The sequence below is a fragment of the Cupressus sempervirens genome, chromosome 1 (genome assembly GCF_028749045.1).
Source record: "Cupressus sempervirens isolate cs-2001-9-10 chromosome 1, ASM2874904v1, whole genome shotgun sequence".
Classification (NCBI taxonomy): Eukaryota; Viridiplantae; Streptophyta; class Pinopsida; order Cupressales; family Cupressaceae; genus Cupressus; species Cupressus sempervirens.
The window spans coordinates 775,382,888-775,527,066 of record NC_143118.1 but is presented as its reverse complement, the minus strand read 5'-3'; the positions used below and the strand labels follow the sequence as shown (position 1 = coordinate 775,527,066).

The window sequence follows — 144,179 nt, the reverse complement described above, 5'->3', positions numbered from 1 at the left end:
CATTATCCTCATCATCTAACTCATCTTTAATAGCAATGTATACCATTTCATCTTCATCATCATTGTTAAAATCTTTAGCAATATAACAAGATTTCTTACCTTTATCTTTGTAGACTTGTAGCTCTTGAAATCTTTCTTTCCTTTGAAATTTTTGAATTTTATGTCATCTTTGTTTTCTTTTTTTGGACACCTTGTTGCAAAATGACCAAATTCTTCACAAGAGAATAAAATTAATGGAAATTTTCCTTTATATTTAAGTTTTCTTTTTGCTAGTAACCTTCTTGCAAGAAGGGCTTCAATAGTTTCAAGGTAATCATATGATTCTTCTTCTTCTTCTTATTCACTACTAGAATATTTTCCTTTTGAGTTTCCTCCCTTTTTACCAAGAGTTATTTTTACTTTGAATGATGATTTTATTATGTGAGATCTAGGGAGATAGTTATCAAAGTTATCTGACTCAAAAGTTGTTAACCTTCACACTAGTGCATCAAAAGTTATATCATTTTTTGGATCACATCTCATCTCTTGACTAATTAAAAATCTAATTGCATAAATAGGAAGAAGAGTTCTTAATACCTTGTTGACTACTATTACATCATCAATTGTTCCTCCTATAGCTCTAATTGTACTTACACTCACTTTGATTCTTTCATTATATTTAGAAATGTTTTCATCTTCTCTCATTCTTATCTAATCAAATTGGCCTCTTAGACTTTCTACTTTGGCTATGTTCACATTGTCATCTCTTCCATATATATATATATATATATATATATATATATATATATATATATATATATATATTCTAGTTTGTTCCACATATCAAAGGCAATAGGGAAATATTTGACTTCATCAAATTTAGAATAATTGAGAGGAAAAACAATGTCAATCATCATTGTGTTATGATTCTTCATGTCCACCATCTGAGGTGCCATATACTAGTTATCCAATAAGTATAAACCTATATCTCCAATGGTTCCTAGATGTAGCTTCATCATTTCCTACCATGCTTTGAAGTTTTCTCTGTTTAGCTTAGAAATCTCTATTCTGTAAGACATCTTGATCTTTAGCTTAGATCCTTGAAACCTTTTCTGCAAGCACCAATAGCTCTAATGCCAATTGTTGGAAATATAAGAGGAGTAATTATGAGGGGAGGGTTAAAATAGTTACCACTAAACAATTCCAAATCCCTTAGATGTCAATATAATCTTCTCATTAACTCAAATAATTGCACAACTCGGTTAGAATTAGATATTCATTATAACTCAATTAACAAATAAGTCCTAAGATATTAATGTGTATTAACCTTTACTAACTTAATTTCAAAAAGACAAAGTAGTAAGAAAATAATATGAACACATGAGACACCAAGATTTAACATGAAAACCCAATTTGGGAAAGCCACCAATGCAACTAGTTACAACTTTTCACTCTTTTGAAGTGAGCCCTATTAGGAGCCAACCATGTTAAATGTTACAAAACACACTATTAGGTGTGACCCTATTAAAAGATTTGAATCACCCTATTATGAGTGGCCTTGTTAGAGGTATTTAAGACACATCAATCTAGAAATGCCACCTTTTTAGAGGATTTACAAAAATGACCATTAAGTCAACTTTGTTAAGAGATTTTTTCACTACTACAATTATTAGAGAGTAACAATGATTGATCTAATTATTGAAAAAATTGATTTATATATTTGGATCACTATTCTAGTTATCCTTTAGATCCTTCCTAATCATAATATTCTTTGCATCTACTTGGATGTTTTTCTCTTAATCATATATCCTTATTTATTCACATCTTATCTTCTTTCACATCTTCATTTTTCAATCTACAACTTGACCTTTCATATATATGAAACCTAATGTTAAGTTGGCTTGAATACCTAGGCTGACCTACCTACCAAAATAATAATATAATAATGACAATATGATTTAATTAAGGATTAAGATAGCCACAAGTTGACTATTCATAAACCTATATACACCAATATTAAGGGTGTAGCATGCCCCCTCTCTTGAAAGAAGCATTTTCCTCAATGCTAACCAAGTGTGGATTCTTTTGAATTAACTCCTCATCCTCCCATGTGGCCTCTTTAACTAGTAAATTCTTCCATTGGATGAGATACTGAGTGAGGGTTCTATTCCTTAGCTTCTTTGTGCATGTTTGAAGAATTCACTCTGGTTCCAAAATTATTCTTCCTTCTTCATTGAGCTCTAGTAGTACTATTTGAGTAGGAACATTCTGCCCAATTACCTTCTTCAAACAAGAAACATGAAAAACTAGATGTATCTTTATTTTTGGTGGCAACTCAAGGTTGTAGGGAACACTACCAATGTTTTTCTTGATTTGGTATGGTCCATAATATCTTGGAGACAACTTATTATTCTTTTTTTGTTGCTTCATTGAAATTTTTTTATAAGGTTGCAATCTCAAGAAGACCCAGTCCCCAACTTCAAAATTTCTTTCACTACAATGTTGGTTGTGTTGGGACGAAAAATTGCATGCTTCATTTTTAATCCCATTTTCAAAATTTTGAATCAAGCCAAGCCTATGAAAGCCCCATAAATGCAAATGTACCTGGCTATACCCTTACCCAGCTATACCCTTGAGGCCCTGAGGTGTTTAATGTTTCTAACACCTTTCATCAATCCACCTAAGCATTCCATGATGATAAATTGACATCTCGAGTCATTTGGTGAAGTCCTGTTTTGAGCTAGTGTCAAATCTATATTTTATCCTAAGTGTCAAATAGTGGTAGGAGGCTGTGTTTGGCATTGAATATCTCACACCTAGAATTGTGTCATGATTCACCACTTTGGGAGTGTCTAGTGTCCATACCTAAAAACCTATGTTTTAGATTTTGAGTCATTTCAAGTTTGTTTGACTAGGTTTTGAATCCCTCAAAGTTGGTCGATTTTCAATGTCATGCTGATATGAAATGTTCAAAATTCTAGGAAGCCTTGTTTGACATGTTGTAACTTTTGACTAGTTGATCAAAATGTTGAATTTCCTTTTGTGTTGCATTATAGACGTTAGAGACTTGTTATATTTCGAGTTTTAGCTTATGACGAATCCATTTGGTTAGTTTTCAAGTGTGATTCCACACACAATTTATAACTTTTAACTAGTGTCAGTAATTGCAGATTGATTGTAACCCCTGTTCGTGGTGTCATATCTTGAAACCCATGATTGGTTAGATTGAATGATTTGTTTCTTTGTGTTCTATACTAAAAATACTACACGTGTGTAATTTTTCAAATCTTAATGAATCCATTTGCACACTTTTTCAGAGTCATTCCATTTGTAAAAATTGTTATCTTGTCAATGTTTCCAATCTACTAATTTCGAATAGCCCACTTTGATTGATCGCCATTTGTGCCTAGTTATTCGTCATGAGCCCAAATCGCAGATTCATACTATCCTCATGACAGAGAATCAACGCCCCAAATTTTGTCTTTCCAAGTGTCCATCTGCCCAGTTTTTGAAGCCAATTCCAAACCCAATTTATGGTTTTCTAACATGTTTATCTATAGGTGTTTTTGAGAGGTCAAATTTAACAGCGAATATCTTTTGACCCCAAATTCTTCATGATATGAGATTCAACAAGTTGCAAGTGTGTAGAACAAAGAGTCAGTGTGCCAATTTTCAGAGCCTAGTTAGGTGTCTGGGTTAGTTTTTAAAGCCAGTCAAAGGACCTCTCGGCACAAAGTTGACAGTCTGCAAGAAAGTGATAAAATGAGTTTTTAATAGTTAGTTAGTGCTCAAATTGGTTTCTAATTAGTTTGCGAAGGTCAATGGATCAGTTTGGAAGTTAGATGTTTGAAAACAAAATTTCTTTTTTAGCTGAACCCACTTGGGGCCCGACTAACTTCACCAAGCTATTCTGGCATCTAGATTATTTTAAATGTGGGACAGTTTTAAATGGAATTTGCAAGGCTATCAATTTTTTTTTAATTTTTGCCTTATAGAGACATATGCAGATTAAAATTTCAAAGCTTCTTTACAATGTAAAAATAAATGGTGGCACCTTCAAGGCATGGCTTATAACTACCTTCTGCATGAGAGGTCTTATAATTCAAAAGTAGATTATAAGTCTGAAGGGGAGTGGAAATGGGTTTCATCCAAGTGATAAGTTGACCAAGAATATATGTGCTTTGACCTATACAAATCCATGTGAAATGCCTCAGGCAACACAAATGAATGCAAATGATAGAGTTCAACTAAGAGCCTTAAGTCTTGATAAATAATCTTCAGGTTTTGCATTCAATTGCACCTTTTCTAGCACAACTTTTACAATTAAAATTGCTAACACTATTACTTAGCATCTCTAGTTATGTACACAACTTCCATGTTGTTGTTGGAGTGGTAGTTGCAAGATATATTATGTCTATGGCAAAAATGTTATTGGTCATTGTGAGGGGAGTGATTAAGCTTTTAGCAATAAGCATTCATGCCATATAATAGAAAGCAAGCCACATGCACATTCTAAAAGCCACCCATCGTAAGTTGGAGGACAACATCTTGTTAAGTCAAAGGAGTAAGCATAAAGAAGCCATAGGCTTAGATAAAGCTGTCCATTACAGATAAAGGTGCCAATTAAAGCAAAGCTCCATGCCATTCAAAAAAGAAAACTCACACATTGAAAGCATCACCACAAAGTAGGGAGCCCACGGTTCTAAATGAAGGACCATGCAATGAGGATGGAAGTCATGCTGAAACTCAAGATGGAGCCACATTTTGCTAAGTCCCCACAGCAGGATAAGCAGGGGTCCACACTTTTAAAGCTGAAGATATAGAAAGAAAACCCCACTCAACTTCATGCCAAATAGCATAAACCCACACCTGTAAGAGAAAAGAGCCACCATGTAACAAATAAAGCCCGTAGTTAAAACAAAACCTGTGCTAATGTAGGAGGAAAATGTTAGAGGCAAAGTAGGGGAGTAGCTCATAGGTTTAACATAGAGCACTCCACGTATATACAAAGCAATGGAATCTCCACATCAATGAAAAGACTTGCGCAACAAAGGGAGTTTTATGCCACAGCATGCAGATGAGTTTGTAACAAGCCACCACGAAAGAATAAAAGGAGTAGATGATATGGGGAAAAAAAGTCAATGGCATATATCCCACATTTCCTATGGGTAAGACTTCTAAAGTCTTTAAATAATATCTTGTGTGCAATATGTAATGAATTGAGAAAGAGGCCTTTTGAGAAAGCAAAGCCCATGCAGGACCCAACCCAGATGCTAGTTGGAGGTGATGTCATCATGTCACAGGTTAAATTTTAAGTGAAAGTGTAGAGATGTTGATGTGGCCAGATTCGCCAAGATTTGGCCATGTGTCACATCGTGTGGATGGTGCACACTTGCAAAAACGAGTTGCGTGGATGTTAAATAATGTGGCGAAGCAAATTTCTGCCACGTGGTAGTGGGTCTCACACATGGTGAAGTGGCATTGCAAAGTAGGCCTAGGCAGGAAGTGATCGGATCGTGACATGTGTCACAATCCGATGGTTGGCACTTCCCCACAAAAATAAAGTGCACACTGGATAAAAAATGCAAGAATGTAGATTTTTGACATGTAACGTGGGTCCTAGGAGCACTAACATGGTAGATGAAGCAGAGGTGGATGAATCAGGAGCTGCCATGTGGCGCTCAATCAATGAGGGTTTGACCCTGAAATTCAAGGGTGCTAAAAATAAAGTTTTTTAAATAAAATGATTTTATGGATGCACATTCAGTCATTTTAAATCCAAGAGGTATTTTTCTAAAAGTTGGACTTTATAAAATTTTAAAATTCAAAATTGTAGACCCTTAGTGTTCTAGTAGAGGAGTCTTTTTCAAACCAACATTTGAGGGGTTTCTAGTAAGCAAAATAGGCAATCTTATATATTGCTAGAATCGTGGAAGTCTAAATTTTCCAATTTCGAGTTTAGTTTCTACACAGGAATCCATCCATTCAAGCTACACAAGGTTTTGTGTCAGGCACTTATCTTGCAACCGAATTCAGATGACAAAGTTCAGATTTGATTCCTAGTGAAGTAATGACTTGAATGGGTTAAAGAGATAGTGAAAATGCAGTTGGGGTGACATTCACTTAGTAAAAATGAAGTTTTCACTAGTGTTTTCATGGGGCAATCAAATTTTTGGTGATTCAAAGAATTTCATCATTGAACTAGGATATTTGCAAGTTAGTTACAATGTAATAATGAAACAGAAAATCAGATCAAATGGTAGAGAGATGAAAGAGGTTTTCAGTTGCACAAGATGGAATTCCAAATGGACACTTGTCATCTTTAGTTTCAATCCGGGAATTCATCTCCTTGCTATATTATTCTTTCTTTCTACCATTTGAGGGGTTCTAGATTTTGTTACTAAGAAACTAGTTGGTTCCAATTTTGAGTTCTCTTAGATCTATGATACCATTCTTCAACAAATTTCTCATGTAATGAACAACAAGAAATAAGAATACAGATAGTTCTGATCTATTAGGTAGCTTTGCATTTAAATTTCATGCATCTCCTGCATTTGTTTCAAAGAAATAAATAGAATTCAATAGCGAGTTAATCTTCTTTTTGGTATCTTGTCTCCCATTCATGTTGTCTATAATCTCTTGTGTTTTGTAAACAAAGAATATGAAACTCAGTTGCAATTTGTTGCTTGTATATGTTGATTTATTTTACTGGTAACTCAAAGGGTTATGTAAGGGCTTAATTCATCATCATAGGATTGCAAATTTCAGGAAGGGATAGGTTGAGTATGAGATTCAGAAGGATGCAGATGTCTAATTCATAAAGTGGATAGATAGATTAGGAAAGTCCTGATATATGGCATATATCAATGAATTTTTGGGATATGTGTGACTGCCCAATAGATAAGGCACTGATCATCTTGAAAGATCATAGGCTTATGTTGACTCATTTCATGGTTTGCTGAAAATCAACATTATTATTCAATTGTATTTCCCTTTTATGTTGAAAGAGCCATAATAGAATGCCCTCACTTAGCTTCTGAGATCCATAGATCTGCACCTAGCTACTATAGGTCCATATCATTTCATAAGTCTTTAGGAGAAATAAGGGTTTCATCTGCTATTCTAGATATTGATTATGTTTATTACACTGGTTATGTATGTCAGATCTAAAGAGGTTTACCCGCCTAGGTTTTGCAGAGCTAGAAGTGTAGAAGGAGTATAGCCTTATAGTTGGCTTGTTTTGAGAAATGACATGTTGAAAATGGGAGTTAGCTTCCCCTAGATATGTCACTTTCTCAGTGGGATAATTGAAAACCTTCCAACATTTTCAAACACCAACATGTTGGCTACTTGTTTTATTCGATTCTATGCTAGAGCTAAATTCGCCTTGAGTCTTGAAAGTACCTATTATTGATGGAGCAAGTGGTTCTCTACTACCTAACCTCTTGGTGACACCTTTAATGATGATGTGATGGAAGGAGGATGATATCCATAAAGTGCCAAAAATGGAGATATTTTTGATGAGCTATGAAAAGAAGTATTGCACCACCATTCTACAAGAGGTAGCCAATCTACCCATTGAGATTGTTTTTCTGAAGTGAAACAATGTGGATATCCTTCCAAAAATTTATTAACAACCTCAATTTTCCCACATGATTGAGTGTGATATGAAGAACTATGAGCCAATTTAGTACCTAAACATGAGAATAAATCTTTTCAAAAGTTACTAGTAAAGATAGGATCATGATCACTAACAATAACCTTAGGTGTACTATGTAGCTTTTGGAAATTGTCCAAGAAAACTTTTTCCACTATACTTGTAAAAGGATGTGATAATATAATGAAATGTGCATATTTAGTGAGGCAATCAACTACTACCATAATGACATTATGACCTTTAGATTTGGGAAGCCTTATGATGAAGTCTATGGATACCTCTTCCCAACATTGACTAGGAATAGATAAAGGCTACAAGAGATCTAGTGTCTTAATTATTTCCCCCTTATTTCTTTGACAAACCAAACATTTAGATACAAATTTTTGAACATCGCCTTTTAGCCCTTCCCAAAAAAAATATTTCTTGACCCAATGACATGTCTTCAAAAATTCTAAATGACCACCAATTAGGGACTCATGTAATTCTTTAAGAATCTTATCTTTAAGAGTGGAATTCTTGCAAAGATACAAGTGCTCTTTTATACCAATGAATATCCCCCTTTAAACAAAACTTATCTAAACTACTAGCATCACTTTTTATTTTCTAGATGAGATTACTTGTTGCAACATAATTTTTCCACTCTTCTTTGGCTTTTACCACCCAATTTTCTTGTAATATTGAAAGGGCACACAATAAGGCTTCATCTTTTTTATCCTTCCTAGAAAGTGCATTGGCCACAATATTTTCCTTCACTTTCTTGTAAACAATTTCAAAGTCATATCCCAACATCTTAGTGACCCATTTTTGTTTCTCTTATAAAGATAGTCTTTGTTCCAAAAAATATTTTAGGCTATCATGATCTATCTTAACCTTGAAGTTTCAACCCATTAAATTAGGTCTCCATTTTTTAACTACATGAAGGATTGTTAGCATTTCCTTCTCGTAAATAGGTTTGAGCTGATTTTTACCTTTTAATTGATGACTCAAAAGAAATTGGTCAGCCTTCTTGCATGAGAAATTCTCCTATCCCATTTCTAGAAGCATCACATTCCACAATGAATTCCTTGGTGAAGTCTTGAGTGGAAAGCACTAGAGTTGTACACATAGCCTTCTTCAAATGTTCAAGCGCTACATTAGCAGATTCATTCCAATGAAAAGAATCCTTCAATAGAGTGGTAAGGGGTGCTACCTATATGACGATAATTCTTCACAAATATTCTATAGTACCCTATTAATCCCAAGAAACCCCTCAACTTGTTAATGGTTTTTGGAATAGGCCATTCCATGATAGCCTTAATTTTGTTAGGGTCTACCTTTACTCCTTCATGTGAAACTACATGTCCCAAATACTCTACCTCCTTAAGACCAAAAGCACACTTGGATGACTTAGCATAGAGTTGTTGATCTTCAAGTAATTTTAATGCTTGATATACATGTTGTAAATTTCCTTCCCAAGTCTTGCTATAAATTAATATATCATCAAAAAATACTAACACAAAATTTCTCAAGAACTTCTTTAAAATGGAATTCATCAAACTATAGAATGTAGATTGGGCATTGGTAAGACTGAATGACATCACCAAAAATTCATAAGGACCCTCATGAGCTTGAAATTTTGTGTTGCAAATATCTTCCTCCAAGATCATCAAAGATCATTTGAAAAGTGTGTAAGAAGGATGAAACTTGAGATGAAACTTGGTGTTGCAAAGATCATCAATGGTTGGAATAGGAAACTTATCTTTAATGGTGTACTTGTTGAGAACTCTATAATATAGACACATGCACAAAGTTTTGTACTTCTTACACACCATCACAATAGGTGAGGAGTAAGGTCTTTGGCTATGCCTGATAGTTCTTGCCTCTAGCATTTCCTCAACAATTTTTTCTATCTCACTTTTTTGTATGTGTGGGTACTTATAAGGCCTAATGTTTAGTTCCTAGCTCCCTAGAACTAGTTAATAGCATGGTGATGATCCCTCTTAGGAGAAATTCCTTTAAGCATATCTCTAAGAATCACTACGTGACGATCAATTATTGCTTGTAAATCTGGATGAGTAAGAGCATTAGATTGAGAGACTTCTAATGAACATAGCTAGGCCACAAATCCATCCACTTTTTTCTTAAGAAACATTTTCATTTGATGAGAGCTTATCATCTATGGAGATTTTTCCTCCAATCCTGTTAGCTCCACTACCTTTCCTTTTGATTAAAATTACATGAATAGTTCTTGGAAGTTTATCTCAATTGTTCCTAATGTAGTAAGCCATTGTACTCCCAAAATAATATCTACCACACCCATGGATATCACATACATTGGGGTATCAAGTTGATAATCCCCATGGATAATTTGATGCTATGACACTTCCATGAACAAATAACTATACTCCCATCTATAATCAAAACCTAAAACTCTGGGGCTGAATATATAAAACAATTGAGAAGAGTTACCAACTTTTTGTTGATGAAATTATGAGTACTACCTAAGTTTATCAACGCTATTAATTTCTACTTCTTTAATAAACCCACTACCTTGAGAGTTTTTGGTGTACTGAAACTTGAAAGTGCATGACAAGAAATGATTGGTTGAGAATCATGTGATTCCTCACCTGAATCCCTATCCTCCTCTGATATGGGCTCATCCTCTTCTTCCTTATTTGGATCTTCAATATGGAACAATTTATTTTCATTACATGTATGTCCTTGACTGCATTTTCTATCACAATTTATACACAATTCTTTTTCTCTTTTCTCCTCAATTTATTGTGGAGTCAACCTAGTAGGTTGAGGAAGATAAGGTGTTGAATAACCTTTTTCTCTTGTGACATTATCCCCTTGCTTTCTAGGAATCAAGGACTTCTCTACCCTACGTGCCAATATTAAAGACTCATTTATTGAGCTAGGACTAAACATGCATACCTCATGTTGAATGTGATCCTTGAGAGCACCCAAAAATATATCAATCAAGATCTCCTCTATAATTGTATCCACTCTTAAGGATAGATTTTGGAATTTTGGAATATAATTGATAATAGATCCTATTTGTTGAAGCTTAGCAAGTTGGCTAAAGAAGTTTTCTATCACACTATTGTTATATTGTGCTTGGAGTTCTTTTGTAAAAATTGACCATGATACGATGAGACCCTTTTTCCACCTATGAGTACAAAGCCAACAATACCAAATGAATTGATCTAGTCTTAGATATAAGGAAGCCATCATGACCTTTGTGCATATGGGGTTTGATGTACCTCAAACAAATTATCCATTTGATTTATCCATATTAGAGGATTCTTGCCATCATATTTGCACATATCCACCTTTGGAAAAAAATTATTGGATCCTATAGGAGTATTAAAATTTGTGTCATTATTAGTCGACTTGAAGGTTTCACCTTGATTGCTTGACAACTCCTTCCTTGTTTCATTCATATAGGTTCTTAGCATGCTTCATATATTTGATATACCTCCTCATAGGTCACACATATCCCTCTTAAAATCTTCCTTGAACTTACTTATTTCCTCATTGGAATTACTATCCTCTAGTGTTTCTCAATCTTGATTAGAAGATTTCCCTAGTGTGGTAGCATTCTTTTTGCCTCTTGTTGGAGGCCTTGTCATGATGGAAACCAATATTTTTGAAATAAATCACACTAATGAAATATAGATTCTTTTTTTTTTTAATTTTATTTTTTTACTATAACTTACTAGGGCCAAGATATCCTTACTTAGAAAAAATCCAAAAAAATGGCAAATTTGTTGCCTTGAAAGTGAATTTTCCTAAGTTTGTAATAACTTACTTATGTTTGCTTCAATTTCTCCAAGATTTTAAATGTAGACTCCTCTACTATGTATTCAAAAACCAAATACAAGTTATACTCCAATTCAACAAGATGTGAGAGATCTGTAGATCTCAATAAATTGTGTAGAAATAGTAATTCTATAATAAGTTGCTCAAATTTTCTCCAATTCCTTTGAATTTTGGACTTTAGCTTCTTTAATATAGTATTCAAAAACCCTTTAAAAATATTTCAAAAAATTTGTAAAATTTGAAAATTATGTTCTTCCCAAAATTACCCCAATGTTGAGAAAAAATCTTGCCTCTATGGTGCCAAGATCATGCTCTGATACCACTTATAATGAAATAACTTGCACAATAGAAGAAATGATATGAAATATTATATAAATACTTGATAATAATTGAGAGTAATATGCCACTTTGATGGGAAAACCTCCAAATATCTCCAATGAGAATACACTTCACAATATGATCTTGAAATAAGACTCACAACCTCCTATATATACCTAATTATACTTAGGTTGAATAGACACAACCCTACATAAATCGTAGGCTGACCTACCTACTTAAATAATAATATAATAATGATAACATGACTTAATTAAGGATTAAGATAGTCACAAGTTGACTATTCATAACCCTATATATACCAATATTAAGGGTTTAGAAATTTCAAGATGTTAAAATGATGGAAGATAATCTATAAGAACATATGTAGGCAAGATATTAGAAATTACTGTAGGTATCAGATCTCAAGGAGGAACCAAGCAAGATGATGAGGTGATCTGGAAGATATTGAAGAGCTTAACGCTACCATTTAAGCAAGCTATTCAAATGATACAGTTGTTGATCTCTTGTACCAAATATTTCACAAAGGAAACATTACTTGGGAGACTTGAAGAAATTGAGAATGAGCTTAGAAAATTTAGAGAACTGACCATAATAGAAACAACATTCAGTGCCTTAAACAATTGACCTAATCTATCAAGGAGCACAAGTGTTAGAGGAGATTTTGATAGTGGTAGTAGATCTAATGAGGGTAGATAGATAAAAAATTTAGTAGCCTTCTAATAAGAAGAGAAAAGGATGGTAAGAAATTTTTTAAATGTTGGACTTGTAATGAGTTTAGTCATTATGCATCTAAGTGTCCTAAAAGAGAGAAAAAGTATAAAGGAAAGTTCAAACCTAGAAGAGATAGAGATTTTTTGTATGCAAATGAAGAAGATGATTCTAATGAACAAGTAGTAAGTGCTAGTGATGATGAAATAGGATGTGTATAAAGAAGAAATTCCAGAGACAATGGCTTTGGTATCATAGGTTGAAAAGAAATATGATTGGATAATTGAGAGTGGTTGTTCACATCATATGACTAGTGATATGAACAATTTTGTTGACTTCAAAAGTCATGATAGAGTCATCATCAGAGTTGGAAACAATGTAGCATGCTATGTTAAAGATATTGGATCTATAACTCTGGATGGTAAGACTAACATTGAGGATGTATATTGTGTTGATGGTTTGAAACACAATCTTCTAAGTGTTGGACAACTAGTGGATAGTGGTGGTTAGTTATAGTTCACAAAGAAGACATGCATGATCAAAGACAAAGATGGAAAGGTAATTGGAACATGAACTAGATCTAGAAGTAATTTATTTTAGTTAAATCACACCAAAATGACATGTTTGGTTGCTAAGGTAGATGATAGTCCATTATGGAATAAGAGAATTTGTCATATAAACTTTACCAGCATTGTGAAAACTAGTAGTATGTTTGCAGTTAGAGATTTGTCTAAGATTGTTAAGCCTACTAACACAATTTGCAAGGAGTGTGTATTGGCAAAGCATACTAGAACTTCTTTTCCCAACAAGAAGTTTACTACTATAGAAAAGTTGGAGATTATACATATAGATATTAGTGGTCCTATGAAGACTAAAGGATTCTATGGTGAAAGGTATTTCATGATTATAGCTGATGACTTTTCTAGAATGATGTGGGTTGCATATCTTAAAGAAAAATCTGAGGCATTTGATAAGTTCATGATATTCAAGAATAGTTTTGAGAATGAATTAGGTATGAAGATTAAATGTTTAGGATCAAATAGAGGAGGAGAGTTTACTTCAAATGAATTTAACATCTTTTGTGAAGCTATTGGAATCAAAAGATACTTATCATCTCCGAGAACCCATGAACAAAATGGTATTGCAGAGAGAATAAATAGGCTAGTAATAGAAGTAGCTATGAATATAATAGTCTACACTATGAATAGAGTAAAAGTCAAGAAAGACACAAGCAAGACCCCTTATGAACTATGGTTTGGTCACTCACCTACAATTAAGTATTTCAAAATTTTTGGTTGCAAATATTACATCAAAAGAGATGATGATGTTGGTAAGCTTGATGCTAGAAGTGATGAAGGTATGTTTATTGGTTATTCATTGAAGAGTGGAGCTTATAGATGTTATAATCTGAGAACTAAGACTATTGATAAAATTACAAATGCGAGAGTTGATGAGAAATTTAGGATATAAGAAATAGTATTTGATTACAATTCTGATGATGAGAATGTTACTAAACCAAGGAATGATGAAGTATTCTTTGAGACTAACAATGATTTGTAGAATGAAGGTGAGAAAAGCCACAAAAAAATCTTAGAACCTTCGATAGAGCTAAGAGTTGAGATAAAAACTCCTACTTTTGGTAAGAATATGAAAAAAATCATCCACCAGAGTAGATCATCAGAAGTAGAGATAAAGGTGTGATGACAAGAATTAGAATCAATGAAGAAATATGTCTGATATCTCAAGTTACACCAAAGAATACAGATGAAGCATCTAATGATGACCATTAGAAGCAAGCTATGAAAGAATAATTGGATCATATAGTGAAGAATGAGACATGGGAATAGGTCCCTAGACTAGCAGACAAGAATGTGATAGGAACAAAATGGGTATTTAGGAACAAGATGAATGAACAATGTGAAGTTATAAGGAACAAAGCAAGATTGGTATGTAAAATTTACTCACATCAAGAAGGAATAGACTTTGTTGAAACCTATGCTATTGTGGCAAGAATAAAAGTAGTAAGGTTTTTTTTAGCCTATGCAACACATCAAAAATTTAAAGTGGATCAAATGGACGTCAAGTCAACATTTTTGAATAGAGAACTTGAAGAAGAGCTATACATAGAACAACCTAAAGTTTTTCCTTTAATAGATGACAATGATATATTATGTAGATTAAAGAAAGCATTGTATGGCTTAATGCAAGCACCTAAAACTTGGTATGCAAAGTTGGACAAGCATTTAACAAAGCTTGGATTTAGCAAAGGTATGGAAGATAGTAATATATATATAGATGATGGATGTTTTATTTTTGTAATATTTGTTGATGGTATCATATTTAGAGGAAATGATGATGAAAGTGGCAAGTTTGCAGAAGAAATGAAAAAGGAATTTGAAATGAGCATGATAGGAGAGATGAAATACTTCCTAGGATTATAGATTGTGTAGGACAAAGAAGAAATCTTTATTTCTCAAACTAAGTATTTGAAAGATCTACTAAAATGGTTTGGTTTGGAAACATGTGAACTAGTTGGAACACCTATGGTAATTGGACACAAGTTATCTACAAATGATGAGACACCTACTATTGAGTAGAATAAGTATAGATCTATGATGGAGAGTTGCAATATTTGTCTCACACTAGGCTAGATATAGAAAATACAATTGGAATTTTTGCAAGATTTCAATCTAATCCCAGATAAGCACATTGTGTATTAGTTAAAAGGATATTTAGATACTTCAAAGGAACAACAAATTTTGGATTGTGGTATGATAGATCTAATGATTTCACTTTATATGCTTATATTAATGCTGATTGTGTAGGAAAAATGGATGATAAAAAAAACATCAGTGGTGGACCCTTCTTTCTTGGAGGAAGAATGGTTTCTTGGTTAAGCAAGAAGTAGGACTATACCTCACAAATTACAACAAAAGAAGAATGAATTGTAGTAATAAACAATTGTAATCAAGTTGTGTGGATGAAGAAGATGTTGAAGGCTATATAGATAGCATTCAGTGAACCTATTGTCATACATTGTGATAACACAAGAACAATGAATATGTCTAAGAATCTAGTGTTGCATTCTAAGACTACATAAATATTTATAAAATATCACATGTTGAGAGAGAAAATTATATTGGAGCATGTGAGCACCAAAGAGAAGATTGAAGATATTTTCACCAAGCCTCTTCCCAAAGAGATTTTTGAGTATTTGCATGTCATGCCCAAAATTTGGGGCAAAAACACACCAATTTTTTTTTTTTTTAAAGATAATAAATTCACTATATAAATATATGCTACACTAATTAGGTTATGGAAATATGAAAAAGGATTAAAGTGAGTTTTGAATACACATCACTAAGATGCAAAGTTGACATCTCCACATACTGCACGGGTTTGAACCCTGAAATCCTAACACTATGGGAATACTTAGTTCTAATTATATGATTTGATTGATTTAAACATTAGGTTTGAGTTGAAAAGGTATGGAATCAAGCTCAAAGTCTAATTAAGGTTTTCAAGTTCTTAGATTGACTATGATGCTATCCCCTTTTTTAACACTAAACTAGATTAGTCCTTAGGAGAATCTAATTCTGCATTTTCTAGAAGTTTATCTAATACCTTAATATTTGATCTCAATTATTAAAATAACTATTAAACTAATTAAAATAATTAATTAATTATTATTAAATCATTTACAACATTTATTTCATCTTCAAACATAATCTAATTTACCAACTCAAGATGTCTAGTCAATTTCATCTTACAACCCCTTTTAAACATTACATGCACATTAACATATCTTGATAACACCTTAAAATTAAAATATTAATAATAATAAAATCATATTTAATTAATCACTTAATAAAATAATATAATTCTTAAGTTCATTCATTATTTTAAATCTAATTATACTCCTGTTACTATCATGGTTTAAACTCCAATACTAATTCTATAGAATAATGTTCATAATACCTTTTACCAACTTTATTAAATTTAATATTTCAATCATAAAAATGAAAATCAAATTTCAAATGCCTATTGAATTTAAAACTAAATCCTAACATATAACTTCTAACCATAAAATAATTACTAACACTTATATTTAAATATGAAACTTATAGAGCATAACTTATAATCAAACACTTACTTTATATATATAATAGCAATAAATCCATCTTTGTTTGAAAGAATATCTTACATGTTAATTAATTCCTACTTTAACTTTATTACTCACCTTTTTAGACACTTAACATCTAGCTTATTCTAACACTAAACTTTAACAACTCACTTCCACGTATTAACTAAAAACTAATTATAATCTAATACTAATACTAACATTAAAACTTAAAAACATATCCTAACCCTTAAATAACCTTTACTAACACCTCACAACCACTAACTTTTAACTAATATAAAAAAATTCCTAGCTTGACTTAGTATTCTAACCCCCTACCTTCTATCTAACCCCACTAACCTTCTAACACTTTAACTTTTTTCCTAACCCCAAGGATTGTTGGAATTATAGATGGAGTAACTGAGGGGGGGGGGGGAGGGGCATGAATTAGTTACCACAAAAACAAATCCACAGATCCCTTAGATGTCATAAATAACTAGTTACTGTTGATACTTAGTAATCACTTCACAAAATGTTGTAATCCGATAGATTAATTTGTTACTAGTCTTTAGACATTCATAATTATTAGCATGTATGCAAAAGTAAATAACATGAACACAAGAGACATCAAATTTAATGTGGAAACCCAATATGGGAAAAACCACCAAGTAACTAGCTACTAATTTTCACTCTTTTGAAGTGAGCCCTATTAGGAGCCAACCCAGTTAAATGTTACAAAACACACTATTAGGTGTGACTATATTAGAGGATTTAATCACCCTATTAAGAGTGTTCTTGCTAGAGGTCTTTAGAATAATTCAACTAAACTATCACCTTGTTAGAGGATTTACAAAATGGCTGTTAAACCAACTCTATTAAGAGATTTTGAAATCACTTCTACAATGGTTAGAAAGTAACAACTAATTGACCTGAATAAGATGCAACTAAATTTTCTAATTGTAGATCTCTATTTTGCACCATTAGATCCTCCTCGATCAAATATAGATTTGCTGCTTGTCAATGGTCTCTGATCATCTTTCAAAATTTGCTCTCACAATAATCAGTCCTCCTTCTCATTCACATTATATCAAATCCACACACACTTAGAATTCACAACTTGACCTCTTATATATACCATTCAGATTATCAAGTTGGCTCATTCACAAGTCACATTTACCAATAAACCATACATTAGTTGGCTACATATATTATATTAAACAAATAAACTTTATTTCACAAAATAATGAAATCCTTCATTGGCCGACCTTGCTCAGTAAGCACTATCCCAGAAATAATTTCCTGAGTTAACCAACTCAACTCGATTAATACTGCAAAGTCTACAAAATCCTTTGGTTACTGAGTTAAACTCAGTAAGAATTGAATTTCTTTTGCTGACCATGAGAGCTCGGTAAGAACTATCTCTGCTATATTTCCTTTTGATGACTGAGTGAGCTCGATAACAACTAAATTCCCTTATTTAACCTTGAAAGCTTAGTAACAATTGTTTGTACAAGGTAAAGCCTGAGAACACTTGGTAGAAACTATAAACTTTCTTTGCTAACCTTTTAAACTTGGTAGACTCTGCCTTCTGCCTTGCTAACCAGTTAAGCTCGGTAGACTCTGATTGATAACTGATATGACATTTCTGTAACATCAAAGACAACACACAATTGAACAATTGTATCAACAGTCTCCCTCTTTGGCATTGATGGCAACACAACATGTCATAGCAGAATAAAATTTGAAAACAAGTCTTTTCTAATAAAATGATACATTTCATTCACAAAACTATAGTAATCTCCCTCTTTCATAGTAATCTCTCCCTCTTACATAAACTCTTTTTTTTCTTACAAATTTTAGAAAGATATGATAGTAAACTCTCTCTCTTTGACAAAACATGCCAAAGATAACACAATTTAAATGAAATTCAATGTACCTTAAGTACTGATTCATATGCAATGTCTTTATTACTTTGCTGCATCAACTGATAAATCTTCAATTTTGTACCTATTGATGCATCACTAAAACTATATTTTAATGAGCTTTAGATAGGGGAATAACCCCTAGCTTACCTCTTAGATACAGGAATTCATCCTTAGGTAAAGGGTTTGTGAATATGTCAACAATTCGTTCCTTTGTGTGAACATATTCCAATCTGATCTCCTTATCTTGCACCAATTCTCTGACAAAGTGATACTTTATAGCAATATGCTTGGTTTCATAATGCATCATTAGATTTTTGGATATGTTAATTGCACTTTTATTATCACAAAACATAACAACAGGTTCTCTGATTTATTCCTTCATACCTTCCAATAATTGTTTGAATCAAACAATGTTTGAGTAGTTTACTGTTGCAACAACATATTTAGCCTCTGCTATGGACTAGATGTACAGTTCTACTTTTACTTGTCCAAGAAACAAACCTCTTTCCAAGAAAAAAAGCTCCTTCACTTGTTCTTTTTCTATCATCAATGTTCCTTGCCCAATCTGCATCAGTAAACACTTTGAAATCCAGATTTCCTCCAAGTTTATACCATAATCCATAATCTCTAGTTCCTTTCAAGTATCTCATGATCCTTTTGATTGCCATCATGTGGTTTTCTTTTGGTTTTTCTGAAAATATAGCTACAATACCAATTGCAAGAGCAATGTCTAGTCTTGTATGCACTACAGGGATAACTTTAAGGACCCCCCCCCCCCCCCCCCTCCCAAAATTTATAAAATTGTGGCAAATCACATGTCATTTGGGTGGAAAAAAAAAATAGTGTTGGCAAATTATGCATCAATCGATAGATATTTGGTGGCGAATTTTTTAATAGTTTAGACAATTTTTATAAAATAATGGTAATTATAATTTTTGTTTTTAATAAAATTATTAATATTGATGGCAAATTATGTTTTGAAATGTAATTATGTTAAATGTGTTATTTGAGAACTCAGACCGTTTGATGATCCAAGATCAATGGTTGAGGTTTAATTTTGGCCAACATTTCTTGAAGGAAGAAGAATTGTCAAGGTAGTCACTAGAATGTTGACACGTATCAAGGTAAGTTGTCTGTGGAGTATAGTGTCGCTCATAAATTAAAAAATTCACATAGGAAAATGGGAATTTGGAAAATGATGATCGTCGAAAGAGACACTCAATTAATTTTGTGGTGAATAAGAGTAAACATTAAAGAGAAATATGGGTGAAGAACTCAACTACCAAACTGAAATTACATAATAATAGTGGCAAACGTTCTGACCACTATATGAGTATTTTATAAAATCTGGGCAAACAGGTCAACTAGTATACACTATTTTTTTAGCCAATTTCTATAGCCCAATTGAGACATATTAGCCAATTGGCAAATAATAGCCACTAAAAAAATCCCTAATGCACTACATACTACAACTTTTCAAACATAGATCTGTACAATGTCTGATCCACTTCCTTTGATTTATCATCCTTGGTAAGTTTCAACCCAATACACATAGGAGTCCCAACTAGTTTTTAGTCTTCCATACCAAACTTTTTTAGTATCTCCTTGATGTATTTAGATTGAGTGATGTAGATGCCATTCTTATTCTACTGAATTTGAAGACCAACAAAGAATTTGATCTCACCAAACATTGACATTTCAAATTCCTAGTTCATTTGTTTTGAAAATTCTTTGCAAAGATCATGATTTCCTATGAACAAAGTATCATCTATAAATATTTTTGCCAAAAAAATCTTATTATCTGGTCCTTCCTTGATATACAAGCTACTATTATCATTAGTTCTTTGAAAACCAATCTGAATAGTTATGCAATATTTCATACCATGCTCTAGGGGCTTATTTTAGAAAATACAAAGCTTTATGCAATTTGCAGACCATGTCCTTTTTGTCTAGATAAACAAAACCTTCAGGTTTTTCAATGTAAACTTCTTCATCTAGCATACCATTGAGAAATTTTGACTTGATATCCATTTGATAAACTTTGAATCCCTTGTATGCAGCATATGCAAGTAAGGTTCTAACACCTTCCAATCTTGCAATAGGAAAAAAAGTCTCCATAATCTACACCTTCTTCTTGAGAGTATCCTTTGCATACCAGTCTAGCTTTGTTCCTTGACACCTTACCATCTTCATTTAACTTATTTCTGAATACCCACTTACTTCCAATCACATTTTTGTCTTTAGGCCTAGGTACAAGAGTCCACTTTTTTTTTTCTCTATCTATTCTATTTCTTTATTCATATCTTCAATCCAACTTTCATTTTCCAGTGCATCTTTGACATTTCTTGGTTCAAAATCAACAAGTAAACAAGTGCCTTTCAACTTACTTTTTGTCATAGTTTCTTTAGATTTATCTCCAATGATCTGATCTAGTGCATGATGCCTTCTAACATACTTGACTAATACAGGGTCCTTGCCTTTTGAACACTTTACATTTTCAACCTCTTGCATTTCAGCTTTAGGTTCCGGTTGCCTAGGCTTAGTAGTTGTTGATTTAGTAGCTTTTTTTTGCAACTCAGTCTTGTAGCTTAGTAGGTATTGGCTTGGTTTGAACTTCCTATAACTTGGTTATTGAAGACTTGGGAGTTGAAGATTCCTGATTGACAGGTGCATTTGGTATTGTATGAGGTTCAATGTAAACAAATCTCCTTTAATCTTTTGGTTCCCTTTTTCTTTCTTCTTTAGTTCTTTCTACAAACTCATCAACTTTCACATGTGCACTTTTTATGACTTTGTGAGTAGACAAATTCAAACATCTATATGCTTTACTTTTGCAAGAATATCTCAAAAATATTCCTTCATCACCCTTTACATCGAATTTACCTTTTCTAGATTCTTTCAAAATGTAACATTTGCTTCCAAAGACTTTTAGGTAATTTACATTTGGTTTGTAGCCATACCATAACTCATAAGGGGTTTTGAATGAGTCCTTCTTCAGTTGTACTAGGTTCAAGGTATGAACTGTAGTGTTGATAGCTTCCTTCTAGTATTTGATAGCAATGCTCTTTTCAATCATTAAGGTTCTTCCATAGCCCATGAAAGATCTATTCCATCTTTCAGCTATTCCATTTTGTTCAGGAGTTCTAGGTGCTAAAACCTATCTTTTGATTCCCCTTTCAATGCAAAAGTTATTGAACTCATGTAAAATGAATTCACCACCTCTATCTGACCTTAAATATTTTAGTCTTTTTCTAGTTTCCTTTTCTACTCTGGCCAAATACCATTTAAACTTTTCAAATGCTTTATATTTCTCTCTTAGGTACATGACAGTCATCATTCTTGAGTAATCATAAGAAAAAAGAATGAAAATTTTTTCACCAGTATAACTTTCAATTCCAATAGGTCCACGTAAATCAGTATGCACAATTTCTAAAACTTCTTCAGACTAATAGTTTTTTCTTTTAAAGCTAGTCTTTCCCATCTTGCTAATTTGACAATTCTTGCATAGACCAACCTCAAGTTTTTTTATGTTAGGAATGCCTCTTACTTTTCTAAATTTACTTATTTTTACCAAGTTATCAAAGTTCACATGACATAACCTCCTATGTCATAACCAACTTTCTTCAACTTGAGCAATAAAACATGAACATTCACCAAGTTCAAGATAAAAAAAGTTACCTTTTGTTTAAGTGACTGACCCAATCAACTTTCATTTGTCATCTAGTAGTCTTGCTTTTCCATGCATGAATTCCACTTTAAATCCATTATTGAGTAGCTATGCCACACTCAATAGATTGTGTTTTAGTCCTTCTACCCAATATGCATTGTCACATATAAGTTATTTGGTTAGAGAGATTCTTCCTTTTCTTTTTATGCAACAAGGTTCATTATTGCCAAATCTCACACTGCCACCATCATAATCTTCAAAATGTTCAAACTTAGTTTAATCACTAGTCATGTGATGAGAACAACCACTATCTATAATCCACGTATAATTTTTTCTCACATGAGAAATAAGTCCCATTTTCTCATCATTATCAAATTCATCCTTTATAGTAATGTAGACAATTTCATCTTCTTCTTCATCATCAAAATCATTATAATCTTTAGCTATGAAACATTTTTTCTTACCTTTATCCTTGAATGATTTGAAGTCTTTCTTTCCATTGCACTTGTGACCTTTCTTCTCACCCTTGTTCTACTTATTTGGGCACCTAGCAGCAATATGTCCAATTTCTTCACAAGAAAAATAGGTTAGAGGAACCTTACCTTTGTATTTCCCTTTGCCTCTTGAATATTTCCTTGCTAGCAGATCTTCAACCACCTCAAGATCACTTTCTAAAATCTATTTTGATTCCTCATCTCTATCTGACTAAGGATCCTTTTCTTCTTTCCTTTCTCCTTGAGTAAAAGCTTGGCTTCAAATGCTGATTCAATGTTCTTGGCAGCTAGAACATAATTGTCATAGTTTTTTTGCTCAAATGTAGTCAATCTTCCAACTATGGCTTCTAAATTTATCATGTGATTTGCTTCACATCTTCTTTCTTAAATTGTAGAAACTCTGATTGCATAAATAGGAAGTAGAGTTCTAAAAACTTTACTTATAATTATTTTCTCCTTGATATCTCCTCTAGATGCTTTGATTACACTAGCACATGCTTTAACTCTTTCAACATATTTTGTAATGTTTTCATCTTCTCTCATCCTTATTTGATCAAATTAACCTCTAAAACTTTATGCTTTGGCTCTTCTTACATTATCATCACCTCCATAGATCTCTTTCATCTTCTTCCACATTTCAAAGATAGTTCTGTAATCTTTGATATCATCAAATTCTTCATAACTTAGGGTAGATGTGATATCTATCATCATGTTTTTGTGAGTCCTTTTTTCAACAATATCATTGACAGATAATGTACCAACAGGTTCTGCATATTTTTCATCAAGGTACTTCAGCCCTGTATCACCAATAGAAGCTAGATGAAGTCTCATAGACCCCTACCATGCTGAGAAGTTATCCTTATTAAGTCTTGGAATTTTCCTCTTGTAAGACATCTTGATCTTTAGCTTAGATCCTTGAAATCTTTTCTTGAAAGAACTAAGAGCTCTGATACCAATTGTTGGAATTATAGATGGAGTAACAGAGAAGGGGGGTGTGAATCAGTTACCACAAAAACAAATCCATAGATCCCTTAAATGTCTTAAATAACTAGTTACTACTGATACTTAGTAATCACTTCACAAAATATTGTAACTCGGTAGATTAATTTGTTATTGGTCTTTAAAAATTCATAATTATTAGCATGCATACAAAAGTAAATAACATGAACACAAGACACACCAAATTTAACGTCGAAACCCAATATGGGAAAAACCACCAACTAACTAGCTACTAATTTTCACTCTTCTGAAGTGAGCCCTATTAGGAGCCAACCCGGTTAAAGGTTACAAAACACACTATTAGGTGTGACCCTATTAGAGGATTTAATCACCCTATTAAGAGTGGCCTTGCTAGAGGTCTTTAGAATAATTCAACTGAACTATCACCTTGTTAGAGGATTTACAAAATGGTTGTTAAACCAACTCTGTTAAGAGATTTTGAAATCACTTCTACAATGGTTAGAAAGTAACAATGAATTGACTTGAATAAGATGCAACTAAATTTGCTAATAACAGATCTCTATTCTACATCACTAGATCCTCCTCGATCAAATATAGCTTTTCTACTCTTCAATGACCTCTAATCATCTTTCAAAATTCACTCTGACAATAATCAGTCCTCCTTCTCATTCATGTTACATTAAATTCACACACACTTAGAATTTGCAACTTGACCTCTTATATATACCATTTAGATTATCAAGTTCACTCATTCACAAGTCACATTTAACAATAAACTATATATCAATTAGCTACATATATTATATTAGATAAATAAACTTTATTTCACAAAATAATGAAATCCTTCATTGGTTGACCATGCTTGGTAAGCATTGTTCCATAAATAATTTCCTAAGTTAACCAACTCAACTCAGTTAATACTACAAAGTCTATAAAATCCTTTGGCTATCAAGTTAAACTTGGTAAGAACTAAATTTCCTTCATTGACAATGAGAGCTCGGTAAGAACTGTCTCTACCATATTTCTCTTTGATGGCCAAGTGAGCTAGGTAACAACTAAATTTCTTTGTTTAACCTTGAAAGCTCAGTAACAACTGTCTATACAAGGTAAAGCCTAAGAACACTTGGTAGAAGCTATAAAATTTCTTTGCTCACCTTCCAAACTTGGTAGACTTTTCCTTCTGCCTTACTAACCAATTGAGCTCGGTAGACTCTGACTGATAATTGATATGACATTTGTGTAACATCTAAGACAACACACAATTGAACAATTGTATCACTAAAGGACATGAGTGTTTCCCCATGCCTCTACACTCTTTCCAAGGGTTGAAAAATGTAGCAACATGACATCATGAGAGTTTTGAGCACCCAAGTCAAGTGGATGTAAAGAGAGTTTAAAAAAGGTTCTTTTCATTGCTCTTAAATACATGCTAGAGTTCAATGATTCTCATTTCTCCTAGCTTGGCCTACTTTTCATGTCAATTCTGACATAGTGCCATGTGAGAGGTACTTTTGCAAACCTTGGAGGTTTTGTTAACTCCTAGCATGTGAGGGAAGAGAATTAGGAGTTAAGATTTAAATTTTTCTAGGTGTGGGTCAAGGTAAGAGTCATAGGATATTTTAGATATTTTTATTTTATTGTATTTATTTCTTTTATTATTGATTAAATTTAAATAAAGGATTTTATTGAGAATATGTTCTATTGTTAAAAAAAAAGATTAAACTTTTGCTCATACAAAATGTAGAGAGCCTTTTGGGCCTAAGAATGAACAATTTTCTCAAGACCCATTTTTTTCAATGTCTCATTTTTTTTCTAAGTGATGGGATTTTCAAATTTATTTATATAGCCAAGAGGGATATATTTTTATAAAAAAAATAATTATAACATAGAGTTTAAATGTCTTGCTAATACAATAACATAGGATTATTTTCCCTTCCAAATCAAATATGAAAATATGAGAGGAGATTTAAATTCATGTAATTTTAAATTTGCTTGATGCAATTTGAATTCAAAATGCATAACTTATATCTATCATCATTTTATCAAATTAAGAGTCATCAAATGGATGCAATTTCAAACCATAAGAATGCCACAGAAATGGTAAGACATTATTGAATCCACTTTATGATAAACACATGCATATAAACTGAATTGCAAGAAATATCATATGAAAGAATCATTTATTTATTTATTCATTCATTCATCTGATTCAAGGACTCCCTCAAGACAAAACCAGGGAAGAAAAATCAAATATCGTAGTCATATCCACAATAAGTTTAACAACCATATTTTTACAATAGAATCATTATCTCAAGGAGAAATCTCCCAATATTTGAATTTAAATACAACTCTAAATTTTTTTCTTGGTTCCACTACAGGGAAACCATTACGAAGTTTGCAACACATCAAGGAAATCATGGAGAGAACAAAAACTGACTAGGAGACAACCAAACTCAAGATGAAGAAAAATTCAAACATTCACTCCCATCCAAGTTTGCACAAGAAGTTTGATTTTGAACCAAACTAGGAAGAAGGTGGATTTTTGCAATAGGAGATGTTAGCCACAATATCATAACAGGTGCCCTTTCAGGGCTATAAACTAAAGAACTTTTGTTCTTCCATTTCTTAAAATTCCAAAACTCAAAACATGGTTTGTGCTAACAAGTAGAGGTCCATAACATCTTACTCTCTCTCTCCCTCTTCTCATTTTAAGAGGAGACTTTGCACTGTTGGAGTCCAACTAAAGACCTCTTCCTATACATAGCCACTTCTGCCCTATCTAAGGGTGATTAATGCCAATACAACCCATACAATCCCTTCAAAAATACAAAGAAAAAATATTTAAGAAAAACCCATTTCAATCCCTCCCAAACATATTCAACACACACACAAACATACATATGCAAGCAAAATGATTTAAACATGAAACACAACATGAACAAAATAAGTTGAAGGGTTCCTACCTTCACAATAAGGTTATGTCAATTGAACAATTTGAGATGAGATTCCCTTCCTTCTCTTTCTCCTTCAATCTTGAATTGCTCTCTAAAACTAGAGATTGGGTGAACACTCATTCTCTCTCAAAATTGGCTCTAAATAAGATCTTAAACTCAACCACCTTCAAAATGTAATAACTCCCCCACTTTCCTGAATGTTCTAGAGTCTTCTAACTCAACTAGTCATAAGGCTAACCTCAAAGTGGAGTTAAAGTTATCCAAATCATGATGAAAATATTCAATTTTTGCAATAAAGCAAAAATGACGTTTGTGGGTGACCATAAAAGTCAACAAAAGGGGCTAGGGGGGGTGGAAAATGCCCTCAAAACATACCCATACCCCTTAGGTACTTAGATTTTAGGATTTTTGGCCTTTAAGACTAATTAGGGACCTAACAAATAGCTTGAAAATTTTAGGACTTTCTAAAAACCTTCAAAAATTGAAATTACTCACTAATCTTGATTAGGGTAATTAATCTTGACTACTAACTAATTAGTAAAAGGTCACTAACCTCGTCCAACTTACATCTTTAGGTTACATAGTTAACCCTAACTATCATGCTAGAATGCATATACAATTCATGAGTGTCAAGCAACACTATAAAATTACTGTTACAAAATATTAACACTTAATGATTACAAAATGATACATTCATTGAATCCATTATATAAATAAAATACGAACAATGGGGTTTGCATCTTTTGTTAGATTTAACCCTAGTTTCCACAAATGGTACATAGGGTTCAGTTTCGATTCTTTGTTAGATTTCTTGGCTAAAATATCCTGCACACATTAGTAGCTCAAGAAAATCACATACATATATTCAAAACTTATCTAGATAGTTAGGTAAATCAAAACATGAATCTTTCATATAATTAACTATTTAATTCATTTCTTCTCACTTTTAATCATCAGTAATCACATAATCAATATAACATAACTTATTCATTAATTTAGATTAAAATACTGGAATAATCATTGTTAGGTTTGTATACATTTAAACATCATAAAAATCATAAATAGAGCACATTGAACTATCTAAATGCATATAGCTTAATCATCGAGGTACCACAATCAATACCCTCATCATCAGGTGAAAACACCTTGTATCATCGTTAGTAAAATTTTAATGTTTAAACAATCAAAATAATGTAGTAGTTCTATGAGGCCTCGCCTTGACCCATCCTAGCATCGATGATACATTATTATTTTGACACTCATGACTTGATTTGTCAAAACATTATTTGATGCACTGAACATTATTATGCTATTTTACGATGTGTGATGCTTTACTTTAGTTATTTGATTTCATCATTTAATGCTTTATGAACATGTATAATGATGAAATAAATGAATGTAAAAGTAACACTTTGATTATGTAATTCTAAAGGTTGGAAATATGAGTAAAATTAGATAAACAAATTGATTATTAGAAAATGGATGCCTGAATTTATATAATTTTTCTGATACATAATTTACATAATGCATGTGATTTCTTGATCTACTGATATGTGCAATGAGTATGCAAGGAATTTAGCTAGGAAAACTCAATGAAAATATGGAACTAAACCACTTGTTAATTTTTTGCTATCTTGTATTGTAATTCTTTAAAGGTTGTTATTTGGTCTTACTATTCTCCTAGCTTTTAATTGTTCATATTAAGTCTTTAAGGCCTAAAAAAATATTAAATTTAAGTACCCTAGGGGTAAGGGTATGTGTGGGGAGCACTTTCCAACCCTTTAGCCTCCTTGGTTGACTTTTAGGGTCACTCAAAAACTCTATTTTTGGTTGATTGCGAAAATTGACTTGTCTCTTTAATTGAGTTGGTGACCCAAAACTCCATCCTGAGTTTACTTGAAGTCTAGTTGAGTTAAGGATCATACTTAGAGGAATTTTGGTGTAGATTTGGGGTTGTTACCAAATATCTAGTTGTGGAGAAAGTTGGAAGATTGAAGGAAGAAAAGGGAAAAGCTCTTCTCAAACCACCATTTTGCCATAACTCTTTTGGTGAAGGTAGGAGTTCTTCACTTCTCTAAATTGTTTCTTCATGTGTTCATGCTTGAATCTTGCTTGAATCATGCATGCATTGTGTAGTCTTGTATTCTTTCTTGTGTGTTGGGTTTGATTTGAAGGGATCTTAACTTGTTTTCTTTTGATGTTATTCTCATGCTTGCTTGATGTTTTGTGTTTTTGAGGGGATTTTATGGGGATTGTTTTGGCATCACTCACCTTTGGATAGGGAAGAAGTGGCTACGTTTGGGGGAAGGGCCTTAGTTGGACCTCAATGGTGTAGAGTCTCCTCTCATGGTGAGAGGAGGGGAAAAGGGTAGGGTGTATGGGCCCTTACTTGTCATCCCATACGTTGTTGTTATTGAAAATTCTTTAATATGGAGAGGAATGGAAATCCTTGTGCAAATAGCCTCGAAAGGGCCTTGTACGTTATGGTATGATGATTGACATCTCCTATTGAGAAAATCCACCTCCCCCTATTTTGGTTAATTTTTGAACCTATTGTACAAAATTGGGTTGGGAATGCATGCTTGAATTATTCACCTTGTTATATTGTTTTACCTCCATGTTGGTTCTTGTCTCTCCCATGGTTCCCTTGATGCAATGAAGACATTGAAAATGTCCTCTTGTGAAAGCCCTTGAAGAAAATTCAATTGATTTGTAATATTTTGTAAAATGTATTTGAATTTTGATGTATTGGCAAAGACATCAGGTTTTCTTACTAGTTCTTTCATGATGGAGCCTTGAACTAGGATGAATAATATACAAAGAAAAAGATTATGAAAAAAAACTCCTTGCATTACTCTTATGTGATTCAAATTTTACATATGTATGTGAGAAAATAGAATGATAGATAATGTCTTGAATTATGAATTTTCAAGTTTTCAATTATGTTATTGAAAAGCTATTTGATATGTTGAAGTTCCAATTCGATGTTTAATAAATAAGAAGAGATTAAAAAAAATCCTACATTGTGATCACAAGGTTAACTCCCTCATTGTTAAATTTCATAATTGACTCAATCAGATTTGAGTAAGAAATATGCATCACTTGAATTCTGAATATAAAGGAACATACACCTTGCATATGATGATTGATTAAACATAAATTATAGGAGGAAGAACAAAAAGATTATGACCTTACACATTCCCTTGTATTAATATGCTTTTTTAGAAGAAATCAGTGTTATCACAGGGATAGAGACCACAAATTTCATAACACCAATACATTATAACTTAATGAGAAAAATTCTTACTTAGAAAAAAAAACACCTCTAGGAGCAAATTTGCTCTCTAGAATTTGTATGAGAGTTGCAAAATTTTGACCCAAAGGCAACAGAGCATATTCTTGCTTGATGCCTTTCAAAATAAAATAATAATAAAACAAAATCTCTTACCAAATTTGTTGATACATATATACATTATTAAATTAAATTTGGGTGGCAATAGTATTGATTGTTGACACTTCCTATCGAATCCACCTAATAAACTTTTGACATAACTACACTTACCATCTCCTAAAACCCCACAAAAAAAAAAACCCTTATTTCTCTATCCTATTTGGAGGCTAGGCATGGGCAAAGTGTACCGGTGTCATTACATGATATTAATGACATGTCAGTTCAGATGGGGAAGCTAAGAAATCTTTCATTTAACATCATTTCATAAACTTTATCTCCCCTTATAACTCCCACATTTGCTGACTCCTTATGCCTTCACTCACACAAGGGGCCAAGTCTGTGCTGATAGACCTTAGTTAGCATGCAAGGGACTTTGGGCATCCTGGAGGGTAGGTGGGTAGGCCAAGTGGTGAAGCCACTTGGCTAGGACATGTCTTAGGTTGGTAGTAAAGTGTGTGGAGATAGGGGAGTAGACTAGGCTAGTATAGGATATGATGAGTTGGATAGTAGTTAATTTTATTTTAAATCATGATTATTATGTAGCTTAGGTTGGTATTTTTATATAAGTATTAGTGGGTTTTTTTTTATAGTATTTTTAAGTTTAGAATTAGATTAGTAGCTTTTGATTATAAGGAAGTAATGTAGTATGTTTATGTTAATATAGATGTTAGTATTAAATAGTGTCTTAGGGGATTGAATATTAGATTAGTTTAATTTAAAAGTTTTAACTTGGAAATTAGAATATCTTAATTAGAGTAATTTTAATGTTTTATTAATCAGCTAAATACTATGGTGAGCTTTGTTAGATTAATTCTTTTATATGGACCTTATTAATGTTGAATTTAAAATTTGCAATAGTTTTAAATAGAGTTTAGACTTAACTTATAGATTATTGAATTGATTCTAGTCTTCAATTTTAAACCATGAATGATGAATTAATGAATGAAATTGTTATGGGTATGTTGGGGAAAATTGTAAAATTAAAAATGTAGATAGTATCATCGATAATAATGGTATCTCTATGGTATGTTATTAAAGACTAGTTAGATTTTTGACTAATGTGGTAAGCATAGTTAGCATGGTAGGATAATTAAATTTAATTGACCTTCTAGAGTTTTCAGAGTCTCTTAATGTTAAATGAATTTTTTGTTCAAATTAAATAAATTGATTTACTAAGAAACTTTAAGTTCATCCAAACCATATATTCTATGTTATGTTTCTAACCGAGTTGTCACCTCTCTATGACAATGTGAACTTGCTTCTATCTTCTAGTACCTTCAGTTATCTGAATTTCAAACTACTTGATCAATTAGTTCCATTATAGATAATCATCTGAACCTTTTTCGACCTTATTATCTTAATTAATTTTTAGAAAAAAATTGTGTGTGTTTTGCCCCCTTATATTTTGGGCATGACAAGTTCTCAAATCACTGAGTATTTAAAACATGAATGTATCATCTGATCTCAATATTCATTAGGACATCTAATACATACAACATTACTTCATATCTATTCAAATCTGCTATATGGATTTAAAAGAGACATTCATATTTTTTTTTTAAAGTACATGCGAGGAGGGACCTTACATCCTCCCCCACTAGCTTTTGACTTCTTCCTAGAAATCGCACAACTAAAATGTTCATTCTATGCTAGACCTTGTCTAGACTTGTTCCAAAATTTACTCTTATAAAAATAATGATTAATAATTCATATACATACTTAGGGGAGATAACATATTTACCTAATTATTCTTAATAAAAGAAAAGTTCAATCCAAAACTTTGACATGGTTATATTTTCTAGGGTCAAATACTCCTTAAAACATATTGGTCACATATAATACTCATACATTTTGGCAAATATGTGACTACACGACTAAAAAATTTAGTCACACTACAAAAAATTTTAGTCACGTGACTAAAATTGATCACATTCTACTATTTTATTGCAATTTATAGCTATAGGTGACTAAGAAAGTGACTAATTTTTTCATCATGTAAAATTATATGATAAACCAAATAAAAATGACTAAACAAACTACCAAATAGACGATTAAATAGGTGACTGACTAATTAGTCACTAATAATAAGTCACTCAAACAAATAATGAATGAATCCATTATTATTACTCCTTGGTGCTCTCTAAGGTTGTGTTTTTAGAAATTGTTAGTATATTTTGGGGTCCTCTATAGGCTAAGGCACATGATTGGGAAAAATTTAGAGGATTTAATAAATTAAATATAAATTAATTCTATGTTTGCACAAGACATTTAATTGATTATCTAAATTAACTAGTTACAATGCTTACAAGATAAAATATTTCCACTCTCTTTTATATTGATAAGTCTTTTGAGTTCTAGGTGAAGCAAGTCAAAAGGGATGAATGAAAATAAAATAAAAGTATTAGGCATTTGTTAAACTATTTAGAGATAAAATGATTAAAGAATTAAAATAAAACAATTTTTAGTGGTGATATATTTTGTGATAAAGACATTGATTAGAAAACAATACATTTTGATAGTAGACTTCTATACAAGGTATTTGAAATAATAACATTATTTAACTACTATTATCTTTTACCTAACTTGTATATAAATTGGTTTTTTGTGCCAATATAATCATTGGAAAAAAAAAATCACATTGTTATATTTTTTCCATTATATTTTCTAATAACTTTAAAGTTTTGAATTATATATACTCATCATAAAGACCAATACAAATATTTTTGTATCATTAATAATATTTATTAAGTGATTGATAAAAAAACTCACCAAATATATTTCCAAAGACCACAAATTAAAAATATGAAATAATATGCGGTACCAAAAACGCTTTTGTGTGGTAGGCGATGGTAAGAAATCCCCAATTTGAAGTTGTCACTTCATTGCAATGGAGTTTTAAATATTGATGCAATGAAAATCTATTGCAAACCTAGATTTTATTGGTAAGTGGGCATCTTTCTCTTTTTTTTGCAGGCGTAGTTTTGATATTATATGAATATTTGCACCTTCTGTGCAAATCAAATAAATTACTCTTTATTTTTCTCCATGTTTCCTTATGCATTTGAGATCTCAACTATGAATTCCTCTGTATTTGTTTTTGGAGGCATATGGGACCTTTTGTGAGTTGATATTCATATTTTTGACCATTCCTCCACTTTCTTATAATCTCAGCAATGTCTACCATTTAATGAACTTGTGCATTTCCTTAATAGAAGAATAAATTAAGGAAAATTTATGAGTTACTGATTAGCAATTTATATTCTTGGTGCTCTTGATTTCTACAATTTTTATTTTTTTGTAAATTGGAAACAACCACAATAGCTCATGATCTTGCACTTCTTAACTAAGGAAAAAAATTCTACTATTATCCTTAAACTTGATATGGAAAAGGCATACGAATGAGTTAATTGGAAATTCCTCACACTTGTACTTCCTAAATTTGGATTCTATAGTTGTTGGATCAAAAGGATTTCTACTTGTATCTCTTGTACCAAATTCTTGGTGGTGATAAATGGGACCCCTCATGACTTTGTTTCCTCTTCTCGAGGAATATGATTGGGGGATCCACTTTCTTCTTTTCTTTTCATTATCATCACTGAGAGTCTTAGTCATGCGATAATGCATGAAAATTCATTATCTATTGGAAATAAATTTATATATGCAATCTAGAGGAAAGCCATACCCACAACTTATTCACAGATGACACATTCTTATTTGGAGAAGCCTCCATTGTTGAATCCTAGGTTATTAAAAGAGTAATAATATACTACTCTTCTTCCTCGAGTTAATTGGTAACTTCTCATAAGTCAAAAATTTTCTTTCTTAATGTGACTCTATTCAGCAGCGGTTGTCCCATTTCTAGGGCTTTCATTGGAAAGTTTTCCATAGAAGGGCCTTGGGGTTCCATTTTTCATAAGTTGTGAAAAACACAACTTTTGGGATAGAATTATTTCAGATATTTCTAGTAGGATCTTATCTTGGAAACGTAAGTGGATAACCCTTGTTGGAAAAATCTCATTGATCAAATCTATACTAAATGCTATACCCATCTACCTCATGTTAGTGCTTAATATGCCTAAAAGATTTGTGCAAGAATTATAGTCTATCTTTAGGTTTTTTAATGGGTTGATAACATACATCAGAAAAAGAAGATTCCCCTCTTGGCTTGGAGTAAATTTTTGCAACCAAAGGCACTTAGGGGAGTCGGTATCCAAGATTTGTGCCTTCAAAACAAATATTTTGGGGCCAAGGTGTTATGGAAACTATATCGTAACCCCAATAGAAAATTGGCTAGGCTTATGTTTGCTAAATACTTGGACTCTCTGTCTAGAGAGATTATTCACTATAAATTCTTTGCCGAAAGGCTCTAAGGTTTGGGACTTCATCTCTTCATGTAGGGATCTAATTCTTCCATCTCTTTCTTCACTATTCCACGATGGCTCCAAAGCTTGCATCCCACTCTTGAGACTAGTTTCCTCTAAATAATATTTTAAAGAATTGTTGGAGCACTCTCGTGTGCCATTATTTCACAATTGATAATGCTACCTAGATTCCCTTAGCCAAATGGAAGATCATTTGTAAGATTGTTGCTCCTCCAAATCTTATTTTAGCTCTTCAGGCTAAGCTTGATATAGGAATGCTTTTTTATACCCGTCAAGAAGATGAATTAATTTGGACTCATTCATGGTCTTGTTAGTATACTATGAAATTAGGTTATGATTTTCATTTTCTAATGGATTCCATTGATCCTTGGCTGACTAGATTATTTTGGGGAGCTTCCTATCTCCCTAAGGTGGGTCCCTTTACATGGCTAGCCATTTAGGATAGAGCTATTTCTAGGATGAGATTAGATAGGCTTGGAGTTACTATTGTTTTTCCTTGTACCCTATGTGGGTATTCCATGGAGTTTGTAGACCATTTTTTTCTCCTCTTCCCATTCTCTATGGCATGTTCATAGTAGCTTTTCTCCTAGTTGGGCTAGTCTTCCTTGGTGGGACCTAATCTTTTATCTTTCCTTTAAAGTTGTCCATCCCTCTTTAGATATTTAGACTTTGCTTAATTATAGGAGGCCAACCCTCAATTATTGTATGGAATATATCATTGGAATGAAACAACGGGAATATTTTTAGGAAAAAATCTTCACCTCTTTCTAATGTTCACCACAAGATTGAATAGTCTATTTCTAAAGTGGTTATGTCTCACTTATATAAGCATAGAAATAATCTTAAATCTTTTACACATTGGGATAACCACATACATTGGTCTTGGCCCCTCTTGAGAAGTACTCCATAACTTGGTTGTTTAGTGAACAACAATAGAAGTACTACTTGTGCAAAAGCTATATGGTCTCCCCCTCTAGCAGGTTTCTACATATTGAACTTTGATAGTGCCTCTAGGGGAAATCCTTAGGTATCCAGTGTTGGTGCTATCATTCATGATTGTACTGATTCAATCCTCAAAGTAGTCTGTAGGAAAATTCCATATGGGACTAATAATGTGGCAGAATTGGAGGCTCTCAATTTAGGACTCTCCATAGTAGTTGCATTAAATATTAAGAATCTAGTGATTAATGGTGACTCTATGGTTATTTTTTATGCTATCTTCAATAAGAGATCACATTGCTGGAACCTCCAATACTACTTGGACAAAGTCTTAATGCAACTCCAAGAATTTTTAGAATGTGAGATTAAACACTGTGTTAGGGAAGTAAATAATGTTGCAATTTTTTTTGCTAGCAAAGCCATTGCTGATAACCATTTGCAGCATGAAGTGAGGCTTGAACTCCTTGCTTTCCTCATCTAATCTTTCTAATCTTTCTTAGATTTTAGTTTGTTTTGGGAGCCATATTCAGAGGTTTTCTTTTTCTGGTTCTTTCCTTCAAATTTGTTCCACCGAACAGAGTTCAATGTATATCTAATTTCAATAAATGAATATGCATTTCTACTTTTTCAAAAAAGAGATAAAAACTTAGTGGACTTTTAAAGTAGCATAGGCTTCTATTACATTTATCAATGGTATATTGTACAGTGAATTGTATGACTAATCCTTCTTTGTACATGCTTTATAGGATGGTATTTTTGGGGATTCTAGAGTTTTACCATTTTTTGACATATTTATTCATATGTTTGAACTCCTACCAGACTTAAAATTGACACTTAAAAGCTTCATAGTATTGTTGCATTCTTATAGGGTGGTCTTTCAGAAGAGAACCATTGAAAGTGGGACTTTACCACTCAAAAGAATGAGAGAAAGGAGTGGATAATAAAAGAAGAACATTAGCATTGAATTGACAACTTGGCACTCTAAATCAAAATTGTTACTTTTTCCATAGTTATTGATTTATATTGCATCCCTTGCATGATAAATTTTTTGATATGGATATGTTATGTGCCTGAACATCAATATCATGGTCTTGAGGATAATCTCTTTGTCCTCTCTATTATGAGTGCACATTCCATATTTTTGTAGGCATAATTAGTTGGATAACTTTGGTTGGTGGTAATTATCAACCTAGATAATCCTCTTCACAAAATTAGTTGGATATACACTAGAAAGAAACACCAGTAAGCCCACCTAATGTAAGGGGAGCACTTTGGCTCAATCGAGAAGTATCCCATCCTCTAGCCAAATACTACTTTATTCCATCATAAACACTAAACATAACTACATTTCCAGGCACTTCTAGTGCTAAAGTAGGAGTGAGAACCTTAAATAGTCCTAAAATCTTTCCCTTAAACTTTAAAACATGTTTTTTTACACTAATTGGTCTATTGTATTTGATGGATGTTGCTACTGCCGTGGGTGCACCTATTTTACAATAATTTGGAAGGGATCAATATAAATATTATATGCTAATCTTTAAGGGAAAATAAATGATTTACCAATAATATATTACTAGGTGCATAGCAAGGCTCAAATGATGTACAAATGAATTGCATGGAACTATTAAGGATTAATCCATGATTCCATGCAATGGGAGGTTGATTCTAATGGGTTTGAAATTTAAAAGAAATCTCAAGATTTCTATGAACCATGCTGATTGCTTAACAATGTAGATTTATTTCCCATTATACAAAGAAAACCTCAATAGTTCAACTCAATTCTTGAAGCTTGCTGATGTACTCCATCATTTATTATCAAGAATGGTGAAGTTTACACCAATCACATCACAATACAACTACACTAGTTCCTAATTTTTTATTCTACAAATGTAGCCAATTGAGCTACATTTAACTTCAAAGCTAGCAACTTAGAAGCGTATAGAGAAATTACTAAATGAAAAAATTGGAAAAGAAATCCTTTACCTCTCTTTTTCCTAGTAGTGGCAACTGTAGTAGCTTCTCCTATTTCATGAGCACTTTGAGCTTGCAATCTACACTTCACTAGCTTAGTTGGGCATGCTAGCATTGACACAACAATGTATGCGCCTACTCCACAAATTATCTATTGTTCCAAAGGAAGAGGAACCCTAGATGTTGTTCTAACTAAGGCTTCCATCTACCCTCTTGCAATAAAGAGAACTAGATTTAGTGCTTCCATTGTAGCTAATGGAGCTCTCATTCCTTTGTACAGGCCTCACAGGCCCTTTGCTATAATTGTTTGTCAAATAGTATCCATGGTTCCATCATAGCATTGAGGTTGGCCTAGAGGAGGTACTGGCTGACTTTGCAAATTTACCTTGGCTGACTCTGCAAATTTACCTACTCCATAGTCACTACTTAAGAAAAAAAAAATGTCTATAGTTAAGCATGTGCTCATCAATACTATGCTTGCGAATATGAACATCATTCATACTATAAATTTGGTTTCTTCTACGTGTTTTTAATAGCTTACCATAAGTAGCTTTTGCATGCTTGTGACACTTGTATTATAACCATAGCCATGTTTCTCTATTACACCAAGTGACTCAGAGACTATGAAAGGAACAATACACTTGTAGAGGCTTGCAATAGACTAGTAGTATTCTTGGTAATTCTTCAAATAGTTCTTCTCCCTCTATTGGCATCTCATCTCTCAACATTTCATTCTGGGCAATAGTTATCAGCGTCTCTATCTCAAGCCTTGGAATCAAGTTTCAACACAACCTCTTGCACATCTAACATGCTTCTTCTCAAATATTTACTTATAAAATACTTAAAAGTTCCAAATGCTTGTTCCCAGAACCAAATTTGTAGGCAATTCAAGCATTACATATAAGCTCTTTATCAAGATAGGAATTTGTGTTCTTTAAAATTGAAAGTTCCTCCATGGTGGACTATCAAGAGAAAAAACCATAGGTATGTACATTATCTCATCTTTACAGTTTTTTTTGTTTTGAGCCAATTTAGTTATCATTATAGTAATTTTAGTCTTGAGCCAATTTAGTGATCATCTTTTCTATTTACTGCATTAAAAACTATATTTGTTGTCAATGCATTGTACCATTTTTTTCCTTCTCATCAAATTTTTAGCCAAATTTTCCTTGTTATTCCTTGTTATAGACATTTGTTTACATAAGATTTGAAGTTAAAATTTGGGTTCAAAAATTTGTAGGTTCCTATTTCTTCTCTTGACAAGTTTTTGAAATGTGAGGGCAACAATTAGACACCTCGCTTTAACTTTATTACCTGGGCTTTTAGATTTTGAGCTATGGTTATCACCTATTTTTTTATTGTTTTCTATAATTTTACCTTGTTGTCTTTATTTGCCATTGTTATTTTTACCTATTTGTATTCACATAATATTACTTTAACAAATGCTAATTAAATGTTTGATTATTCTATTTCCCTTCCAATTTTTGCGAGAGGTGCAAATGTATTAGTATTTAGTGCACTTATTATTAATGTCTCATACTGATGCATAAGGTCAAGATACAATCACACTTTTTGGATTTTTATTTTGGTTGCAACACAAAAAGGTAAAGATTAAGCTATTTTTTGTTGTATCTGACCACCATTTTTAGTCCGTATGATATCTCAATGATTAAGTATCTACTTTGGATTTTTGACTTTGTATGGAGAGAGACTGAGTTTATTACATGTGCATTGGAACCTAAAAATTTGGAGCTCAATGTGAATCTCATGATCCATAACTCACAAAGTTAGTACCTTTTTCAAGAAACACAAATGTAGTGTCTACAATACCTACTTCATTGTTCCATCTAGTGGTTCTATCATGGCTGTATAGAGCACACCTTACATTAGAGGTCTAGGTTACAAGGATCTCTAATTTGCATGCCTATCATTTTATAGCCTTCCCAAGTTATGTTGGTGATGATAAATTGCAATAGCTATGAAGTGAGTGAGTTTGATTTTATCAATAATTTTGTTACCAAAATATTGCCTATTAGGCATTGCATTTTTCATTTGTTTTTCCTTCAACATGTTGCTGGCATTTCCATTTTTTGGGGTTTCATATTATCAAAATGTTACTACCATTGTCATTTTTTAATACTAACTCTAAAATGGGAACTTCCTTTTTTCCTTTACCTGAGCTTCTTTTTTTGAAAAGCCAATATTTCTTGCTTTTTTTTTAGGTGAGAATGTGGAATCAAAAGAGAACAATAGGAAAAATACAATTAATGACACTATATGGCTTTAGTCTCATAATGATTTTCTACTATTTCCCTTTCTTTTTCTTTTGATTTGATATATTTTAGAGCTTCTATGGCTTGACTATGTATTAGCATCTAATTATGATGATTACTTCTTTCGAGATCAAGATTTGGAGTCATATTTTAATTTTTGATCAGTTACATAACTTATAGGAATTAGGCCTTTGAATGATGTACATAAGATGCTACAATGGATTCTTACAAAAATAAAATGTCTAAATATTGTTTTACTGTAGTACTTCCAATAACTCAAATAAATAAAAAATCATTTTTGTTCTCCCAGTTACAAATGTATTGAATCAAAGATCCTAAAGTATACTTGGATTCAAATGACTAAAGCATACTAGGAAATGTTTGAAGATAATGTGAATCATTGCAGATAGTAACTTATACTGGTCTCTCTAACCTAACAAAATGAAATATATTTATTGCATGATTTATAGCTTAATAATGGTATTTCTATCACTATGATTGTGTAGGTGAGTATTCCTCAATTTGAGGACCTTGATCTTTTATTTTTTTTCCCTCTTAGGGGAGGGCTCATCAAGTTTCTCTTCCAAGACAACACTATGGATCCTATTATTTGTTTACCCTTATCCACAATGGCTTTCTTATTTTGTATCACATTATAACCTAACCTTTTCTAGATAATCAATTGTCCTACCCCTACATTGGGAGTGAATGCCAATGCCAATCTCCTCATAACCTCTTTGGCCTTATTTGGATAAGCATTAATAAAAAATGTTTTCTCCCATTCATAGTTTCCATTATTTCAAGAAAATTAATCATGAGTTTATTGATTCTATCTACCTCTATGCTCACATTATCCAAAGGACTATAATCTCCATCAAAACAATGGATAAACTCCAAAACCCTTGAGAAAACCCTCCATTTTTCTTTATTGGTTTCTTTTTCCTACAAGGAGACCTCATTTCTTATTATGTGCTCAGGGTAATATGGCTCATGTTTTATTTTATCAAGCTTAGCTCTATGCCTAAAAACAAAGTCATAGAATCCCTCAGTGTCACAAAAATGGGAATGAGACATAGCCATCTTATACTAGTCTAGTATTTTATAAAGGGATAGCCAAATACCTTTTGTAATCACAAATTGGTGAGCTATAGTACAAGTTGGGAAAATTGACCCTCTTCCTCTTTTCACCAAATAATTTTTCTCCAATCCTCCTAGCTGCCACAAAAACTTAGCTACCCCTACCTTTAACAACACCTAGTAGGGCAATACATGTGGAGTTCCTTTGAAACCATAAATCCTAAAAATAGTTGAAACAAAGTATGGGATAATGTCTCACCAATTATGTGATACTTTCAAACTAGTTGCATTATCCATGGGCCTGATAAGATTTACCATTGCCTTAGGCACTTTGGGATTGTCACTTAATAAAAGGCACCTCAATTTTGAAGTAAAGTACCTATCAAATATGACAAAACTAACATTTTCCACATCCCATGTCACATCTACACTCCATAGCTGAACTGGTAGTGCTTATCCCTCCTATTCTCTATTTAGATTCATCTCTTTGCCAAAATATGCTATTGCTTTAAACAAAAACATATGCATTAGCAAAGAATAGCAACCAAAAGTTTTATCTATCTTGTCTTTTGTAATCCCCACTAGGCCTTTATGAATTTCCTCTACTATATAAGAGGCAAAATAAAAAACAACATCAACACCAAAAGAAGAAATTTGAGTGATCATATACATAAAACTTATGGGCATAACATTCTATTCATCTTCACCAAAAACTCTACATAGAGTCTTGTATGTGGCCATAGCTTTGGTAGTGAAGTATCCCTTTTTGAAAGGTTCCCTAGAGGAGGCTATGATTGCTGAAAATTTTCCAATTGTGCCTATATGTGCCCTTAGTGCACCCTACCTAATTGTATCCTTCTTTGATAAATATTCTTTTTCTAACTCTTGCAGGTCAATGGGTACATGATATTTTGTCAGTGGCTCTAGGCCAAATACCTCTCAAGTTTTCTTAGGGATGATTGTGATTAGAATATCACCATCAATTCTTCTCACTACTCTAATTGCTGAATCATGATTTTTTGTAATAGCCTGTAAGAGGTCATAATCCATAAAGACACTAGGAACCACTAGCTTTCCCAAATCAAAGTTCTAGATATTTCCATGAGGGGAAAATAAATTCCTTTCTAAAAACTATTTTTTAAACAAAGAAAGCTAGTTTGGGAAGTTTTGGCATCCCTAACCCAATTCCCCTTATCATATAACCCATCTGCAATTTTGAGTGTAGGGTTTAATGAGTTTAACTTTTTCACTTTAATAGTTTCATTTGTGGATTTAGGTAGTAATTCAAGAACATCATCATGGATATTCCTAGCCAAATATTCTTCCTAACCAAAGAAAAACTTCTTTAGAGGCATAATGAATACAATTTATAGAAAAATAGACTACTTTGACAAGTATGGTGCACAAGACTTGATTCTTTGCTTATCTTTCTCAGTAATTCTACAATTTTTTGCTAACAAAGGGAAATTCTTTCACATTTCGATCCAGTCCAACACAAATTCTCAATGAATTCTTATTTGTAGACCTAAAATTTTGTTCATGTAAGATGGAAATGGCAAAAATTTCTGCAATATACTCTTTTTTTGCTCATATGAGAAGCTTTCATTCCTCATTAATGAACTGTAAGGGAAACAAAGTGGCACCACCTTCTACCTTCAAACTTGCACTACTGATCCTAAAATATTTGATAATTTAGGAGTGAAAATAGGAATGATTCATTTTCCATTTAACATGTTGGAAGTCAATCCAATGAAATTTTTCCACATGCACTTTTCCTTCATTGTTGGCGATATAAACTGGACCCACTAGTTCTCGAGGACACGTGTTGCCAAGTCATTGCATTACTATGCATAGAAAGTCAGCATGTTGTCTATGTGACCTAGCAACAATCATTGATTTCATTTCAATTTGACAACAAGCATTTGATTTATCATTTAATACAACTGTGGTGTGTCCCTCCTTTTCTTCCTATAGTCATTATGTTGCTATGCTTAAAGAATGAGCAATTCCCTATAACAATAAAGCGACTACCATTGATCTAAACTTGATCTGATGGAGAAGAATTTGCATTGATTTTATATTAACTATGGTGGGTCCCTATGTTCTTCCCTTAGTCTCCATGTCATCTTGAATAAATAGTATGTAGTTTTCCATAGCAACTTGGCAATAATCATTGATCCAATTTTAATCCAATGATCACAATTTTTTATCTGCCCTTTTCTTTTGGGTGTGGTTCCATGTCACTATCTAACTTGGAAATATCCTAACAAGATATCAAATAATTCAATATTTTAATTTCTTTATTACATTATAGGACTGGGCTCTGCCATGTTTCATCTTTTTAGGTTAGACGCTATGTCGCTACTAGCAAAAAACAAGGACTTTTCCATCGCGACATATCAATCTCCCATATTCCTAAAAAAATTGGTACATACACATTTCTTTGAAGGATACCAACCTGTCAAGGCGATTTTGTGGCTTATTTCTAATGAATGGATTGTTGGGACCCACCTTTTAAATTGTTTTCACATTCCTATTTTCCATCAAGGCACTATGTCGCTATCAACAAGATTCCTTATTTTCCCAATCATGACATAGTGACCTCCTTAATACTGTTAAAAATTTGGTATTGAGAAGATCTCCATGTTTCCATCATGACAACTATAATCAATGCCTCTGATAATGTATTGAAAGTGCAGAACTATATTATTAACTAAGACTTTTTGGTGCCCATCCTTTTCAAAAAAATTTCATCCTTTCTATTTTCTGGTAAAGCACTATGCCACTACCAGTAGGGCACTTACATTTTTCAGCCATGACATAGCAATGTGCCAAAAAATACTAAAACTTGGTGATGCAAATTGTATAGAACTCCATCTATTCCCTTCTCTGACATTGAAAATTTTGACATCAATCACATCACAGAAAAGTTTGAATCAATCAAGATTCTGGCACCCACTTTCCACTTTTTGACACTGTCCTTGTATTTTGCAATAGTCACTATGCTACATGGGTTAAAAACCTTGCACTTCCTCTATGTGACATAACAACTACCAAAGATCTTATAAAGATTAGACAGTGGAAACAACTTCGATAACAAGCACTAGAAAAGTAGTAACTCAAATAGATCCCAAAGGAATTCAAAATTCAAAACAACTTCATGCCCAATTAAAAGAATAAAAAGAACAAGGCCTAACATGTGTAACTAGGCACAAAGCTTAGGGTTTAATAGGGTTTTTCAATTTCAATGATAGAAAAACAAAACCCTAGCATGCAAGACATAGAATTCATTTTGATTTTACTTAGAATTTACAAAATTTTATTTTGTGAAAATTAGACCAACACACCCATAAGAAGGATATTTAGCAATCTAAGTAGCAATATAAAGAGGACCATTAGGAGCCTTGAAAATACCAACATCAATTAGTGAATGGAAAGGTCTCTAGTATACTTATAATTAGTTTTAGGCTTAGGTTGGTCACTGGATGTAGAGAGAATGTCTTTTTTAGGTTGAGGTAGAAGTTAAAATTTAACTTCAAAAATATTAATAGTATTGTCATTCTCTTTCCATAAGGTATCACAAGAAACATTCAAAGCATGAGAAGAAAAAGAGGAATGTTGAACAATGGTATTAATAGTGTGTTGACCTACCATATTCATATAGATTTGAAGATTTTGATTAGGAGGTACCATAGATTTATTTCCAATGTCATTAATATCAATAGATAAGGCAGTATAATCAATCAAATCTTGAATCTTATGTTTTAGAGTATAGCATACCTTAGTATAATGTCTAGGCTAATGATGATATTGAAAAAATGGTTTAGAATTAAAGTGTAGACTTGATGTAGTAGAGGAAAGAAGCATTTTAATAGGAGGAAGTCTAATCATATTAGCACTACCCATCCTACCCATAATGGAATGTAAAGACTTAGAAATAGGAGTAAACTTATGATTCATCCAAAAAGGGGAGGAAGAAGTAGGGACACCATGATATATAACAACTACTTGTTCATCTACTATATTCATGGATTTGTCAATCTTGACATAGTTGATAGGTTTCTGGAATATGTTATGATTAGATGCGAAATCACTCTTATCAATAGGTACAAGATCAATTGGAGTGGTGCTCTCAAATTGACTCACTTGTAATTAATAATGATAAATCCTTGTGCAAATTTTTGAAAAGGAAGTAAATTTAGTAAGCAAAACCTTATCCCTAATGTATTCTTCTAAATTCACAATAAACATATGTTGAATATAAATATTAGGAAAAATATAAGAAATAAGAGCATGAAAATGCTTAAATATACCAATAAAATTAGTCACTCTTTCCTTAGGACCTTGTTTACAATGGATCAAATCAATTAGAGATACTAAAGGACCAATATTATTATGAAATTTTTGGATAAAGACATTAGAAATTTTATAAAAGGAATCAATATAATAAGGTGGCAAAGAGAAATACCATAGAAAATATTTCTCACAAAAGGTGTGAGAAAATAACTTAGCTAAAATCTTATGATCATAAGCATAATCACTACGTAGAACTTGGAAATTCTTAAGATGAGTCATGAGATCCTCTTTACTATTATAAGTTTCAAGGTGAGGCATATCAACTTGTTGAGGAGTAGTGGTATAGATAACATCAAAAGAAAAAAGACTACTTGTATCATATGTACAAATATTAAAATTATATTGAGTAAAGAAAAAAAGTTATTGTTGCAAAGAAGAAATAGTTAAAGCAAGGCTAAGCATAGTGGAGTCATTAGATGAAATAGGTGGTATAGACACATTTGATACAGTAGGAAGAGTTTATCAATTAGATAGAATAGGAGGTGATATACATGGATCACTAGGAACCACAGTAGAAGTATTTAGGATAAGTGAAAGGAACACTATTGTATGAAAGTTGTGAAGTTGGCAATGAAGCAAGCAGAATAGTCATAGAAAAAGAAGAAATGGGAAGACTAATAGTAGGAGGATTAGAAAAATGAACCAAAGTAGTCAAAATAGGAGTAACATAAGTATGAATGCTAGATAGGAAATTTAGGTTTAATAGTAGTAACATGTAAAGCTATCCTTGTAAGGAAACTTGCAACCAAAAAACATTACCATTTCCACATAACCCATATAGATTTGAAATAAATATACAACTAGAACCCACATGTAAGAGAATAGAAAACATGCCCACAAAAAATGTGACACAAGATATACCCCAAGAAACCCTCATTAAGGGAAAAATCCATCCTTCAAAAGTATCCATCACCATGAATTATTTAACAAAAATACCATTGTAATACAATCATGGAAGCCTTTAAAGTGATAGCTACAACCAAGAAATCCATGTGAACAAGAATGAATCCATACATCCCATGCCATGCTTCTAACCCTCACAAATTATCCCTTGGATAACCTGTCAATCCTTGTCTTTCTTGACTTTCCTTTTTGCCTTTTGCCCTTTTTTTTGGTCTCTACAATTACCCTTGTGATTGCTTATATAGTAGCAAGTCCCATAAAACCAACAAGTGGTATTACATAAACCACGTGCTACCTAACCCATTGACCCCACATTTGATATTGGAAATTTAATTTCTTTTCCCCAATATTAAATAATCATATAAAATATTATCACAATGTTACAATACAACTCATAAAGTATATCCCATGGGAATCTTTACATGTTTCACATCCATCTAGATGCTCCTAGGTGTAGCATTATATAATAAAATAATATAATATAATACAAACAATATTATACAATGTGTGCCACACACATAATCTTAACAATCTACCACTTGTTGTATACATTACATAGGGTCAATCTAAAGCCACATAAATGAACAAGGAAATAATCCCTCCTAGCACATCCACTATCATGGATCAAAGTACACCATGTGCTACATATTGGTACCCACAACAAAATAAAAGTATCTAGCATCTCAAATATAAATAAAGCCACCTCCTATTATGCCACTATTGCCAGACATACATAGAAGCCATTCAAAGAGGAAGCCACCCAACCTATAATATAAGATGATCATGAAATCTTGTACCAACTAAAATTTTAAGCACAAACACCTAATCCGAAGGTAATCACATGTATCGATACTTGTCAAAATTAATAGCTGAAATGACACCCACAATAAGTTCCAACCTCATCCAACTATCTACACCTCCAAAGGTATACCAAGTGAATCTCACATCATCAACATATGCAATCTATAACCTACAATCATAAGCCTCAAGAACAATACTTGCCACATATATACCAAGAAGCTCCCACTGCAAACAATAATATCAAAACTATAACCAATCCACTCACAACATCTCAGATAAGTGAATCTATGTAGTATCAAGGACAACCATAACACATTAACAAAAAATCTACAATAAAAAATATCAAAACAAGTCTCGAATGCTCTCCTAGGTTCTCCATAACCAACAAAGGAAAGAGATAAAGGAATAACCATGCCATCTCTCACATGACATAAATGAACACAAACCAATGATCACAATCTCCAACCAATCTCAAATATACTGTAAGTGAAATAAAGCATCTAGGAAGATAACCAAGACCAAAGAGAAACCATGTAAATGATAACCTATTGTTGGAAATGCAAGAAGTAATAGAGAAGGAAGGGGTGAATCAGTCACCAAAATAAATAATTCCAATGTTGATAATAGATTGAAAAGAGATTGTAAAGAGGGAGGTTATATGTTTCAATCATTGTTTTGTCATTACTATGAAACCTACTATTTTCTAGTAAGATAACTAATATAATTTAAGTACTATCACTTGATTGATAAAGAAGATTTGATCAAAAGATGTAACAATAGCACCTAGAGGAAAGGTTGGGTTATGATTATGTAAAGAAGTACAAGAATCAGTTAAGATAGTGATAACATGATGTATTAATAATCTACTTAAGGTTACCAATGCTAGTCACACTAAGAAAGTTTAGAAGAACAAGTTACACAAAAGTTGTCTACCAAGCTTGATCGAATGGATAGTAGGTGTCGAGAAAAGTTAGTACAAGCTGAGAAAAAAACCAATTAAAGTTGAGTAAAAGCATATTTTATTGTATGCTAAGAAAAATAATGGATGCTGAGTAAAGTTTAATTGATGTTGGGCACCAGAAAACTTTATTTCGTGTTGAGTGATTTTATAAAGGATATCAAGAAAAATAGTTTGTGCCAAGCATCAAAATCAAGTTAATGTTGAGTTACTACATTATATGAAAGATTGTCAATTTGATGGATCTAAGATGACAAGTTTGTTTTCTAGGATTATGTGAACTAGGTGGAAGATAGTTGGTGGCATAGAATTCAAGGTAAACCATTTCAAGGAGAATTCAAAGAGGATTGAAGGAGAAGTTTGTAGAAGAGATATGAAATATGGGGTAGATTCATTGTATCCTACCTAATTTTTCCTAACCCTAAATTGGACAATGGAGAATGAGTGGCAAAAGATCTTAATTTCCTATTTATAGGAATGGTTAGTCATGTGTGACAACCAAAGGAAGATAAGAAGTCAAGGGTTTTGCTCATCAAGTGACCTAAGAGAAGACTTTGTATTGGCATGTTAAGAAAGAAGGCTTAATGGTATGAATGCTTGAAGGGTGAAAAAGCTATCAAAGCTGAAATGTGTGAAGGCCAAGAAGAATGGAGGACTAAAATTGTAGTGGCTCTCCCATTTGACTTTTCTAAGTCATCTTGATGGATGCAACCTTGTTGATCTTTTGTTGAGATGGGATCATGATTGTGACCCCAAGTGGTCTACACCATCGAGGTGTTTGGATTTATGTTTCTGTATCAGTTGCTTTGTTTATGCTTTTGACTAATCTATGAGATTATGTTGTGATTTTTGGTTCACTCAGGTTTGTGCCAGTGGTTACCAAGATTGATGTGGTATCATGAGGTTGTTCTGTGATTACCCTGAGATGTGTGTAGAGATTGCACTATGTTCTATTACCATGCTACACTGGACTAGGTCCCTATAGCAGTGATTTGTCATGTTTATGATTGTGTTTGCTTATGAGTTTTAAGTGCCTTCTTAATGCAGTGTAATCAATCATTATTAAATGCTTAAGTAATTAAATGGGTTTTTCTTGTTGAATTCTTTGGTTATGTGTTGCAGACATTTACCTTGTTATATTTTTGATTAGAGAGATATTTGTTACTCATGTGATGCTTTACATTTAAGATGACCTGAGGGTCAGATGTTATTCTTTGATTCTAGTACCATAGATATTAGACTACTATGCTATTCAGTTAATCATATTGCATGATGATGTCATTTTGAGATGATAGTGTGTTTTTATGATGATATTTGGTTATCTAGTATTTGGACATACCTCTGATAATGTTATTTGATGGATTTAATGCTATGATTATTTACTTCATTCCTACGTTGTTATGCTTTATGCGAGCGTGAGTGATGTACATAGATTATTTTAATATAATTAATTAAATGGTTAAATTAGGTGATTTAATGCATTTATTGCTTTGGCTATGTTATTATATGCAATTGCACTTGATCGTGTTGTTTAGTGTGCAGGATTTATATCCCTGGCAGTGGCACATGGAGTTAGTGATTCAACCTTTCATATTTTACCAATGTTGCTCTTATATGGTCAATGTACCCTTAATTTAATGTTTAAATTAAACCTTTCAGTGATTATTAAATCTGAACTCATTTGCATTTGTGACTAGACTAGTGAGTGTGTCTATGCATTTAGAGTTTTGCTTTGTAGCAAAAGTTGTTTAGGTGATTTTTGGTGTTTTTGGGTTTTCAAACTTTTTAATTGATTTATTTTAATTTTTAGCAACTTTACCATAGATGAATTCCTATTTATCAGAATAGCCTATTTTTTGTTTGGGTCGATTTGGGGTTTAACTAGGTTGGCTAGTTATTTTCCCTAATTGATTATTCACTCAAAAAGTGAATAAATATCCAAAGAGGAATTTAATTCCTCACTTCTCACTTTCAAATTGGAAAGTTGGAGAGTAAAACCCAAAATCATCTTCATGAAGAGTTACTATTTTGTTCATTGTGGGAGCTATGGGCATGGGATCATTGCAAGGTTGGGCTCTTTAGATCCAGCTCAGGGAAACCTTGGATTACCACAATTTTTAGCTACTTTTGTGGGATATTTATTTTTTGGTTCAGATTCTCATTTTGCCCTTTTGGCTGCGAGGTAGGGCTTTCCTATTTTATTGTTTCTACTCCATTTCTACTTCTATTTTTGGTAGCCATTTGTTTGCAAGCTGAGAACTAGTGTTCCCCTTCATTTTTGTATGCTAGTTCCACTCGGTTGGGCGGGTACGAACATTTTCTTCTTTTTCGAGATGAGGGTTTGGGATTTTGCACCGTTATGTTGGCCATTTTTGTATAGGATGTTTGATTCCATTTATTTTTGGATTTTTGGGGTTCTTGTGCCCAAAGGCCAAATAGGTTTTAATTTTAAAGTTTTTCAAAATTTGGAGTTTTTACCTCATTTTGCATGCCACCCTATTTTTCCAAGTTTTCTCAACACAATGTCAATCGTGGACTTGGATGATCTGTTTGGATATTAGTCAAACCACTTATGCACTTTTATTGTTGCATTGGGATGCATGTTGCATATGTACTCCCGATGTTCTATTCGGTTGAGTGATTTTATACCTATTGTTATTATTTCTTTTAGACCTTTGCATTGTTTCATGGATGCTAGGATTTGTGTAGAATCCATACTCTTAGATTGAGGTCGATTGATTAAGTTCATGAACTTTGGTCTTGTTAAATCATTGGGATTCATGTAGAATCCATACTCTCAGATTGAGGCTGGTTGAGTGATTTTATGATGTATGGTTTTATTAGCTTGGGATTCATGTAGAATCTATCCTTCTTGTATTACTTTTAGTTGGGTGTTTTCTTTGCATTGTGTTCTCATTCCTGTCCTTGTGTTATGATCTTCATGATGGTGGTGCACCACACACGAGTACGTGCATGTACATTGGTTGGGTGACTTGCGAGGCTCGATCTTCCATGGATTGCTGGAAGTTATGATCATTGGGGTTAGGATGGGAGTATGCATGCCCATAGGCACTTGCCGTAGGATGAGCATGGGTAGGGTAGGGTAGCATATGGAGGGGCTTCTATCCTGCAACCTGGTGACTATTCCCTAGCTGGGAGAAGAAGTTTTATATAAGTGATAATTAAATTTAAAAATTGGGTGGTAATAAATACAAGATAATAAAATGTGTGGGTTGTGCACCTTCTATTGAGAAGAGTAGCTACCCTAGGTTGTGTGCCTTTCGTTGTGAAGAGTTGCTGCCCTAGGTTGTTCATCTTCTGTCGAGAAGAGTAGCTGCCTATAATAGCTTGGGTTTTTGGATGCCAAGCGACTCTCCATGATGTCAGCCCCTACTTAGTAGCCTATTGAGTGTCTGACCAGGACCTTTACTCCTTGCATTATCTTAGGTTCTTGGTTGCAGCTATCATACTGTCTAGCGTGAGTGTTAGCCATGGATGTTGTTTTGTGTGTTTGTGGTTGGATCTTTATCTCCATCAGCATGGTAGGTGTGGACCTATGGGTTCCATGTGGTTGGGAGGCATAGCTACCTTCACCACTGTTAGGGATCGGTGTATAGACACAGTCTTGTCCTAGTGCGATCATTGCTGGATGTTTTCACTTGGTACTTCGGGTTCTGAAGTATACTTTCTTGTGATTTATGATTTCATTGGAATTCTTGTATATCATGTTTAGATGATGTTAGTTTACTTGACACATTCCCTTATCATGATGTTTAGCATATGATTAGATAATGTTATTTGATTTAGTAGTATATCTGTTGCTTACTGTTGTTTAGCATGTGATAGGTGATGTTATCTACTATAGGATTATCTTATGCTTTACTACTAGCATGTTAGATTTTCTTATGATTATATTGTTGCATGCTTTAGTAATGACATCCCTATTATGACAATACTGATGATTTGGTCAGTGGCTTGGGATGTTACGCGTGGGGGATGGCTAGGACCTATGATGGTCTTATGATGCTATTGACGATTGGGAGGATCCACATACTTAATTTGGTTGTTTTGTTCCTGAGATTTTTTTTTGTTCATTGTGATGTTGCTTTTGTTCTCTGCGATGTTTATTTCAGTGTGTTCTTTGTTGTTGTAGTTTAGATGGTTAGATGTTCTTCTTTCTATGTTGTTCTTGCACTCAAGTGTTCATTCCTTGAGCCTTTGTGGATTTGGTACTCCCTGGTGTGGAGGTTCTTTGCTCTATTTTGGTCCTTTATGCCTCTAGAAGTGTTTTCATGTTCTTTTGGTGACATTTTTTTAGCATGGTGCGACATTAAAAATGTATCACACACCCATGCAAACTATGTCGTACGACACTGTAAAGTGTCACATGCCTTCTCGAGAAATTTTGTACGACACTATAAAGTGTCGCATGCCTTCTTGGGAAATGTTGTACAATACTGGAAGAGTGTCACACACCTTCTTGAGAAGTGTCATACGACACTGGAAGAGTGTCGCATGCCTTAAGGAGAAGTGTCGCCCTCCTTTAGTAAAAAGTGTCATACGATTTTTGTAAAAAACTTGCGCGTACCAATAGTGAGCTCTTTTCTTCGTGATCCTAACTTCTTGAGAGTTGTTTTGGATACCCTTTTTGGGTGTTCTTCAACCCTATGTTGTTGCATTTTGAATTCTGTCGATTTTTCTTGTTCTCCAATTTTCGTGTTTCTGTTTTAGTCTCTTGGGGTTTAAAATATATCATTTAAGTATAAGTTGACATATATTTAGTTTCTTATAGTTAAGATATATTTTAATATATGCGACAAATCTTTTGAGATAGGTTTCAAACCTCTCAGAGATAAGTTATAGATTTTAGGAAATTTCAAGGCTTCAGAAATCCAGACTTAGCCAATTTTTAGGGCTTCAAGATTTCAGGCTTAGCCAAATTTTAGGATTCTACATTTTACCCTAGCTTGGTTTTTTGTTGATGAGTGGTCATTTCTTGAGCCCTCATCTTGTTATGGTGGTTGATGGCTTTTTTTTGTGTGTGTTAGTCGGTAGTGGTATTCGAAGATCTTTTGGTTGCCAAGATTGTGGTGAAGTCTTCCGTTGTGATCATTGTGATCCCTGTATGATGTTGTCATGTGCATTTGTACTTGTAAAAAAAATTCTTGGCTTAATTTGAATCCTTGTTTCCAAGGATCTCTAGGTGGGGCATTACATCTGGTATCAGAGCCCATGTTCAAACATTGGGATCTCTGTGTTTATGTTGCCCATGTCATTGTTGCTGTGTTGATTAAGAGCGAGTGTCTTGGTGAGAACTCGTGATCTTTGTTGCTTTGGTATCTACTCATGATGGACTTTCTTGTCCAATAGATACAACTAGATTGATGTGTGAAGGAAGTGAGTCTTCCTAGTTTCTTTAGCGAAATCAATGTGCCTTGTTTGGTTGGTTGCGTGTGTGAACCTTTTTGGATGGAGCCACTGATTGATTTCCTATTTTTCTCCTAATTATAAGTTATAGATGAATGTTATTGTGATCCTTTATTTTTTTTTTATAATAATGAAATGGTTCCTTTCATTGAAAATAGTGTTTATTGTGAATCATTGCAAAGTAGTAAGTCTTACATTATATCCTTGGGTTAATGGCTTAAGTCCCCAATCTGATTGCTTCTTAAGCTTAAGTAAAATTGTATTAATTTGATGGATATCTAAATGTTGCATTGCATGGAAATTATAATTCTCTACGTATGCATGAGATTATTGATGGGATATTGATCGATGTGTGTGAGTGTGTTCTCTAACGATGCTAGGATGATGTATTCCTTAGCATTGTGTGGTGGTTTATCCCCCTAGTGTGACTGTACTCAATCATCACCTATAATGTGATTTTTTTGATGCCTTATTTTATTTGGCTAGAGGTACTTTCCTCATGTTGTTGGGCTAGCATTAGTTTTCAGTATTTTCCTCTCTTGGAGTAGTCATCAAATTTTATCTATCGCTCTCTTTGTGACAATTGTCACATTTGACTTATTGTTGAAGTGAGCTCTTTTTGGTATTCACTATTGGAATTGATAATTCCCCCATTTGGGATCTTTGATTTTGTTTCATGATGACTATTTTGGATTTGCTTTACTGTTGCCCAGTTGTGTGTTGTGACTCTATCATGTTCATCTTGAAGCTCTAGTAGTACATTCAAGGGATAATATCATGGAGAACATGCTAGTGTGTCTTTGTTAGATTTAAAGTTGATATTGTAATTGAATGGTTTAAATGGTGATTGAACTTAATGTTATTTTTGAAAGAAATTGAGAGGCATGTACTTATTTTATGGTGACTCTTGGACCCTTTCTTGAAATCCTTCAGTTTCATTATGCATTAGTGCTTATGTTATGTTTCATTAATGAAATTATGAAAGGAAAGTAATGATGGTTTCAATGTGTGAATTACCTTTCATTCCATGTCTTATGTTGTTCTGGGCATGTGTGCTCTTGTGTGGATTTGGATGTTTTGTCTATTGCTTGTCTTGGTGGCCAAGACTGTTGTTTTGCCTTTGTGGTTTTGTTTTGAGTGGTGACTCAGATCTTGGGTCTTAGGTCTCTCAAAGCTCCATCTTGTTGTAGTTTTTGTCATTGTCTTTTTGGCCCTTTTTTGATGGAGCCAATCTGAGTCTATAGATGAAGCTATGGCTTTTGGAGTTGTTGATCATTGTTTTGAGTACCTTCTCAAGTAGAGGCCAATTCAATCATGATATATCATATTTATGGCCATTGGAGAAGTTTAACTCTTCATTTTATTCATAATAGAAGAGTTATCTTATCTTCATAATCTACTAGGTACTTGTTGGGGTTCATGCTTGAGTTTTTGTGTTTCATATTGCATTGTACCACCCTTGTGAGGTGAAGTGTGGTTTGTGAGTATTCCTTGCTTAGGGTTGATGTTGCCTTGTCATTTGGGAGTGACTTAGTTCTTTGATGAGTCTAGATTCTCCTTTTTGGATGTTGTTTTGGTGCATCTCTGTATCCTTTTCTCTCTTATGAGAGTAGGCTAGTGTGGTTATGCCACTAGCTCAGTTAGTGTTTTCAGGTGAGTATGTTTATGGTTGGTGGAATTGTGAGTTTCCTAACGCATCATGGATTGGTTAGTGTAGAGGTTGAGAGAGAGAGACTCCTTCTTAGTCCTAATACTCTGTAGTACCCTTCTCCCTAAGCTTTTATCTTCATGTGGATTGTCTCAGTCAATTTTTTCCTTTAACTATTGACTTGAGGCTAGAGATTGAGTTTAGTGGTAGATTGGGTGTAGTTCTCCTAGCATGGTGCTAGAGGGACATGGTATTGTTGGACACATGTTACCATCTTATGAGTTGGTATGCAAACATTACATGATTGTGTCCATTGAAAAAAGTCTTTGAACATTGTGAGAAGGTGATATCTTGTCTGGTTGGGTTATGTTACCCTAGTTTCTAGTGGTAGTTGAGCTTTTGTGCCTTGTAGAGGTGTCGTGCTCCTATGCTTGGTGGTGAGTAGTCTTTTGGAATGTGTCTTTTTGTTGGTAAACTTTCATCTACTTTGTTCTAAGGGTGAGTTTACATGGATTCTAGAATGATCATGTGTGACATGATAGTATTCTTGGGAATTTTGCGATGGTTTTTCCCCATGATTCCAACTTTTGTTAGAAGTGCATAGTGTTTTGACCTGATTTTGTGATCACTTGGTAGATGCATGTTTTGTTGGGCACCTATTTGCAAGGTAGAGTGGCTTGTTCCTTACCTTGTATTGTTGATTTTATGGCTAGATAGTTTTTCCTAGCATATAGAAGGTTCCTAGTTGGTGGACCTTGTGTATATGTGACACCCATTCTCTTGTAGTTAACCTATTTGGGGGTCAACGTGATGGTTTGAGAATGTTGGAGTGATTTGGTTTGACTTGTGGAGAGTTTCTTGAGTCATTCCTATTGCTCACTTTGGAATTTTGGTTCTTGTGTGTTTTGGTTTCTATTCTTGGATTGCAATCTTCCAGGAGTAAGCCTAGTCTTTAGGGAAGATGATGTAGTGCCTCTCCCATTTGAATTTTGTAATTCATCTTGATGGATGCAACCTTGTTGATCTTTTGTTGAGATGGGGTCATGATTGTGACCCTGAGTGGTCTACACTGTCGAGGTGTTTGGATTTATGTTTCTGTATCAGTTGCTTTGTTTATGCTTTTGACTGATCTATGAGATTATGTTGTAATTTTTGGTTCACTGACATTTGTGCCAGTGGTTATCAAGATTGATGTGGTATCATGAGGTTGTTCCGTGATTACCCTGAGATGTGTGTAGAGATTGCACTATGTTCTATTACCATGCTACACTGGACTAGGTTCTTGTAGCAGTGATTTATCATGTTTATGACTATGTTTGCTTATGAGTTTTAAGTTCCTTTTTAATGCAGTTTAATCAATCATTATTAAATGCTTAAGTAATTAAATAGGTTGTTCTTGTTGGATTCTTTGGTTATGTGTTGCGGACATTTACCTTGTTATATTTCTAATTAGAGAGATATTTATTACTCATGTGATGCTTTACATTTGAGATGACCTAAGGGTCAAATGTTACTCTTTGATTCTAGTATCATAGATATTAGACTACTATGATGTTTAGTTAATCATATTTCATGATGATGCCATTTTGAGATGACAATGTGTTTTTATGATGATATCTAGTTATCTAGTATTTGGACATACTTCTGATTATGTTATGTGATGGATTTAATGTTATGGTTATTTACTTCATTCCTGCGTTGTTATGCTTTATGCGAGCGTGAGTGATGTAAATAGATTATTTTAATATAATTAATTAAATGGTTAAATTAGGTGATTTAATGCATTTATTGCTTCGGCTATGTTATTATATGTAATTGCACTTGATCATGTTGTTTAGTGTGTAAGATTTATATCCCTAGCAGTGGCACATGGAGTTAGTGATTCAGCCTTTCATATTTTACCAATGTCGCTCTTATATGGTCGACATACCTTTAATTTAATGTTTAAATTAAACCTTTCGGTGATTATTAAATCCAAAATCATTTGCATTTGTGATTAGAATAGTGAACGTGTCTATGCATTTAGAGTTTTGCTTTGTCGCAAAAGTTGTTTAGGAGATTTTTGGTGTTTTTGGGTTTTCGAGCTTTTTAATTGATTTATTTTAATTTTTGGTAGCTTTTCCATTGATGAATACCTATTTATAGGAATAGCCTATTTTCGTTTGGGTCAATTCCAGGTTTAACTAGGTTGGCTAGTTATTTTCCCTAATCGATTATTCACTCGAAAAGTGAATAAATATCCAAAGAGGAATTTAATTCCTCACTTCTCACTTTCAAATTGGAAAGTTGGAGAGTAAAACACAAAATTCTCTTCATGAGGATTTACTATTTTGTTCGTTGTGGGAGCTATGGGTGTGGGATTGTCATGAGGTTGGGCTCGTTGTATCTAGCTCAGGGAAACCTTGGATTACCTTAATTTTCAGTTACTTCTGCGAGATATTTATTTTTTGGTTCAGATTCTTGTTTTGCCCTTTTGGCTGCGAGATAGGGCTTTCCCGTTTTATTGTTTCTACTTTTGTATTTGGTAACTATTTGTTTGGAGGCTGAGAACTAGTGTTCCCCTCCATTTTTGTATGCTAGTTCTACCCAGTTGGGCGACTATGAACATTTCCTTCTTTTTTGAGATGAGGGTTTGAGATTTTGCACCATTATGCTAGTCATTTTTGCATATGATGTTCAATTCTATTTATTTTTGAATTTTTGGGGTATTTGTGCCCAAAGGCCAAATGGTTTTTACTTTTAAAGTTTTTCAAAATTTGGAGTTTTTACCTTGTTTTGCGTGCCACCTTTTTTTCTCGAGTTTTCTCGGTACAATGTGGGTCATGGACTTGGATGATTAGTTTGGATATCAGTCAGACCACTTTTTCACTTTATTATTTCATTGGGATGCATGTTGCATCTATACTCTCGACATTGTGTTCAATTAAGTGATTTTATACTTGTTGTTATTATTTCTTTTAGACCTTTGCGTTGTTTCATGGACGCTAGGATTCGTGTAGAATCCATACTCTCAGATTGAGGCCGATTGAGTAAGTTCATGACTTTTGGTCTCGTTACATCATTGGGATTCATGTAGAATACATTGTTCTTGTGTTTCTTTTAGTTGGGTGTTTTCTTTGCATTGTGTTCTCATTTCTATCTTTGTGTTATGATCTTCGTGATGGTGGTGCACCACACACGAGTACGTGTGCATACATTGGTTGGGTGACTTGCGAGTCCTGATCTTCTATGGATTGCCGAAATTTATTGTCCTTGGGGTTAAGATGGGAGTATGCATGCCCACAGGTACTTGTTGTAGGATGAGCATGGGTAGGGTAGGGTAGCATATGGAGGGGCTTCTATCCTGCAACCTGGTGACTATTCCCTAGTTGGTAGAAGAAGTTTTATATAAGTGATAATTAAATTAAAATATTGGGTGGTAATAAATACAAGATAATAAAATGTGTGGGTTGTGCACCTTCTGCTGAGAAGAGTAGTTGCCCTGGGTTGTGCACCTTCCATCGTAAAGAGTTGCTACCCTAGGTTGTGCACCTTCTTTCGAGAAGAGTAGCTGCCTATACTAGCTTGGGCTTTTGGATGCCAAGTGACTCTCCATGATGTCAGCCCCTACTTAGTAGCCTATTGAGTGTCTGACCAGGACCTTTACTCCTTGCATTGTCTTAGGTTCTTGGTTGCAGCCATCATACTGTCTAGCGTGAGTGTTAGCCATGGATGTTGTTTTGTGTTTTTGTGCTTGGATCTTTATCTCCATTAGCATGGTGGGTGTGGACCTATGGGTTCCACATGGTTGGGAGGCATAGCTACCTTTACAACTGCTAGGGACTGGTGTACAGAGACGGTCTTGTCCTAGTGTGACCATTGCTGGATGTTTTCACTTGGTACTTTGAGTTTCAGAGTATGCTTTCTTCTGATTTATGCTTTCATTGGAATGCTTGTATATCATGTTTAGATGATGTTAGTTTACTTGATGCATTCCCTTATCATGATGTTTAGCATATGATTAGATGATGTTATTTGATTTAGTAGTATATATGTTGCTTACTACTATTTAGCATGTGATAGGTGATGTTATCTACTGTAGGATTATCTTATGCTTTACTACTAGCATGTTAGATTTCCTTATGCTTATATTGGTGCATATTTTAGTGGTGGAATCCTTATTATGACAGTATTGATGATTTGGTTAGTGGCTTGTGATGTTACGCGTGGGGGATGGCTAGGACCCATGATGGTCTTATGATGCTATTGACGATTGGGAGGATCGACGTACTTAATTTGGTTATTTTTTTCCTGAGATGTTTTATGTTCATTGCAATGTTTCTTTTGTTCTCTGCGATGTTTATTTGAGTGTGTTCTTTGATGCCGTAGTTTAGATGGTTAGATGTTCTTCTGTCTATGTTGTTCTTGCACTCGAGTGTTCATTACTCGAGCCTTTATGGATTTGGTACTTCCTGGTGTGGAGGTTCTTTTCTCTATTTTGGTCCTTTGTGCCTCTGGGAGTGTTTTCATGTTCTTTGGGTGACATTTATTGAGCATGATGTGACATTAAAAATGTATCGCATGCCCATGCAAACTATGTCATACGACATTGTAAAATGTCACATGCCTTCTTGAGAAATGTTGTATGACACTATAAAGTATCGCACGCCTTCTTGAGAAATGTCATACGACACTGAAAGAGTGTCACATGCCTTCTTGAGAAGTGTCGTACGACACTGGAAGAGTGTCGCATGCCTTGAGGAGAAGTGTCACCCTCCCTTAGTAAAAATTGTCGCACAATTTTTGTAAAAAACTTGTGTGTGCTGACAATGGGCACTTTTCTTTGTTATCTGAACTTCCTAAGAGTTTTTTTGGATACTCTTTTTGGGTGTTCTTCAATCCTATGTTGTTGCATTTTGAATTCTATCGATTTTTCTTGTTCTTCAGTTTTCGTGTTTCTGTTTTAGTCTCTTGGGGTTTAAAATATATTGTTTAAGTATAAGTTGACATATATTTAATTTCTTATACTTAAGATATATTTTAATATATGCGAAAAATCTTTTGAGATAGGTTTCAGACCTCTCAGAGATAAGTTATAGATTTTAGGAAATTTCAGGGCTTTAGGATTTTAGGCTTAGCCAAATTTCAAGATTCTGCATTTTACCCCAGCTTGGTGTTTTGTTGATGAGTGGTCATTTCTTGAGCCCTCATCTTGTTGTGGTGGTTATTGGCTTTTGTTCGCATGTGTTAGTCAGTAGTGGCATTCAGAGATCTATTGGTTGCTAGGATTTTGGTGAAGTCTTGTATTGCGATCATTGTGATCCCTGTATAATGTTGTCATGTGCATTCATACATCTAAAAAATAATTCTTGGCTTAATTTGAATCCTTGTTTCTAAGGATCTCTGGGTGGGGCATTACAAAAATAGAGATCTGTAATTTTCAAATGGAGCTATAAGTTATTATCTTATCAAGCCTTATTGTCACCCTCTAATAATTGTATTAGTCTAGGGTAAATCATTTGGATTAAGGTTGACCTAATAGTCATTTGTAAATCCTTTAACTGAGTGATATTCTAAGTGAATAATCTAAATTCCTCTAACAAGGCTCACTCCTAATAGGGTGATTTAAATCCTTTAATAGGGTCAAATTTAATAGTGTGTATTATAACCTTTAATAGGGTTGGTCTTTCACAAAGCATCACTTCAGAAAAGTGAATTAGAGTAGCATGTCACTAGTTATTTTTTCCAAATTGGGTCTCCACATAAATCATTGTGTCAAGTGTGTTGATGAATCTATTATGTTTCATGATTACATTTTTGGAAGTTGATTTGATAGCAACCTACAAGTTTTTAAGTGATTGCATAATCTTATGGATGCATGCATGATGATAAATGTTTTATGGATTCACTAAATTGTGAAATTTTTTGTTTATACATCTAGACCTTGGATAACTAATTCACCCCCCTCTTAATTATTCTAAAGTATTCCAACATCCAAGCCTCTTAGATGTCAATAAAATATTATCACTTAATAAACCAAATCCTTTTTGTTCTTGGTTAGAACTAGATATTCATTGAAACTTGGTTAACAAAGTAGTCTTAAGATATTAATGTGTGTTAAGCTTTAGTAACTTAGTTATAGAAACATAAAGCATTAAGAAAATAACATGAACACATGAGACACCAAGATTCATGGAAACTCAATTTGGAAAAATCACTAATGCAACTAGTTACAATTTTTCACTCTTTTGAAGTGGGCTTTATTAGGAGCCAATCCTATTAAAGGTTAAAAAACATATGGTTAAGTGTAACCCTATTAGAGAATTTGACTCGCCCTATTAGGAGTGACCTTATAAGGGGTCTTTAGAAATTTCAATCAAAAAATGCCACCTTGTTAGAGGATTTACAAAATAACTGCTAAGCCAACTTTGTTAAGAGATTTATTCATTGCTACAATTGTTAGAGAGTAACAATGATTGACCTAATTGTTGAAGCAACTGACTTTGTAGATTTAGATCACTATTCTAGTTTAACATCTTGATCATTCATGATTAGAATATTCTTTGTAGCTCAGTCTTCTAATTCAAATGCTCTATCCTTAATGACATATCCTTCTCATTTTGTTTCTTTTACATTGTTCTCAATTGCTTGATTTAATCCACAAGTTGACCTTTCATATATATGATACTTAATGTCAAGTCAGCTTGGATACCTTCCATACACACATTTAACATCCATTTAGTTGGCTTGTATTAACTAATTAGTTAACAAAAGTAATCTGTTGATAGTCGACTAACACTAGACTAATCACTCAGTTAATACAAAATGTCCTTCAATAATGAACCAAACTTGATTAACATTAACTCTCTCGATTGATTGGCCTAGATTAGTTAACTCTAACTTCTTTTTTGATTGACCAAGCTTGGTTAACATTGACTTATATTTGGTTGATACTGGCTCTCTATTAGTGCCCAATTGAGCTCGACATACACTGTGCTCAATTAAGGCTTGACATTTGTGTAACATTAGAGATAATATACAATTGAATAATTATTTTCAATAATCTCCCTCTTTGGCATCAATGGAAACATGACATGTCATTATGCAAAGAAAACTTAGAGATTTTATTATTTTCCTTAGTTTGATTCAAATTCTTCAAACATGAGAACCCCCTCTGAGATTCTCCCTCTTATTCATTTCTTTAACATGACATCAATCTCTTTGTCTTTGACATAAAATGACAAAGAATTCATACAATAAAATTGTAATGTACCTAGTGTACTAATTCATATGCAATGTGCTTTGATACCCTTGAATCAACTTGATAATTCTTCAATGAAGCTCAGTTGATGCATCACTAAACTATACTCTAGGGAGCATCAAATATGGGGATGACCCCTAACTTACCTCTAAGATACAAAAATGTACCCTTAGGTTATGTCTTGGTGAATATGTCTACAACCTACTCTTTGGTGTCCACATATTCCAATCTCACCTCTTTTTCATGAACTAATTCCCTCATAAAGTGATACTTGATTGCAATGTGTTTTGTCTTAGTGTGTATCACTCAGCTCTTGGATATGTTGATTGCACTAGTGTTATCACAATAGATAAACACTAGTTCTTTGATTTCTTCCTTCATTATAGACAATAGTTACTTGATCCATAATATTTTACAATACTTAACTACAACAAAAACATATTCTACCTATTTTGTAGATTGAGAGATGCAATCTGCTTCTTGCTTGTCTATGACACTAACCTCTTTCCAAAAAAGAATGCTCCTCCACTGGTGCTTTTCCTATGATCAATACTTTCAGCCCAATCTTCACTAGAAAAGATTTTAACTCAAAATTTCCTCCTTTCTTGTACCATAAACAATAGTCTTTAGTACCTTTCTTTAGTTGAACTTAGTTCAGGGTATGAACTACTATGTTGATTGCTTCTTTCTAGTATTTGGTTGCAACATTTTTCTCAATCATCAATGTTCTTACACAATCCATGATGGATCTATTCCTTCTTTCTACTATACCATTATGCTGAGGTGTACTAGGTGTAGATACTTGTCTTTTAATCCCTCTTTCATTACAGAACTTATTGAATTCATTGGAGATGAATTCACCTCCTCTATCTAACCTCAAACATTTTAGAGTTTTCCTTGTTTCTTTTTCAACTATAGCTAGATGCCACTTGAACTTTTGAAAAGATTTAGATTTATCTTTTAGGAACATCACTATCATCATCCTAGAATAATCATCAACAAGAAAAATGAAATATTTATCTCCATTATAGCTCTTTGTACCTATTGGTCCACAAAGATTTGTCTAAACTAGTTCCAAAAGTTCTTTTGTATAGTAATTCTTACCTTTGAAACTACTTTTGCCCATTTTTCCAATCTAACATTGTTTGCACTTGTCTATATCAGATTTCTTTATATTTGGAATATCTCTTACTCTTTTTTTCTTTCTTATGATAACTAGGTTATCAAAGTTTACATGACATATTCTTTTATGCCATAGACAACTTTCCTCTAATTATGCCAAAAAGCATGAACTTTTAGTAATATCTATATAGAATAGATTACCTTTATTTTGATTATGAGTCCCAACTAGGTTTCCTTTTCCATCTGATAACTTGGCTTCCCCATTCATGAATTCTACCTTGTATCCAATGTTGTTCAGTTATGCCACACTTAGAAAATTATGCATTATTCCTTAAACCTAGTAGGCATTGTCACATTTGATTCCATTAGCTAATGCAATGCATCATTTTCCTTTCACATATCATGGTTCATTATTTTTGAGTCTAACACTTCCACCATCATAATGTTCCAAGTATTCAAACTTAGTTTTGTCACTAGTTATGTGATGGGAAAAACCACTATCTATTATCCATGTGTCATTCTTGCTAACTTGAGAAATAAGTACCATTTTTTTATTTTCCTCATCATCTAATTCATCCTTAACAAAAATATATGTTGGAATTCTTTAGAATAATTGGGAGGGGGGGATGAATCAATTATCCAAGGTCTAGATGTACTATTAAAACTTTTCATAGCTTAGTGAATCCATAAAATATTTTCACCATGCATGCATCCTTAAGATTATGCAATCACTTAAAACTTGTCAGTTATCGTCAAATCAATTTGTGGAAATATAAACATAAAAAATAAAAGATTCAATAACACACTTGACATAATTATTTACATGGAAAACCAATTGGGAATAACCACTAGTAACATGCTACTCATTCTCACTCTTTTGAAATGATGCCCTGTGAAAGGCCAACCCTGTTAAAGGTTATAGTACACACTATTAAATGTGACCCTATTAAAGGATTTCAATCACCTTGTTAGGAGTGAGCCTTTTTAGAGGACTTTAGACCATTCACTTGGAATGTCACCTAGTTAAAGGATTTACAAATGATTTTTAGGTCAACCTTAATCCAAAAGATCTAACCTAGACTGATACAAGTATTAGAGAGTAGTAGTAAGGCTTGATTTGATAACAACCTACAACTCCATTTACAAATTATAGATCTCTATTATAGTCCTCCATCCTTTTTGGCTTTCAAACTCTTTAGCTCTAATAGTTTATTCACCCTTCAAGCATCCATACCCTTAAGCCTTCTTTCTTAGCTTGTTGATGCAAACTCTTCTCTTAGGTCGCTGAATGGAGAAATACCCTAGATTCCATATCTTCCTTAGGTTCTTGCACATGACAACCTTTTTTTTTTACCAACCATCTCTATAAATAGAGAATTAAGATATTTTGTCATTTATCCTCCATCATCCAATTTAGGGTTAGGAAAAATTAGGTAGGATTCAATGAATCTATCCCTTATTTCATTTCATTCCCTTCTAGAAACTTCTCCTTCAATCCTCTTTTAATTCACCTTAAATTGGTTTACCATGGATTCTATGCCACCAACTCATCAATTTTGTCTTCCACATTGTTCACATAATCCAAGAAATCAACTTCGACAACTCAGATCCATCAAATTCATGATCTTTCTAATAATGCTAACACTCAAAATTAACTAGCTTTTGATGCTTGGCACATACTAAATTGTTTGACATCCACTATAAAATCACTTGACACAAACTAAAGTTTATTGGTGCTCAACATCAACTAAAGTTTACTCAGCATCTATTGTTCCACTTAGCTTACACTAAAATTTACTTTTCTTAGATGCAACTAATCTTTTGCTCAATTTGCACTAACTTTTCTTGGTACCTACTATCCACTTGATCAAGCTTGGTAGACTAACTTTGTTGAATTTTTTCTTTTGAACTTTCTCAATGTAACCAACCTTTGCAATCATAAGTAGATTATTAATGCACGATGATATCATTGTCTTAGCTATTTCTTGTACTCCTCCATATCATAACTCAACCTTTCCTCTAGGTGCTATTATTACATCATTTTGATCAAATCCACTTCATCAATCAAACAAGTAATAGTACTTAAATCATATAAGTAGTTGTCTTACCAAAAAATAGTAGGTTTGACATTAGTGACAAAACAATGATTGAAACACATTTATCATACTTGTATCAATCTATTTTCAACAATATATACCATTTCATCATCATCATCATCATTGTCAAAATCTTTAGCAATGTAACAAGATTTCTTACCTTTGTCTTTGTAGTCCTTGTATCTCTTGAAGTCTTTCTTGCCTTTGAACTCATTGAATTTTCTTCATTTTGTTTTCTCTATTTGGATACCTTGTAGTAATGTGGCCAACGTCTTCACAAGAGAAAAAATAAATGGAATTTTGCCTTTTTCTTTTGGTAACCTTCTTTCAAGTAAGGCTTCAATGGATTCAAGGTCATCCTTGGAATCATCATCTTCTTCATTGTAAATTTTTTTGTTTTTGAGTTTCCTCCCTTTCTACCAAGAGTTAGTTTGGCTTTGAAGGCAGAGTCTATGTTGGTAGTATTAAGATGATAGTTATTACAATTATTTAACTGAAATGTAGTCAATCTTCCCACTAGTGCATCCAAAGTTATATCATTTTTAGGATAACATCTCATCTATTGAATAGCTGAAAATCTAATTTCTTAAATAGGAAGAAGAGTTCTTAATACCTTGTTGACTATTTTTGTATCATCTATTGTTTCCTCCTAAAACTTTGATTGCACTTACACTTGCTTTGATTCCATCACTGTATTTTGCAATGCTTTCATCTTCTTTCATGTTCATTTGATCAAACTAGCCTCTTAGACTTTCTCCTTTGACTCTTTTCACATTATCATCTCCTCCATAGATCTTCTCCAATTTTTCCCACATGTCATAGGTAGTAGGGCAATATTTGACTTCATCAAACTTAGAATAGTTGAGAGCAGAAGAAATATTGATCATCATTGTATTGTGATTCTTTATATCCACCATCTAATCCATAGTTAAAGGATTTGGTGGTGCTACATACTAGTTCAATAAGAAGTGAAAACCTATATCTCCAATGGTTCCCAAATGTAACCTCATCAGTTTTTGCCATGCTGAAAAGTTCTCTCGGTTAAGCTTAGGAATCTTTCTTTTGTAAGACATCTTAATATTTAGCTTAGGCCTTTGAACCCTTTCCTAAAAGCACCAATAGCTCTAATACCAATTGTTAGAAATGCAAGGATTAATTGAGAGGGGAGGGGTGAATCATTTACCAAAAAAATTCCATGTCCCTTAGATGTCAATACAAACTTCTCACTTAATAAACCAAATCCTTGCTCTACTTGCTTAGAACTAGATATTCACTAAAACTTGGTTTAAAAAGTAGTTTAAAGATATTAATTCGTGTTAACCTTTAGTAACTTAGTTGTAGAAAAATAAAGCATTAATAAAATAGCATGAACACACGAGACACCAAGATTTAACATGGAAACCCAATTTGAAAAAATCACCAATGCAACTTGTTACAACTTTTCACTCTTCTGAAGTGAGCCCTATGATGAGCCAACCTTGTTAAAGGTTACAAAACATACAATTAAGTGTGAACCTATTAGAGGATTTGAATAACCCTATTAGGAGGAGCCTTGTTAGAGGTCTTTAGACACTTCAATCAAGAAATACCACCTTATTAGAGTATTTACAAAATGACTACTAAGCCAACTCTATTAAGAGATTTCTTCACTAATACAATTTTTAGAGAGTAAAAATGATTGACATGATTGTTGAAGTAACTAAACTTATAGATTCAAATCACTATTCTATTTTAACCTCTTGATCCTTCCTAACAAGAATATTCTTTGTAGCTTGGTCTTCTAATTCAGATGCTCTATCCTTAATTAGATATCCTTCTCATTTCACTTCTTTTACATTATTTCCAATTTCTTGATTCAATCCACAAAATTGACCTATCATATATATGATATTCAATGTCAAGTCAACTTGAATACCCTTCCATATGCACATTTAACATCCATTTGGTTGGCTTGTATTAACCAATTAATTAACAAAAATAATCTGTTGATAGTTGGCTAACACTAGACTGATCACTCAATTAATATAGAACTTCCTTTGATAATTGACCAAAATTGGTTAACGTTAGCTCTCCTCATTAACCAACCTAGCTTATTTAACACTAACTTCTTTTTTGATTGACCAAGCTTGGTTAACACTAACTTCTTCTTGGCTAATACTAGAATCTCCTTTGGTTCCTGAATGAGCTTGACATACACTATGCTCAGTTAAGGCTTGAAATTTGTGTAGCATCAATAAGAATATACAATTTAATAATTCTTTTCAACACTTGTATCATGTCCTTTTCACCAACAATTTCACATGCCCAAAATATTCCAACATCACATCATAACAAAAAATCTAAAACCCTCATATCTACAACAAATAACCTATGAAACCCATATATCTTGCTCTTTCCTTTATCCTTTCTTGCATTCACATGGATTAAATCTAGGGTTACAACAATAAAACTATAACTTTGATACCACTTGTTAGGAAACTTGCAAACAAAAAAATTACCATTTCTGCATAACCCATATAGCTCTGAAATAAATATACAATTTAAATCCACATGTAAGAGAATAGAAAACATACCCACAAAAAATGTGACACAAGATATACCTTGGGAAACCCTCATTGAGCGAAAAACCTAGCCTCCAAAAGTGTTCATCACCATGTATTATTCAAAGAAAATACCATTGCAATGCAACCATGGAAGCCTTTAAAGCCATAGCCACAACCAAGAAATTATTGTTAACAAGAATGAATCCACTTCTCATGCCATACTTCTAACCTTCACAAATTCTCCCTTGGCTAACCTATCAAGCCTTGTCTTGCTCAACTTTCCTTTTTGCCTACCATTTTTTCTTGTCTATACAACTACCCTTGTACCTGCTTATATAGTAGCAAGTCCAACAAAACCACCAAATGGTATTACATAAACCATGTTGAACCTAATCCATTGACCCCACATTTAATATTGGACATTTAATTTATTTTTCCTAATATTAAATAATTACATCAACTATTATCATAATGTTACAATACAAATAATCAATTAAATCCCATGGAAATTTTTACATGTTGCACACCCATCTGGATGCTCCTAGGTGCAATATTACATAATAAAATAATATAATATAATACAAAAAATATTATGGAATGTGTGCAACGCACATAATCTCAACAATCCCTATTTCAGATGTGCCTTGAACAAACATTTTAACATGAGTATTGATAAAGTAAGACTACACTAAAGATTAACACTATGATTATCATTACATATCACTTTCTTAAACACATAAAACATAATAATAGTATTACTATTGTGATTCTCTTAAATAATCCAATCATGCATTTTATCAATCTAAGTAACAAGCTTATCAACTCGTTCAAGAGAAACCCTTAAAGGCTCATCCTTATCATGAGTTGTTTAGATAACTAAGAGGGAGGAGGGGGTGAATTAGTTATCCTATAGTCCCTTCAAACAATTTTAGTATCAAACAACATTCATAAACATCATAAGAAATCGCTTGGTGCACTTATTCAACTTATCAATTGACTCACTCAATCACTTTACTCTAGCATGTTCATTCAATGTTCTATTTTAATTGACAAACAACAATAAAATTTAGTTATTACCGACCATATCTTAGTTTTTAGCGAGTTGAAATAAAATGAAAATAACATGAAAATTAACTTGTAACATAATAAAATTGGCACATTTGACACCAATGTTCTTAATGTGGAAACTTTGTGAAGGGAAAAACCACCTCAGATCAACAACCCAAAATTTTCACTCTTCTGAAGTGAGATTTGTTAGGAGAAAACCTTGCTAAAGGTTAAAAACATATTGTTAATGTGACCTTGTTAGAGGATTTTAATCAAAATATCATCTTGACCTTATCACTCCTTGATCTTGTCTAAAGAGTCGCCTGCTCTAAAGGACTTACAAGCATCACTAATTAGTGTTACCATATATTATTTTATAGACTTGTTAGGTCCACTTGGTTTATGATATTCTGTGCTACAATGATTAGAAATTAATAGTATAAATTATTTTTTTAGGTATAGCAGTACCTTGCTTATTCAAATCTCCTTTCTTCTTGGTCTCTTTTTGATATCTATCCTCTTATCTCTTTTGTTCATTCTTTGACTGATTGATTTACTCTTTCTCTTTCTTCTTCTTTCACTCTTCTCAATTCACCTCACTCAACTTTTCTTCTTAAAATCCTTCAATAATTTTTATTTACAACAAAATAATCAACATCCAACTAACAACCAGAATCTATCTTGAACATCTCCTTAAATAGTCATCTTTATGCTTCTTGATTCTTCCAATTATTACTGCATAATCATAATCATCGATCTCAGATTCAATGTACTTAACCACAAAGAAAATAGAACTTTTATAAAACTTTGCATCCATTATTATCCTTCTTCAATCTCCATCCTTAGACCTTCCTTGCATTTTCCTATTCATTAATCTTGAAAAAAACTTTAAATCACACTTTTCAACATCTCTTTAACATTCTATATTTCTACAAAAAGTCATCTTTAGATTCTGTCCTTACACTTTTTTTCTTTCAACTATTACTCAATGAACATAACATTTTACTTGAGTAATATAGCACTCAGTTAATAGTAAACTCATTAGGCAACACTAAATTTCTAGCTTTACTTTTCCAGCTACTCAATGAAAACTGTAGTCACTTGACAAATATTTTCTTCCTTCTTAACCTTGTCACTCAGTTAAGCTTGTATAGATCAATATAATACAATATTACATGATTGTAAAATAATCAAACCAAAATTACATTATCAATATCCAACTCAATTATGCCTATTGAATACCATAATTATCAACTATGTCTTCAACATACTTTCTTCAAATCCTCTTCATCAATCAACTTGATATAGCACTCTACTGATCTAGCATAATGTATAGCCAACTAACACATGACATTAATGACAACATAACAACTTATATGACTCTTTTACATACATTGATAACATTAGTAACTACATTATTAGTTGGGGCTAATAATTCCCCCTTTGACATTGATGGCAACACATAACATATGGTTTTACATTACAAAACATTACATAAGGTAATCAAATATATGCATTGATAACAATACAAATTTTTAGTTCTTTGGCTTCATCAATAGGTTCTCTACAACTTCTTTTGTATCTTAAACAACCATAATATTCATCAAAATTTACCCACCTTAGGATATGATCTTTTTCTTAGTTCAACTTCATCTTCACATTTACTCTCCCTTTTTGTATTCTACTAACATTATCTAATATTCTCCTTCCTTTATAGATTCTATCCCTTTTGATATTCTTTTTGGTACTCTTCTCATCCTTTGACAAAAATTCCAAAGGTCATTATAAATTTCAATATGAAACTTACAAAACCTTGTAGTTGTCCTTGTACCTTGCATCTACAAATTACACCAATTTTATCCTAGTCATCTTCACAACTTTAAGAAACTCCTAAAGAGAGAGCTCTTACATCAACTCCACAAAGATATTATAATTCATCTATGAATTGATGCAACACACATCTTCACCTAGAGAATTTTGGATAGGGGTATGACCCCCAATTTACCTCCTAAATACTTAGAAACATCATTAGGAAATGGTTTAGTAAATATATCTACAATTTTCTCTTTAGACTTGACATATTTAAGCTTTACTTGTTTCTCTTATACTTTCTTCCTTAAATAATGATGCTTGATTGATACATGTTTTATTTTTGTATGCATCACTAGATTTAAAAATATATTTATTGTACTAGTGTTATCATAGTAAAGCGTAACAGGCCTAGTTATCTCTTCCTACATGCCTTCCAATAGTTGCTTAATCCATATAATATTTGAACAATTGATTGTAATAACAATATTTTTTTAATTTTTTTTAAAGAGGAGTAAACGCTTTGACCTAGAGCTATGAACCAATGAGGTCACAAACGGGGGACCTCATCCCCATGAGATTTGAACCTTGATGGCAAGGATAACAACACAACAACTTAACCATCACAACATGCCACTATTGGCTGTAATAACAACATATTCAATTTTGTGTCATGCCCAAAATTTAGAGGGCAAAAACATGCCAAAATTTTTATTTTTTTGAATTAATAGCACCACTAAGTTTGATACGTTTAATTGCACATGTTAAAGTTTAGACATAAAGAGAAAAAACTATGTGACCTTCTAATGATGTTCTGACACTTCCATTTAAGTTTATAATCAATGAGTAAGGAAAAGATCGTTAAATCTGAGCATTCATTATTAAATTGACTTCAACATTTGTTCTTTTATTACATTAATGTTAAAGTAATCTATTATAACTAGAATAATTAAATCAAATTTTCAAATCTCACAATACTAAACAATTATCTAGATGAATAATCAACATTTGAAATTTAATCTAATAATCCAACTTACTTTTACAACCTTTACTAATCTAAAACATGTTAAGATAAAATAATACTAACTTTCAATTTAAGGACAATATAATCACTTATAATAATCTCGATTAATTTTAAGACAGGTTAAATATGCTAACGAACTTATCTTAGACAACATATTTTCCAATAATGATACTAACTTTTCTCAATACATAAAACTTTACTAAATACTAAATTAACTTTGTAACCTTCTCAACAACTTAATATCAAAAAGTGAGGTCAACTCAATAGATTTAATACATTTATTATTATCCTCTAATATGTTAACAAATCAAAAGATTAATAAACAATATAATTGAATTCTTTTAGTAACAATTTAAGTAAATATAACTCTAATTATTTTGAAATCACAATCATAGAACTGACTATCTAAAATAACACCTAGCATTAAATTAACTAAACTTTATTAAATCAAACATAAACAAGACCTCCAACCTTGAAACACACTTTGATATCCTACACACAATTAATTCTATCTATTATATAAAAAAAAGAAAACTGGTTAGTTATGATTCACTAACATTAACATATCATCACTACCCTAATCATGTTCCACTCCCAATTTTACAAATTTTTCATTAAATAATTTTTTTTGAAAATTAGGATAGCTAAACAATTCTTTGATCTTGCAATAATAATAATAAATTAAATAAAAATATATTCATTAAAAACCAAGTTAATTAACCTTCACCTCTATCTTTAATTTAGAAGATACTTTTAAATTTCCTTAAAAAAAATGCATTCATTAAATTATGAGGGAAAATAAAACTAACTAAACCCCACTTAAATATAAAACTAAACTAGTTAAATAACTTTTAATAATACTAAGATAAATATAAGTGTTAACATTGCTAATGTCTATGGTACTAACTCTCTACTACTAACTAACTACCATAATACTAACATATAAGTCACCACTAAAATAAATTATTAACAATTAAGTCTAACTAAATTTCATTTAATTAATTTTACTAACATTAATAATACTATAACTTTTATCTACACTAATTTAATTCTAAACTTTATTAAACCCTACAACTAACCTAACTAACCCACACTAACCCTCAACCCACTCGCATGCTACCTAACACTAACCCTACACTCCCCCACTTGCCACACACCCACCGAGGCTTCCTTGGGTGGTCCCCAAGGTGAGTACACTACCCAAGCCTTGTGTGGACAAGACTGTATCCATTCACACCTACGTGGACAGTGCCAAAAGAAAAAGTAAACAGCAAAAGTGTTTAATACACATGCCATCCCATCGGCTTAAATGCTCCCCCCCACAAACCACTTCCTTGCCAATTGCATAGTCTAGGTGAGCCTGTAGAATTTTAAGGTAGATAGAAGGGGTCACATCAAACATAAAATCCATTGACTTTAGTTTACAAGTTAGGTCTGCCCCTCTACGAAATCTAACACCAGGGGAAAAGATTGAGTGGAGTGATAAGTGAATAAGTTATTGCATAAAGATTATTTGGTGAGAATTTGAAATGAGCTTATGAAGATATTTGATTAAGTAATTATTCATTGGGTTAAAAGTCCCCTTTTTAAAAAAAACTAAATTTAGAAAACAATTTTCTTTTTGTTTTTTAAAAGAATCAAATAGAATATTGTCTATTTCTAAAAGGGGCTTGATTTACTTTCCATACAAAATCCAGAGAGTGTTTTTTGCTCCTGAGGCATTATTCTATTTTTTAACACCATATTTTTTTCTAAGTATGAAATTTTCTAATGTAATTTCATCTTTGACAAGGGAATACATATACTTTTCTTTTCTAATTGGATTTAAGACAACTATTTCAAATAAATCAAGGGCCATATTATTGATTTTCCTTATAATGTTGATTACATTCATCGAGTTCAATTATTGTGCTTTAAACCAAGACATAGGATTACTTTGATTTCTAAGAAACTACAAAAATACAATGAATCCAAATCAAGCATCAAATTTTCTTTAACATACTTTGAACCTTAAATTGTATAATAGTGTATCGTCCTTCTATCAAATTAGTCTAGACTAAATGAATATGATTATCAATCATGAAAATGCCAGAGTGAGGTAGAATTTTTGTCACCTCTAATATCAAGCAAATGTATGCAAACTGAATACAAAAATATCATATGCAAGAAACATTACTCAATCTTTCCTCTTCTATTAATCAACCTGGTTCAAGGCTCCATCGAGAAAGAACCAGTAAGAAAACTTGACATCCTTACCACTTCAACACAAGTTTAAACACATTTTTGCATAATTTTGCAATACAATTTGAATTCACTTCTAAGCCCTTATCAAGGGATCCTTTTCAATATCTTCAATGCATCACGAGGATCATGGAGAAGACGAGAACTGACTCGAAGGTAAAACAAACATAACATGAAGAACAAACCAAGCATGCATTCCCATCTCAGTTTGCACAATAGGTCCAACATTGAACCAGACTAGGGAGAAGGTGGATTTTCCCAATAGGATATGTCGACCACAATACCATAACATAGCCCTTTTGAGGCTAAAATCTCAAGAACTTCCATTCTTCCATAAATGCCCTTTCGAGGCCAATGATTCAAGGATTTTCATTCTTTCACTTTTTCAAATATCACAATTTCAAACACATGGTATGTGATGACAAGTAGGGGCCCATAACACCCTACCCTCTTTCCCTCTTCTCATCATGAGAAGAGACTCTACAATATCAAGGTCCAACTAAAGCCCTTCCCCCATACATGGCCACTTCTTCCCTATCCAAGGGTGAGTAATGCCACAACAATCCACAAAATATCTTCAAAAAAACAAAAAAACATGAAGGAAAAGCTTTCAAGAAAACATGTTCCAATCCCTCCCAAGCATACCCAACATACATACAAACATACCAATGAAACACCATAACATATGCATGAAAAAAACATGAACAACTTAGAAAAAATGAGCTAAAGAATCCTACCTTCACAACATGGTTATGGCCAAATGAACTAGTTTGAGATGAGCTTTCCTTCCTTCCTTCAATCTTGAGAATCTTTCTCTAAAACTAGAGAATGGGTAACAACCCAAAACCTCTCAAAAGAAATGCCCCTAAATATGATCCTAACTCAACTAGACATTAGGTAAACTTCAAGGTGGAGTTAAAGTCACCAACTCATGAAGGAGACAATCCATTTTTGCAATCAAGCAAAAATGGCATTTTTGAGTGACCATAAAAGTTTAAAAAAAGGGGCTAAGGGGTGGAAAATGTCCCCAACCCATACCCATACCCCTTGAGTACTTAGATTTCATGATTTAAGGCTTTAAGGATTAATTGGAGACCTATCAAAAGCTAGGAATATTTTAGGATTTAATAGCAATCCATAAAATGCAAATTAAATGTTAATTTAGATTAGGGGTAATTAATCTCAAATACTAATTTATTAGCAAAAAGGGCACTAACCTAGTTTGACTTAGATCTTTAGGTCACTTGGTTAACCCTAACTATCATGCTAGAATGCTTATACAATTTATAAGTGTCAAGCGACACTATAAAATTACTATTATGAAACATTAACATTTATTGAATATAGAATGATACATTCTTTCAACCCATGACACAATAAAATATGAACAATGGGGTTTGCATCTTTCATCAGATTTAACCCTGGTTCCCACAATTGATACATCGGGTTCAGTTTTGTTACTCCGTTAGATCTCCTGACTACAATATCCTGCACACTCATTGCACACATCAGTAGCTCAAGAAAATCACATACATATATTCAAAACTTATCTGTATAGTTACATAAATCAAAACATGAATCTTTCACATAATTAACTATTTAATTCATTTCTTCTCACATTTAATCATTAGTGAATACAAAATCAATATAACATAACTTATTCATTAATTTAGATTAACATACGAGAATAATCATCATCAGGCATGCATATACCTAACATCATAACATCACTATTTAAGGAATACCAAACTATCTGAAAGCATGAAACTTAATCATCGAGGTACCAAAATCAACACCCTTATCATTAAGTGAAAAATGCCTCGTATCATCACTAGTAAAATCTTAATATTTAAACAGTCAAGATAATGTAGTAGTTCTTGAATCATTGAGAATTTAAAACATGGATGAATTAACTAATCTCAATCTCATTAAGGCATTCACAACATAAAACATTACATCTTATCCATTTCAATCTCCTATAGAAATTTTAACAGAGCATTCATATAGATAATTACATATGAGGAGGGGCCTCACATTTTGATGGTATATTATGAAATAAAACTCTATTTCTTGCTTATCCATGTTATTAATCTTTCTCTTAAAAAGAAAGCTCTACCTCTTGTGCTTTTTCTATCATCAATGTTACTAACCCAATTAAAATTTATCTAGACTTTGAGATTAAAGTAATTATTATGTTTATACCATAAGCCATAATCTTTAGTTCCTTTTAGATGTTTGAATATCCTTTTCATAGTAGTCATGTGTGTTTCCTTTGGATTTGATGAAAACCTAGCAACTATACCAAAAACATGTGTAATATCTAGTCTACTATGTAAAACATACTATAACTTACTAATTATAGATCTATATTATGTCTCATTTACCTCTCCAGTAGTATCTTCTTTTGATAATTTCACTCCAGTCACCATAGGTGTATCAACTAGCTTAGACTCATCCATCCCAAATGTATTCAAGATTTCTTTCACATACTTCAGATTGAGTCACATATATACCTTTGCTTGTTTGATGAACTTGTAATCCAATCAAAAATTTAATCTTGCCAAACATTGACATTTCAAATTATGTGCTCATTTGATCAACAAATGTGTCACACATAATGTCATTTCCTCTGAATATAATGTCATTTATAAAATTTTCAACAATCAATACCATATCATCAGGTTAACATTTCAAATATATATTTATTCTAGAAAATCCAAGCTTAATCAAATAAGAATGTAACCTTTCATACCATGCTCTCCATGCTTGTTTTAGTCTATACAATGCCTTATTTTGTTTACAAACCATGTTTCTTTGATCAAGTTCAATGAATCCTTTAGGTTCTCAAATATAGACTTCTTCTTCAAGTATTTCATTTAGAAAAGTGTATTTAACATCCATTTGATAAACTTTAAACTTCTTGTAGGTAGCATAAGCCAACAATGTCTTATTCCTTCCATTCTTCCCATAGATGCAAAAGTCTCTCCATAATCTATTCCTTCTTCTTGTGCATAACCTTTGAAGACTAGTCTTGGCTTGTTTCTGACCACTTCATTTTTATTAGCTTATTTCTAAAAATCCATTTAGTTCCTATCACATTCTTATTAGTAGGTATTGGTACTAATGTTCAAGTATTGTTCTTCTCAATCTGACCAATCTCTTCATTCATAAAATTTATAAAATCCTCATTATCAAAAGTAGCCTTAACTATTATTGGTTTAAAATTAGTAATCATATAGTTTTTATCTCTTAACTTACTTCTTTTCTATACTCCAACACCTTTTTCACCAATAATTTGTTTAGGGGAATGATTCTTTCTAACATATTTTTCCAACAGAAGTTTAGTTCTTTGATTTTCAATACTTTATCCACTTGATATGGGTTAAACTTCTTTTTCATGGTGTACTATTAGATGCTTAGGAAAATAATTCTATAACTCATGTGGTATTATCTTATGCTCAATGTATCTCTCTTGTAAATTGGGTAGTGTATCAGGTGCCTATTCATACACATACACAAACTTGTTGTCATCTTTAAGTTCCTTCTTACTTTCCACATCATTCTTCTTTGTAGGCTCATCAAATCTTACATTCGCACTTTCAATCATCTTGTTAGTAACTTTTTTCAAACATTTATAAGATTTTCTCTTAGATGAATGACCAAGGAATATACCTTCATCTCCTTTAAAAAAAATTTTACCATTCCTTGCATCATTGTGAATATAACACCTACTTCCAAAGATTTTGAAATAACTTACATTTAGTGTATGATTGTACCAAATTTCATAGGGTTTCTTGTTTGTTTCTTTATTCAATTAAACTTGCTTGAGAGTATAAAACATAGTGCTAATTTCTTCTCTCTAGAATATCTATCAAATCTCTTTTTTGATCACTAATGTCCTTGCACAATCCACAATTGACCTATTTATTCTCTCAACAATCTCATTTTTTTGTGGTGTCCTTGATGCAAATAATTTTCTCCTAATATAATTCATAGCAAAAAAATTAGTATGTTCAATAGACATAAACTCACCACCTCTATCAGACTCTAAGCATTTCAAAGATTTGCCAATTTATTTTTCAACTTTAGCTCTATACCATTTGAACATATCAAAAGTATGTGATTTCACCTTCATGAAAATAAAACTCATCATTCTAGAATAGTTATCAATGGACAATATGAAATACATATCACCATAGTAACTGTCAACATGAATTGGATCACATAGATCAATATGCACCAATTCCAAGATATCATTTCAAGTGTGTGTCTTTCTTGAAAAGCTAGATTTTTTCATCTTACCAAGCTGACATTATTTTAAAATAACATTCTCTAGTTTTTGCAGATTTGGTAAGCATCTTACTCTTTTCTTTATACTTACTTTTACCAATTTCTCAAAGTTTACATGATACAACCTTTTATGCCATAACCATACATTCTCAATTTTAGCAAAAAAAATACATGTCTCAACAATATGATCAAGATAGAATAAGTCACCTCTAGTTTACATTCCAAATCCAATAAAATTACCTTCATCATCAAAGATTTTGACTTTTCTATTTTAAAATTCTAGCTTATGATTGGAATTATTCAACTAAGCAACACTCAAAAGATTATACTTTAGTTCTTGTACCCAGTATGCATCATCACATCTAATCTTATTAGTCAACATTAGTGATCCTTTACATTTCATTACACATGGAGCATCATTACCTAGCTTAATAGTTCCACCATCATAAATTTTTTTAAATTTATTAAACTTACTTAGATCACCAGTCATGTGATGTGAGCATCCACTATCTATATTCCATGAATCATTCTTGTGCCCAATATGTGAAATAAGGGTAGTTTCACTTTCACACCTTTCTCCATTTAGATCATCCTTGATTGTAACATATACCATCTCAACTAATTCCTTCTTTTCATTAGTACTAGACTTGGTGTGCTCTTATTCAAAATTGTAGCATGATTTCTTCTCTTTGTAATCTCTATTTTTTCTATGCTTGTAATCTTTCTTATCATTTATGCCACTCTTACTTTTGTTAGGATATTTAGTAGAAAAATGAGCAACCTCATTGTATTTGAAACAAATCAAGGGCAAGTTACCTTTGTATTTACCTTTACCTCTTCACACCTTCTTGCAAGAAATCATTCAAGTTCATCCAAATCATCCTCAAATTTTGATTCACTTTCTTATTTACTTTCCTTTCCTTTCCTTGAACTTCTAATGGTTTGTGAAATTTTAAAATAATTTCCAATTGTAACCATACTATTGTCATAATTTCTCAATTCAAATGTAGTCAACTGAGAAACTAAATTGTCAAATGTTAATACATTACCATGCATAGCTCTCACTTCTTGAATTATGAAAACTTTTATAGCATAAATAGGCAAAAGAGTCTTGAGAACTTTACTTACAACTTTAGAGTCACTGAAAACTCCTCCAATAACTTTGATTGGGCTCAAAAATTCATGAGTAATAGAATTCTTGTGCATGTATGACCTTGGATGTAAATGGAGGAAATAGAAGGGCTTACAAAGGGTTCAAGAGTGACTAACTCCCATAGGAAGACCCACCTAGGAATTAACATCTTGAACTTAACTGAGCATGACACCCAAGTAGATTACCCAAAAGAGGGCCAAAATAGCAATGCACTACATCCCTTATTGGTCCTATAGGGATACACTATGTCCCTGATTAGGAATAGATGTATTTCATCCCTACCAACTAGGATCGGGAACCTTAGGGAGTCCCTTGAGATCTTGAATAAGGTCATGGATCCCAAAAATTAGGTGCAAACTTTAATATGTAGTCATTTTAGAGAAAAGAGTAGATTCCAAGTAATTAAATGAAGGGAAGGGCATAAAGCTCAAGGTCCTCTTTTTATGCCAATAAAATAGGGGCTTTAAAGAGGATCTATTAGCTTTACCCTAATTCCATCTAGAAGCAAGGGCAAAAAAGAGAAGAAATAAGGAAAGGTGGAAGGAGGTTGATGATCTCAAATTAAATAGGTGCTAAACCTTCATTAAGTTGGAGTTCTTCCAATTTAAGATGTTACAAAAGGTAGAAGAGGTAAAAGGTATAATTTCTAATCTAGTAAGTGGCATGAACTCTTCATTGATAATGAAGCATATAGAACAAATTAGATAATTATCTTACATAATGGAAGCAATGAGATATAAAGAAGATAAGATCAAGAGGAACCTAATGGAGATACGAGGTATGCTAACATTTACTATGGGTATTATGTAGAAATAATTGAAAATAGATATCAAATTACTTGGTACACATGATCAAACCACTACCAAGTATATGGTAACACATGTAACACAAGTTATAGATCATATCATTGCTATAAATCAACTCAAAAATATAACAATAAAATTCTAATGAACATAAAGGAAAAATTCAAACCAATGTTTGACAAGATATGAATAGGTGAGTACTCCAATACACAAATTTTTTGCTATAGTTTTTGGAATTACAACCAAAAAGGGGGAGCAGAGTACAATATTAAGCAATTCAAAACACAAAAAGGGAGAATAAAAATAAAATTCATGGAGAAGTCAAAAGAAGAAAAAAAAAAGGGGAGTAGTATAAAAGGTCCAAGATAGTAAGTATGATAGGAAGAACACAAGAAAAAAATCTTGAATATTTTGAAGCATGGTTTTTATTGCTAGAAAAGCTTGAAGGATTGAAAGATCACTATTGAGAAATTAAATCAATAAGTTAAAAAGTTAAGGAAATAGGTAAACAAATAATTCTTATCAGAGAATAGAAGATACTATCAAAAAAGGTAATAAGGATAATGTTATTAGAAGACTAGAATACTAATTATATAAATGTTAGTAAGAACCTAATAAATACAAAGGAATACTATCACTAAACAAGATAAAAATGATAAAGTATTAAATTAGAAATGTAATCATCAAGGAATAAGACTAATTGAATCTAGATAGAAGAGGAATTGAAGGACATAAGGTAGGGAATCATGGAAAATGGTTTATAGAGGGTTGTGCAAAGATTTATGCAATCAATTTGAGGAAAAATTAAAGAAATAGAAATATAGAAAGTTTAGTAAGGAATTATAGAGCATGATTGAATGGAGCTTACCTTAGGTCAAAATAATTTATTGAAGATTCAAGAGAAAATATCATGGAACCCTAATTATGCTTAGGCAAGCATGAATGATAGAGGACACAAAATGATACATATTGATCAAGCATAAGCTAGAGAGAGGACACCAAAAAATAAAAGATAGAATTACATAATTGTGGAGAGATCATAGAGTAGAGAAATTACATAATAGAGTAAGAGCTTGAAGGATTTGACAAGATTTTGGAAGAAGTAATCACATGTCAAAACTCTTGTTGATTTATTCTTAAAAGTTTAGCAACAAAATTGTAAAATCCTTTAACTCAGTAGTTCTTAACTAGAATGAAAGTTTGTTGACTATTTCTAAATCCTCTAACAAGTTGAGCATTGTATAAGAAGGATAAATTATCTTAATAGAGTAGTCTTTAACATGACTTTACATACTTCTAATAGGGATTTAGTCACTCCTAAAAGGGTGAAGTCATTCAAAAGATGATAAAATCATAAGCTCTTAACTAGGCAACCTTATTACTCTAGTGATGAGTTGTGAGTAACATCCCCATTGTAGTTTCCCCCTCTAACCAAGGGTTTTCTACAAGACCAAAATACTATATTATGTGTTATGTGTATGATTATTTATGGGTAAGTGCACAAAGATGTGGTACCAAAAGGAGGGCTTAAGATGCCACTTTTTTTCTTCTAAAATTAGAAATTTCTGAACTTTGATGAGAAATTAAAGATAGTTAGACTCAAATTTTCAAGATGCAAAAGAAAAAAAAGTAGTAGTCCTCTAAATCCAATTTTTAAAATACTATTTTTTTGTTAAATGGTAGATATTAAGGCCTTCCAAAAGGGGGACCACACAAATCAATATTATTTTTTAGTAAAAACATAAGATAGTGTCAGGTGTGGGCCCTATAAAATGTTTTTTTATATAAATTATTTAAGCACTCTTGTCAAAAATTACTTAACACAAGGTAGTATATTCTATATTTTAAGCTAATTTTTTAATGTATATTTTATTTTTTATGAATTTTGTAAGTAGATACATCTTGTAAAATGTGAAATATCTATGTAGAACTGCTATAAACTATTGAAAACTAATAAAAAATCAAAAAAAATTATAAAAAAGGTTTAGAATGGAGTCTACTTTCTAAAAGAACTATCTTGTTACATAATTCAATTCATGAGCCAAAAGCTAACCCCCAAAGACTACACATAGTTTTTTGAAAAATAATGAACATGCATTCAAAAGAAAATATAGTTGAAAATATGAAAATAGTCTAAATACAAAATAAATAATGTGGTTATATAGATAACACAAAGAGCTACAATATTATATAGCCTAGTTTTCTCAATAATGGACCATGAGGAAACCTAACGGAGGGCACACAGAAAAAGTTAAGCATTTTTGGCATGCTTTCCAAAAAATATGTCTCATACCTATTTGAGTCCTAATGTGCCTAATAAAACACTAAAGCCACTTATTGTCTGTGACCCATCCTACCCAAGTTAAGCATTCTTAGTAAACAATGTGTCTGTTAATAATAATTGATGATAGAAAGAATATCATAGGTTGTAGAATTAATAGTGTATACTAGACATTGAAAGAAGTCTACAGTAAAGTTTACATTGCTTAATATGATTAGTATAAGGATATGTACAAAGAATAACCTCTCTTTTATACAGAGACAATATATTAAACTATTAGCAAATATAAATTTAATACGAAGTATAGATTACAAAAGATTTAAAGGATACAAATTGATTTATGAACATCATTTTCTTGTGCAAAATCTTACGTGCAAGATTTAAGAGAGATTTGAAGTGTTGAAGAAGTTTGGAGATACACAAAATTGATGAAAACCCTAAAATGTGAAATTAGGGTATTTTCCAAATTTGTTGATTATATTTTCAAAAATGGCAAGACAAGAAGTTTTTAATGTAAGCAACAGACCTAGATATAACTTCAAGATGCACCCATTTGTTTCTCTACTTGATGACCCTATTGGAGCATTTTTGCAAGTACTAGAAAATGTTCTTCATTTTGAGGATATAAGAGGTTATATTCACAACAAAATTGAAAGCATAGGAGATAAAAAGATTCATAAGGAATTAGAGAAAATGTACAACAATGATTTATCACTAAAACTAGAACATGCATACCCAGAACAACTAAACCTAGTTAAGTACATGTTCTATATAGACTTTGATAACTATGAATGGACAAAAATAATTTGGAGAAAAATTCATGATGACCATTTATGGTTGGGAGATTCTATTATATGCATCAAAAATGACCTAATTCATAAGGTCACAAGTTTAAGTAATGAAGGATGCAATCCTATCAATATAAAGAATGTGCACAAATTAGTTGAAACCAATCTAAACACAAGTTTTGATAGTAGAAACATGAAGATCAATACCATTCAAGATGATGGAGTCAAACTTATTTGTAAAATTTTGGGGTATTAGTTCAACCATGGATCTAGGATAGATTTAGTCCCTGTTAGATTTCTTTGTGTAGCTTATATGGCAACAAAGGGTGAAGAGGTTAATCTATGTGACATTATCCAAACACATTTGTTGGATAACATATCAAAAATCAAGAAGTGTAGGAGCACAATCTTTAGTTTTGAATCCCTACTAACATATATATTCTTCTACATAGCAAAGAAGTTTCTTGGTATTTCAAATTGGGATGGAAGTGAGTGTGCAATGTAGATTATCGCTAACACATACAAAACTAAACTAGAAATAGTCAGAGATAATGACATTGGTAGAATGATGAAATCATTCCAAGTAGAAATGAAGCAAAGGTACAAGGATGAACTATGTTTCATGGTAGAAATATATTTCATACATATGGAGCCATTAGTTCCTTGAGTAAATTTCATTGAACCTATGGGTTATGAAATGAGTGATGAATTGATTGAAGGGTATGTGTAGATAATTCTATACTATGAAGTTGATTCGGAATGTGCTACATGGGTGACATATACTAAAAAGATGAGAGAAGTCAAAACAAGTTAGATAATCAAGGACTCTAAGAAGAAGGTAGAAAAAGTGATTGATTCTTTCTTAAAAGAATTAGGAATGTCAAGAAAGGAATTTGAAGAGGTGAAAGGGATAGCATTGGAAATGAAGACCAGTGGTCAGTTTGAACTACTGACCCCTACATCTATTGTAGTGGCCAGACCTATTGAAGAGGTCACAATTGCATAGACAAGTGCACAAGCACCTACAGTGCCATATGCAATAGTTGCACAATAGTAGCCTTTGAGAAATCCAATGAAAATAGAAGAAGCATCAGCACCAAAGAAGTCCACAAGGCTTGAGAAGGCCAAAACCCCTCCTAAAAAGAGATTCAACCAAACTACAAGTGTACCAAACAAGAGAAGAAGAACCTTGCATATTTGATGGGGACACAACCCAAGAACAGAATGGACACAACAGAAAAGGGGAAATTATATTAAACTAAGAAAATAAGCTACTAAAAATAGTACAGAGAAAATCAACTTCAAAGCATGCCCTAAGGGCTTACAATAGCATCAATCTGGAGATAATTTCTCCTTTCAGTACCTCCTCTCAAACTCCACTCCTTCAGAAATGGTAACCGAACTTCCGGGAGGCATAACTTTTGAACCGTAGCTCTGATTGACAAACCGTTTACATTTTTGGAAATCTCTTGAAGCGCTCTATAGCCCTATGGATAGCTTCGCTCATCCCCCATTGTTTAGCCCTTTTTGAGGTCATTTAATGCCCCTAACCTAAATTTGAAGCATTCTTAGGAGGTCTCCTAAACCTGGAAAACTGCAATAACTTTCAAACCGTGTGGCCTTTTGACCTAATTCTTTTTCTAGAATGCTCTAAATCACAATTACATTCATCTGGCCAATTCACACCTTCTAGTTCACCAAAATGATGGCCAAATTACATGCTCCTATTTTTTTGGGATTTTCAAACACACTGATAATGGAACTGTGAGAGTTGGAACCTTTATTTGACCTAAATGGGTATCCAAAAATGAAAACACATGAAATAGAAACTAAGTCTAAGTAAATTTTTTTGGTTGACACAGGATTGCCCTTATACCTCTAGATGCTCCTGCATTAGACACCCAGGGTAGATTGAAAAGTGACCTTGTCACTTTATGAATGGTAGAGGAAATCCCAAATGGGAAACCTCAGCTACTGAAATCCAAGTTGAGTCCTCGATCGATCATCCTTTCCATTTGACCAAATACTCTTCATACTACCTGTTTCTGGTAGTCCTACGCACACGATGATCTAGAATTTCTTCTATCTCCTCCTTCTTAGAAGCAGGAATTGGACATGGCTCTAACACCAACTCCTCATCTGTACCATCATCATGATACTCTGTTAAATCTGCAATGTTGAAAATAGGAGAAATATGAATACCATCTGGCAGCTCCACTTCATATGCATTTCCTGAGTCATGTTTCTTCAAAATTTTGCAGGGGCCAAATTTGTTCATTTTCAGCTTGTTGTAAGTACCGGCTGGAAATCTTTCTTTTCGTAAGTGCACCATGACTAGATCCCCTACTTGGAATTCCTTATGTCTTCTCCTTTGATCAGCCTTAGCTTTATACTCTTGATTCATCTTGGTAATGTGTGCATAAACCTCCTCATGTAGATGCTTGATATGTTCACCAAATTCTTCCGCTTCAGCACTTGTCCTCTCCCCTTGCTCTATCTTCCTCAATTTTGGTGCAGTCCTTAGGCTATTCCCATATACAATTTGGAATGGTGATTTTCCAGTACTCCTATTTATAGAGTTATTGTAAGCAAACTCTGCTTGTGGTAGAATCAAATCCCATCCCTTGGGCTTATCCCCAACTAAACATCTCAGCAAATTGCCCAGACTTTTGTTTACCACTTCTGTTTGGCCATCAGTTTGTGGGTGATGCGTGGAATTGAATTTCAAGTCGGTTCTTAACTTTTTTCACAATGTCCTCCAGAAATACCCCACAAATTTAGTATCTCTGTCAGAAACCATGCTCCTTGGAAGACCATGTAGTCTTACCACCTCTCTAAAAAACAAGTCTACAATATGAACAACATCATGAGTTTTGTGGCATGGAATGAAATGTGCCATTTTGGAGAACCTATCAACCACCACAAATACTGAGTCATTACCCCTTTGTGTCCTTGGTAATCCAAGAACAAAATCCATACTTATGTCCTCCCATGGCCTTGATGGAATAGGAAATGGCTGATATAGGCTAGTATTGTGACTAAACCCCTTGGAAACTTGACAAACCTAGCAACTCTGTACAAACTTCTTCACATCTTGTGAAATTTGAGGCCAAAAATAATGTTCTCTAAGAATGAAAATGGTCTTATCTCGACCAAAATGTCCTGCCATCCCTCCACTGTGTTTCTCCTTAATCAGATTTTCCCTCATGGAGCTCCTTGGAATGCATAATTGACTACCTTTGAACAACATGCCATCCTGAATCAAATAGTCTAACCACTTGGTTCTATCTACAGCAACAGGTTCTTTACAAGCTTTCCATGCTTCAGCAAAATTAGGATCCTTGGGTTACAAATTCTTGAGTTCATCAAACCCAACTACTTCAACCTACATTGTTGTAAGCAACAACTATCTCCTACTTAGTGCATCTGCAACCCTATTAGATTTTCCACTTCTATGCTTCAACACAAATGTATAGCTCTGCAAGAACTCTACCCACTTCATATGCCTCTGATTCAATTTACCTTGGCTATTTAGGTACTGTAATGCCTGATGAATAGTATACAAAACAAATTCCTTTGGAAATAAATAATGCCTCCATTTCTTTAAGGCCTAAACTATTGCATAGAACTCTTGATCATAAACAGAATACTTCTTCTTTGCATCATTCAATTTTTTAGTAAAATATGCAATAGGCTTACCTTCTTGGCGTAATATAGCCCCACTAGCGCTGCCACTAGCATCACAATCCACCTGGAACACTTTTCTAAAATCTGGAAGTGCCAACACAGGTTGTTCTGTTACCTTCTTCTTCAACAATTCAAAACTTCTTGCAGCTACTGCAGTCCATTTGAACTCTTTTCTATCCCCTCTTATTGTATCAGTTAGGGGTGCACATATGCCACTGAAATTCTTAATAAACTTCCTGTAAAAACTAACTAGACCATGAAATAATCTTACCTCAGTAGTAAACCTTGGAGTAGGCCATTCCAAGATGGCTTTTACCTTCTCCGGATCCATTTTGATACCTTTAGGTGATATAACAAACCCCAAATAGATTAACTCCCTTTTTGAAAAGTTACACTTCTTCAGATTAAATAACAGTTTCTCTTCCCTTAGCTTTTCAAAGACACTACGAATATGCAATAAATGTTCTTCCAAAGTCTTTCTAAAAATTAAAATATCATCCAAATAAATAATAACAAATTTTCCCAAGAACTTCTTAAGTACCTCATTCATGAGCCACATGAAGGTGCTTGGAGCGTTTGTTAATCCAAAGGGCATGACTAACCACTCATAAAGACCCTCCTTGGTCTTGAAGGCTGTTTTCCACTCATCTCCTTCTCGAATCTGTATCTGGTGACAACCACTCTTCAAATCTATCTTTGTGAAGTACTGAGCTCCACTCAAGCAGTCCATAAGATCATCCATCCTTGGCAAAGGAAACCGATACTTGATGGTTATCCTATTTATAGCTCGAGAATCTATGCACATCCTCCACTCACCATCCTTCTTTGGTGCGAGTACTACAGGTAATGAACATGGACTCAGGCTCTCTCGAATCAAGCCCTTCCTCAACAACTCCTGAACCTTTCTATTTGGCTCCTTTGTTTCAGTAGGAGTCATCCTATGAGCAGCCTTGTTTGGAAAACTAGCTCCTGGAATTAGATCTATCTGATGAATGATTTGCCTTACTGGTGGCAATCCATTTGGAACATTATCAGAGATAATATCTCCAAATTCCCCTAGTAAATCTGAAACTTCAAATGGTATTTCACTGCTACCTTATTTATCTTTCCTAGGAATCAAAGCATAGCACATATGCTGATGTTTCATGCCATCTAAAAACTTCCTTTCATCAACAAGACAAATCCTAACACTGCTACATACCTTTTCACATTCCTTTTTCATGGTCTTCAATTTATGGTGAACTCCATCCTTTGTCAAAGAGTATGTGTTTGCATGTCCATCATGTACTGCATGTCTATCAAACTTCCATGGTCTACCCAACAATAGATGGCAAACATCCATCGAAATAACATCACAGAGAACTTCATCATGGTAACTCCCAATTTTGAATTTCACTAAACATTGTTCACTTACTAGGACCTTATGATCATCTTTTACCCAAGCAATCCGATAGGGCTGGGGATGTTTCTCCCTCTTGAGCTTCAACTTAGAGACCATCTCTTTTGATACCAAGTTATCAGTGCTACCACCATCAATGATCACGTCACAACATTTATCCTCACACTTGCATCTGGTACGGAACAAACTCCTCCATTTTTCTGGTTCAATCTCACCACTTAGTAAGACTCTTTCATTTACCAAGGTCTCTCCTCTTTTTGCATCCTCTGAATGTGATGATTGTGCATCCTCATCCACATGAGCAACCCTAGCTTGGCCCTCAGCTCTTCTATCTGTCCTTCCTTGTCATTGAGGACATTCAAAGGCATGATGACCTTCTTCATTGCAATGGAAACAGGTACCACGAAAGCTGCCTCTTCCTTGTCCATGTCCTCTACCTCTTCCTCTTTGATTTCCAAAGTCTTGATCATGGGAATGGTTGAAACCCTCATTCCTCTGGTTCCTGCTAGTACCCACATCTTCATTTTTCTTTTGGGTTTCATTGTGGCCTATAGATGATCTACCGCTTCCCCTTCCTCCTTGACTATGCCCTCTTTGTCTTCCTTCAAACCTTTTATTCAGCTTCTCTTCAACTCATAGGGAAAATTGGTATGCCTCTTCAACGCTGGTCATTCTTACCAAACTTAATTCCTCCTGGATGCTAGGTCGCAACCCACTGATATAACAAGCAACCTTCTCCTTATTTGCTTCTGCATGCCCTGCTCTAATCAAGAGTCGGTAAAATTCCTCTATATATTCTTGGACTGATCTTCCTGCTTGCTTTAACCCATGCATCTTCTTAAACAAATCAAGCTCATAGTCCACAGGAATGAACTGCTTCTTCAATTTGTCCACCATGCGATCCCATCTTGTGATCTTCTCCTTTCCTCTTCTATTTCTTTCCAATTGAACCTTTTGCCACCAGATTTTGGCATGGCCTTTTAGTTTGGCCTTTGCAAACTTAACCCTATATGGGTCCTTGATATCCTCATACTCAAAGTATTCTTCCAGTTCATTTATCCAATCGATCAACTCATCTGGTTTCAGATTTCCTGAAAATACACCCACTTCAATTGTGGGTCTTTTCCCAAACTTAGTAATGGCCCTAAAAAGCCTTTCCTCTACATGATTTAAAACTTCTCCATCAAATTCCCCTTCTGGTCCCATTACTTCTTCTTCATTTTCATCCTCATTGTCATCACCTGCGACAACATTTTCTCCTCTACGGAGCTCCTCTTGCAATGCCTGCACCTACCTTTGGAGGGCTCTAACCTCCTCAGGATTAATAGCTCTAGCCCTTCTGCCATGCTCTCTTCATGGAGGCATCTTCTAACTCGATCCCATAACCAGACAGTCCTAGTGCAAACTACCTCACAGTCGGCGCTCTGTCTACACACTTAGGAAAACTAGCTCTGATACCACTTGATGGGGACACAACCCAAGAATAGAATGGACACAATAGAAAAGGGGAAATTATATAAAATTGAGAAAATAAGCTAGTACAAATAGTACAGAGAAAATTAACTTCAAAACATGCCCTAAGGGCTTAGAATAGCATCAATCTGGAGATAATTTCTCCTTTCAGTACCTCCTCTCAAACTCCACTCCAAACTGCCTTTTACAATGCTAGGAATCTCCTTAAATAGACCCTGGAGGGTTAAGGACTAGGAGTACATTCTAGAAAGTGCTAGTAGGCATCCACCAACCAAATAGAAGGTTCTAGAAGCTGCGTTAGAAGTTGGTGCAAATCTAGAAGAATCCAGAAATGGTAACCAAACTTCCAGAAGGCATAACTTTTGAATCGTAGCTCTGATTGACGAACCATTTACATTTCTAAAAAGATCTCAAAGTGCTCTATAGCCCTATGGACCAGCTTCGCTTGTCCCCCATTTTTCAGCTCTTTTTGAGGTCATTTAATGCCCCTAACCTGACTTTGAAGCATTCTTAGGAGGTCTCCAAAACTTGAAAAAATGCAATAACTTTCAAACCGTGTGGCCTTTTGACTTGATTCTTTTTCTGGAATGCTCTAAATTAAAATTACATTCATTTGGCCAATTCACACCTTCTAGTTCACCAAAATGATGGCCAAATTACATGCTCCTAATTTTTTAGGATTTTCAAACACACTGATAGTGGAACTGTGAGAGTTGGAACATTTATTTGACCCAAATGGGTATCCAAAAATGAAAACACATGAAACAAAAAATAAGTCTAAGTACATTTTTTTGGGTGACACAAGATTGCCCTTATACCTTTGGATGCTCCTGCATCAATATTATTTCCTCTAAATCTGAAGAAGAGACTAGTGAGAGACCAGTAGAGCTAGCAGATCAGGAAGCAAAGACTTTAGCTAGAACAAAAGGATGGTAACCCAAGGTAGAAAATCTTAACATGCAAATTGTTAATGAAAATAATTTTGTGCAATTGAATAAGTACTATGACTTGTATAATAATATGGATAGAAGACAACTAGAGAATTTTTTAGTTAGAAATATGATCCTAACAGATAAAAGGTTTGATAGCATAAGAGGTCAAATACCTGAAGACTTGTACAATAGACTTTTAAATATAAAAAGAAGAGTAATTGAGGAAGATAAGAAAATAAGAATAAATATGGTGAAAAAGTTATTTAATGTAAATAATGAGGAAGAAATAATAGAAATTCTAAAAGGAATAGCACCATTGTTTAGAAATAAGAAGAGATCTATTCTTCTTATGGGAGGAAATTATGAAGAAGTGAATGTGGAATCTCAAAAGGAAATAGTCACATACATGTCTACTATGCCTAAAGAGTCTAAGGAGAGTGTAAAACTAGAGAAGGCAAGCCCTAAGCCTAACGAGTCTAAGAAGAGTGTGTAGATAGAGAAGACAAGTCCTACTATAGTATTAGTTAGTCCACCTCACAATTTTGAGCAACCAAATGATTCACCACACATTACCATTGGTAGTGAATCTATGCAAGTAGATAACACCAATGTGACAATGGATAGAACTAAAAATCCATTTAATGATTTTGGCCCTAGAATTGTTGGCAATATTGTTGATTATAGCTCATCTAATGAAGAAAAAGAATAGGAGCATGAGGAAGAAGATGTACCTTCTGAAAAGAAATTTGAATCTAGAATTGAAGAAGCAAAACATCCACACCACCTACACAAGTAGTAGTGGTCACTACAATAGCAATACCTACACAAGTAGTAGTGGTCACTACAATAGCAATACAATTAGATGAAGAAGATGAGGTACATAACCTTACATATTCTTTAAGTAAATTCCTTGAAAAGAAGAAATTTGTCAAGTCTATTGAGGAGACTTTAACTTTAGTTTTGGATAGATTGGAGAAGACAGTAAATTCTATTGATACATCTACAAACATTCAATAGAGAGAAGCAATTTTGTGCAAAACATTTGATAATGAGTTTACAACACTTACCAATGTTTCTATAATTCAAGTATAGAGTGAGAATGATGGTAAAATTCTTAACAATATGTGTACAAATATAAGAAATGATGTAGAAACACTAAATGTATGCATTAAGGCATTAAGGCAGAGTATGGAGGAAGGGAAGTATGTATATGTTAAGTGCAATGTGGCATACCTTCACCTTCATAATTTTGATGAAAAAAATCAAAGAGAAGATAACTAAGCTTTAGATGTTGACTGATAACTTTTTGAAACAAAATCAGAAGTTAGAAACCATTGAGCATACATTGCAAGCACTTCATGATAGCATCCATGATATACAAGCAAAAAGGGAGAAAGTTTTGAAAAAAAATTCTCTTTTGACGGACCATTTATCTCCAAAGATTACATTGTTACAAAATCAATTGGAGGAATGCTTGGCAACCAAATCCTCCTATGACATGTTTGTGGCTACACATTTGAATGCAGTAGAGTTAGCCGCATATGCTCTATGTGTGCTAATCAGTGTGTCCGATGCACTAAAAGATAGTTGGAAGAAACATCTTGCATAGATGAAAACTAACTTTAGTGATTTTTTCTCCAAGTTTTGATGCAATTTCTAGATTTTGATAGGATTTTATTGGCACCTTTTCCATTGATGTCAAAGGGGGAGAAATAAGAAAAATTATAATTGGAATTGTAAATGTAAGTTATATAGTTATATTTTGAAGTATACTAGTAAATTGTTCTTCAAGAAAACTTTGTAATCAAAGTTATAAGGGGTGTAATATTTTTCAATACATGAATACAATGTGTTTACTATGTTATGGTTACTTATTTTGATTGGTATGAGAGCATGTTTGGGACTTAGCCAATTTTCCCAAAATGTTGCCATCAATGCCAAAGTGAGAGATTGTTGGAAATATGACCAATCAATCAAATAAGGTAAGATATGTGGTTGTCATTTATGGCAACATATGTTTTGCAGTTTAGTTATGATCATTTGTGAAGGAAAATTGTCTAAGTATTTGACAATATCACAACAACATGAAAAGATTTATTGATAATGAAATATTCCCTTAGAATATTCTCTTGCATAGTTAACCCTAGATGCATGACATCATCCTAATGATGCATACCAGTGTGCATGTCTGTATGAGTAACCTAGTTCAAGTTATGAAGGAAATACTTATGCAGTTATCTCATACTACAAAATAGAGCATGTTAGCAAATTAACTTGTATGACTTGTAAAACTATTTTGATTACTAAATCTTGATGAGCTGACTGTAAGGATGATATGTGAGCCAACTAAGAAAGAATTTATTAATATGTTTGATATAAGTAAAGAACTTCAATTGCAAAGTTAAAATTTGAATGTGATGAGATACTATGTGATGCAAAGTAAAGTTATGAGATGTGAAATATGATGCAAATTAATATATGTGTAGTACCTCTTATATGAATAACTAACAATCAAAGGAATTGCAAATTACAAGAAGTGATCCAGTGTTGTATGTATATCTACTTTCTTGAAGATCTTAATTGTATAGTTGCATGTTAGGGAAGTGGGCTCTTCTTACACACCTTTTTATATGATCTACCAACTCCTAATAGGGTTGAGGCTTCTAACAAGGCCTAGTCTCCTAACAGGGACTTGAGACACTATACATTCTTCATAGATTCCTAACAAGGTCAATATCCTTAGCCAAATTCTTATATATAGTGAATCATCTTGTGGGTTTCATCCCCACTAGGGTTTTACCTTGGCCAAGGTTTCCCTTATTAACAAAATATGGTGTTATGAGCTCTCTCTATGTATGGTTGTTTTTACTAGTCAACATTGTTGGTTTATTTTCTTATGCATGTGGCAAAGTAATTAATAATATTCAGTCATGGGTAAAAATATTAAAAATATTGATTCACCCCCTCACCTCTTAGTATTATCTATTTCTAATAGATTCATCCTAATACATCTATTAGAATATTAGAGTACCTTGATCTTTCAGTTTGTACTTGAATGCTAATGATAAATAACCTCTTTTCAATATGTAATCACCTCTTTGTGATAGATCTACACTAACTTCTCTCTACACTACTTGGTTGCCTTCCTTCACAACTTGTTAATTCACCTTAGCTTCACACACATGCAATCCTTCAACTCTCAACAAAAAAATTCAAGCTTGAAATTGTACTTAAATATCCATCCTAGAAGTTTCTAGATCTCAAGAAACAATCTAGATTCATCCTTTTTGCTATGTAGTCCTTCTAATTTCTTGATTGGTTGATCTCATTACACATGGATTAATGACACAATACTTGGTGTAATTTCCTTCTTGACTATTTCCTTGATCACAAAAATATGCTTCTAGCATGAAAATTTTTTTTACATAAGAATTTGCACCATTCCAAACATATGTACAAAACTGTCAAACTCAACACATATGGATTTCTAATGCCCAATCATGCTTTTTATTCACGCTTGGTTCATGCTATTTTTGACTCTTAATATTTTTCTTAGCCTTTGTATCACTTGAAAACACTTAGTTTTCTTGATAGTCACAACTTCTTGGCAACAACTAAATATATAGACTTCTCCTTTACATAACTCAACCTGTATAGTGTAGTGCAATTATAGCATTGACTAACCAAATATAACTTCTAAATGACTAAGTGTTTTTCACTAATTGACAATACTATGATTTCCTTTAGGGTCAAAAATCTCCTCCCTTGGTATTAGTAACAAAAAATCTCGTCATGATCAAAAATTGACATGCCAAAAACTTCAAAAATATGTACCCACCCCTTAGGATGTACACCATATGTGTACCTCAATCTACATATGCTGCTATGACTTTATTTTTCAAAATCTTTTCCAATATCATTTTTTTTATAGCATCAAGAACATAAAACCTATTTTGTTATTACTCCATTTATTATATACATACATACTCACTCATACTTAGCTTGATCATACACCACTTCCCCCTTGTTTTTTTCACTTAGGCCTAGAAATAATAATCATCTAGGGCTCATGGATTATATCAAATTATTTCAAAAATGGATGGTGCAGTCTGATATTGATGACCATAGTGTTGTCCCAATTATTCTTCAAAGTTTCAAGGATCTTCTTCTCAATCTCTATCTTGGCCACAAGATTCACCATGTTATCAACAAAATATAAGTGTCAGTTTTGTACAAAATCCTTTTTAGTCTATAAATGCCTTTGTATAAATTCCATATGAGGTAATATCTGAGCTTGAATAGTTGTTGCCTCATCTCTATATGGAACTCTTCATTGAATAGTTCTAACTACTTCCCCTACAAAAAAATGATATGTGTATAATAAACTAAGCTGGAATTTACATTAATGCTCAATGTTTTTCTATATTTTTGAAGACAATCTTCTATCTTATCAATTCCATCCCTAATAGTCTTGCAGTATGAGGGGATATCGTTACATAATTTAGAAAACAATATATTTTCATTTGTAACTAGTTTTTTCAAATGAGTAATGGGAGTGGATAGCTCAACCTACTGTATGGCTAACTCCTTACCTTTTCTTGCACTATATTTCCAAATTTTTGTTTTGATCACTACACAAGTTTTTCTTATGTGTCAATGTCAGGGTCGTTTAACTTCTACACTATCTTGTCCAAATATTCAATTGTAGGATCTTTTCCATCCAAATTGTTAACAATAACTATATCAAGAAATATATCCTTAATATCATATAAAACTTGTTTCTATTGATGTTCCCTCCTCATTTTTGCTAACTTGGCCTTTCTTGCCAACAAATCACTCAAAATTCTCATTTTCTCCTCTGTCAATTTGGATGTATCCCAATTAGGAATTATAATCTCCTCATCTAATGTAATAGGTTTACCTCTAATTACTGATGGAGAATTCACTTTCTTCTTCAATATTTTACCTTTTGAGTCTAGAGTGTTGCTACTCAACACTATTTGCTATAGATCTTAAGTATCTACCATCAGAGTTAGCTTTTGTTGTCCATCTAGGTCTCTACAACCTTTTGTGACTTCTCACCTATCTTTCTATCCTCTCCTTGATTCTTGTCTTTGCCTTTCTTTAGCTTGTTGTCAACTATATTGAGTTCACTAATTGAACTCAATTTACCTAATTCCTTTCCTCCCTCCTATTGAGGTCCTGAGGCACATGTCCAACTACCTATAGTAGTCTAATCAACTTAATTATTGATTCTCTTGACTCCTTTCTCACCTTCTACACTTGCATTAGTATTACCTTCATTGGCATCATTTACTTTGGCAAACTTAGGTGCATTCTTTCCTTCAATAGCTGACATACCTTGTTGCTCACCATCACCATCTTTAGCTTCATCTTGGCTAACATTTTGGATTGTTGTAAAGATGGGAATAGTAGGGATAATTGGTATGGAGTCTACTAGTTATGATTATACATGTGTCTATCTTAGGATAGTATTTTACTTGTATTAACAAAGGATTTGGATTTAGAAAAATCTCTTGTGCTGATTTGAGTTGTTGGATCTTACTCCTTCTATTCTTGCTTGGTCAACATAGTCAAGTTGCTAGTTCAAAATATTCAACCTTTACTAGATTCTCCTTAGGCTCATCCACTATTGTCACTATTTTAGTTTTCTCTCTACCTTGTTGAACCACATCACCATTAAAATCTTCTTGATTATCCAATTCTATTTGTTCATCCATCTTTTCCTCATCCTTCCTCTCATCTACAAGCATTGATCCATATATATTTTTCCATATAGTTTTTCTCTCCTCCACTACATGTTAAATTTTATTTTTCATAATCATAAAGGCTCTCATTTTAGGAACAAATTTCTTAGTGTAATATTTCATAGATTTTACAATTTTTTTTCTCCTTAGTTTAGGCATAACAAGTGTACCCTCTCTAACTTGTTTTTCAATTCTTAAGGAAAATTGCAATCTTTCATCAACTTTTGCATATAGTTCATTAGGAATCATGTTTCCTAACTCTAGTGGGGTATAATCAAACTTACCCATCATATCTAGAACAACTTCATCAACTTTGTTCTTGTCATCAATACCCAATTTTCCATACTTGATGAAATTTAATCCAAAAATTCCAACACTTTCAATGATGTTGTGAAAATTTTCATCAATTGTTTGTGGGGGCTTGCACACTGCTAGCCTAAATTGGCTTAGAAATTTAGATTTAGTCTTCTTTGTATCATCCTCTTCATCATTATAAATTATAATCCTTCTCCTAAGATTCTTAGTAGGATTTCTTGGCTCTACTTCATCAACATGATTCTTCCTCTTCATTAGAGTCTTTCTCTGAACAAATTTAGTAGACTTAGCTACTTCTTTCTTTTTCTCAACTATAGTTGTAGTGATGGAAACTCTAGTTCTTTTCTTGGTTAATCTTGGTGGCATAGAGGAAAGCTTGGTGGCTATCCTTATTCCCTTTTACACTTGAGGCTCAATAATCACAATTTCTTTACTTTTTCTTTTTCTTGACTCAACAACCACTATCTCTTTGCCCTTTCCTTTTACTTTTCTTGTTCATTATCATCTTCTTCTTCATCATAACTACTCAAATTCTCACCTTTTCCTTTAGTTATCTATAGATGTATTTCCTTCTCTTCTCCTTCTCCTAATTCTTTATCCAAGTTTTCAATCTTACTCATTCTCTTCTTTTCTATCTTTAGAGCATTGAGTTGTAAAATTATCTTCTATTTATCTAGTTCATATTTGTCAAATGGACTTGAATCCTGATCCACTTCCTCAGATAGAAAAGAAGTTATATATGTTGTCATTTTATCAATTTTAACCTCATATGGTAGAGCTCTTAACCATGTGACCCTAGGTATGACTTATTGTGCATATGTGTAATCTATGTCAACTAAGAAATAGATATAATTGTAATACTAATTAACAAGGGACTGAGGAATCCTTGTTCTATTCTTTATCTTTCTCTTGAAATCTTTAAAATATCCATCCATGATGGTCTCAAAGTTTTTAGCCATTTTACTTCTTCTTATTCCAAAAATATTTACCAATGGTGGGAAATGAATTATGTACATAGAAGAAAATAAAAATAATTAGAGATCCAAACTTACGTAAGTTGTTATTCACTTTCCTTATACTACCCAAGTTCTCAACTAATTGAATTAACTAGAGGTTTGCAAGGTTGTAATTGTGATATTTCTTAATAATCTTCCATGCCAAATCTATAGCAACACATGACACACTATCAAGTTAGCTTGGACAATAACATTTATGAGGAATGACTCTAACATCAAACTCTATCTCTGCATCCTTAATAGTAGATATTATCATTCCTCTTTTGTTCCATTTCACCAGTGTGTTGCCCTTGATCACATCTTTTCCCTACTAGAAAATGGTCTTTAGACCCTATTTGTAACAAGGTAACCTATGACATGATGGATGATCTACTTTGTAATATGTACTGGTCCATGTTCCAAATAGAGTTTCATTTCATGGATTTGAGTTAAGATAATTTTTTTCCATTCAACTTTCAAAACCCTTGGGAAATTTAGGGCATGTGTTAACCCTTTCTCAACAATATGTTTGAACTCATTTTTCAACCTTCCATTTTTTAATATCTTTTTATACATAGCCCTCAATTAAAAATCACCCATCTCTCTAATTTTACATATTTATAATGATCTTACATCATGAATCACTATGACCCTTGGTGGGGTTGATGAAAGGGAACTTGAGGAATCATGCTTGATCATAATTTCTAGATATTATCTAAATTTTGATGGGGGACAAGCATCATTTTTAGCTAATTGAGCATTACTAACCTTTAGTTCCATCTTCTTCTTAGTTATAGATGAGCTTGATTTCATTCTTTCAATTAGTGCTTGATCACAATGCTCTACATAACTCAACCTCAACACAAATTCCTAAAATTTACTTCTATTGCTGAAGGCACACACCAAATCTCTCTGAAACTTGCTCAAATAGTGCAGAAAACACTTTATCTTAATTTTATCTTAGATAACTCAAATGCAAAGTGTATATAATGATTTATAGAATTCACTATATAGCTCAAAATTTCAATTTTAGGGCCTCGACAATGCTTTGTACATATAGTGGGTATTATACAGCTATCTTGGCCTTCACTACAAAACTCAATAGTCTCACTTCCTTTAATTTCACTCAGCCAATACCATGACTTGGTTAGTACTAAAAATTATGCTTGACTACTTAACATTTTCAAGACTTTCAATTACTAAATCCTTAACTCCAAAGCTAAACATTACTTGATGTAAACTTCAAATCTATCCTGTTGAGCTATCATTTTGCATAATACTAAACAACATGGATCCTTTCGAATCCCTCTCTTAAAAATATGATTAGGAACCACTGCCAAGGTTGTGGGTGCATTTTTCAACCTACTAGATTCTCTCAATTGAAGATAAATGTGTATGTTCATGAGGAGGCCATTGCTAGTTCAAACTAATCTTAGACAATCTATTATTGTTTGAGATGTAACCACAAAAGAGATATTTTTGTGTTTTCTATTTTATGATGAACAAAATTTATCGATGCAACTATATGAATTCCTATTTAACCAAATTTTTGAAAATAAAATAACAAAGATAGAGTGATAAGAAATTAAAGCAAATAACTAAAAGGAAAATTCCTAACAGACATAAACTAAGGTAACAACACATCTGTAAATTAAATTATCAAAAGGATTTGATAGGAAACCAATGAAATTAGGAGCATCACTTCCCCAAATCCACTGATGCAATCATCGATGGGAATTTAATATAAACCAAAAAATATTTCATATTTCATCAAATTGCAAGGCCATAGAAAGTATGCTCATGCAAGACAAGACATTATGCAAGAAGAAAGATAATCCTTTCTCCAATTCATCACAACTATGGAATTTATTAACATTAGGAAAACAAAAAAACTAAAAGATCACACAATCATAATAACAAAATAAAACCATTGGATCAATTATTATTCATAAACATGCATTCACAAAAATAACTCACTCTTGTAAGATTTACTAAACTTAGAATGAGAGTGCAAATAATATATATTATAGTGTAAAAATAATGGCCTAGAATACATATTACATCCATGTATTTATAAGAAATTATCTCCTCCATTTGTGTTAGGAGTGAGAGCTCTTTAAATCTAGACCTATGAAAAAAAAGTAAAAAAACTAATCTAATTATAAACAAACTAACTCTCTAAATGGTTCTAAGTAGGTCTCCACCCTTTTTTGTATCTATTAATGAGTGCATGAGCCTTTACATGACACAAAAAGAATGAAAGAATAAGAAGATAAGAAGAAGGAGGCTATGAGATGATATAGAAGTCTCTAGGAGCTCTAAAAATGGAAGCTCAACCTTCTTTAGGCATTTCTTGGAGTTGAAGTGCCGTCAAAATGCATTTCTAGTGCATGGAGTGCTATAAATTAGGATATGGCAATTAACTGTCAATGCACTGATTCTTCATCAAAACTATCAATGCACCTCTATGAAAAGAGAACCTACACACCTGCACACATACACACCTTGGTGATAGGTTCCAAAAATTAAAAAAATTCTAAGTGTCAAACTTGAATTTCTAACATCTAGGTTTTCTTCCCCTTTAGACCAAAATGATGTCTGCATGTTTATTCTAAAATTTCTCTATCATCTTTGCTACTGGGATAGCTTCCAATAAATCTAAATCCTAATACTTATTCTTCAATACTCCCCAGTGTTAGAGTAAATAATTAATATTTAATTATTTATTCTATTGCTTAAGTTTACTTAGGTCATGCATTTATTTAATATTTCGTATTTAATGCATGTTGTGACAACACGGGAGTTTGTTCCCATCTAGTTGTCACACTTATCTTCTAGCTTGTTCTACAAGCTTCCATGAGCTCTTTATATTCGAGCTCTCCTCATTGTATTTTCACATATCTAAAGCCATTTCTTATTGTAAATACATTTCTTATTATGTTTGCATTTTTGGCTCTCATGTCCGTTTAGGGTTTTTTCCCATGCTCCATGCTCTCCCCTTCTATGGCTTCTCTTTGACAGGTTCACATGCAGGTGATCTTGGCGTCTTCGGAGTTGGCTTTCCTCAACTCCAACATGGTATCAGAGCCTTCCTGCTGCTGCTTCGTTGAAGAAATTTTGAATCCGTGATTTGAAGTCACAAACCCTAGTTTGTTTGTGCATTTTTTCTTCAAATCAGGGGATCAACAATTTTTGGAGCACTTTCAGCCCAAACGGACATCACCATTGGATCCAGAAGGCCGTTTGCAGTCAGGATTCATATAAAGCTTTTCGTTTTTGGAGACAGGACATTTTTGGCGATTTTTGGAGGCTTCCAGGGTCGCTGCCGTACGGTCGTATGGACGCAGCGCAGATTTAAAAAAAAAAAAAAAATACATTTCCGGCAGCGTCGCCGCAGCAGGCAACGCCGCTCGCGCTCTGCCGCGGCCCGGCCTCCTCCCGGTCGCCGCCCGTCTGCCGCCCTCCGCCGGCGGCTCCTCTGCCTCCGCCGCCCCTGCAGCCACCTCTGCCAGTTCTCCGCCCACCGCTCCGACAGCTCCGCCCACCAGCTGTGCAGCACAGTCAGCGACACGTGGCATCTTCTGCCGCGTTCTGTAACTGACACGTGGCAAGCGTGCCACGTGGCAATGTGCCATGTGGCAATGTGCCACATGGCCCCTGCCACGTCATCATTCGTACTGCCACGTGGCACTCTTTTTTTGCTGCGACGGCCTCCAAGCCTTCAAATTTAATCGGCTGACTTGCTGACATCAGCGCTGCATCAGCCCTTGCATGCACCTCTCCCGATTGCTTTTGGACCTACTTGTGGTTTTTTGGCCATAACTCTTGCATACGGAGGTATTTTTCCGATCCAAAAGAAGCGCCGGAAAGCTGGTTCCGAGATGAAGATTTTGGTGCAAGTATTTTTTGGTTTTGATGCATTTTTATTCTCATTTTTTCTATTGAAGTCCGAAGTCCTGTTTTTGACTCCGGCATGCATATCTTTTACGTCCCATGTCAGTTTTTTGAAAACTTTATATTTCTGGAAAGCTGGTTCTGTGTACTTTTCAGAACTGTAGTCTTTTTTCTTCTTTTTTGGCCTCTACTCTTTCTATCATAGTTTTGGCATTTTTGCTCTATGGTGGATATTTTGAGTGTTTTAGGCCCAAGGATCATTTTCCTGGCATGGTTTGCTTTCTTTTCGGCTGTACTTTCTCTTGGTTCAGCTCTTTTTCTTTTTTGATCATTGTGGCTATCTTTTTGAAGCATTTTTCATTTTCGCACTGAGATAAACTGTCACTTTTGTATTTCTGGGAGTCATGAACGTTGTTTTGAGTCAGGTGTACTTGCACTATTTCATAAAGCACCATGGGGGGGATTATTTGTTTGCTGTTTTAGGCATTCTCCCTTTGTCAAGTGAGTGTCCCTTCCACGACATTAGCCCATGCAGAGTCAGTTAGACCGTGTCTTTATCAGTGTCTGTACCTCTTTTCCTCTCTCGTCGTTCTTGGTTCGTTTGCAGGAGATTTGGCTCACCTTCTCAGTTGCCTGTCATCACACCCCGTCTGCATTAAGGGGGGGTTATGCTGTGTTCTAATGCATCCATGGTTCGATGGTTCAATAGTGTGAACTATGTATTCAGTGGTTGATCCTACATACAAGGCGATTGCAGTGGCTGGCTACCTATGCATTTCGGTGAGATGGATCATCTACCATATAGACATGCTCGGTTCGTGCCTTCTTCTTCCATGGAGGTTTCTTCAGATCAGCAGTTTGACAGATTTGCGGCTTCTTCATGCTTCAGTGATGCTGCTTCTTCATGATCATTCATTGTTCCTGTTTTAGGGGACAATTTCCCTAGTTGGAGACTTCTTCAGCTCTTCACTGGGTTCTTACCTCTTTTTAGGGGAGGGTTTTTCCCATGTGGTTTTCTCTCTTTCCCCGTTTACAGAGGTTGCATTTTTCTTGCATTGTACTTGGGTACCTAAAATGGCCTCGTTGCCGGGACCCATTATGCATTCATCTTAGCTTTGTGAGCTTAAGGCATTTCCCTAAGTTGCACTTAAGGGGGGGTGTTAGAGTAAATAATTAATATTTAATTATTTATTCTATTGCTTAAGTTTACTTAGGTCATGCATTTATTTAATATTTCATATTTAATGCATGTTGTGACAACACGAGAGTTTGTTCCCTTCTAGTTGTCACACTTATCTTCTAGCTTGTTCTACAAGCTTCCATGAGCTCTTTATATTCGAGCTCTCCTCATTGTATTTTCACATATCTAAAGCCATTTTTTATTGTAAATACATTTCTTATTGTGTTTGCATTTTTGGTTCTCATGTCCGTTTAGGGCTTTTTCCCGTGCTCCATGCTCTCCCCTTCTATGGCTTCTCTTTGACAGGTTCGCATGCAGGTGATCTTGGCGTCTTCGGAGTTGGCTTTCCTCAACTCCAACACCCAGTAATTATCAACTCATATCCTTGTCTCTACAAAATCCTCAAGCTTAGTGTCTAGTTCCAACAATGCTTCTTCAGTTTTCAATGCTTATTTGATGTCATCTTTTGAGGAAGCTTTTTCAAATGTTCCTTTAAATTATTTGACTACTGATTGCACTACAAAAATCTCTTTTTTTAGACTCATCCTCAAAAACCTCAAGGCAAGTGGTGTTATAGTATCTCTCCACTTCCAAACACTACTCTTGAGCTTTGCCATTAATCCACTAGATTTCCTCATGCAATCCCTCCATTACTTTATTTCCTGTTGATATTCTTTCAATCTAGTCATTCAGCTTATCAAGATCCTCTATAGTGTATACCTCTATAAGCATCTAGCACCTTTGACCCTTTATTGATCTTAATGCCTCTAAGTCCTTGGCCTAAGTATGTACTTCATCTATTATCCGTTCACTATAGAAACCAACTAGTCAAAATTTGATAGGATGTTGTACAATAGGTTCAAATTGCATTGTATTATTTACAATCCTATCTCTTCAAAACTATCCCACCATTGCTGACATAACTTCAAAAATGAATCCAACTATGTTCCTACCCCTTTTCTTCCTAATGCCACTCCAACAGCGACCTCTAGATTCTCTAGGTTAATAGGTCACACTACTTTATTTTGGTAGCCTCTGAGTAGTGCATTCTACTTATGTGATGTTATCAATTCATATTCATCCTAATCCATACATTGGAATATATCTTTTAGGCCTATAGTGATCGTTACTTTGGCTATGTCTAGTATGGGCTTTCCCAACATGACTGCCTTGATTTGGTAATATTTTGGAGTCATTTCTTTGATAGTGGCAAGAGGAGGAGAAATGATGATATGTGCAAGAAGGTCCTAGTCTTGGTTCTTCATTATGAAGGTCAATGTTCTTGCATTATCCTTAGGTGGCTTAGGATACTTTATCACTTTAATTAGTCCCTTTATTCCCTCCTCTTATGATAGATCCATCTACCTTTTCTGTTAGAACATAACGTCCCTCTTTAGCCATGACGGTGTGGTCCCCATAGGTGACATATACTTAGTTGATAAGGTTGGTTATGCAGCAAGCTCCTTTCCCTTATTACTCCTCTCTAGAGTCTTCTCATGTCAAGAAAGATCTTCTAAAGGAGTCTCTATACTCTATTGGGCTAAGGACACAGACTCTATATCTGGCAGATTTTTTTGAGTTTCTTCCAATATTTGTCCTTCCTTAGATACTTCAACAACACTAAGCTATTGGAATTCTCCTTCCTTAGTTTTCTATCATAAGCAGATACTTGTGCCTTCTTATGTTATTTCCTCACTTTTTCATAAGCAAAAGTGAATTTGCATGCTATCTCTAGGAGTATCAGCCAATCTAAAGGATATCTTGGGAGCTCTTTGGGGCACAAAAATGTACCAGCTACCCAAAGATATGTGAAAGTCTTGAATTAAATGTATCAGGCTCCTACTTCTATGATTTTGGCTGCCACCTCTATTAACATTATTTTCAAGTGATCTCCTTCAATGAATCAAATGAAGAAAAAAATGAATCCTTCATTAACCACTTTATATTCCACACTTTGAAGTGGAAGCTTCCTTTTTATCAGTTGTGGGTAAACCACATAGCACTAAGAATTTGTATCTTGCATGCTTCCCTATCTATACAACCCTGGTAGTCAATGGTTCTAGCTACTAGGAGGTACACTCTGTATGATGTCATTTAGATACAAGGATAAATCTTGATGATGACTAATTATTTATCCAAGTTATCACTTACAATGGTGGCCCAATCAATTGGCATCTTTGCAGTCCTTATGGCTTCAATGAAATGAACCATCCATGTTTGAAGGTGACCTATTACAGGAAGGCCCATTACTCTTCTAAGGAAGATGATCGAGTATCTGATGTCATCTTTCATATATCCTCTAGTCATATGCATCTTGCCTACTTTGTGGCCCAAAGGTGTCCAGTTGATTAGAAGTGAGGTCTATAGTAGTTACTTTGCCACTTTTTATTCTCCCTATACCACCATCCTAATCCTAATCCATCATTTGAGATCTAAAGGTATTAGTCTACTTTTTGAAGGTGAAACACCTTCTTTATGTTTTAGGGTCAAAGGTCTGGGACTATCTCTCCTATGATGATTTTTACTACCTTCTCCTCAGTTACATAATGCACTGCCAATGTGATTATGAGTTTAGAAGATTGAACTAAAGTGTTATGTGATGCTGAGTTCACTAGCCCAAATTGAATCAATGTAGAGACCATTGCCAAACTTTCCTTTGATTTGTTGTAGATTATCTAAAACAAATTCTAGTTGATGCGGCCCACCTCTATATCTCTGATCTCTACATGTCTATTTTAGAATCTTGATTTCTTTGGTGCTCCTTGGTACTTGAAAGAAATAGGTTTCAGTGCCATTTTCTTAGCCATGGAAGATGATGACAATGCCATTTGATCTTTTTAAAGAGGAAAACATTAGTTTTATCAATATTAGAAGGAAAAAAATGAGACCTAAAAAGACCTTAAAATGACTTGAAAATAGGTCAAAATTAGTCAAAATAGACCAAAATATAGTGCTCCATTAAAATATTTTGTTAGACCTTTTAAAGTACCAACTGCACCCTTACAGGTGCACTATTTTACTTTTTTGGCCTCTAATATGGCATTGTGTGCAATTGTGCATCAGTATATGTAAGGACATTGGCAAGGTGCACACATACACACATGCGCAAGTGGCTTGTGTGTAAAAAGAGGAGGGGCTACCTTAGTCTTTTAGTATTTGTGTGTAGAGGTGTGCACATGTGCACCTCATGGGGGTGTACATGTGTGCACCTCATTGAGGTCCCTTAATTATTTTAGTTTAGTTATTATTTATGTTTTTAGTATTTTTTGGATGTGCAGAGTTACACCTCTTAGGGGTGCACATGTGCACACATCATAAGGTTCTACCTTGTGTTTTTTTTGTTGTAGGGGGATTGTACAAGAGTAGGAGTAGAGAGCATTAGGGTTTGAAGGTGTAGTGTTGGGGGAGAGTGGAGAGATAAGTGAGAAAGGGAGAGGGGTCAGGGTCTATTTATAAACCTTGATAATGTGCCAAGTGCACACCCTTGCAAGTGCACACCTTTAAAGGTGTGGACCCACTGAGGGTGTACTCATGCACATGTGTACATCCTAGAGTGAAAGTAAAGTATGCATGTGTTCAAGTGTGAAACTTAAAGCACAAATAGTTCCAAAAACTAGTTTTCTTTCTCTCTCTGAGTGCTTGATCTTTCCCAATCAGAGACTAGGATTTAACCCAAACACAAGGGAGGGTTAATGACCAAGTCTTTAAATTAGAAGCCTTGGTGGGGAATCTAAAATAGGGGGTCCCCATTTCCTATGTGAAAATGGGTCATGCATTGTGAAACAGCAATAAATAACCCCAACAAAATGAAAGAAACGATAAAGACATTTCTTAATCAACAAGAATTATTCTGACATGTATCAAGTGAAAACTAAATTATGAATATTTCATGAATCTTTCAAATCCCTTGGATGTCAAAACTTTAGAATCTCAAATCTTCAAGCTCAATGTGTGCTTAGTGTCTCAATTTCCTTTGACATCTCAAGGTGTAGTCTATCACAACTATCTAGAAGCTTGGAGAAAATCCTTGGCTCTGTATTGCATAAAATTGTAACCAAGATTATGCAAACCTCAAACTATGAACAAATGAACAAGCAAATGACAAACAAAGACCATTCCACCTCTACAACTCAACAAAGGCATCCATAAGAAGCCTTGTTGGTGTATCTTAGATGGAGAGTATGTTTGGTATGCTCTTAGGAACACAACAATGGATGAATCTCTTGGATGTGTGAATGCAAGTGTGAGTGATGGAATATGTACCTAGACTAGATGATATGAGAAATCAAAATGACAGAATGATGATGCAATGATAAGAGATTCTAATGGTACCTAATGGATGATAATGACTTCTAATGACTCCTAACCCCCTTTGGGGAAAGCTTGAGACAAGACGTCTATTTAAAGTAGATGGAGGAAGCATCTAGAATGTGCTTAGAAGCCAATAGGAGATAAGGATAAGGTTTGACAACTAAGCACCTTATCTCACATTCTAGATAGATGGATAAGACTGATGAGATGGCATGTGTGTGTAGAAGGTTCCTATGGTGTAGAAAACATGTGCTTAAAAGATATATGGACCCATGTGATGACAACTCATATGAATGCACATACTTCTAGGCAGTTTGGATAAAGACTAAATTAAATGAAATTTAATTTAATCAAGGTCTAGAAGAATTAATGGGAATATGGAGGATTTTAAATAAATAAAATTTATTTTAAAAAAGGAATATGTGGAGAATCATGTGTTAATTTAAATTAACACATTAGAGCTAGGAGTATTTAAATTAAATTTAAATACTTAGGCAAAAATGAAGCTATTTAATTAAAATAATTTAATTAAATAAGTAGAGGAATGTGACTAGTATTAATTAGATTAATATAGTCATTTGGGATGATTTTTGGTGTCTACATTTTGCCCCTCTTTGATTTGATGTCGGCACAACATCATATCAAAGAAAATACAGGTTGCCCCAGAGAAGATAGGAGAGGACTGGTGACAACAACAAAGGAGAAGGGTGATGGAAAATGATAATCTAAATGCAACTTAACTACATGAATGCAAGAGATTCAATTGTGTTCATATGGAGAGCAAACCTTATTTTAATATTGCAAGAGGAGTTATGCACCAAATGCTATAGAAGCATAAATGACAAGATTCCTTTGCGTGCATTAGACTCTTAACACAATGGATGTAGGTTTCAGAGTCATGAGGGAACAAATGCAATATATGCACTGGAGAGGTCTGGGCACACCCAAAGTCTTTTTAAGGAGCTTGGTGGAAAGTGTGCTAACCCGTTGCCCCCAGTGAGCAATGCATTAACATAACTTGAAACTTACATAGATGTGCTAAAGAATCATGAAAATAGATCATATTGCAAAATAACATGTGTAATTAGGATAAGTTGTTCAAATGATACCAGGATATGGAAGATCGAGGCACACTGGGGGAGGCTATCACTGACACACAAAGATAAAATTAACAAAAAGACATTATGACTAAGTAGTCATTCAATTCACCATGCTTGCCATGAACCTGATAAATTTGTTAAATTTGTTAAGCCTGTGTTGGAAGGATTCATCTTGTAAGGAAAAAACTGATTAATTGAATTGAAATGAGATATTTGTGATTGGTTGCTGGCAATGACAGTAAAAGGAATGATGTTCTCAAATCATTGAGTCTAAATGTCAATTTGTGTAAGCTTGTTTGCAATCACTATTTGATGAGGTTGGTTTTATGGATGGAAGCTCAGTGTGGTGAGAATATGGATAAGATAAGATAAGATAATGGATGAATTGGAAGGAATTGATTATGAAAATAATAAATATTTTGTTAGAGGAAAATGTGTTGAATGGAAGACTAGAAATTTGATCAAGGTAGATGCAAATAGAATGAAGGAATTGATTATGGAAATGATGTGAATGAAGTGATTGGAAGAAGAGAATATGATGAGATTAGAGGATAAATGAATTGATTGAATAGATTGGGAGACTTGGATTGAATTTCATATGAATGAATGAATAGAAGTGAATGAATGTGGAATAGAATAGATTGAGACCAATGACAAGGGAGAGCCACGGTATTTGTAAATGGATAGGAAGGTTGGGTAGATATATGAATGGAGGAATAATATGGATGACCAACGGATATAGTGTCAGATAATGGGGAACCAAGAACCATATTTCAAAGGAGTGACCAACAATGCCCCATTCCAAAGATATGAAAATGGAAGGAAATAATGGTGGGGAAGGATTGCATGAAAATGGACGCATGGTGTGAAAGCTCGCATATGGAGGAAGAGAAGACATGTGCTCTTCTTAAGCATGTATGAGCATTTTTGTTGTTGTGCCTCTAGTATTGATTATGAGCATGGGTATGAAAGTTGAATGAAGGAAGGCATGAAAAAGGGATAATGATACGAAGGATATGGAGGAGGGATAATTATATGAAGGATATGGATGGAGAAGGGATAATGATATGAAGGATATGAAGGAAATGCGTGATAAGAAGTGGATGAAATGAAAGGGATAACCAAGATCAAGGGTATATGGAAGAAGGATAGACGTGCGTAGGATTATGGATGGAAAAGTTATGAATGAACATGAAAAGAGGATGGGAATATGTATGCATATGGATGGAAAATGGATGCATGAACATGAACGTGACAAGGACTATGGAATGCAAGATAGGGATAACATGTCAAGATCAAACATATGGAAGAATGTAGGAAGTATATAGGATAATGTATGGATAATGGACAAATGAACATGAACATGACAAGGACTATAGGATAGGGATGTCAAGATCAAATATATGTAAGAATTATGGGAATATGTAGGAAAGGATATGGAAGGTACTTATGGATGGATGAGAGGAAAGGGAAAGTCATGATCAAATATGGGAAAAGTATAAAGACATGTGGATAATGCGGAAGGGATATAGAAAGTGTAAATCAAGATCAAAGATGGGAATGACAATGACGATAGATGGAATATAGAAGATAGGTAAGGAAGAACAATATGGATGGAACTTGCCCCTAGTGTAGAGTGTAAGTGGAAAAAGGGAAGTTAATGGATAGGTAAGTGAAAGTGGAAGACAATGGATACATAGTAGGAAAATGAAGGGAGGACTCAAGCATCTAGGTATATGGATGTATCCCTTGATATTTATGCTTCTTTAATTTTTTTATTATTTTTTTATTTTCAAGGAATTGTTGGTATTTTCTCGTAGATGTTGATAGGGTAAGGAAAAGAATGCTAAAGTGAATTGAGGAATAGAAGACAATGAACTATGAAAAAGTTTGGATTAAGGGAGTTGAGTAGGTAGGAGGAAGACATGGTTGATGGATACTAGGTTGGAAGACTTGTGAAGGAAGTGGAAAGATCTTCATTGGCACACACCTTGAAGGGTGGTGGAATGGAGTAAATTGTGAAGAATGTGTAGGAGAAAGTTGGAATTTTGGGATATAGGGACCCAAAATGGATGAAGGAGATGATAGAGTTGGGATGGCGGATTTGGGTGTATAAGGACCCAAAATGGATTTGGAAAATGGAGGTTGGGAGAATTTATGAAGGAGGAAGGCCTTTGGATTAGCAGAATTGGATGTCATTTGGAATCCTTCTTTGAGATTCATTGCTACATTAAGTAGCTTTGGTATCCACATAACTTTTGCACTTTTGATTTTTAGCCTTAGTGGCTTTTTGATTGCATTTTGGATCTGATTTTTCTTTTCTTGGACATGTCGCTTAGATGGGACATGTTGATCCTTACGCTTTTGTGGATTTTTGACTTTGTTTTCTTTTTCTTTGGCATCCAATTTGCTTCCATTGGCCATGGTATGGGTGCATGAAGGTAAATAAGATGGAGAATGTATGGAAGGTGAATGTTGGAGGGAATTCAAGGACGTGCACCTTTGTTGATCTTTACTAGGACTATGAGGGGATAAATTGGAAAACATGGATAAGGTAGAAAGATGTATATAAGGGCCTAATACGGAAGGAAGGGAAGAAGAGTTTGACGATGGAACATAAGGACCTAGAATGGATGGACTATAAGAACCTAGAATGGATGGACTATAAGGACCTAAAATGGAATTGGAAGATGAAGGAGGAGAAGTTTTAGGTGTGGAAGGAAGAGTTTTGGAATTGGAAAAAGTGGAAGGTGTACCAACATCTTGAGGAATTATTTTTTTAAGGGGATACTTAGTATTCTCAACGCAAGATGCAAGTCTAGGTGTATGGGGTTCATGAGGAGATTGGATAGGTGTGATAGGATCACGTGAAGGAGTAGGGTTATGAGGGGGATCATGAGGAATAATAGGATCATGAGATGGAGAGGGATTGTGAAATATGGATGAAAGGGTGCATTGATCTTGACTTGGAAGAGGATCATTGAGTGGAACGAGTGGATTATGAGATGGAATAGGTTCATGAGATGGAATGGAGGGAGTGGAACTATGAGATGGAGTACTTTGATCTTGACATGAAAGAATATCATATAGCTCAAGGAGTGGATCATGAAATGGACTAGAATCATATGAGGATGTGGAAGGAATGGAATCTTGTGGTGAAAGAAGATCATATAGCATGGTAAGTGGATCATCATATGTGGGCGTGGAGGAAATGGAATCATGAGATGGAGTAATTTGATCTTGACATGGAGGAGTATTAGTGAATGGAGTGGAAGAAACTTTTTCATGAAGGAGAATATCTATGGATGCTAATGTTGGAGATAGAATGGAATCGGTAATGTGCGTGGTAGGTGTAATGTCTTGATCTTGATTAGGAGGGGAATAAGAAGATGGACTAGGAGGGATGGATGAATCTTGAGGGATAGTGGAATGATGGGATGGAGAAGTGCTCAGATCTAGAGGAGAAGAGGAATCAATAACATCATGATTTGAAGGAAGGTCTTGAGATGGAATTGGAGGTGTGGCTTTGGGTGATTGGCTCACATTGTGCTGAATTTTCAATCTAGCCAAAAGTGATGTGAAATACCCCTGACGAGGTGGGGATGACATTGTTGGAGGCTTAGGAGATGATGTTGTTGGAGGATTAGGGGATGATGTAGTTGGAGGACTAGAGGATAATGTTATTACAGGATTAGGATTTTGTGGAGGTGGAATTATGGATAAAGGATTTGGATTAGGTTCATAGTAAGGGGGATTACATGGAGGATTAGGATTAGACAGGACATAAGAATTAATGCCTTTGAAATATGAGAGATAATTCTTCATTTCCTCCATTTTCTTGGCAAGGGTATTTATGTCTGAGGCATTGTGTGGGCCGTGAATGGAATTGTATGGAGGGTTATGAGAGCTAGAAAATGAAGGACACATAGCAAAGAAAATGACCTTTTCCTGTGGACTTATTTTGTCCAAGAGTGTATTCTTTAGTTCCTCAATTCCTATGGCAAGGTCATTTATGATGGAGGAATTATATTGGCTATGTATGGAATTGTCTACAGATGAAGGATAAGGAGATAGATTTCCCTTGTCAAAGGTAGGAGAATGATGAACATGAGATAGATTAGAATTGAAGTGTTGAGAAGGAATTTGATATGGAATAGGTACAAGACCATGTTGTCGTGCAATATTGTCAATCATTAGAAGAAGCGGATTTGAATCCATGGATGCAAGATGAAAAGTGATGAAAAGATTTGAAGAGGGAATATGAACTTGGAATTAGGAGCTTTGTGCTGATTGGACTTTGATTTGATTTGATTTGAAATTGATTGCACTTGATATGATTTGGTTTGATTGAATTTGAATTGATTTGATATTGATTTGGTTTGGATTTGGATTGGATGAGGGTTCAATTTGATTTGATAAGAACCCTATGATAGTGCAAACAAAGTGAATGTTTGATTTGAATGAAAGTCCAATGATAAGACAATGCTCCTATGTCCAAAGTAGAATATGTGATGTCAAATTGAAATAGAAGAAGACGTGAATGAAGGTTTTGAAAGATTGATTATGACTTGGATGACTGAATTTGACAAGGGATTGGATTAGAAGAATGCTGATTTGAAGGATCGAATTAAGAATGCATGATGAGCTTGACTAGGGAAATTGAATATGAATAATGATGAATCATGACTAGGATGAATATTAGGAATGTGATTGAATGACAAGGAAATGATTTAGATAAATAAAGAGGATGAAGATGTCAAGCAACGTTTTGAATGATGAAGGTAAGATATGTAAGAGGGAACGATGTCTTGGATGGAAGAAGTATGTGACATGAAATGATTTGGAATGATGATTAAGAAGAGGTGTTTTTTGTGTTTTTGAAATGTTTTTTGATTTTTTTGGATTTTTGAACTTTTATGATTTTTTTTTTTGAATTTTTAGGTTTAAGATGCAAAAGTAAACAATGAAATATGTACAATGCCAATGTGCTTCAAACACTCCAAACACACCAACAGTCCTATAAGGTTGAACTAGGCTATACAAGGCTCAACTAGGGGGCGTGCTTGATATACACAAGGTACGTGAGGCCCAAATCTATGGATGAAAGGAAATACTGCCACACAACCAGGGGGAGATGGTAACCCAATCTCCTCCTTCACTTCCCAAAGGTATAAAGTTCTTTGGGGCTTAGCCAAGAGTGACAATATTACACTTCCAAGAGAGGTGTCTTTCGATTCACCTTCCAATTTTTATACTCCGCCAGAATGCTAGAGTTGAGGTCGTCCCAAGGGGTGATGAAATCCCCAAGCAGGCCTCCTAATAAAATGAAAAAAAAATCCACTTATTTCTTGTGCACCCAAGGTCACCCAAAGGCGCGAGGGGAGAGAATACATAAGTGGACTTGGGGTTTAAAAGACACTTGTTTGTTATCCACAAAAATTTAAGTTTGCTACTCTAATTGAAGACATGCGTGTTTAGAGCATACAAGGTTCTTTCCAACTTTAAATAGCAAAAAATAAAATACTAAAAGAAAATGCTGAAATGAAAATACTGAAATGAAGTTAATTTTCCTTAAGGCTTTGGATGTGATTTCATTTTAAGGCCCAAATCCAAATGTGCTCTATACTAAATGTACCCGTTTAAAATGCTCCAATTTCAAATGTGACCAGGCCTTTTACACTCTAGTTCATCCTCTAACATAAATCCTTGACCTACAAACTCACAAAATGCTCAAGAAATAGGTAATCGTTAGTTTAAACCTCAACAGTTGCAGACACTAATAATCAAAGACGCTAAAACACGAAGACAGAAAAGCAAAGAGTGCAAACGCCAAAGTGCAGAGTGCAGATGCCAAAGTGCAAAGTGGAGACGCCAAAGTGTAGAGTGCAGATGCCAAAATGTAGAGTGCAGACGCCAAAATCAAGAGCGCAGAAGCTAGAATACAAAGTGGAGACACCAATTTCAGATCGCAGATGACAGATCATAGTGCACAAACGATAGAGAAATTAGCACAAACGACAAAACCCTAACTTAGATGACAGAATAAATTAGATGGAGACGCAAAAAAAAAAGAACCTAATTTTTTTTGGCGATGGCGCAGACGCTTGTTCTTGGAGACGCTGATCTATGTAGCCGCTAATATGCGTAGACGCGCAACGCAGATGACACTAAGACTATCAGAGACGAAAAAAAGCTAATCCGAACTGTAGAAAGTTTTATTAGTGGACTTTTGAAGTGAGATCAGAGACGTGGGTCCCACCGAATGTGCCAAAATGTATTGCATAAAATTGTAACCAAGATTATGCAAACCTCAAACTATGAACAAATGAACAAGAAAATGACAAACAAAGACCATTCCACCTCTACAACTCAACAAAGGCATCCATAAGAAGCCTTGTTGGTGTATCTTAGATGGAGAGTATGTTTGGTATGCTCTTAGGAACACAAAAATGGATGAATATCTTGGATGTGTGAATGCAAGTGTGAGTGATGGAATATGTACCTAGACTAGATGATATAAGAAATCAAAATGACAAATGATGATGCAATGATAAGAGATTCTAATGGTACCTAATGGATGATAATGACTTCTAATGACTCCTAACCCCCTTTGGGGAAAGCTTGAGACAAGACGTCTATTTAAAGTAGATGGAGGAAGCATCTAGAATGTGCTTAGAAGCCACTAGGAGATAAGGATAAGGTTTGACAACTAAGCACCTTATCTCACATTCTAGATAGATGGATAAGACTGATGAGATGGCATGTGTGTGTAGAAGGTTCCTATGGTGTAGACAACATGTGCTTAAAAGATATATGGACCCATGTGATGACAACTCATATGAATGCACATACTTCTAAGCAGTTTGGATAAAGATTAATCAAGGTCTAGAAGAATTAATGGGAATATGGAGGATTTTAAATAAATAAAATTTATTTTAAAAAAGGAATAGGTGGAGAATCATGTGTTAATTTAAATTAACACATTAGAGATAGGAGTATTTAAATTAAATTTAAATACTTAGGCAAAAATGAACCTATTTAATTAAAATAATTTAATTAAATAAGTAGAGGAATGTGACTAGTATTAATTAGATTAATATAGTCATTTGGGATGATTTTTGGTGTCTACAGGCTCTACTGGTCCATTCATTGAGAATCCCCATAAAATCTATTTATCAATAACTATCTAACTAGATGAGAGAATGTGTTATGAGGAATCTTGGAAAGTTATCAATTCTTTCCTTTTTGAGTGTTTGATAATCCCTTTTGATTTTCTTCACAAAGCTCATGTGTTTCCATTTGAATCTTCCTCGAACCATTTTGTATAGGATAGGATAGCCATTTTGGAGGGAATATCCCATTATCTAATTATTTTTAGAATTATTTGGAATATTTTAGATGTAACACCTCTTGTGATTCTTTTCTCTTTATTTTGTACCCTGACCATGCTTAGATGGTGTGGCCAAGGCATTGGTGTTGCATTCCAAATCTGTTCTTCATTTTGATAACTCATGTGTTCCTCTTTTAATGAAAATTGGGAATAATCTCATGCCAAATGGTGATCTTAGCATTTCTTTGAAGAGACCCTTTTTTGAAATTGACAAATTTTTTCTTATCCCTTGCTATTGCCAACCTAGATTCAAAAATAGCCTAGATAGTCAATTCTTAAATTTGTAAAGTGTTGAGAGCTATCAATTTTTGAATTTGATTTGATGATTAGAAGCCCTCTACAATTGCAAGTAGCACCTATTTTAGTTGGTACAAGAAACAAAATCATCTAAATGTTTTGACAAAGAAATAGCTCTTCCCTAAAGTCAAAACCAAATGGAGTGATCTATAAAATGCATCAACAAAGATTCCTAATTACCCCTAGCCCCTATACCAACAAGAAAAGACAAACACAAATTTAAAGAAAACATAAAACTAAAAGTAAAAATACCTACATAAAGTAAAGACAGTATACAAAATAAATAAATAAAAAATTCTTAGGCCTTGAAAAAATGCTTCAGAATCTGCCCATTGACTAGCAATGGGATTAGTTCCCCTTGTAAATAACTTAGCCTAAAAGTATTTTCTCGCAAAATATCCACAATCTAGTAAGGGCCAATCCACAAGCATTAAAATTGGCATGACTTGTAGTGCCTCTCCCATTTGACTTTTTTAAGTCATCTTGATGGATGCATCCTTGCTGATCTTTTTTTGTGATGGGATCATGATTGTGACCCTGAGTGGTCTACACCATCAAGGTGTTTGGATTTATGTTGTTGTATCAATTCCTTTGTTTATGGCTTTGATTGATCTATGAGATTATGATGTGATTCTTGGTTCATTGAGGTTTGTGTCAGTGGTTACCAAGATTGATGTGGTATTATGAGGTTGTTCCGTGATTACCTTGAGATGTGTGCAGAGATTGCACTATGTAGTTTTTACTGTGCTACATTGGACTAGGTTCCTATAGCAGTGGTTAGTCATGTTTATGACTGTGTTTTCTTATGTGTTTTAAGTGCCTTTTAAATGCAAAGTAATCAATCATTATTAAATGCGTAAGTAATTAAATGGATTGTTCATGTTGGATTCTTTGGTTAGGTATTGCAAACATTTACCTTGTTATATTTTTGATTAGAGAGATAATTGTTACTCATGTTATGTTTACATTTGAGAGGACTTGAAGTTCAGATGTTACACCTTGATTTCAATATCATAGATTTTAGACTACTATGTTGTTCAGTTAATCATATTGCATGATGATGCCATTTTGAGATGACAATGTGTTTTTATGATGATATCTAGTTATCTGGTTTTTGGACATACCTCTGAGTATGTTATGTGATGGATTTAATGCTATGGTTATTTACTTCATTCCTACGTTGTTATGCTTTATGCGAACTGAGTGACGTAAATAGATTATTTTAATATAATTAAATAAATGGTTAAATTAGGTGATTTAATGCATTATTGCTTCGGCTATGTTATTATATGCAATTGCACTTGATCGTGTTGTTTAGTGTGCAGGATTTATATCCCTGGCAGTGGCACATGGAGTTAGTGATTCAGCCTTTCATATTTTACCAATATCATCTCGGTATGGTTGACTTATGTTTAATTAAAGTGTTTAAATTAAACATTTTGATGATTATTAAATCCCAACTCATTTGCATTATGTGATTAGACCAGTAAGCATGTCTATGCATTTAGAGGTTCACATTATTGTGAAAGTTATTAAGGATATTTATGTGTTTTTGGGTTTTCGAGCTTTTAAATTAATTTATTTTAATTTTTAACAGTTTTTCCATAGATGAATTCCTATTTATAGGAATAGCCTATTTTCGTTTGGGTCGATTTGGGGTTTAACTAGGTTGGCTAATTATTTGCCCTAATCGATTATTCACTCAAAAAGTGAATAAGTATCCAAAGAGGAATTTAATTCCTCACTGCTCACTTTCAAATTGGAAAGTTGGAGAGTAAAACTCAAAATCATCTTCATGAGGATTTACTATTTTGTTCGTTGTGGGAGCTACAGGCATGGGATCATCACAAGGTTGAGCTCGTTGGATCCATCTCAGGGAAACCTTGGATTGCCGCAATTTTCAGCCACTTATGTGGACATTTTATTTTCTGGTTCAGTTTTCCATTTTGCCCTTTTGGCTATGAGGTAGGGATTTCCCGTTTTATTGTTTTGGCTCTATTTCTACTTCTATTTTTGGTAGCCATTTGTTTGGAGGTTGAGAACTAGTGTTCCCCTCTGTTTCTGTATGTTAGTTCTACTCGGTTGGGCTGGTACGAACATTTCCCTATTTTTCGAGATGAGGGTTTGGGATTTTATGCCGTTATGCTTGCCATTTTTGCATACGATGTTCAATTCCATTTATTTTTGGATTTTTGGGGTTTTTGAACCCAAAGGTCAAATGGGTTTTAATTTTGGAATTTTTCTAAAATTTGGAGTTTTTACCTTGTTTTGTGTGCTGCCCTGTTTTCTCGAGTTTTCTTAGCACAATGTGGGTCATGGACTTGGATGATCCATTTGGATATCAGTTAGACCAACTTCCTACACTTTTATGTTGCATTGGGATGCATTTTGCATCCATACTCTCGACATTGTGTTCAGTTGAGTGATTTTATACTTGGTGTTATTGTTTCTTTTAGACCTTTGCTTTTGTTTCATGAGCAGTAGGATTTGTGTAGAATACATACTCTCAAATTGAGGCCAATTGAGTGAGTTCATGATGTTTGGTCTTGTTGCATCATTGGGATTTGTGTAGAATCCATACTCTCGGATTGAGGCTGGTTGAGTGATTTTATGATGTATGGTTTATTGGCTTTGGGATTCGTGTAGAATCCATCCTTCCCATGTTGCTTTCAATTGGGTGTTTTCTTTGCATTGTGTTCTCATTCTTGTCCTTGTGTTTTGATCTTCATGATGGTGGTGTGCCACACACGAGTACGTACACGTACATTTTTTAGGTGACTTGCGAGGCCTGATCTTTCATGGTATTGTCGGAAGTTATGATCATTTGGGTTGGGATGGGAGTATGCATGCCCACGGGCACTTGTCATAGGATGAGCATGGATAGGGTAGGGTAGCATATAGATGTGGCTTCTATCTCGCAGCCCAGTGATGATGACACCATGGGAATGGCTAAGAGGAGCTTGATTAAGTGATAACTAAAGAAAATGTGTGACTGGTAATAAAACTTAAGATAATAAAACTTTGTGTGATGGTTCCAAGGGCGTACCTCGAGAGGGAAGTACCTTGCAAGAGTTTCTACACGTGATCCAAGCTTGGGATTTTGGATGCCAAGAAACTCTCCATGATGTTAGTCCCTACATAGTAGCCTATTGAGTGTCTGACTAGGACCTATACTCCTTGCATTGTCTTAGGTTCTTGGTTGCAGCCATCATACTGTCTGGCTTGAGTGTTAGCCTTGGATGTTGTGCTTTATGTGTGTTTGTGGTTGGATCATTATCTCCATTAGCATGGTAGGTGTGGACCTACAGGTGCCATGTGGTTGGGAGGCATAGCTACCTTCACCACTACTAGGGATCGGTGTACAGAGATGATCTTTGTCCTAGTGCGACCATTGATGGATGTCTTCACTTGATACTTTGGGTTTTGAAGTATGCTTTCTTATGATTTGTACTTTCATTGGGATGCTTGTATATCATGTTTAGATGATGTTATTTTATTTGATGCATTCCCTTGTCATGATGTTTAGCATATGATTAGATGATGTTATTTGATTTAGTAGTATATCTATTGCTTACTATTGTTTAGCATGTGATAGGTGATGTTACCTACTGTAGGATTATCTTATGCTTTTCTACTAGCATGTTAGATTTTCTTATGCTTATAGTGTTGCATGTTTTTAGTAGTAACATCCCTATTATGACAGTACTGACAATCTGGTCAGTGGCTTGGGATGTTACACACAGGGGATGGCTAGGACCCACGATGGTCTTATGATGCTATTGACGGATGGGAGGAACCACACACTTAATTTGGTTGTTTAGTTTCTTCTAGTATTTTTATTTACTATGATGTTTATTTCAGTATGTTCCTTGCTGTTATGGTTTAGATGGATATATGTTCCTCTTTCCTTGCTGTTAATGCTCTCGAGTGTAAATTCCTCGATTTACATGGATTCAATACTCCCCGTTGTGGAGGTTTCCTTTTTTTTAGCTTTTCATTTGCATTTTTTTGTCGTGCTGATTTGTTTTCTCATGTGGAAAGGTAGTTTCTTGTGCAAGAATGTATTTTCTCGTGCAAGAGAATACACTTCTTTGCACAAGAATGTAAATCTTTGTGCAGTATGCAGGGAATTCTCGCGCAAAGAGAAAAAGCCCTCGTGCGATGCTTAGTAGTCCTCACAAGAAGTTGCACACTTTCTTGGGCGCAGTGGTGAAAGATCTCTTGTGAGACTCAAGACTAGTTTTCTTTCTCTTTTGAGAAACAGGGGCTATCTAGGCTTGTCGGATGAAAGTTTGAAAGTTGGTTTTGGACACCCTTTGGGTTTTTACACCTTCCTAGTTCAAAATAGATTTCCTAGGTGTTTAAAATATATTGTTTAAGTATAAGTTGACATATATTTAATTCCTTATACTTAAGATATATTTTAATATATGTGACAAATCTTTTTAGATAGGTTTTAGACCTCTCAGAGACAAGTTAAGGATTCTAGGAAATTCTAGGGCTTCAAAAATCTAGCCTTAGCCAATTTTTAGGGCTTTAGGATTTTAGGCTTAGTCAAATTTTAGGATTTTGCATTTACCCTAACTTGGTTTTTTGTTGATGAGTGGTCACTTCTTGAGCCCTCATCATGTGCATTGTCATTGTTGGCTTTGTTTTTGTGTGTCAGTTTGGTAGTGGCATTTTGAGATTCATTGGTTGCTGGGATTATGGTGAAGTCTTCCATTGCGATCATTGTGATCCCTACATGATGTTTTCATGTGAATTCATATTTGTAAAAAAATTTCTTGGCTTGTATTTCATCCTTGTTTCCAAGGATCTCCAGGCGGGGCATTACATGACTACCTAGTTTTTCTTTTGCTTGTCCCACAAGAGGTTAAGGTTGGATATTCTAAAAGATTTGATTGTGGCTCGCTTTTCGAACCAATATTTTATGATAGCCTAATGTTTTGACATGTGATCTAAACCTACTATCCTTTTTTCATCTAATTCCAAGAGATTCATCAATCTAATCTAGACTCTATCAACATCCTCAACATACCCTCTCATGAATTTCAACACTAGAATCTTGAGATTCAGTAGGAATACTAGATCTTTTCTATAGATGAGTAGATATGGGGATGTTCCCAAAGCATTTTTAATCCTAACTCTATCTATCCATAATGCATATTTCAATTGAGTGTGCCAATCTCTTGGGTTCTACTTTAACAAGTGCTTTATCATTCTGATCAAGTTCTTATTAGTTGACTCAACCACATTGCTCCCTTGGGGATAGTAATTAGATGAGAAATTGATTATAACCTTATTTTTTGATGCCCATTGAGTAAGGAAATTTGAAGCAAAAGATGACCCATTATCACATACAAGGAAGAACAACATTCCAAACCTAGTGATAATGTGCTCTTCCAAGAAATAAGTAACCACTTTTGCTATGCAATTTTAGAAAGTTTCATCTTTTGTCTAGTGTGTGCAATAGTCTATAGCTATGAGGACAAACATATGTATTGTTGGTGATGGTGGGTTTATTGGTCCAATAAAGTCTATCCCCCACTTGGCAAAAGGATATCCTTCAAACACTGGTTGTAGTGGCATAGTTGGATGTCTTTCCCTATTGGTACTTGTTTGATAAGTGTTGAAAGACCATACATGTTCAAATGTATCCTTAAAAATTGTAGGCCAAAAGTAACCTAATCTCAAAATCATATGGGTTGTAGCCTCTTTTGATCTATGTCCCATGCCATACTTATCATGATACTATTCCAATACCTCTTTTTCTTACTCACATCACAAAAACTTCATATAATTTACCTCATAGTTTCTTTTATAAAGTTTCCTATCTTGAAGCATATAGTATTCTCATTTCATTTTGAGTCCTCTGCATTGGGAACTATTCATCCAATTAAGGTATTGATTCTATAAGAGGCAATACCCAATATCTTGATACCAAACATATGTAATTATTCCTTTGTCAATGTCCACTTGAGACACTATGATCCTTTGTTCATTGTCAGTCTTGGTTTCATCATCAAATCTGATCTCATTGATAGTATTGATCTCCTTGTTAGCTATCATCTTGGTCAACCCTTGTCCTCTCACTAGCTTCATTGGTTGAGTTTCTAAATCAAAATTTTGTAATATGGCCATCCATTTTCCTCTTCTTTTGCCTAATTCATTCTACATCAATACTAATTTGACTACAAGATGCAACACAATAGCATATACCTTACTCTTGAGTATGTAATGGCAAAATTTCTTGACTGCCTTTATCAGGGAAAAAGATTGTTTGTCAAGATTGGAATATATCAATTTGACATTCTTTAAAGCAAAACTCATGAATGTGATAGGTTTCTCATCTTATTTAGCTTTCTTTTATGTGAGGATCCCCACACAAGAATGTTCTGAAGAAAAATAATAGATTTTGAAAGACAACTCATAATCTAGACTTACAAGTACTAGAACCATGGAGATAGCAATTTTGATATCTTCGAAAGACTTCTTTATTTGAGGAACCCATTCTTTGTTTTCTCCTTTCTTTAACAAGTTATTGAGGGGATGAACTATTTCAATGAACCCACTAATGAACTTTCTCAAAAAGTTAATCTTCCCAAAGAAAGATTTAAACTCTTTACAACTACAAGGAGGTGACAACTTCATAATAGCATATAACATTTCAAGATCAATAGATACCCCAACTTCATAAATAATGTGACCCAAAATCTTTCCTTTGGTAACCTAGACTAAACACTTCTTAAGATTAAGAGATATGCCATATCTTTGGCATCTATAGAAAACTTGTCTCAAATCAACAATATGAGTACTTTGATCTTTTGAAATATAGTTAGGTCTTCCATATAGATAACTATATATTTATTGATCAACCCTTTGTGTTGGCTCTTGATTTAACAATGATTTCCTCTACCAAATAGACAAGATAGGATTGCATATAAGGGCAGTTATCTCCTATGGTGGACATAATTTGTCAAGAACCTAGGCCAATTACAAGGTTGAACTCCTTCTTCTACTTTAGGCTCTATGAAACCTAGGCAGATAGACCTTTAGATTCGTTAATATGTTATTAGTTCCAAAGCATATATATAAATCTATACAAAGTAGATTAAACCCTTATTTCTCCTATACTCCTGCAATAAAAGAAGTATGTAGTATAAAATTACAAAACCTATGAAAATGAGAAGATGAGTGAGGTTATCCTTTCATCTCTTAAATAGCAAGGGAAAATGGATGATTGAGTATTTGATTTGAATTAGAAAAACCCCACATATGCAAAAACAAACTAAATTGATCTTGTAGTTGATCAGTTCCTTATCCATTTGGTATTCCATAAATCATAACATACATCCTAGATATCAATGACATATCTGATACATCAAGATATCAGATCTATCCTATCACTTTGTGAATCAAACATCTATGTTCAGTCTAAACCTCAATCTTATCAAAAATCCTCCTCATGAAACTCACAACCCTATCAAAATGTGTCAAGCATTTACATGATTCTTTTAATCAAAGGAAAATCACATCAAAACATACAACCCAAAATGAGATGCAAATGGATCTATGTTCTTTGTCCATAAACCACAAAAGATTGTAAACAACAATGAAAGGAGACAAGAATCTGAATGAAACTAAGTAATATTGTTTTTCTTTATATTCATTTCTTTGAAATAATTACATTCAAGATGCATGAAAGACATATAAAACATAGTAAGAGATCATAACTATACTCTATCATTATTATTGTTGTTCATACAAGAGAGAAACTATTGAAGAATGGTGGAAACTCAACTATGGAAACTTGTCCAAAAAACTAGAACCAACCTTATATAATGAGAGAAGAAAGAAAGATATAGATGAGGAATAAATCCTAGATTTGATCTGGAATCAAAAATTTTCCACTTGAATCTCCATCCAATGTTGTTGCGAAACATCTTTCATCTCTCTAGAACTAAAAACTAGATTAGATCTCATAATTATTTTCGACAAACTTGCAAAATATATCCCAGAATGATGAGAAAAGACCTTTCTGATAAACTATCAAGTTTGAGGCCAAAATCCATATTGCATAACTTTGTAGGTAAAATAACATCCCTGCTAAGGCCTTCTCCAAATTTGACACCTACCCACTTCATTGTTTTATCAAAAACTAAAAATGAAACTACCTATACCAAAATATAGTTGCATAGGGAGTGCCTCAAAGAAAAGAAACCTACATATTATTTACCATCTAATTCTTGGGAATTAAAAAAATAGAAAATCCAAAAAATAGACTCTAAGAGCTTTTTGCCAATATATTATAGTCCTATACTCACTTAATAGAAATTCCCGAGACAATAGTTTGAAGTTATAGGTTGCAGACTGATTCTCAAGCCTTTGAAATTTTTGAAACATTTAAATTTTATACTAAAGTCAAAACTTTACAATATAATATATTTCAATTTAAAATACCTATGTACATTTTGGGAGGAAAATAAATAAAAAATGATTTTTTGATCTTTGTATTTTTACCCCTTTTTTTATTCCGAGTCAACCTAGTTTGATTGGCCTAACACATGGTAGTCATTGATTGATTGATTTTTGCATTATCACCCTAACATGTTAGCCTACCTTACTACCCTTCTACCACTTCCTTTCCATGTGTCATTTTCCTAGTGGTTTGTACTACCCTATCATCCTATCAGTCACCATGTGGCACCTCTTGATTAGTTAGCTAATTGCGAGTTGGCTTTTGACACATTGCCACATGTCACCTTCTCATTGGTCATTTCATTCTTGCTTTGGATAAAATTTGAGCATCTTTATTTTGTGAGAGTGTGAGAACCATTGATTTCTACCACATGGGGCAATCTGGTGCATCCATCTATGCATTGTTATGTCATCAGCTCCACCATGTATTGCCTTGTTGCATTATGTCTTATACTGATTTGAATTGAACATGCATATTATATTATTTCTAATGACTTTTCAATTTGGAATTTTCCATTTAATTTCTAATGAATATGTAGCTAAAGTGACATTTCAACTTCCATGAAGATGAATAAAGAGGCTCAAATCAAATTCAATAGGAGCTAATGATATGGAGAGATAGCTTATTTGTTGTGATTGCAAATTTGTATCAGATCTTATATATGGAGTTCATGACTAGACATCTCAACCATTGGATTTCCCAACTCCTATAGATTTCATGGGAATACATCTCATTCATGGGATAGCCTAGCTTTTATGAGCTCAGAAACACAACTCCTCCATGGGTTTGTCCAAATTTAATTGATTTGTAGGCATACATCTCACTTACAAGATTGTCCACAATTGTATGAAATCCTATTTAATATTATCTGTAAATTGAATTCTTGATATTGTTTATTATGTGTTTATGATACCATTATTTCTTTCTTTTGGTATTGACCTTTGAATTGATAAAATGATTCAAATCATGTAAGGTCCCTCCTCACATGTACTTATTAAATATGAATTTCTTTGTTAAATCTATTGTAGGAGATTAGAATGGATATAAAGTAATGTTTATGTTCTAAATGTCCTAATGAAAATTGAGATTAGTTGATACATCCATGTTTTAATACTTAGTGATTCAAGAACTACTACATTATCTCGACTATTTAAACACTAAAATTTAACTAACAATGATACCAGACATTTTCACTTGATGATAAGGGTGTTGATTTTGGTACATTGATGATTAGGTTTTATGCTTTTAGATAGTTCATTATGCCCTATTGACAATGTTTATGATGTATAATTATATGCATACCTAATAATGATTGTTTTAGTATTTTAATCTGAATTAGTGAATAAAGTTATGTTATATTAATTATGTAATTATTGATGACTAAATGTGTGTGCCGAAATTAGAAAAGGTTATTTAAAAGAAAGATTTATGTGACTATCCAAATAAGTTTTATATATATGCATGTGATTTTCTTGAGCTACTAATGTGTGAAATGAATGTGCAAGATTTATTAGCTAGGAAATATAATGGAGAATCAAAATTGGACCTTATGTACCATTTGTGGAAACTAGGGTTGAGTCTAATAAAAGATGTAGACCTTGTTGTTGATATTTTATTTATATTGTGAATTGAATGAATGTATCATTCTATAAGCATTAAGTGTTAATATTTTGTAATAGTGATTTTATAGTGTCACTTGACACTCGTGACTCCTATATGCATTTCAACTTGATAGTTAGGGTTAACCAAGTAACCTAAAGATCTAAGTTAGACTAGGTTAGTTATCTTTTTTCTAATCAGTTAGTAATCAAGAGTAATTATCTTAATTAGGATTAGTGATTAATTTGCATTTTTGAAAGTTGTTAGGAAGTCCAAAATTTTATAGCATTTTGATAGGTCCCTAATTAGCCCTAGAGGCCAAAAATCATGAAAACTAAGTACCTAAGCGGTATGGATACGGGTTGGGGGCATTTTCCACCCCTCTAGCCCCTTTTATTGACTTTTATGGTCACCAAAAATCCTATTTTTGCTTTATTTCGAAAATTGAATGTTTTCATCATGAGCTGGATAACTTTAACTCGACCTTAAGGTTAGCCTTATGACTAGTTGAGTTACAAGACTATAAAACTTTTAGGAAAGTGGGGGAGTTATTGCTTTTTAGAGGTGGTTGAGTTAATATCCTATTTAGGAGCAAATTTGAGAGGGTTTGAGTATTCACCCAACCTCTAATTTTAAAAAGTAATTTAGGATTGAAGGAGAAGGAGAAGGAAAGGAAGCTAATCTGAAATTGCTCAATTGCCATAACCTCATTATGAAGGTAGGAACCCTTCAAGCTCTTTTGGTTCATGCTATGTTAATGCTTAAATCATTTTATTTGCATATGTATATTCATGTGTTTGCTGATTATGTTTGGGAGGGATTGAAATGGGTTTTCTTAAACGTTTTTTCTTGGTATTTTACTTTTTATTTTCAAAGGGATTGTATCAATGTATTGGCATCACTCACCCTTGGATAGGAAAAAAGTGGCAATGTACAGAAGGAAGTCTTTAGTTGGACTCCAATAGTGTAGATTCTCTTCTTAAGATTAGAAGAGGGAGAGAGAGAGTAGGGTGTTATGGGCCCCTACTCATCAACACAAACCATGTTTTGAGTTTTGGAATTCGAGAAGTGAAAGAATGAAAGTCTTTGTTAGATCAGCCTCAAAAGGGCATCTGTGGAAGAATGGAAGTTCTTGAAATTTTAGCCCCAAAAGTGCATATGTTATGGTGTTGTGGCTGGTGTCTCCTATTGGAAAAATCCACCTTCTCCTTAGTTTGGTTCAATGACAAACTTATTGTGCAAACTTGGATGGGAGTGAATGTTTGAAATTTTTCTCATGTTAAGATTGGTTGTCTCCTAGTCAATTTTTGTTCTCTCCATGATCACCTTGATGTATTGCAAACTTTGTAATGGTTTCCCTATTGTGATCCAAGAAGGAAATTCAAAACTGTTCTTGAAATTCAAACATGTTGGGAGATTTATCCTCGAGATAATAATCCTATGTTAAAATGTTATTTTAAAACTATTTGTGGAAATGGCTATGATGTTGGGTTTTCTTCTTGGTTCTTTCCCAATGGAGCTTTTGAATTAGTTGGTTCAATAATAATAATAATAATAAAGAGTAGTATTCTTGCATATGATTTTTTTGGTATTTTAGTTTTTGCATATGTTTACTTGAAATTAGATGTGATGATGTTTTATCTTACTATAGCATTATGTACCTCAAAATTTCATTCACTTGACTTATGTTTGTTAGAATTCTTTAGAATAACTAAGAAGGGGGTGAATCAGTTATTCAAGGTCCAATAATGTTCGATTCAAATTTTTAATAAAATAGGGGTGAATCAGAAGTACTAGCCCTTTTACTTTCTTGTCAAATCCTTAATGGCATAGAATTGAAATTATCATGCATGCGATTAAACATTAAACAATCATGAAAAGTAAACATGCATCACCACATAACACAAGGGATTTTGGTGACCCAAAACCCTCTAGGAATAAGAAGGTAAAATCGGGGTGGGGATGACACACACAAAATAACTACGTAATTGATTTCAACCACTTCTGATGGTTTGCCCTGTTAAAGGCCTACCCTATTAAATTCTTTACACACTATAAAATGTGACCCTGTTAAAGGATTTCTACACCCTGTTAGGAGTGTGCCCTATTAGAGGACTTAAGAACATTCAACTTAGAATGCCACCCTGTTAAGTTTTTAGGCCCTCCCAAGTCCATGGGATTTGTAGTCACCTTCTCAAAAGAATATTTTATCCCTCTCTAAGGATCTCCTATCCTTCTCCTGAGGATCTCTTATCCTTCTCTTGAGGATCTCTTATCCTTCTCCTAGGGATCTTCTATTCTTTTCCTAAGGCTTATCAATCTAGCTGTTAAGCTAGCCTAGCAATGTAGTATTTCAATATCTAATACAATGGTAAGAAAGTATTAGAAAGGTTTTGACCTGATAAAGATTGCAACTCTAACCTTGTAGATTTCAGATCACTCTTCAGTTCTTTTCTTTGCTTGGCTTTTCTTCCTTACAGTGTTGACAACTTGTCCACCCTTCAAGATCTATCTCCTTGAGTTCTTCCACTCGTTATGCCAATGCACTCTATGGTCACTTGATCAACTCAGAGTTTTGATGCTCTATGCTTACTCCTCATTGTGTCCTCTTCTTGACACTTCACACTAGCCTTCTCTTGGCTGCTTCACATGACCACTCTTATGACCAACTCCCTCTCACATGCACACTTGATCTCTGATCTATAACTCCTTATAAAGAAGTTCTATTCTTCATTACCTACTCAAATATTCATGCTCATCAATTTTATTTAATCTTGAGAAAATGATATTATTTTCCCGCCAACTTGTTTCTTCTAGAAACTTCATGATAAATCCATCAACATTCACCTTGAATTTGTTTGCATGGTTTACATAAAACTTTGTGACATCTACTAATCATCCTTATCATCCAATTAATTCAAAAAAATCATTGTAACAAACTTATTGTTACTAATCTAGAAAATCTTTTGCCTTAACAAATAATGCAACAACTCAGCATCATTGGTTTACTGATGCTTGACACCTAAAGTCTTTTCTTGAGTTACTCAGCACTTGAACAATTACTCAAAACTTGAACAATTACTCGACACCTGAACATTCTTGTGTTACTTGACACTTGAAGAATTACTTGACACACACTAAAGTTGAACTTGCTCAGCTTCAACTAAGAATTTGGTCGGCTCTAACTATCTTTCTCGGCTCTCTCTTAGTTAGGCTTTAAAAAAGACTTAGTTAAACCTTACATAGTTGATGTGTCTTAGTGTTTCCATTCTCTTAGAGTATGTCATCAATAAACTATTTCATCAATATCTTAGCTTATCCTTATACTTCACTACAACATCATAACTTCAACCTTTCTCTAGGTGCACTAGTTAAATCTTATTGATTGCCTCCTTGTCAATGAACCAATTGATAGCATTTGGATCACTTAAGCAATTGTCATTCATGCAAGTAGCAAGTTTGAAATCAATGACAAAACAATGATTGAAAACATTCTTTACCAGTTCCATTATTCTTCATTCATGATCTTTTCAATCATTTCCAACATTCTCCCTCTTTGACATTGATGGCAAACCAAACTAATCAATTGATTGAGCTGATCAACTTAGTTACCACCAAAATTATATACCAAACAGAGAAACTTGTTGTCATTACATATCTTCCTCTTCGTATCATGTCTCCCTCTTTTGTTGATACAAACTGAATCCTTTGTTCTGCTTCTCCCTCTTGACTACTATGTCCTTTACTCTATATTCATGATCCTTCCTTCATAGTTGCATGCTGATCAATTTCTTATCTCTTTCGAATCTCCCTCTTTCATCTCTCCTTTCATACATTCTCATACATCTCCATATCTTTACTTTTCATTGATCAGTCTCTCATGAATCTCCCTCTTTGACATAAGTGCCAAAGATGTAGCATCTTCAACATGCTAAATATAAGCTTTTCATCTCATGTTTTCTCCCTCTGTCACCATGCTTGTGACTAATCTAGAATTTATGTTCCTATTGTCATCCTCTGCATAATTCTTCTGATATTGCAAGGATCTACTCCTATTGATGTAGGGTATCTTCTTTGTTGCTTTAGACTACTTGAGTTAGGGGCATTACCCCCAACTATCCTCTAAGATATTCATAAGTATCCTTGGGCAATGGTTTGGTGAAGATATCTGCAATTTATTCCTTTGTGTGAATGTACTCCATCTTCACTTGTTTGTCTTCCACCAATTCTCTGACATAGTGATACTTGATTACAATATGCTTGGTTTTTGCATGCATTACTGAATTCTTGGATATGTTTATAGCACTTGTATTATCACAATACAGTATCACAGGTTTGGTTACCTCTTCTTTCATTCCTTTCAATAGATGTTTGAGCCACACAATGTTTGTGCAATTGATTGCTATTGCCACATATTCTACTTCTATAGTGGACTAAGATGTGCATGTTTGTTTCTTGCTAGTCCAAGTAACTAGCCTTTTACCTAAGAAAAATGCTCCTCCACTTGTGTTTTTCCTGTCATCAATGTTTCTTCTCCAATCTGCATCTATGTATGCATTGAGCTCAAACTTCTCATTCTTTTTGTAGTATAGTCCAAAATCATTAGTTCCTTTGAGATACCTCATTATCCTTTTTACTGCCATGAGATGACTTTCTCTAGGATTAGCAAAGAATCTAGCCACTATTCCAACTGCTAATGAGTTTGCTATGTACAACATATTGTAGTTTTTCAATCATGGATCTATACATTGTTTGATTGACTTCATTTGATTCATCATTTTTGGATAGCTTAAGTCTTGTTGTCATTGGTGTTTTGACAAGTTTGTAGTCTTCCAATCCAAATGTCTTGCGTATCTCTTTGATGTACTTTTATTGTGTCACAAATATACTATGTTTTAGTTGATGTATTTGCAATCCAACAAAGAACTTGATTTCTCCAAACATAGACATCTCAAACTCATGTTACATTTTTTCAGAAAAACTTTTGCAAAGTTCTTCCTTTCCTCCAAAAACTATGTCATCCACAAAGATTATAGATACAAGGATATCCTTACCTTCTTCTGATTTGATATACATGTTGCTATTATAATCAGTTCTTTCAAATCCTATTTGCACTAGATACTTGTGAAGTCTCTCATACCAAGCTCTAAGGGCTTGCTTTAATCCATATAGAGCCTTATGCAATTTACATACCTTGTTTTTGTTATTTTCATCAACAAATGCTTATGGTTGCTCTATGTAGACTTCCTCTTCAAGTATACCATTCAAAAATGTGGACTTAACATTAATTTGATAGAATTTAAATCCTTTGAAGGTTGCATATGCCAGTAAGGTCCTTACTTAATCCATTTTGGCAACTAGAGCAAAAGTTTCTCCATAGTCTAGTCCTTCTTCTTGCGCATACCCTCTACAGAGTAGCCTTGCCTTGTTCCTTGTGATTTCACCATTCTCATCTAACTTTTTTCTAAACAACCACTTGGTTCCAATTACATTCTTGTCAGTTGGTCTTGAGACTAAGGTCCATGTCTTGTTCTTTTCAATTTGTTATATTTCTTCTTTCATAGCATTGTACCAACTATCATCTTTTATGGCTTCACTTACTATTTTTGGTTCCATTTTTCTGAGTAGACATGTCTCACTTTTGAGTCTATTCCTTGTCATTGGTCCTGCCTCTTTGTTTCCAATAATTTGACCTACAGGATAATGTCTTCTTACATACTTTGCCAATACTGGTTCTCTCCTTGTTTTCATGTTGTCTCTTTCAGAATATGAATCTTCATGGATATTTTCATCAGATATTTCTTCATTTCCTTCATGTTGGTAGTTCTCAGAATCTGAATGAACATTCTTTGTATTCTATAGCTCAACTTCTGAATGCATCTACTGCTTAGTATTCATTGTCCATGACTTGGAAAATACTAGATTTTGTTGCTGATTATCATTCTGAGTTGCAACTTCACCATTATTAGGTATACCTTCATAAAAGTATACGAAGGTCTTGTATTCTTCTACTTTTTTGGTGTTCTCAACACTTTTTTCTTCTGCAAGCTCATCAAATTTCATATTTGCACTTTCTACTACTTTGTTAGTGTTAATATTCAAGCACTTATAAGCTTTGCTTCTAGTAGAATAACCAAGAAATGTGCCTTCCTCACTCTTTGCATCAAACTTTCCATTTCTTGACTCTTTATATATATAGCATTTTCATCCAAATATTTTGAAATATTTTACATTAAGAGAATGCCCATACCATAATTCAAAAGGTGTTGTATTTGTACCTTTCTTGACTTGAACTCTGTTGAGTGTGTAGACTGTAGTACTTACACCTTCTCTCTAGTACTTGAGTGCAACATTTTTCTCCATCATTAAGGTCCTAGCATAGTCAATAACTAATCTATTCCTTCTTTTTTCTATACCATTCTAAGGTGGAGTCCTAGGTGATGATGTCTACCTTTTGATTCCTCTTTCATTCCAGAATTCTTCAAATTCTCTTGATGTGAGTTCACCTCCTCTATTAGATCTAAGACATTTTAGGCTCTTCCCAATCTCTTTCTCAACTCTGGCCAAGTACCATCTAAACATTTGGAACACATCTAATTTTTGTTTCAGGAACATGATTGTCATCATCCTTGAATAGTCATCTACAGATAGAATTATGTATCTGTCACCTTTGTAGCTTTGCACTTTAATAGGACCACACAAGTCAGTCTGAACTAGCTCTAATACTTCATTAGAAGTATAAGCCTTGCTTTTGAAAGTTGACCTGGTCATCTTCCCTAATTGGCATTGTTTGCACATGGTGCTATTAGGCTTCTTCAACTTTGGTAGACCTCTGACTTTCTCCATTTTTCTAATGCTTATCAGATTGTCAAAATTTACATGACATAGCCTCTTGTGCCATAACCATACATCATCAGTTTGAACAATGAGACAAGAAGCATCTTCCATGTCTAGGTAGAACAAATTACTCCTAGTCTGGTCACCTTTTCCTATTAGACTTCCTTGAGAATCACAAATCTTGGCAACTCTATTTTCAAATTCAAGCCTACAACCTATGTTGCCTAACTATGGGACACTTAACAAGTTATAATTCAGGCCTTCAACATAGTATGCATTATCATATGATATCTTTTTAGTAAGCTTGATACTACCTTTCCCTTTGATCTGACATGGTGCATTCTTACCAAATCTAACACTATTTCCTTTATATTGAGTAAAGGAAATGAACTTACTTTTATCTCCAATCATGTGATGAGAGCATCCACTATCTATGATCCACTTGTTATTCTTGTTCATGTAGGTTACCATGGCAGTTGCTTCATCTTCATCTGATTCATCTTTCATAGCTGCATAGACTACTTCATAATCATTCTCGTTAGAGTCTTCTTCAACAATGTAGCATCTTTTTCCTTTACCTCTGTAGTCCTTGTTGTCCCCTTTCTTGTTCTTGAAGTTGCCTCCATCCTTGTAATTTTTCTTTTGTATGCGTCTGGCTACAATGTGACTAACTTCATTACAATTGAAACAAATGATTGGTAGCTTACCTTTGAATTTTCCTCTTCCTCTATGAAATATTCTTTCTATTAATGCCTCAACTTGGTCTACATCATTTTCATTGTGTTGCTATTACTAGATACATACTTTCCTTTTGCACTCTTTTTCTTTGTTTGCACCTCCTCATTGTCTTTTATTTTTGTCTTGGCTTTGAATGTAGATTCAAAGTTTTCTAGCTTGTAGTTGTCAAAGTTAGATAGCTCAAAGGTAGTGAGTCTTCCAATTATTCCTTCAAATGACAATGTGTTGCCTGAAACACATCTTAGCTCTTGGATGGCTGATACTCTTATAGCACAGATAGGAAGAAAAGTTCTCAAGTATTTGCTACATACTATTTCTTCTGATAACTATCCTCCTAAACTTCTTATGGCATTCACCACTTCTTTCATCCTTGCACCATATTGAGAAGCATTCTCTCCTTCTTCCATTTTCATGTCATCAAAATTTCCTCTTAGGCTCTCTCTTTTTCCTCTCTTGACATTATCATCTCCTCCATAGATTCTTGATAATGTTTCCCACATCTGATGTGCAGTACCACATTCTTTGATGTCATCATACTCGACATAGCTTAGTGTTGAAGCAATATCTAACATCACTTGATTGTGCTCCTTCTTCTTGCTCATGTCTTCTATAGTGAGGGGTCTTGCAGGGTCTACATAATCAACTGTGATTGAGGTTTGTGCATAGTCACGTATTGATCCAATGTGTAGCTTCATCAAACTTTTCCATGCAACAAAGTTTTTTTTGTTTATCTTGGGAACTTCTCTCTTGGACATCTTGATCTTCCTACTGCTAATACCTTGAAACAAATTAGTAGTGGGCTCCGATACCAATTGTTAGAATTCTTTAGAATAACTGAGAGGGGGGTGAATTAGTTATTTAAGGTCCAATAATGTCCAATTCAAATTTTTAATAAAACATGGGTGAATCAAAAGTACTAGCCCTTTTACTTTCTTGTCAAATCCTTAATGGCATATACTTGAAATTATCATGCATGCGATTAAACATTAAACAATCATGAAAAGTAAACATGCATCACCACATAACACAAAGGATTTTGGTGACCCAAAAATCCTCCAGGAATAAGAAGATAAAATTGGGGTGGGGATGACACCCACAAAATAACTGCACAATTGATTTCAACCACTTATGATGGTTTGCCCTGTTAAAGGCCTGCCCTATTAAAGGCTTTACCCACTGTAAAATGTGACCCTATTAAAGGATTTCTACACCTTATTAGGAGTGTTCCCTATTAGAGGACTTAAGAACATTCAACTAAGAATGCCACCCTGTTAAAAGATTTACATAGAGCTGTTAGGCCCACCCAAGTCCATGGGATTTACAGTCACCTTCTCAAAAGAATCTTTTCTCCCTCTCTAAGGATCTCATATCCTTCTCCTGAGGATCTCTTATCCTTCTCCTAGGGATCTTCTATTCTTTTCCTGAGGCTTATCCACCTAGCTATTAAGCTAACCTAGCAATGTAGGATTTCAATGTCTAATACAATGGTAAGAAAGTATTAGAAAGGTTTTGACCTGATAAAGATTACAACTCTAACCTTGTAGATTTCAAATCACTCTCTAGTTCTTTCCTTTTCTTAGCTTTTCTTCCTTATAGTGCTATAGCTTGTCCACCCTTCAAGATCTATCTCCTTGAGTTCTTCCACTTGTTATGCCAATGCACTCTATGGTCACTTGATCAACTTAGAGTCTTGATGCTCTGTGCTTACTACTCACTGTGTCCTCTTCTTGACACTTCACACTAGCCTTCTCTTAGCTTCTTCACATGACCACTCTTATGACTGAATCCCTCTCACATGCACACTTGATATCTAATCTATAACTCCTTATAAAGAAGTTCTATTGTTCATTTTTTGCTTAAATCTTCCTACTCATCAATTTTATTTAATCTTGAGAAAATGATATTGTTTTCCCTCCAAATTGTTTCTTCTAGAAACTTCATGATGCATCCATCAACATTCTCTTTGAATTGGTTTGCATGGTTTACATAAAATTTTGTGACATCTACTCATCATCCTTATCATCCAACTAATTCAAAAAATTCAATCTAACAAACTTATCGTTACTAATCTAGCAAATCTTTTGTCTTAACAAATAATGCAGCAACTCGACATCATTGGTTTACTAATGCTCAACACCTGAAGTCTTTTCCTAAGGGCCCATTTGGTTGCTAGAATACAACCGGAATAGGAATAGGAAGTTAGAATATGATTTGTATTCTTTGTTTGGTGTGTGGAATAGGAATAGGGAATATGAATATGTATTCTCATTTTAGCCCCAAAATGAGCTTTTGTCCATTCCAAAAAATACTTGTAATTGGAATTGTTATTCTTGCATTCATTTTAGCTTTCTCAAATTTGATTAAATTTTCAAATCTGCTTTGACTTGGGGTGAGCGCTAGAACTTTTTTTTCAATATTTTCAAATATTTCAGTGATTTTCCAATGGCATCGATTGCATTTTCAAAAATATTTTCAAATGACGCCGATTGCAAGTTAACCCTATTCCAATTTAAGCTTGCATAACCAAACAAGGGATAAACAAGATTGGATTTCATTTTTCCATTCCTATTCTTCATTCTCCATTCTCATTCAAATTTTCTATTCTAATTCTCAATTCCTATGCTTGCAACCAAACGGGCCCTAAGTTACTCAACACTTGAACATTTACCTAACACCTAAACATTCCTGTGTTACTTGGCACTTGAACAATTACTCAGCACATGCTGAAGTTGAACTTGCTCGACTTCGACTAAGAATTTGCTTGACTCTAACTAGCTTGCTCACCTCTCTCTTAGTTAGGCTTTACAAATGACTTAGTTAAACCTTACATCTTTGATGTGTCTTAGTGTGTCCATCCTCTTAGAGTATGTCATCAATACACTATTTCATCAATGGCTTAGCTGATCCTTATACTTCACTACAACATCATAACTTCAACCTTTCTCTAGGTGCACTAGTTACATCTTATTGATTGCCTCCTCCTTGTCAATCAAACAATTGATAGTATTTGGATCACTTAAGCAATTGTCATTCCTGCAAGTAGCAAGTTTGACATCAATGACAAAACAATGATTGAAAATATTCTTTATCAGTTCTATTATTCTTCATTCATGATCTTTTCAATCATTTCCAACAATGTTAAATGGAAAAAAATGATTTTTCACCTTCTTGTGGCATTCTCATGTTTTGAAAACATATTCATTTGATTGAGGTTAATTAGATAACATGGTGATATATTTTTAGTTATGCAATTTAAGCTTAAAATATGTTAAGAAAATTTGCATTTGATTGGTACTTAAATTTTGTAATTTTACTTGAGTTTGAAGAAGTTAAGTAATTCTATTTGAATACTTATGTATTACTTTTAATCCTATTATCACTTTAAAAAAAAAATTGGTGTATTTTTGCCCTTTATTTTGGGCATGACATTTTGGTATCAAAGCTAAGTTTTGTGACACTAGGGCAATAATGGGTCCATGTTAAGTGTGGACATTTAAAATTTACTATACAAAACAAGGATTTCCCCTTGCAAAAATTTAATAAAAAAATGTATTCCTTCTAAACTATGACATTAATAATTAAACCTAAGTAAAATTTGAACTAGGTTGTTATTAATAAAGAAAAGATAGTTCCTTACATAAGAGAAATTTCATTTTCTTATTAAAATGTGTTTTCAATAAGTTTGTCCACATTTTAATTCTAATCTCTAATTGAAAAATAAAACATATCCACTGTTTAAAATGTTACTTTACATCATAGTGAAAATTTTATTCCTGTATAAAAATGATGAAAAAATGAAAGGAAATTACAAGTATGTTTTGTGAATTTTTAAATATGAGAGCAAGTACAAATTAGATTGCAAACATAGTCCTTGGATTAATCTACATTGGATATGAAAAAGTGCTTAACAAATCCCTAAGTGCAAGAAGACCTAGAAGAACTAATATATATTAAATAACTGGATCTCCTCATTGTTGAATTAATAATCTAATTTCTTAAAAGAGAGAGAGAGAGAGAGAGAGAGAGAGAGAGAGAGAGAGAGTAATTGGTGCATAGCAAACTTTTATTATACTTATACCCTCATCAATGCTTATGAATTCAAAGATTATGTCAATTGTATCTAGGAAAGTAAATATATTAAGAAAAAGCAAGAGAAAATTTCTCAACATGCATATTCCCCATACATTTCCTGGGAGAGCACATTTGCTCCCTAGAAAATGTATGGGAAAATAAAATTGTCTCTAAAAGTGGAAGTAGAGAATATTCTCTCTGAGATCCCATTTAATATCTTGGGATACTATTTTTAAAAAGAATTATGTCATTTAAAAATAAATAAAAACTCTTACCTTATCACTTCCACCTATAAAACTTTAAAACTTTACTTCTTTCTCCTATGTCATCTACTACACTTGACTAATAAATTCCTCCCCTTCCAAAATTGGCACACATTTTGAAGGAATAAAGGGCAGAGTTAATGCAGATCCTAGTTTGAATTTTAAAAAAAAACTTTGCAACTATAATGCCACCCACTTTCTTACCTCACCCCACTCCGCCTCTAATCTTCCATGCATACCACCTTGGGAAGACTCATGTTGACTTGGTGTTTAGAGGTATAAATGGAAAATTCTATTTCTTCTGTCGCTCTTCCTAAATTTTGATTTTGCATGGTGATTGGGTAAGTTGTTCACATCACCCATCACCATCCCTTATGCACTCGCATACCCCATGGTAGGTTGTTGGAAAGTGCCCAAGTCCACTTGGGGTGACATGTGGGGAGGTTGGGGAGTGTAGTGGGAGTTTGGGGAAATGCATGGGGTAGTTTTTTGTTTATGCAGGCAAGTTTAAAAGAAAGCAAGTCAAACTTATTTTAAATGTGTAGACTTTACCCCCCATCGCAAACCCCCATGTGGATTTGGTTGGACGCATCAAATTCATTGGGGAATTGGCTTATTAAATAAAAAAGGAAGTGGCACATTTACTAGGTGAACTCCACCCTTGCCACTTTCCTCGTGCCTTGAAGTCTCACAAACATCCATGTGGAGAGGGGTGGTTAGAAGGGGGAAGGGAGTTAGGGAGGCCACTGCCAATGTGTGTCCTTCTTGGATAGCATGAGAGGGAGTATTGGACAGAGCACCCTTCCACTTCGAGGGTGTTTAGGTTTAGGAAGTAAGGGTTCAGGGAAGTAGGGTAGTTAGGCGTTGGGAGATTGGGTAGGTAGGGTTAGTTAGATAGGTGACTGGGGTTAGGTTAGTGTGAGTTAAGTGTTAGGTGAGATAGTATGAAGTGATTAGTATTAGTAGTTTTGAATTCATTTAAAGTTAATGTTAAATTTTTGTTAGTAAGTAATATTAGATGTTAGGAAGTTAGTTGTATTAATATTTTATTATTTAGTAAAAGTTTATGTGAGTTGTGAGATATATATATTTTTTAAGTTAGTAAAGTTAGGAGATGTTTTTAAGTTTAAATTTTAAATTTTGGTGTTGCAGTATTTTAGTTGTTAGGTAATTATTATTAATATATTTTAATATTTGAATTTATTTTAGTATTAGTTAATAATAGGTAGTGTAAAGATTTGTTATTATTAAGTTAGATGTTAGAATATTTATGTCAGGGTGTTTTTATGTTAGAATTAGTAAATTATTTTTGTGTTAATATTAATACTATATTGAGTTAATGTCATTAATATTTTATTAGTAATTCTTTTGAATGAGATTTTAATGGTTAATAGTTAAAATAGTTAAGGTGTATGGATTATAGATCTAATTAAAGTTAATGGTTGTAGCGTGTAAGGGTATCTTTGTTTTAAGTCAAACTTTATGAAATGTTTAGATATGTTTGCTTTTAGAATAAGATTATGGTTTTAATTTTGTTTACTGATGAATTATTATTTGATGTCTTCCGGTTAGACATTCTCAAGGTTTTAGAAAAAAATTAATAAATAGAAATAATTTAAGATGTGAGATTTAAGTTATAAATTGGAAATCAGAAGTTGATTAATATTTTAAGAGTGTTATAGATTAAGGGTAACAAGATAACTAGTTTAGGGGATCAGGTTATGCTTTAAAAAGATGTGAATGTTGTAAATAAATTAAAAGATGAATAGAAATGATTTAAGTAATTCAAATGGTTGTATCAGGATTTAAATGTGTAATGAATTTAGAGTTGTCTAGATAGCTTGATAAAATGGTTTGGGTCTTGAATAGAAGATGGGACAATGTTGCAATTGGTTTAATGTCAAATATTTAATGTTTTTTTTTATTAGTTCTAAATAGGTTATGATAATATCCAGAATTAGGTATTAACATGTTTTGATAGAATAACCCTTAAATGTAGAATTAGATCCTCCAAAGGATTGACCTAGTACAGTGTTAAAAAGGATAGCATCATAGTTGACTTAAGAACTTAGAAACCCTAAAATGTATTTTGGTACCTAATGTCACACCTTTACAATTTAAACCTTAAGTTTAATCGATTGACTCGTTCAACCTAAACTAAATGTTACTGTAGAGTTAGTACTTCAAGGGTTTGAACCTATACATCATGTGGAAGATGTCCACTCTGCATCTTGATATGTGTATATATATATATATATATAGTGGATTGGAAACCTTGAATAATAGGATTACTAATGCGAGAACCTATTCAACAAGAGAGAGTTAGTAAGGAACATACAAAGAAGGAGAGTATCTCAACCTACTATGAGGAATAGAACCCTAATCAGGGAAGGGATCTGTCTAATTTAAATGGTGGAAGTGTTATTGGAAACTACTGAGTTAGGGTTATGTGAGTCTATTAATGCTTGCAGGCTTATTGTATAAGCATGAGTAATACCAAATTTTAACTATCAAGAAAATTCTCATAGACTCTAGATTGAAATTATTGGATCAATTAGAGAAAGTAAAAGTTGTGATGAGGTCATCAACCTAACATGAACTAAGGTTTCATGTATTAGAGTTAAGAAATAAGTAGATTATAAGCCACGAGGTATGATAAGAACAATAATGATGAACTATATTGTTAGCAAGGAGATAGTTGTAAGAATGAATGAGTAAACATTAGCAACATCCTAATAATGGTTCTATATCTACCTAGTTGTAAACCTACAACCTAAGGATGAAATTATAAGTCATCCATGAATACGAGACATGGAATATGGAATTTTAAATAGGAGTAATAGCATTCAGTACATTATTGGATGATAATTAGAACTTCTGTAAATGATGGAATAACACAGGCAGTGATGTATATATGTAGAGGATCATACCAATCTGGTGGGATTAATAACACAACTTCAACTGGTGAAGTAATGGTGAAATTGATTTAAGAAATTTCATGGGTAGATGCCCTAGTATGTAATTATTAGTGAATCAAGGATGAGAGATTTGGTTTTGTAATTTCAAAACTTAGAGTACAACTCAACTAACACTGAAGTCTCCCTCATGTTTTGATATTTTGAAAAGAAACCAATGTAACAAGAGGATTAAAAGGGACTTATATTAGTATCCTCACATTTGCACTTTCGTGTGAGTTCTAATTAGGGAAAACCCCTTAGTACAACAAACCCTAATTGTAGGGTGATGTCGATAAAGTGAGCTATGTAGTTAGTAGGTGGGATCAATTAGAGTTTGAGCAACATGGTCTTTAGACCAGCATCTAATTTTAATTCAAGATCCCTGAAATGTATTTGGAAGACCTAAGATTCATTATTTTTCTTAATGACCTTGGTATAGCCACATTATGTTACTAATGTAAATTTTGTAAGTAATTGGATTTTTTTACCCTTATATGTCTGATTTTAAATTTTGGTATTTTAATGTTCTTCCTTTTTGCCAACAATGTGTTTAGAGATGAACAAGTTTCCTTGAGCTTTTAGGATGGAGTCTCTGAGAAGCGTTGGCTGCCGGCTGGGCTAGGGTTTTTCCCCTAGCCTGTTCTTGGTGTTTGATCTTTACTATTTTTCTGTTCTGTTTGGATTGTTAGCTACTGGACATAATTTGCGTCAGTGTTGTTGGAGATCTTTTGCAGTCAATTTTGGATTGGGGGTTTTATTTTTTGCATGGCAGGGCCTGGGATTTCTTCTCTGTTGGTGATAACAGATGGTTCTTCTCCAACTATGCATGCAATGCGATCTGAATCATTTTATTCAGGGGAGAGCTCCAAGCTGAAAAAAGTTAATGGTTGTCTTCCGCGTAGCCATGATTGCCCTGTTCAGGTTATTCCTCCAACGGCTGTAATGGAGGACATTGATTATTGGACCAAACATGCTTTGATATGCAAATTTCTTGGAATTCAAATTTCCCTATCTGCTCTTGAGGCATGGATCTGTCACTCTTGTTAGGTGGAAGGCGATATGGAGATTATATTGGCAGGGAATAGTTATTTTTTTGTTGTATTCTATTGCATGTCTGATCGTGATCGTGTTTTTGAAGGAGGCCCTTATTTCTATAACAATGTGGGGTTATTTGTCAAACCTTGGCATTCAGGTTTTAATTCTGCTGAGGATCTCCCTTCAACAGTGCCAGTTTGGGTTCACTTGCCTCGTCTTCCCTTGGAATTTTTGCATGAAGACATCCTTCGACAAATTGCTGCTTTGTTGAGGAAGCCAGCTGCGATCGCACATCAAACCCTCGATAAAAAGGTTATTTCTTTTGCTAGAATTTGTGTTGAAATTAATTTGAATAACCCATTACCAGATTCTTTGGAAATTTGTCTGGGGGATTCTTCTTGGGTGCAGCAGTTAGATTATGAATCCCTCCCTTTTCGTTGCCAGATTTGTCATGAGTATGGTCATTTACTGCGGCAATGCCACCGTAACTCAAGTTTCAAAGTAGTGGATCAGTCTACAGCTGGAAATGCTGGTGGTTTGGCAAATACTATAGGGAAAGGACAATCTCAAATGGTTAATACTACCAAGGGGATGAATCCACAAGATGCTACAGGTAAGGGTAAGGCTCCAATGCAGGATAAGGATGGATTTACCCCTATTTGTCCTCGAGCTAAGGGACGTGGTCAAAAGAGGCCTTTGAAAGAAAGATTATCTGATTCAGGTTTTAACCGTTTTGAGGTGCTGGATAGTATGGTTCTAGAGGAGGGTATTCCTCCTCCTATCTCTTCTGATCTAGCTTGCCCAGATGAGAGATCTGTTCCTAATGATGCTTGTGGGGCATCTCAAGTTGTAGTATATCAGAATTGTGAGGTTCCTATAGCTCCTGTGACAGCGGCTCTGGTGACTCTTGCAGTGTTGGAAGATGATGATGTTGTTTTGGCTAACTTGGTTAAGGATGTGCTACCATCAGGTAAGGGCAAGGGATCTCCTCTCCCCTGGGGTTGCTGCCTTGACCCTTTAAGCGGGCTTCTTCTTCTCCCCCTCTAAGGAGTGGGTGCAAAACAGACCAAGAGAAGATTAAACTCATAGGAGATATATTGATTGAGTCTGGTTCAGTGAAACCTTTGGATTCTCATTTTCCCAAATCTACCCAATGATGATTATTCTCTCATGGAATGTAAGGGGTTTGAATAGCATCCCTAGACAAAAGGCTATTCATAACTTGGTGGTTGATCATAGTCCTGATGTTTTTTGTATCCAAGAGACTAAGCTCTCTGTGGAGTCTATGGTCCAACATGCCTCTAGTATTTGGTCTCGTGGCCAATGCCAGTGTGTTGGGGCAATAGGCAGTGCTGGTGGTTTAGCTATATTTTGGGATCCTCAAAAAATTTCTCCTCTTGGCTGGATGTCTTCTTGTTCAACTCTCTCTATGGTAGCTTCTGCTCTAGACTCAGGAGAGGTAATCATGGTTACTAATGTGTATGCACCTGTTGATCTTGTGGGAAAGGAGGAACTTTGGGAACATATTCAATATGTTAGAAATTGTCATCCTTATCATCCTTGGGTGTTAGCAGGGGACTTCAATTTAGTTTTAAGTCTGGAAGAGAAGCATGATGGTTTGGCTAGATTGGGGCCTTCTTCTGCTCTTCTTCGGCAACACATATCTCTTTTGCATCTCTCTGATGTTAAGCCTTCTAATGGCCTCTATACCTGGAATAATCGCAGGACTGGTGTTGCTGCTATCTCAGAACGCCTGGATAGATTTCTTGTTTCTTGCTTCTGGCTTAGTGGCACCCTTACTATCTCTTCAAAAATCCTTGATTGGAGGGGTTCAGATCATTGGCAAATCAAATTTTTTGCTATAGGGGCTTATGTTCCAAAGCATCCTCCTTTTAAGTTCCAGTTGATGTGGCTTCGTGACTCCTCTCTTCATGATTTTTTTTTTTGTTGGTGGAAAGATGGTGCCCCTGCATATGGTACTGCAATGTTCTCATTTTTTAAAAGGCTTCAATATGTTAAAAGGCAGCTCAAGATATGGAATAGGGAATGCTTTGGGAATCTTCACTTTATGAAGAGGCTTGCTCAAGAAAATCTTGATGTCATCACAAGGGAGATTAGAGATCAAGGTTTCTCGGAGGATCTTGGCCAGGCTGAATCCCTTGCTTCTAGAGCTCTAGAAGAATGGGAACTTTGAGAGGAAATTTTTTGGAAGCAAAAGGCTTGAGTTGA

General features: G+C 33.8%; 1 pseudogene; it reads right to left on the bottom strand.

Annotated features, from left to right (window-relative positions):
• Window positions 1–36,532: 36,532 nt before the first annotated feature.
• Window positions 36,533–101,434, bottom strand: LOC149580172 (mitochondrial carnitine/acylcarnitine carrier-like protein pseudogene; annotated as a pseudogene).
• Between the last annotated feature and the right edge of the window lie 42,745 nt (window positions 101,435–144,179).